At 47.5% G+C, this 144,179-nt stretch overlaps 1 protein-coding gene across 4 annotated transcripts; it reads right to left on the reverse strand.

Annotated features, from left to right (window-relative positions):
• Window positions 1-27,654: 27,654 nt before the first annotated feature.
• On the reverse strand, window positions 27,655-86,628 carry NSMF (NMDA receptor synaptonuclear signaling and neuronal migration factor). Of its 4 annotated transcripts, XM_066580075.1 has the most exons (16): window positions 86,412-86,628; window positions 76,000-76,061; window positions 65,349-65,834; window positions 61,748-61,823; window positions 58,076-58,081; window positions 52,214-52,282; window positions 41,984-42,036; window positions 39,160-39,249; window positions 38,894-39,018; window positions 37,888-37,971; window positions 37,724-37,757; window positions 36,303-36,373; window positions 35,971-36,050; window positions 32,050-32,152; window positions 31,619-31,694; window positions 27,655-29,454 (listed from the first exon to the last, which is right to left on the reverse strand). In XM_066580075.1, exons 1-16 carry the CDS (start codon window positions 86,480-86,482, stop codon window positions 29,357-29,359), a joined length of 1,584 nt encoding a protein of 527 aa, XP_066436172.1. In that variant the 5' UTR covers window positions 86,483-86,628; the 3' UTR covers window positions 27,655-29,356. The 4 variants fall into 4 exon arrangements, with proteins under 4 accessions (XP_066436172.1, XP_066436170.1, XP_066436169.1 ...); XM_066580073.1 differs by lacking the exons at window positions 52,214-52,282; window positions 58,076-58,081 and having other exon boundaries at window positions 76,000-76,056; window positions 86,412-86,627; XM_066580072.1 differs by lacking the exons at window positions 52,214-52,282; window positions 58,076-58,081 and having other exon boundaries at window positions 86,412-86,627.
• Between the last annotated feature and the right edge of the window lie 57,551 nt (window positions 86,629-144,179).

Genomic DNA, 144,179 nt, shown 5'->3' on the forward strand with positions numbered 1-144,179 from the left:
AAAATTGTATGTTCATAGACTGCAAACTGTGCTCAGTGTTTGACTGGTGGTAGCGAAGCGAAAAGATTTGACTTATAAGTATTTCATATTAGATTTTCTGTATTCTATCTAGCGGGATGCTTATTCACACTACGTTGTCTACTGTTTACACAGATAAATACATGGTTCTACTTTGTCTGGTGTATCTCTTCAGATAACAGACTTGTATACCGGCTTGGGGAAGTTCCTGACTGCAGAACATCTTGATAAATGATGATTCTCAGAAAAGCACGATAAAGAGTTTTGTAAAGTTGTTGGATGAGACACTTTATCAGAGTTTCTAACTGACTTTGAAACTAGTAAAATTGCATTTAGCTAAGACTCATACTAAACAATTGCCAGCCAGGTGACCACATACACCTTAGAGATGAAGAAGCTCTCTGTATACAAGAGAAAAACCACTTAATATAAACGAGGATGTTGGAGATGAACATGCATTAAAGTTAGGGGCATTTCCCATAAAAGGTCCTTAGAGGAGTTGTCCGACTCGTACTATTTCTGTAAAAGCTGTTCCTCATGCAGTAACCTAACAAACACTAATATACTCACCTGTCCCTTCTCTCGCTGTGTCTTGCACCATCACTCGGCTCTCGCTCCTAGTGTCCATGCACAGGCTGCAGTCCCGCCTGGTTTACAGGATGTCACACTGCTGTGCTCTGTTATTGGCTGCCATGCTTGTGACGTCCCATAAATGGGTTGGGGCCGCCTGTAAAAGGGATGTCAGAGAGAAGACATAAAATGGTGGTGCGGGACACAGTGGGAGCAGGAAAAGGTGAGTATATGCAGGTTTGTCATGTTAGTGACAAACCTGCATGGTGAACGGCTTTTTCAGAAATATTACAACTTGGACAACCCCTTTTAGTTGTCCTATTCTATCAAAAGGTTTCAGGGAAAGGTTTTAGGGGCGCGACCTGTGAATGGCAGAGTGAGCTGTGGATTCCTTAGGTTCCCGCTATACCTGGCATTATAAGAGGCACCAGGAACCAGGCACCGGCTGACAGACCTTCTCCAACACACAATGAGATGAAGAACAGGAGCAGTGAAACCTACAGTGATATCTGAGGCCCCCTGTCCACGGGCATTGCAAAGTCCCACGGCGAATCTCCACCACGGGAGCTGCCGCCCGGGAGCAGGAGCCGCCGCCGAATCTCCGCCGGTCAGCCCTATCTGACAGATAGGTTGTCCGCGGAGAATCGCGGCAATTCGCAGCATGCTGCAAATTGTCGTCAGCGAGCGGAGAATCGCAATGATTCTTTGCTCGTGGACGTGGGTCCGCCGCCTTCCATAGCAACGCTATGGAATGCTTCAGACGGCGTAATTCGCCACCGATTTACCGCCGGCGAAATCACGTCCGTGGACTGAGGGCCTTAGCACTCTATTTGCGGCAGGACTGGCTCCCAAAATGGTGCCACTGCATGAGAATTCTGCCTCCCCGTCTGGCTTAGCAGAGGAGGAGAGCTGCGATCTCTTGCTCCTTGATCCCTCAAAGAGCAGGGACCGCTGACGCAGGAGAGCAGAGTGGGATTCCCTTTACAGTGGGGAAGCTGGTGCAACCACCATGCCAAACCCGCTACCCCCGGCTCTATTACGTGGACATACCTCTGGGCAGGGGTGTAGCTATAGGGGATGCGGAGGATGCGGTTGCACCTCGGCCCAGGAGCCTTAGGGGCCCATAAGGCCTCTCTTCTCCATATAGAGAGCCCAGTACTAGGAATAAAGCATTATAGTTGAGGGCCGTGTTACAGGTTTTGCATTTTAACACGATTGTCAATGGAACTTTCTAATGTTAAAAACGCATTGCACAAAAATCGCAAAGCGCAAACTTTCGATGCGTTCTTAACATTAGACATTCACGGTAAAAAAATGCAACGATATCGCAGCGTTAAAAAAACACTACTGATTTACTGAGGGGGAGAAGGACTTTCTTGGAGCCCCATACTCTCCAGCATCCACATTCAAAATGGTGGTGCTGGGTGCCTGTTGTGACTCCTCCTTAGAGAAAACAGTGAAGAATGCTGTCATCACTCCTCAGCCTGGGACCCCAGACCACAGGGGCAGCCAACCCATGAGTAAAGAGGGAGCTATCACTCCCAACCACTACACCAGCATTTCACACACCTCATATTCTTCATCTCCTGCCTGGACACACAGTTCTCCTTCCGGGGCTCCTTCTCAAGCTACAGCACTGCGATAGGCATATGACAGGTCCGATAGCACTGGGTTCTCCACTAAATGTCAGCGGATGGGATTAAAAAACGCAGATATTAAGGTTATGCCCGCTAAACGTGAACTGGATTCACTTTTTCAGCGCTTTGAAACCTCCCAAGCCTTAGCGCCTATTTAGAAGGGAGTTCAGCAAGTGGGTCATAGATTAAACGCGGTCGGGGAGTCCTAGGAACAGACTTCCACCATACTAGAGACCCACGGCAAGCTTATACTAAAGGGCATACTAGAAGCCCAAGGTCATACAAGGTCATATTAGAGGCCCACAACAGACACAATCAGCCCAAATCTCTAACGTTTTGACTAATTTAGATGACCTAGAGAACAGACATCAGAGAAATAACCCCCATATGAGGTCTATCTGAGGAAGTTGTAGACAACCAGCTAGAAACCCGGGCCCAAATATTTTTTGGCTTTCTAACTCAGCATACCGCAGACAAACCCATCAGAATCGACCACATACACAGGGTGCTGGGTCCCAAATCATCTGACCCAAAACATCCAAGAAATGTCATATGCCGTATTCCCTTCAATAGGCATAAGGAAGCCATCCTCAGATATGCCCGCTAAAGCAACAATCTGTTATACTACAGTACTCCAATCATTATTCTGCCAGACATGACTAGGTGCACTCTTCAATTACATCGGGCCTTAAGACCCATACTGGATGCCCTGAAGGAGACACATATCCCTTACCGCTGGGGATATTCCTTTCAACTCACAGCTATGAAAGACAGCAAAACTGCCATATTTCGCTCCTTTGGCGATTTGCCTAAATTTCTAGACATGCTAGAATTGCCAATGATTGCCTTACCAGACTGACAAGTTCTCCCTTCCCTGCCAACCACAATTCCTAGAGAGCAATGGCAAACCGCTCAGCCACAACATCACAGAGAACGCTGATGCCACCGGGACCGATCAGCAGGAATGTGACCACAAATTAGCAATAATAACGCCTCAGCTGATGTCGGTTTTGACCTGTGTATTCTCCTCACCAGTATCTGAGGGTGTTTATTTACAATAATAGCCTGATTGCCATGGTTAGCCTTCATGTGTCGCCCTGGGTTGTCCTCGTCCAGTCTCAACTTTCCAAGGCGGGTTTTCTCTGTGGCTAACTCTGGGTGACCCTATTAATTTTGGTAGTTCATATATAGTCTGATGCCTAATTTGAAACCCAGATGAGTTTCAGCTTTCTAGATTGGAGCTAGTTGGGATGCTCATCTGTTATTCCACCCCTCCCCCAATAGGATCCAACAGCATTATGTGTCATCTCAACACTGGTAAATGACTAGTGGATAGCCTGAGTAACCCAGCTCCAGTCCCGGTTGTATATACCCCATCCTCTTTCTTACCCCTAAACCCCTTTTTGTCTTTCTGTCATGCGTGGGGTCAGAAGCCCAAGTACTAAAATGGATGGCACGACTAACATGATGGTCAGATCACGCCCCAGTCTGTGGTGCTGCAGTGTCCGAGGAGCGGGCCCTAGCCTAGGAGACAGTGGGGATGAGTTGTAGGCCTTGTCATGGTGGCGCTACTATCTCCCACCCCGAGGGTAGCCAGGAAAGCGTCCAACGGGGCCAAGGGCAGGCTATTTAAACAGGGGGGAACCGGGAACTGGTTTACCTTGGTTCATTCTCTGGAGTTGTCCCGGATGACGTCACCATTCCTTCCTCCGCAGTGAATGCAACCGATGGTTAATAAAGGATCCACACATGGAGAAGTCTATTTTAGAGTCACACTGGGAACAGTCAGTAAGACCCTTTTATTAACAGTTCAATAATTGCATGACAAGTTTGGTAGCTGAGTACAACTTGCGCCGCTTCACATGAGAGGGCAAGGAGGCATACACGGGATCCCCTGGGTCTTTGCTCACATATAAACCCAGCTCCTGTCAGTGTTTGTCTGGTGTTCAGGGTGAGCAGTCATGTTACTTCAGCTTGCTGTGTGATCTGTGCTCTGTTCTGTCCTGTTGCAGCTTGCTATGTGAACTGTGTCTGGTGCTGCTGGACTCCTGGTTAGTGTAGGGACTAGCGGTATAGCCAGGAGCCGTGAAGTGGCCCGCTAGCTTTCACATTTTCAAAATGTCAACTAATACCTGGTATTTATATATAGCTTATCACCTATTACTAGTGGTTGCATTTTTGTTGCTGTATGCTGTGTTTTCTGGCTCTGTGTGTCAGCTCACTCTGTTCAGTTGTCCCTGTCATGTGGCATGTGAATGTGTCCTGTTCTGGCGGCGTGGTTCCTAGGATCAGCTAGGGCCCAGATTCGAAGACCGCTGGGCTGCCCTTTATTGTAGTGATGTCCCCGCTCAGGTAGGGCCATGTCATCCTCCCTGTAGCACAGGGTCAGTTGCCTGAAACCTGTGCATGTGTATCCGTACCATTGGTCACGATCGTGTGGGCCCTGTGCTTAGTTTGCCCACACGATCGTAACATAATGCACCCCCTTTTGTAACTGGTTTGTCTGATGTCTGTCAGTCTCTGTTTTCCGTCTATCTGATCCACCCGTCCTCTGGTGTTTGGACGCCCTCTTCATGTATGTCTGTCTACCCGTCTGTTGGTGGGCGGACGCCCGATCCGAATCCTGTCCTCTTTGTCCATTGGTAGGCGGATTTTAGGGCCCTGTCTGTCTGAGCCACCCATCCATTGGTTGTGGAGCCTGATTTCTGTTCCTGTATGTCTACATATCTGTTGGTGGACGGATGCCCGATCTGTATTCCTGTCCCGGTGTCCGTTTTGTGGCGAGTTGCGCCCTGCAGACATAATTTGTTGTAGACCCCTGTTGTATGTACCTGTGTTTTTGGCCTTCTGATGTACGCCGGTAAAAGGCCCATTTGGATGAGTCCTATGGGTCGTTATGTCAGTAGGAGGGTTGCCATGTTTTCCCCTCTGGTCTAGTGTACTTTTCCTTGCAGGCTACTGTGACTGAGGCCGGCGGTGGTACTTGTTTTAGGTGCACTATTTCTTACCCTCTCCCATTTTGCCATCTTTGCCTTGGTATTTGGTCCTTTTTAGATAAATCCTGTACACGTGTGCGGTTTGGAAGAGTTGCATAATTTTTTTATGCTTAAAGGGTGCAGAGGCCCTTTTTTTTTTTAAAGGGGAGGTACTGTTACGTTGTGCTGCTGGGATCTGTAGTACTAAGATTTCTAGCAGCACAGCTACACAGGTGGTGAATGATTGGGTTGGCTGGGTGATCTCCTGATAGCCAATCCCCTGGGTCTTTGCTCACATATAAACCCAGCACCTGTTAGTGTTTTCCTGGTGTTCAGGGTGAGCAGTCATGTTACGTCAGCTTGCTGTGTGATCTGTGCTCTGTTCTGTCCTGTTGCAGCTTGCTGTGGGATCTGTGCTCTGTTCTCTCCTTTTGCAGCTTGCTGTGTGATCTGTGCTCTGTTCTGTCCTGTTGCAGCTTGCTGTGTGATCTGTGCTCTGTTATGTCTTGTTGCAGTTTGCTGTGTGATCTGTGCTCTGTTCTGTCCTGTTGCAGTTTGATGTGGAAGCTGTGTCTGGTGCTGCTGGACTCCTGGTTAGTGTAGGGACTAGCGGAATAGCCAGGAGCCATGAAGTGGCCCACTAGCTTCCACGTTTTTATCAAAATGTCAACTAATACCTGGTATTTATATATAGCTGTGCATGGTTGCATTTTGGCTGCTGTATGCTGTGTTTTCTGGCTCTGTGTGTCCTATTGTTCTGTTCCTGTCATGTGTCATGTGTATGTATGCTGTTCTGGTGGCATGGTTCCTAGGAGCAGCTAGGACCCAGATCCGAAGACCGCTGGGCCGCCCTTTATTGGGGCGATGTCCCTGTTCAGGTAGGGCCATGTCATCCTCCCTGTAGCACAGGGCCAGTTGTCTGAAACCCGTGCGTGCCTGTCCCTCGGTCACGATCGGGTGGGGCCCAGTGCTTAGTTTGCCCACACGATCGTAACACCAATGTTGTGTGCCTGATCCTGTGCAGTAAATGTCCTGTTGGGGGGCCTTTATGTCAAAGAAACAGGACAGAAACTGAAAGTGAGGATGAGATCTCATTGCCATACAATTAATCACAGAAAGAGAGAATTACCTGTGGCCAAGCACTTTTCTAACTATGGACATGGCATAGGGGATATGAGAGTTTTGATATTGAAGGGTGGTTTCAAGTCACAAAACCATAGAAGAATTTGGGAATATAAATTGATAACTTTTGACACGGTGAGCAGTGGGTTAAATTATTCATGAGGATTTATGTGTGAATGGCAGGTGTGAGACATCTATAGCACAGATAAGACTTCTGGCCTGGTGACCCCCCAACAGTAATTCAGGGACCATAAACTTTCACTCCCTTATCAGTATCTAGTTAAAAATGTTTGTGTACCTCTTGCAGCATTCCTGGCCTGAAGACCCCCTAACAGTAATTCAGGGACCATAAAATTTCACTCTGTTATCAGTGCCTTGTCAAAAAGTTTGTTTTCTGTTGCAGTATTCGTTTTAAGTGCAAACCAATCACATCCAGGTCTGTGCCTTGTCATAAGTATGTGTGTTATAAGTGTGTATAAATATGCATGCCTCTTCAGATCCAATCCATTTTAGCCTGACGAAGAGCCCGAGAGGTTCACAAGCTCACTATAACATCATGTATTTTTGTTAGCCATCAAAAGGTATCATATCTACACGATTACGTGGTTTCTCTTGCTGAGAACAATCACATTTTGCTCTACTGACTAACACGGTACCAAACCTTTGTTTTCATTATTTCCAGACATCTCACATACCAGACAGTTAACACTTTCAGTGCTGCAGAGGTGCACCACATACACTTCATGCATACAGAAATTGCTGACAATACAAATGCACATGACAATCATGAAAGACATTCTGAAGTGGCCTGTAGCTCTGGGCCAGTACAGGGCCTTTAGGGGTCTTTGGGAAAGAGGTGGGAACCATTCCTGGTGTCTTAACGATAATCTCCTGAATGATTCACTGTGGTTGAGGAATGTGCGAAAGGCAATTCAGGATTTCAGTACAGATCATGTGGCAGATGGTACAGCGGCACCGATTCAGTGGGAGGCCCTAAAATGTGTAATTAGAGGAATATCTATTTCACATGGTTCTAGGCTGAAAAAAGAGAGATCCCATTGGTTAAAAGATCTGCTTTCGGCCTCACTATGTTACAAGGATAGGGCTCGTGTGTGCACGGGGATTAGCTATAGCTATTAACCCAAAGTGTCTTCACCATACATATTTTCTATTAATTCTTCTAACAAAGGCTTAGTACATTCTACTCCTGATATTCTAGACAGCTTTCGGTCTTACTATTAAGCTCTATATAATATCCCAAACAATGCTGGGAACCTACAGAATCAGATCTCAGATAATTGTTCCAAATATGGTCTCCCTGGAAAATTTTCCTCAGGTTTAGAAGCAAGAGATTCTGGAGGTAACACAGGGCTTGAAGATAGGCAAGAGCCCAGGACCAGATGGCTATATGCCCAGATTTTACAGATTATGTGGGGATCGTCTAGTACCCCTTCTATGTAAATCATTTAATGTGGTGTTTCCAAAAATCTCCAGTCCTCATGAACCCCCACAGGTCATGTTTTCTGGATTTTCTCAGTATTGCATAAGTAATGTAATTATTGTCAGTCCTCAGACATTGCCACAGGTGTTCTTACTATAGGATATCCTGAAAACATGACTTGTTGGTGGTCCCTGAGGACTGGAGTTTGGGAAACACTTTATTTAACGCTATATCTAAAACATGCCCATTTCTTCCTCAGACGCTTCAAGCAATCATGACAGTATTACCCAAACCTGGAAAGAATCCATCAGCTTGTAACAACTATATATCTATTTCACAAAACTCTTTTTAAAAATCTTAGCTGTCTGTCTGCAATCTTTAATACGATCCTTAATATACAGAGAGCAGGTCGGCTATTTACCGGGATGTGAGGCCAGGGATATGACGATTCGATCTATTTCCCTCATATTGCTAGCTTGCCTAGTTGGGGATCACCTGTGCCTATTAGCTCTTAACGCTGAGAAAGCTTTCTATAGGGTCCCCTGGGGACTCCTGGAGGAAGTTTGATAGTGTTTAACAGATTAGCCTTATATGTGAAAACATGTCTCAGCTAAATATTTAAAAACAGGTTAATTGTGGATATCTGGTTCTATCTTCGTCAACCACAGTCTCAAGTCTCCCCTTACACATATCTGAAGTTTGTTTCTCGCTTTTGTCAGGAGCTGCTGAACTGCGCTGAAGCCCCTCTCCACTAAGTACATAGATGGAGAGCTAACACGAGTAACATAACCTCATGCCACAGGATAGGATAGGAATTCTTCACTTTCACCAAAAAACATTCATAGCCACATTGTTGGAAATGGGCTTGGGCTTCGCTATCGTGTTTCAAGTCAATCAACTGCTCTTGTAATCTGGGATAAAAATTCTCCTGCATCTGCTGAAAATGGATTGAGTATTTCAATGGTACATAGATATGAAATCTAGTTTGCATGTCTTCTTTGGCTCGTTTGAGGTGTGAGCAAAAAACGTCTAAGTCTGCATCTGGAGGTTTGTCTCCATCTTCGCATGCAATTTCTTGAAGACTCAGAAACTGACAGAGCTAGCATCGACTCAGGTTATTGACATGAAAGTCCAGTTTGGCAATAAAGGAAGAGATTATACCTTTAGCCTTAATGAAATTCATTGTGTCTTCTTGTAGCTTTGTTTTGACCTTGCTGAGTTTGTCAAATATGCCTGCGAGATAGGCAACGTCAAGACGTCGTAGTTCGATTGCATCACAGAGGTTTGGGTCAATCGGCCGAAGAAACTTGACTACTGTGTCCAAAAGTTTGTAGAAGCATCGTAAGCACTTTCCTCTTGGCAGCCACCTCACTTCGGTGTGTAGGAGTAGACATTTGAATTCTTCATCATGGTCTTAATAGAGTTTACGGAAAAGACGTTCATTCAAAGAGTGCGCTTTTATCTTGTTAACAGCATTAATTACATAGCGCAGAGAATCATGCAATCTCTCACATAAACATTTAGCAACAAGGTGCTGCCGATGGATCACATAGTGGACTGCCATTATGCTAGGTATAGTAGATATTAAATGGGCTATAAATCTGTGATATCGACCAATCGTGGATACAGCTATGTCAGTTGCACAAGCAAGTACATTTGTTAATGGCATGGTTTTTTCTTGGAAAAATTATTCCAATCTTTTGGAGGATCCTTTCGTGTCGGTGGTTAAATGTCTGGTAAATAACAGTTCCTCCACTACCTCTTCATTCTGATTAATGAAACAAACATAAGATAGCAGCAATGCTTCATTGTCTCTAACCATTGACTTGTCAATTTGCATTAGAAATTCTGTGTTCTTTAACACGTCCAAAGGCGCTTCTTCCACATCAGCAGCCATCTTGTCAATTCTTCTTGAAGCTGTGTCATTACTCAAAGGAATCAATTTAATGAGGGCACACGTGTCAGACCCCAGCATGGTACTGACAATCTCTTTAATTGCGGGTAACATAAGTGTTTCCCGAATAGTATGTGATTTGCCACATTGCGCTATTAATAAAGAGACTTTATAGGAAGCAAGGAGGCCTTTGTCAGCATTGAAAGCAGATGCTGCGGTTCTCAAACTTTGACTTTAAACCTTGGAAAAATGAAATTTGCTTACCCACTTTGTCTGAATGCATTTTTGCAAGGTAATCACTCAGTCTTGAAGGCTTCATAGCTTCACTGAAAATGCCTTTTCACAAACAAGCCACAAGGCACCCCCCTCTTAGGAAGTAAAAACGCCCCCAGGGGGCAATAATGTCCATGTTGAAAACCACTGCTTTAGCCCACCTGCGTAGGCTGTGGCTGGACTTTGTCTGAGGAGGCTCCAGGTCACGTCATTGTTACAAGGCTTGTATAAAGAGTTTAACATTGAATTGAAGGAAGCTGCCCTCCAATAGGTGGCGCTGCAGAGATATTGTTCCATCTCCCTTATTTGCATATTACCCAGAGGAGCATAAATGGCCTTATAAGTCTCTTCACTCACTCACCTTCTAGGTGCTCTCCCTAAGGAGAAAAGGTAGCGTTCTTTACTCACATCACACGCCTCTCGCTAGCCAAGCCAGAAATCACTACACACTGAGGAGGGGGCAAAGACCCCGAAACAGCTGCCTGGGTATGGATTCTGGCTTAGTTTTCAATTCCCAGTCATTATTACAAGGCTTGTATAAAGAGTCTAACATTGATTTGCAGGAAGCTAACTTCCAATAGGTGGATTAACCTGTAAGATCCCTTTTACACTGAAAGATGATCGCTCAAAAATCGTTCAAATGACAGTTTGAGTGACAGTTATGAGCGAATCTTTGCATAGTCTATAGTAACTAATTAGCTACTAAAGAGCTATGCAGGCGGAGCAGGACACCGCCGCTATCACTCGGTGAACAATACAGCTGTTTTGCATAAGCAAACAGCTGCATTGTTCTCCAAGCTTACAGCTCGCGTCCCGCTGTGAACTACCAGCGGGACATGAGCTGAAAGAATTTTATCAGCGTTGCCGACTGTGATAACAGCCTGCACCGCTGATAAGAGTTCATTTCTTAATTCTAGAAAACTAGAATTGAGAGAGGAACGAATTGTGCACAAAAACTGCAGGATGTCCGTGCATTCAGACCCAACGATTATCGCTCAGAAGATGGCTTTGAGAAAATTTTCAGCGAGAATCGTTGTGACTAAATGGGCCCATAATCCTTCACATTGTACCAGCAGCTCTTGTACAATGAGAACTCTCGCAGCAGCTCTCGCTGTCCTTTCCACATATTGCTTTCCTCATTTAATTTATATCTGCATTATTGAAATTCCAAGGCTGGGAGCGGCAGACATCTCAGATGGCGCTACATCGCAGATTACCCTCAGCAAACTGTCAAAAGACAGGGCAGATTTGTAAAAACTAGTAACCAATCAATTTACAGCTTTAACTTTTTTGAGAGAAGTTGGAAAAGGAAAGCAGAAACCTGATCATTTGTTACTGGAACCAGTCTCAAGCTCCTAGTCCCGAGAGCAGGGTGTTCACAATGCCCCACTGCAGTCACTCCCCAAGATTCAGAATGATGACCACAGCTGTACATAGAACTCATGGGACCCCATAGCAAGAGTCAGAATATGCCCCCATCTATACTCCTAGTCCAAAGAGGAGCCCCTAGAAGGAGTTGTCGTTTTGCCGTCACATGTGGGGCCAGATTCACACGGCCAAGAATGTTGTGCGAGTTTGTTGCATTGCGCGACTCACAAAACTCACGCAGATATGAACTCTATTCTTTTGAATCGCGGCGTGTCCTATCTTTTCACTTTCCTCTGAACGCATTGCCCATTGTTTTCAATGGGAAAGTAAAGCACATCGCACATGTGATGCGCACGCGAGAGCGATGCGGGGTTTTACCATTGAAAACAATGGGAAGCACTCGCCGATGCTTTACCGTGCCTGAAAGCTGCGCCGGAGGATCGCTACTTCACAGAAGTGATGGGAGGCGTTTTTGCCAGAAAATGCCTTGCATCAACATAAAAACGTACGTCGGTGAGCGCAATACCGGACTGTGTATAGGTTCAACAAGGGGGTGGAAACAGGCTGAACTAGATTGGCATTGTCTTCTTTCAGCCTAGCAAGCCGGTAGACTTACAATCTATATCATCCAGCCCACCACCTCATTTTATGTGGCCCGCCGGACAAGCAGCAAACTCGTGCAGCATTCCGCTCACCCAACCTGCAGTAGCGGCATCTGCGTGTGCTGACTGGCATGCAGAACGGACACTGAGGGGGGAGGTCAGCGGTCAGACTGCACTGCTGCCGCCGGACGGGAGCTGCAGGCTGCTGAGTGGAATGCCTGTAGGGATGCTGCCCAGCCGGAGGCTAGTAGGGGGGCGCTATTACTACTGCTGCTACTATAGGGGTCACTTAGTACTACTTTGGGCAATATAGGGGGCACTTACTACTGGGGTCACTATGAGGGTCAGTATTATTACTGGATCCACTATGGGGGTCACTATTAGGGCTTGTGCTTACAGCCACTTTTTTGAAGCACTCCAGCATATTTCTGTGTGCAAATAAACACGTATTTGCATTCGCTCCGTATTTGCGCCGGCCCATTCACTTCAATGGCCTGTTACGGGTCCATAGTATGCACCACTGTAGGCCGTGCCACGTATTTCTTTCCGCAGTCGCACATTGCATTAATAAACGCGCTCATATGAACAAACTCATTGAAGTCATGAGAACAATTCAGTGCGTATTACGTGCATAACACGTGGCGCAAATATGCTTGTGTGAACAGGCGCTTACTATACAGTCCTACAATTGCAATCAGCCCTTTGAAGGTGACCATAAGGCTGATGTGGCCCTTGGTCAAAATAAGTCTGACACCCCTGATCTACAGGATGGGCCACGGAGAAGTAGTCCTGATCTACAGGATGGGCGACGGACAAGTAGTCCTGATCTACAGGATGGGCGACGGACAAGTAGTCCTGATTTACAGGACCACGCAGAAGTAGTCCTGATCTACAGGTTGGACGATGGAGAAGTAGTCCTGATCTACAGCATGGGCCACGGAGAAGTAGTACTGATCTACAGGATGGGCCACAGAGAAGTAGTCCTGATCTACAGGATCGGCCACGCAGAAGTAGTCCCGATCTAAAGGATGGACCACGCAGGAGTAGTTCTAATCTACAGGACGGGCCACAGAGAAGTAGTCCTGATCTACAGAATAGGCCATCGAGAAGTAGTCCTGATCTCCAGGATGGACCATGGAGAAGTAGCCCTGATCTACAGGATGGACCATGGAGAAGTAGTCCTGATCTACAAGATGGGCCACGCAGAAGTAGTCCTGATCTACAGGATGGGCCACGCAGAAGTAGTCCTGATCTACAGGATGGACAATGGAGAAGTAGTCCTGATCTACAGGATAGGCCACACAGAAGTAGTCCTAAATCTACAGGATGGGCCACGCAGAAGTAGTCCTGATCTACAGGATGGGCCACACAGAAGTAGTCCTGATCTACAGGATGGGCCATCGAGAAGTAGTCCTGATCTACAGGATGGACCATGGAGAAGTAGTCCTGATCTACAAGATGGGCCACCGAGAAGTAGTCCTGGTCTACAGGATGGACCACGGAGAAGTAGTCCTGATCTACAGGATGGGCCACAGAGAAAAAGTCCTGATCTACAGGATGGGCCACGGAGAAGTATTTCTAATCTACAGGATCGGCCACGGAGAAGTAGTCCATCCCCACACAGTTCGGAATGGTAAAAGACAATTGTCTTTGTTTTTGTTGCCCATAGCAACCAATCACAGCACAGCTTTCATTTCCTGTACTGCTGGGGTAAAATGAAAGCTGCTCTGTGATTGGTTACTGTTCGCATGGTTTTAGATACTTCCCTCATCTGTGATGTGAGGGAAGACGTATTCTGGTTACCAACAGCAGCTAATCACAGTTCAGCCATTGTTTGCACTGAATAAATGAATCATGGACTATGGCTGCTACCTGAAGCGCATGCAAACGTCACCAAAAATCCACAAGATGTCCCTGCTCCTGCTAATACTGAAGGCGAACGAAAGATTTACTGAGAATGAATCCTGTCAGATCATTATCTTGTAGATGTGTACTTCTGTTCTCCCCCATTCCTTAGTTGGAACATTCCAGTCACATGACTAAATGTCCTGTGATGAGCTGCTCAGGTGAGACCACTGGGCCAAAAAACGGGGCGACATTCACTTCTGTGTGTCTGTGCTAGTGTGGCCTCCCACTGGTGCAATGCTGTGACCTCAGGAGGCCTGGTGGGTAGCAGGATTAATGTATTTCAGTCAGACTTACCGCCATTTGTCTGTGAGACAACTGTAAACATGCGCGGCGCTCTCGTTTACCACATACAGGGCTTTGCAGCAATTAGCAGTAATGGCCGCCATGGAGAACCATATAGCAGCACTTCACCCCTCAGAAATCAGCACACAGACGTCCCTTAGTGCTTCTAGAAGGATCATGGAAGCGCGCGGCCCGGTATGAGGCGTCACCTCATGAACATTGTAGCAGCTGGATGCTGCAGAACCTCTTTTTGAATAGGAGCTTTGGGCAAATAAGGGCTTATTTACACGGACGAGAAAATCGCATTAGTTCTGTGCATTTGCGCAACGCACAGATCTCGTGCGATATATTAACCCAATGGAAACAATGGGTTACTTTACATGGGCGTTTCTCCCCTCGCCACAATGCTCTGAGATCGCGGAAAACTCACCCGTTACTTGCTATGGGCGAGTTAAAAACCGCATCGCAGTCGCATTAAACACGTGGATGGAGGACTCCTGCGGGGGACGGGTTTTGCTTTTAATTTTCTCCTGAAACAACATACTCTTTTCACACCCTTGAAAATCGCCTTCTCTCGCAAAAACGCATCGCATCCGCATAGAAATCACTGATATACGGGTGCGATATCGGTCCTAGCGTCTGAGGCAGAAATCGCAGTTGCCCGCGGAGACGTTGACGGACACATCACTTCCTGAGTATGTACCGCAGCAGGGGAGGTGTCATGGCCGGCCGTAGCGCCCCAGATATCAGCCACACTGCGACATATTTATTAAAGGGTTTGTTCAGGCTCATATAGCATTGAACGCGGTGACACGCCACCGCATTCTGGGTGTCAGGGTTACCATGACAACCGCCGGTGAGTATCGCGCACATGTTCACTGCTGATTCTTGGGGCTTGTGATGCCCAGCGTGTAGCTGCATCTCTCCGCGCCCGATGTCAGCGAGTATGCAGGGACTTTCTCTATTAGGCCGCCTTCGCATGGGCGTGAAAATCACGTGAGATTTGTGCGCTGCGAGATGCACGTGTATGAACAGCATTCTTGTCAGCGGGCTCATACACACGAGCGATGTCTCCCTGCATGGCACCACGATGTAGGAAAAAAATCGCAGCATCTTGTATCTTTCTGCGTGGTGTTGCATCGCAGCGTCCCCTGCTGCGGCGGCATCACACTGCCTGCAGGCGATGCAATGCCAGTCTCATTGGAAACAATGGGGAAAGCTCCACAATCCGCCGCCGCAGCTGACAACCCCCGCGCCACCGAAGTGATGCCAGGCAGAAATTGCATCCGTGGGGAATTTACAGGGTGGGAAGCGCGTGATTCACAGCGCCATATCACGCTCGCCCGTGTGTAGTTAGCCTAAGGCCACTCACACATGCGCTTTTTACCGTGATTACCGTGGGGTGTTGAACTCCGCAGCAATCGCGGTACAGCAGTCCTATTGATTTCAATGGGGCCTCGCAGACATGCGCTCTATTTTGCCGCGATGAACGCACCTCATCACCCGGCACAATGATGGCGTTAAAACCTGCCGGAAGCTGCGTCCAAAAACAAACAAATACAAATACTCACTTCAATGGGAACTTGGCCTGCAATACCAAATCTTACCACTGCAGTGAAAACAGAGCTGTCTGTTTCTGCTCAAAGCATGTGTGCATCAGTCTAGAGAGGAACTTATGCACCTTTTTCAACAACACATGCGCAGAGGCTTAAGTGCGCCTTTTTTGTGTGCAAACGTAGTTGTTTTTCTTGGTGTAGGGGTTTGGCGCATCTTACCAGCTGTGCCCACCACATATCTGTCACAGCTGTGCGCTGGCAGAGCAGGAGCATTCAGTGGCAGATCCCTCCTATCAGGAGAGATAAGTGGCGCCTACGTAACCGTTCTCCGCTAAGTATAGCTAGTGCGGTCTGATGCCAGAACACGCCATTTATACAAACGCTATGTACCTGCACAGCAACGGAAAAAGACTATTGATGCGTAATATATGCTTCCAGGTGGTATAAATATATTTAGCTTATAATCCAATTCTATGCATAATTTTCCCCGTATGGCGTACGGCGCTCCGCGGATTTACCGCTCTGATATTACGTTACCTTCGATCTCCATTCACTCACAACTTCGTTAGCATCGAGTATTCAGCTGGATATTAATAGGTTTGTTTATTTCAGGCTTCTCATCGATGTTCACCCCATGAAGAGGTCAGCGGCATCGCTGGGAGGTAAGATGGCGGCCGGTTATCCTCATATCAAATGGGGATGAGACTTTGGCGCTTTTGTACAGATTGTAGCTTTATTTATAAAGGTGATGAAGGTTATCGATCTTGGTCTACGTTCACAAGGACGAGCGCGACATCAGACCGAGTAACGTGCGTTTTACTCGCAGACGTGAGGTGTTTTTCATGCATCACTTCGGTGAAATTGCCATCCTCCGGCGCTTGTTTCACGCGCGTCAGGGCATCGGCAAGTGTTTCCCATTGGTTTTAATGGGAGACATCACATCGCACTCACATGCGTATCACACGGCATGCGATGTGTTTGAAGACAATGGGGACTGATAGAATAGGACACGTAGCGAGATTTGACCTCGCAGCATCACTGTGAGGGAAGAACAGTCGCTCATGTGTATGACTCCATTCTTTTGAATGGAGTTCATGTTCGCACGTCTCGCAACACACTGAACCTGCGCCTGATTCACGCTCACGTGAACTTAGCCGCACTCATCATATAGGAAGGAGACTTTCCAAAGTGCAGATTAGGCTTGTTCCATTCCATCTATATACACTCTGCGGTATACTTGTCAGTGTATCAGCGTTCGTGAATCGGACAGCACAACCGTGCCAGCTGAAAGCATTGATGGGTGATAAGCTACCGTATATGTGTGCGATCCCTGCTGGGGATGATAGAAAAGTGTTGGATCACGCAGAACATCGCAGCTCGCTGTATATAGGGCACCGTAGCTGCAGACCGGACAGAGTGATCATGTGACTTATGTTCACCACTGAAAGCATCTACTATGGGTATGGCACCAGGGTGGGAAGAAGACAAGCTGGTGGAGGCCGTGTGATGGGCAATGTTCTGCTCGGTACTTGGCTCCTGGCATCAGGTGGACTGCTGGGTGCATAACTTACCTGGGGAGAGATGGCACCTGGGTGGGAAGAAGACAGTAGAGGCCGTGTGATGGGCAATGTTCTGCTGGGTATTTGGCTCCTGGCATCAGGTGGAAGTTCGAGTGCATCACTTATCTGGGGATTGGATAGCATCGGGAAAAGAAGACAAGCTGGCGAGGGCACTGTGATGTTCTACTGGGTACTTGGCTCCTGGGATCTACTATCACTATTATCCCTCCTTTTTTGCTGCTATTTGCTTTACTATAGTTTACTTTCAACAAGTTAGGAGTCCGATTCTCTGTGAATGCAAGTTACACCCCTGCCATCACACACTACCAACCATGCCACCATCATGCCCATGTGCTTACTAGGGTGCGGTAATATCACCTTCCACAACAGCCATTGGTTGACACGATCACATGACATCCACTATTGATGTGTCACTTTAGCCTAGTAAACACACAGGGACAATGGGAATGCCATCCAAGTTCCTGATGCTTTGTTTACCCTAGATCAGGGGTCCCCAACTCCAGTCCTCAGGGACCACCAACAGGCCATGTTTTCAGGATATCCTATGGTAAGAACACATGTGGCAATGTCTGAGGCACCGACAATAATTACATCACCTGTGCCATACTGGGGAAATCCTGAAAACATGACCTGTTGGTGGTCCCTGAGGACTGGAGTTGGGGAACACTGCCCTAGATTACCAGTCATTGTATTTGGGCCACGGAGCTGCCCCTAGGATGGTGCTTTGGGAAGGAGGGATGGTCCAAATCAAAGGTTCAGTCTACTTAAAGGGGGATTCTAATCTTGGAAGTCCAATTTCATTGTGTTCAAAATCACAAAACCATGCGCTCCCCCATAAGATGCTTATTTGTAAAATGCTCCGTTCTCCAGATGTTGCAGATATTGATTCCTCTGCGATATGGAAAGAAATAGCCGAGCACAATGGTAGCCGGGCTAAGGGCTGGTGTGCATGTGGGCCTGTGATCCCGGCGATCAGGTTTAGATGAAAGGAGTGCGCAGGCGCCGGCCGCCTCTATGTTTTTCCATACAAGAGATGGTCTGTTTCCCTGGCAACGAGCGGTAAACAACCAGTGGGCAGAGGAATCAACGGCTGCAAGATCTGGAGAGTGGAGCAATTTGGAAATAGACATCTTACGGGCGAGCGCATTGTTTTGCAATTTCAAACACATTGAAATAGGATTTCTGAGATGGGACTAGCCCTTTAAATGGCGCCCCTCTTGGCCTGTCAGTACGGCCATGTGACATCCTGTAGACTCATTTGAAGATTGCAGGATTGGGACAAACAGACGTACGAGCCGTCTGGTGATTCTGACCCCCAACCCTCCATGTGTAATTCATTCCAATGATAGTATTGTGGGCATTGCCATTTAATCGATTCTCTTAAATAAGTTTACCGGAGGTAAATCTGCTAACTGTGCGGCATTCTTGTCCCAAGAACGTTGCAAAGAAGTGTTCTCTCTTTCGCATCTGTTCACCCTGTTGCGGTCTGATAAAATGGGCGTGCGGCATAAAAAACCGAACGGTTCCAGTGCCGCTGCGTCTGGAAAATGATTGCATTGTTAGACCTCTGGTTATAAGACGGTTGGACTAATCAGACCGCAGGGGCTGCGAGCGATGGAACCGTCCTGCCCGCCGTTATCATCAATCATTATGTAAGCATGCAGCATTTGGATTGACCTGGAATTCATCATATCGGCGTGCGGTCAGCCTGCGTACTGGGCGGTCTGCGCGGATGTCTCTATAGGTGAAGGAGGGAGCTGGAAGACTCCGCACACTCCTCCTTTCTGCTCAGTACGTCCACTGATATTCGTGTCGTGTCATGAATTGTCATATAATTGGGTTATTAAATACAGTTTATCTACACAGAATAATCGCTGCATTAGGGACCCCCCTCAGTAACGGCCGCTTCACCATCATGGCTTGCACACGTCAGGGAACAGATTGCATCAGGTGCTGAACATCCTTCATACATATTTTCCCAATGTGGATCGGATACTTAATCTGTAACAGAAATCCAAAGCCAAGTCCTGGAGTTCTGCCATGGATCCACATGGGGATTTAGTCCCAGTCAATGTGGCAAATCTGTAGAAACAGCTTCAAGAATTGACATGCCAACGTGGATCTCAACGTCTGCGTGCAGAAAGGATTCGGGTCGTATGAACCTGTGTGGATTTCCACGGCATCGAATTGAATGCTAAAATGGTGCCGATTCCAACCGATTTTGGTCCGGAATCCATGTTGAAAATGCTCTGTGTAAACTGATCCTAAATGTTCAGATGTAGCAGAAAGTCAGCTGTCATTTTTTTAAAAAATGTGGATGCGGTAAAATCCGCAAGTGTTACAATTGGATTTTGGTGCAGATTTCATCCCCTTCATTTAAAGAGGTGAAGTCTGAACCACGTGTCAATTCCACACAGAATTTGTTTTCCACACCACGGAGATGAGACTTCTTAAAATCTCATCCACATGGCTTGTGCAGTAAATGGGGTTTTGCTGCAGTTCTCCATACAGATAGGTAGCCTTATGCTGCCTGAGGCAAAGTGTGAAATAGCGCCCCCTACCACAGAACAAACCAACTCATTTTACAGGCATTGAAAATGCCAATACACAAGGGACCAAACACATATTTGGACCATTGAGACTTGTCTGAAGTAATAGTACCCCCACTAGTGTTCAACGTAAATGGCCCCAATAGTAACAGTGACCCGGTTAGTAGTCCCAGTAATAATAGTGACCCCCCCCCCCCTTAACCCCTTGAGTGGCGGGTTTCCTACCACCCTGTCGTGCCCACCAGGGCAGGTTTTTTAAAATGGTCTAATCATTGAATTTCAACTAGTTTTGCAGTTGCGTCTCAAGAGCCATAACTTTTTCATTTTTCCATTGACATGGCCATATGAGGGCTTGTTTTTTGCGGGACAAGTTGTGATTTTTTAAACAGGGGGGAGGAAAAAAAGAAATGGGGAAAAAAGAAAAAAAGGGGCCATGTCATTAAGGGGTTAAATAATGTATTAACTTCCTTCTCTGGGTCATTATGACGCACACGAATACCACATGTGTGATTGTATTTTTGATTTTTTACAAAGTAAAGGGAGACAAGTGTTTTTTTTATTTTTTTAATAATTTTTTTACTTTTTAAAAAAAAAAATTTTTACATTTTTTTTTTTGTCCCTTTAGGGGACTTCCACAGGGACCCATCAGGACCCCCTGATCACATTCCGGGGGTCCGATGGTGACAGCCCTTTACATGCTGCAGTGACAGCCCTTTACATGCTGCAGTCACATAGACTGCAGCATGTAAAGGGTTAACACAGCAGAGATCGGAGGTTTTCTCTGATCTCTGCTTTAAGAGCTAGTACCTAGCTGTCCTCTGACAGCTAACAACCAGCTCTCCCTGCCACAGAGACCATCGGCTGGCTTCTGACAAGCCGATGGCCTCTATGGCAACCTGTAAACAAAGCAGGACATTGCCGACATGTCGGCAATATCTTCTGCTGGTTTTTCAAAGCCCTTGGTTTGTTCTCTGTGGGTCTGTGCAGGCAGAGCACACTGTCACAGCTTGTGGCATTGTGCTCTGCAGCTCCCATAGTGATACATAGCCCGGAAATCTTCCGGGGTATATCACTATGGGCAGTGGAGCTCGTCCCGGAAATTTTCCGGGCGTGCCACTCAAGGGGTTAATTGCTTCATTTGCAATAGTGATCCTGCTAGTGGTAGAAATAGTAATAGTGACCAAGTTAGTGGTCCAATAGTAATACTAATGCTGTTAGTGGCGACAGTAGTAAATGTGACCCCCATAGCGACCCTAGTAGTAAATGTGACCCCATAGCGGCCCTAGTAGTAATTGAGACCCCCATAGTGGCCCCAGTAGTATTTGTGCCCTCCCCACAGTGGCACCAGTAGTAATTGTGACCCCCACAGTGGCACCAGTTGTAATTGTGACCACCATAAAGCACCTCAGTATTAATTGTGACCTCCACAGTGCCCTCAGTAGTAATTGTGACCACCATAAAGCACCTCAGTATTAATTGTGACCTCCACAGTGGCCCCAGTAGTAATAGTGACCCCTATATTGGCCCCAGTAGTAATTGTGACTTCCACAGTGCCCTCAGTAGTAATTGTGACCCCCATAAAGGGCCCCAGTAGTAATTGTGACCTCCACAGTGGCCCCAGTTGTAAAAGTAAACCCGGTAGTATTAGTGTTTCCCGTAGTGGTCCTTCGGTAGTAACCTGATAAGCATTGAACTCGCTCCTTTTGAAGCTCACTTCCGAGGGCCACTGAGCTCTCCATCCACAGGGAGCTGCAGGAGTGAGTAAATTGCTCGTTGGGTTGCTGCCTGGATAACTCGCAGCTAGCATTTATTTTTAAGCAGCCAGCGATCCCCGCCGCCTCTCTGAGGTCTCGAGGCAGTAGTCTCAGGCCAACTCATGGAAGGGGCACCTCCTGCTCCCATAGGTCAGACCCTAGAAATCATAAAGCGATAGCATTTCATACAGGGGCCTCGTGTGGCGCAGCAGAATGCAGACCTAAAGGTTGTGAGTTCAATCCCTGGTTCAGGTAGCCGTCTCATCCCTCCGAGGCTTCCATCCTTCGGCGGTCGGTAAAATGAATACCCAGCTTCCAACTAGGGAGATGTAAGCAATTTATCTCAATGGAGCAGACGTTTTCCTCAATACCCTTGTCGGTCCTCTCTTGGATACAGGGAGACGTCCCGTCAGAGATTAGGCTGCATCCCTCAAAGAGTAATTTCTCGAGCTCTCCCTTATTTCCCATTCTGGGTAACCCGGCCTTCCCTCCAAGTCTTGGGGGTGGGTTCCAATGTTTATCTTGGAAGGGCAATGGCTGCCTGCAGACCCCCATAGCGGCCGATGTCAGTGGTCTGTGACAGAGGAGCTGGCCAATGTCACAGACCACTGAACTTCTGGCAGATCCATCAAATTAGGCATTTCCTCCTTTCTCAACTATGACGGGCCTCGTACGCATGTATAATATTCTTATGTCTGAACACTACATGGTCTTATGTCCTGGGAGGAGGAGTTGGGGATATCGCTAACAGCTAACAAAAATGTACACCTCCACATATAAGTCCTCCATGTCATGTAAGCTTCAGGAAAACGGATTCAAGATCCTCTCTCGATGGTACTGGGTGCCCTCCCCGTTTCATGAAATGTTTCCCCGGTCTACCCACTTTGCTGGAGATGCGGTGCAGGCCGGGGGACCCTACTGCACATTTTCTGGGATTGCTCAGTGTTGACAGGTTTCTGGCGAATTACCTCCAAATTCACAAATTTGACCTTGCCAAAATCTCTTGCATTCTTCCTCCTGCATCTCAGTGACATCCGAGAATACACTTACAGGCGCTCTGTGGGGAGACATCTGGGGAACGACATTGCTGCGTTTTTTTCACACGATTGTCAATGGGACTTTCTAATGTTAAAAACGCATCGCACAAAAATCGCAGAAGCGCAAACTGCCATGTGTTTTTTACATTAGAAAGTCCCATTGACAATCGTGTGAAAAAAACGCAGCGATAATGAAGCATTAAAATAACGCAAGTGTGTGCGAGCCCTAACAGATAGGTCATCATTTTATATGATGGAGAACTTTAATCTGCAATCACATAAAACTGCGCAATTTTCAGTTCTTTATAATTATTTCCCTCTGAAATGAACAAGAATAGAAATAAATGACAGAAAATCGCGTATTTTATTGTTTTATTAATAAATGGCAGCGAGGATCCCCCCGCCGCACTGTCCTCCAGGAAAAGAAGAAGTCACATGGCTATTTCGCACTTTGTAAAGGATTAAAAAATACAAATATTTAAAACTCTAGTTGCACTCTACAGAAAGTCTGAGCCAGGTAATAAACCAACGGAGACGCGGTCACACAGCGGCAGGTTATATCAAAAAGAAGCCGATGTGTCATGGCAGCACTCCATGATAGCGGGTGAGCAGATCTGATGAGCGGGGGCGGCCCTGAGCTATACGTGCTGCCATGTCTAGTGCTAGGATCACCTACCGTCCAGGACCTTCCTCCATGGCTCAACCACAGATTAAATAAACTCCGAAAACCTTCATTGATGGGGTGATCGCCCTATTAGAAATGACCAATGTAACTAATAAACGGACCATCCGCTACACGCCAAGTCCTGGCCGATACCAAGAAGCACTGGAAAGTTCTGGACAGCCAACAATCTTGGGTTATGAAGATCTCCCCAATGAAATATATATCGCCCCCGTGGGGAATGGAGTGGTTGTTAAATATAAACCAAAGTTTGTAAAGCTGCAGTGGATTACTGACCCCCAAGTATTCGCTCCGGTCCTTTGTGTATAGACAGAGTTTCTCAACCTTGTATGCCAACAACAGCCCCCGGGGCCGGTGGATCGCCACGTCTACATTGAAGACACTGTCTGGTATTGGGGTGCATTCACGCGCAGCAGAAAATCTGCACCGAAATTGTTACCAAACTGTCAAAAAATGCATCAAAATCTGCAACATTTTTTTTTTTTTTATCAGATTGCAGTTTTTAAAAATTATATAGTCTGTATATGACTACGGGGGGCAGCCATCTTGCCTGAGCTACAGGTAACAGCATTTAGAGATGCACTTTACAGCAACCTCATCGGCTCTACTAGTATTTATATAGACTCCATAATTACCCATCTGCTACATTGTTTAGCCCCTCCCCCTCAAAAAAGTAGAAAAATGCAGTTAGACCCTCACTGCTATATACACAATGGCCGAGATCTATTCCCAACTGTGCTATGGCTATGTGCTTATTTTTGGCTTTCTTCTACAGTTTATGGCTTCTTTCACACGAGCGCATGAACGGCGACATTTTTACGCCCGACTGTATATACACAACCATCTAAAAATTTGCTTCCAATGCATCCGTTCACATGGGCGAATATACAGCGCGTAAAAATGTTGAACTGTTCCAGAAAATGGAACATGCTCAACTGAAATCTGTGCCGACGCATATACACTGGGCAATAAGATAGTTCTGGGACTATCTTTTGCCCGATATAGATTGGTGGCTCCCATAGACTCCTATGGGAGCTGAACAAAGAAAGGGAGGAGGAGACATTTTAGTAGCGTCCAACGCTGCGAAAAGCTTGCCGGTGCCTCTATAAAGGCATTGGAAGGCATCCCGAGGGTTTTTGCAGAGCGAGGATTTTCCGGGATGCAATGTATTTTTTTGCTAAAAATGACGCTCAGGGTCATGTGACTGGGCGAGAAAACCGTGATCATGGAGAAACGTCCATTCATGCCAATAAACAGCGTAGACGAGAAACGTAAAGACGCCGCCGCTCGTGTGAAAGAGCCGCACATCTGCATCCTCCTCCATGATATACTTTGTATTCTGCTGTTCCGCTTTATAGCTGCGGACTAATTTGTAATCATCACTTATTAATGGCTTTTCTTCTCTCGTTATCATGCTGCTATCTTGTGAATTAATTACGAGCAGTCCTTGGTAATTAATAATGAGTTTGGTCTACAGATTGGTAAAGGTTGAGAAACTCTGATGTAACTAATGATTCTGGTGAATCCTAGAAGAATCCGCAGCACCACTGAGCAGATCACGCAGGGTCGCTCTATGACGGCTTAGTACTAGCATTCCTTATCTGGGACCTAGCTTACATCATATGTGCAATCCAGTCAGCCCCTGCTTGTTCAGTGTCTGCAATCTGAGACATGTTGGGGGAGATTTATGAAACTGTTTTAAGGCCCATTTACATGGAGCAATAATCGCTCAACCAACAGTCTGACTGACAGCTCTGAGCGATCATTTTGCATTAACTATTAAGTAGCTACTCAGCAGCTTATTAGCGTGCAAATAAAGCCTTCGCTGAAAGCAGTTACTAGCCGGAGGGCTCTTATCTGCTTTCAGCTCCTTTGTTCTCCGATGGTAAACAATGCTATCAGCACTACCTGCGGAGAACTGCTGATAAGGCTGAAAGACGATTTTTAGGTTGGCCTGAATTTAACGATCAGCTAGCAGTGCACAAAAAGTGCATGATGGCCGCGCGTTTAAACGCAATAATGATGATTGCTCAAGCGATCGCTTTTTGGGAATTTTTGAGTGATCATCGCTCCGTGTAAATGGGCCTTTAGTTACCCCTAGCAGCCAATCGCGGTGCAGCTTTCGTTTTCTATTCTGCTCTAGTAAAAATGAAAGCTTAGCTCTGATCGGTTGCTATGGGCAACTAAAACTGCTAGTGATTGCAGCTCTGGAAGATAATACAGCATGTGTAATGTCACACTACATGTAAATCATGGATATAAAGGTGAACCTTTGCGTTAATCTCTGTTGCGCCCTGTACAGGCCCCTCCCTGTTGTCTATATACATTATACATCAGTCATCTCCTTATTAACAGCTCAGCATTACATATTTGCCATGTAACAAAATGTAACAATCCTATCAGATGAGTGAGGAGCCTCTACATCCCGAGGGTCTGTCCCTACTGCGATAGCCCTCTAACACACATTAGTATATTCCTATAGGCATACCTCTTATATATTAGACATCATTGCTTTATACCTCCAGTATACATTATTACCGCGTGTATACTGTGTATATATATATATATACTCTCATATCTCTATTCAGAACTGTGATACGATACATATGATTAACCCATTCCTTACGCCGATGGGAATGCAGGATGTTGTGGACACGATTATATTATGCTATAGAGCGGGATTGATCCTATGCCAGGTGACAATATATATAAAAGAAATACCCGTTAATGGTCATCACCCACCAAATGCCCAACTGGGAATGACCAGGGATTCTTGTACTGCTGTGGGTTCAGACGCCCATAGACAGACAATGATAAGTAGGGGGGTCATTGTGATAATGTTGTATCCATGGTGCCAAAACTGCTTAAATGTCTATTCCATTAGTTACTAATAGAGATGAGGAAACCTAAGCAGGAGCTTCTCTGACCCTCCAGATGGCAGGATGCATTGGCGAATCAATTAGCTGGGGCCCAGTTTGCTTCACTTTGCTTATCTCTAGTTGCTGAACGATTTTACTTCCATTAGGAGGAACATCTCAGCAATGAACGTTAGTCGGACTGAAGAGAAAGGCATCGCCATCCACAGTAACCCAGCAAGAGGGATCATATCCAGCCGTGAACCGACAGGACAGACTCGGTCCATCGCAGTCCCAGCATGTGGCTACACATTAGTCTTTAAAGCAAAAAAGTTAAAAGGACTTAAAATGAAGAAAAATGCAATAGTCACCAATCCCGGTGGCAGGTGGCAGCCCAGGGCCTGGCACACAGAACCTGGAAGAGGTGGGTGGTAGCGTGCCGTTCATTGTGCATGTGACCGCTCAGCCGCTTCAGCGCTGATTCTTCTATGGCCCATGAGGCCTGTGGGTGGTGAGCGGTCACTTACACGATGAACGGCACATGATCGCCCAGCGCTTCTTCCGGGTTCCTTGCGCTGGGCACTGGGGCTGCAGCGCTGGGCGGGGAAAGAGGAGTATTCAATTTTTCTTAATTTTAACTCCGCTTAACTTTTTTCATGTCCTGGGAAACCCCCTTTAAGGTCTGCAGGATAGTCGGCAGGGCTACCATTATACTGGACTAATGATCTAGTCATGACATAACATACTGCACTAATAGAGAGATTTTCTATTGCACTGACCAGTGATGGGGTTAAACCAGCTGTTTACTGCTAAGAAATCTTCCAATGGGACCTATGTAAGTGTCCAAATGCTCCAGTACACGATCCATACATGCAGATAAAGAGGTTGTCCAATTGTAAACTAATAATGGCCTATCAGCGGGATATGTTGTCAATAGTTGATTGATGGGGGTTCCTTGCTAGCTATTAACTTTGCCTGTATACTTGTGCAATGAGCTGATTTCTGTAAGAAGCAGACAGCCCCAGTCTCACTGCAGTGGCCAGGCTTGGTATTGCAAGCCCAGCTCACACTTCTCTTGCTGGTGGCCAGGATCTCATGTGTTGCTGCTCCCTCCACAACTCTCTGCTGTGTGTTGAGGTCTAGAGATAATGAACTGTCAATCAACATCTGCGGTCCCACCCCAGCGGGAAGTAGCCGGCCACAAGAGGCGACATGGTCAGATGGGAACGCCCCTTTAAGCATGTGACCATGTGGCACAGCCACATTTCAGTTTTGACTGTGACAGGCGAGCACGCCCTAAACGGGTCACTTCAGATGAGAAAAAAGGGTTCGCTATGTTCCTCCTAATAAGCAGCACCGTGTTCATGGGTCAGAAGTGTGATATATGGAGCATAAAAATAACATTCCCACCCTCTTATTTCTTCAGTATCTGATGGGCAGTCCGTGTGTTTTAGTATTAGAAGGGATTAGGTCACCAAAAATGTTATCCTGTTCCATCCCATACTACACATACGGGTCGTCCTCATTGAGCGGACCCCCGCCCATCCCCCACCCACCCAGAAAAGAATTTTTCAATGCAGTTTTGACTGGTCGTTTCAAAGACATAAACATATAAAGGCAATGTGGCCTACGTGGGTAACGCCGATTTTGGCACACTACAGCATAGATTGGATGACTGGGCTTTAGAAGTTACCACTATGTGATATATTGGTGTGTCTATATATAATACATATAGCTATATTTGCATCTAAGGTTACATGGTGCGTACAAGCTCAATGCATCTAAGGAAAGAAAAACACTCCTTACATCTAAGTAGCAGGATTACCTACTTGGGGTTATGTCAAGTTGAAATTTGCTATATCTGCTCCCCCCAAACAAATAGATATGATTAAGATCTGTGATTTAATGTACCCTCGGCCTAGTCAAGACCCAAAATCAAGCAAAAACCTGGGTCTAGTAGGCTAAAACCACCTACTACTTCAGTAATGCAATGCTATATATACACACTAAGTATAAAATGCAGCAATATATCTACTGATCAGTCATTTCACCCCCCAAGGATGAGCAGTAATTGGCTAGGAATGCCAGTGCAAACCAGGCCTTACCCTATTAATGCCATCCCCACCCGAGAGCGCCACGACCTGCGTACACATCACCAAACCTGAGCGCTCAGAACCAGACGCTCGCCCCCAAACTCAATATATATATATATGTAAATGTATATCAATTACAGCTTCGTATACTCTACATAGATTTCTACTGAAGTCTACTATGCTCACATGACGATAATATCAATATATTGCCACAAGGTGCTAAGTGAACGTCTTGTGTCAGAGCCGAGTGATCTAGATAATGACCCGGCTTGCTAGAGGATGTTCCCTTCACAAGACGCCGAGTAAATGTGAGTATATCCGTGGAACCTTAAGTGACACGAGACAACGCGCCAATCGTGGCTCTATCGTGAGTCTGCAGAGAGTAACACATATTTGCTGGTGATCTAGATGTCTACAAAGAAGATGCGGCACTAAAGTGTCCCGCGCGTCACTACAACTCACATTGTGCAAGGCGGCTCACAGATCGTCGCACTCCTCTAATTAAATATGCTAATTGCTTGTTTAAAAAGAAATTGCACTTAAAGTCTAAGTAACCCCACATGGATAATCTAACCCCCTAATAAGATATACATATATGCCACATATAGATATATCTGTAAATAACACGTCTTCCGCAGCCTCGCTCGTAGAACGGGCCGCACCACCTTCCGTCTCGCCAACCTTCTTTGTGTTCACGGTTTCCGCCTGGGAAGTATAAAAGTCACCTGGGTTTTGCTACAAAAAGTTCACTGTGGGTATTGAAGGCTTGTTGGGATCCTTGCGCTCTAGTGCAAGAAGAGTTAATAGTATTGTCTTAAGAAAACCTGAGCTTAAGTCTTGAAGGGGTCTTGGAAAAGAGACCCCGGCGTTTCTTGGTTAGTATTTGCCCTGAATTGGTGAAGCTCAGAATGAAGACGTCTTCTCATTCTTCATTTCTCTACATGCTAAAACCTCCGGCACAAACCTTCCAAGCCTTTCTTTTCAACTCCTTTTGTAAGACTTCTCAGCGGTCAGTGGACTCTGCTTTCATACCTTACAACTTCTTCAATTTTCCCCGTCCTCCACTCTCCATAGTGGGGGGAATGAAGATCCCAGTAGACTCTTTCAGGCCCCTAGAAAGCAACCAAACGTATTCCTAACATGGCAGCCTTGTCGCGGGCTCATAAGATATCATCGTAATCCAGCAGCTTGGAGTGCTGACGAGTCTTCCAGAGACGATATAATCGGAAGTCAAAAAACTTTTCGATCAATTGCTTTCCTAGAAATTGAAGAGAGATGAAATACATGAGAACCGACTCTGGGCCCCATAGACTACAGCTGCAGTCACAACTATTCACCGCCTCTTGCAAAGTACGTTTTTTCATCCGTTTACAAGTAGCTCAACACAAGTAATATAACAAACAGTGTCATTCACCACAAAATGCCACTGTCACTGATCACTGCAGTCTCAGAATTATTCAACCTCCCGAATAGAATTCCATCATAAGAACACATGATGCCACTAATCAAGGGCTTCACTAGTGGCATCAGGTGTGCTTGAGATGAAACATCAAATACCTGGACTGGCCAGGGCTTTGCAGACTGACATTTGACTGCATGTTAGAAATATGGCTAAGATTCCCATTTGCACAGTAGGGCACATACTGAACGCTGAAGCTCTTCTTGCCCAAACTCCAAGATGATGCCTCTACTGACTCAAAAGTGCAAGATGAGTCTTCAATATGCTAAAAACCATATAAATAAGCCCCAGAAATTTTGGGATTCTGTTCTATAGATGGTCTTTGGTCTGTTTTATGTTTAGCTTAATAGAAAAGCGCCGCCCTCGGAAAAACGTCGTGCGAAAGAAGCCTGACTCAGAAGACACTAAGGAAGGGCTGAGAAGGTATCTCAATAAGCTTGATCCTGATGAGCGAGCACGCTCGGATAAAGCAGTTACTCGAGCAAGCATCGCTCTTCTCGAGTAACTGCTTACTGGTCCGAGCAGGCTCGGGGGGAAGGCGGGGGTGAGTGGGGGGTAGCGGGCGGGTGGGGGGAGTGAGTGAGATCTCCCTCTCTACCCCCCGCTAACACCCCTCTCCCCCGAGCCTGCTCGGAGCAGTAAGCAGTTACTCAAGAAGAGCGATGCTAGCTCGAGTAACTGCTTTATCCGAGCATGCTCGTTCATCTCTAATCCTGGCTACTTTGTTCTGATACCTGTCTACCTATATCCTCAGTCATGTTACAAGGCCTGTTATATGGAAGTGATTTTCCAATAGGTGGCGCTGCAGAGGCATTACACCATCTCCCATTTGCAGAGCCATAATAACACATGTGCCTGAAGCCTTCATTTGCAGCTACTTTTGAAAATGTCCAAAGTGCCGAGTAACCTGCCATTAAGATACAGCACAAGTGCAGCAAACTGAATCTGTGCCCGGAGTGAAGGACATAGCTATGAGCGGCTTTCTCCGTAACTCCCATTGACTTCAATGGAAAGGGCTGAACAGTTCGGTCATCTCGCCAATGAATTCTATAGAAAAGGTGTGAATATGCAAATAAGGGTCACGGTGACCCCAATCTCTTGGCATGTGCACCTACCTGCACTTATCAGGGTTTTATCACAAATCCTGTGGATGAGCAGTATATATTTAACCATTTAATGACGCAGCCCCTTTTCTTTTTTTGGCTTTTCTCCCCACTATTTATCCATCCACGTTGCCATCTGAGGGCTTCCCTATTACAGGAGGAGTTGTATTTTTCAATGCTATATTGATCACAGCATGTAGAAGGTTAAAAGTGGGAATTGCCGCTCTCACCGATCCCACTGTTGCAGCGGGAGGCCTGCCGTCAGCCACCATCGGCTCCCGCTGCAGAATGGCGCGGGCTTAGAAGTTGTCGCTCTGCTGCGTTACGTACCATCCAGCCGGGACGTAAACGTATGTCCTGTGGCATTAAGGAGTTAATACGATGGCCCAGAATACAAACGTTCAAAGGAAATTTGCAAGCTGCAGCTTCTGTCCAAATCCCCCTTATTTCCTGCAGCGATGTGACAACGGGATGACGATCGGCCGCCGTGTGAACAGGCTAATTAGCATCTTATGTACAAATTGACAAACACTGAACATTTTCCAAAAGCCGCCCGGCACACGAGGCGCCGTCACACAGAATCTGCCAAGAGTGACAAGAATGGACAGCATGACTGATGCCAATTACTCCAGAGAGACCTAATTAAGTCCGTCTAATTAACTGAGTGGAAAATTAAAACACTGAGCAGATGCTCTCTCCGTCCTCTGATATTACATCCATCGCGCAGGGCAGGGCTTACACGGGGCATTCCTAATTACATATGGGACGTGTAATTACTGCGCCACTCGCTGCTTCATGTAGTCATGGGATGTGCTGATAACTGCACGGCAAAATCGCTGGACCCTTGCTGGTGGTCTTACCTTGTGCAGATAACTCAAGGGGGGACTTGAAGTCAATGCGATGTGGACTCATTAGGTTCTTCAAATTTTGGAAAAGCTGAGAAGATAAAGTGACACGATGAGTACAGAAACCAAACCAGGGATGCCCCATTATACTGAGCAGACTCGCTGAGACCCTTCGGTGGCTTAAGAGGTCTCCTAGATTAGTTGTAAGCTTCAAACTTGTCTACATGGAGAAGAAGCCACTATAAGGGAGTCCTTTAGTTGTTACAGACGTGGCATAGACATGTGGGGACAGCAAAGGGCATCCTTCCACATGGATGTGAAGAGCCGTAGGGGATCGTATCACATCTCATACCCCTACCTCCAAGCATTCAATACAGATGGTGGTATTAATAACCCTTTAAGCATCCCACTGACTTGCTTATCTTCCTTCTTACGAGCCATCGTACCTTTTCACCATTGGGGTTCCCCAACACATAGCACCCCATGATGTGTATCATGTTGGGTTCCGGATTAGTTTTGCTCATCAACTTGCTCAGTCTCTTCCAAAACCTACAAAATACAGAACAACAAATGTATAAAAACACTGTCCTATATATGTAAAGCTTCTTGTATATAGTGATTAGGAGCATGCTGGTATAACCTGGGTATCTCCTGTATATAATTATATATGTACAGCTGGTATATGTTATACATCCCCTGTATATAGTGATATGGAGCATGCTGGTATAACCTGGGGATCTCCTGTATATAATTATATATGTACAGCTGGTATAAGTTATACATCTCCTGTATATAGTGATATGGAGCATGCTGGTATAACCTGGGTAACTCCCGTATATAATTATATATGTACAGCTGGAATAAGTTATACATCCTGTATATAGTGATGTGGAGCATGCTGGTATAACCTGGGTATCCCCTGTATATAATTATATACGTACAGCTGGTATAAGCTATACATCCTGTATATAGTGATATGGAGCATGCTGGTATAACCTGGGCATCTCCTGTATATAATTATATATGTACAGCTGGTATAAGTTATACATCTCCTGTATATAGTGATATGGAGCATGCTGGTATAGCCTGGGTATCTCCTGTATATAATTATATATGTACAGCTGGTATAAGTTATACATCCTGTATATAGTGATTAGGACCATGCTGGTATAACCTGGGTATCTCCTGTGTATAATTATATATGTACAGCTGGTATAAGTTATACATCTCCTGTATATAGTGATATGGAGCATGCTGGTATAACCTGGGTATCTCGTGTATATAATTATATATGTACTACTGGTATAAGTTATACATCCTGTATATAGTGATTAGGACCATGCTGGTATAACCTGGGGATCTCCTGTATATAATTATATATGTAGAGCTGGTATACGTTATACATCTCCTGTATATAGTGATATGAAGCATGCTGGTATAACCTGGGTATCTCCTGTATATAATTATATATGTACAGCTGGTATAAGTTATACATCTCCTGTATATAGTGATATGGAACATGCTGGTATAACCTGGGGATCTCCTGTATATAATTATATATGTACAGCTGGTATAAGTTATACATCCCCTGTATATAGTGATATGGAGCATGCTGGTATAACCTGGGTATCTCCTGTATATAATTATATATGTACAGCTGGTATAAGTTATACATCCCCTGTATATAGTGATATGGAGCATGCTGGTATAACCTGGGTATCTCCTGTATATAATTATATATGTACAGCTGGTATAAGTTATACATCCCCTGTATATAGTGATATGGAGCATGCTGATATAACCTGGGTATCTCCTGTATATAATTATATATGTACAGCTGGTATATGTTATACATCCCCTGTATATAGTGATATGGAGCATGCTGGTATAACCTGGGGATCTCCTGTATATAATTATATATGTACAGCTGGTATAAGTTATACATCTCCTGTATATAGTGATGTGGAGCATGCTGGTATAACCTGGGGATCTCCTGTATATAATTATATATGTACAGCTGTATAAGTTATACATCTCCTGTATATAGTGATGTGGAGCATGCTGGTATAACCTGGGTATCTCCTGTATATAATTATATATGTACAGCTGGTATAAGTTATACATCTCCTGTATATAGTGATGTGGAGCATGCTGGTATAACCTGGGGATCTCCTGTATATAATTATATATGTACAGCTGTATAAGTTATACATCTCCTGTATATAGTGATGTGGAGCATGCTGGTATAACCTGGGTGTATACTGTATATAATTATATATGTACTACTGGTATAAGTTATACATCCTGTATATAGTGATTAGGACCATGCTGGTATAACCTGGGTATCTCCTGTATATAATTATATATGTAGAGCTGGTATACGTTATACATCTCCTGTATATAGTGATATGGAGCATGCTGGTATAACCTGGGGATCTCCTGTATATAATTATATATGTACAGCTGGTATAAGTTATACATCTCCTGTATATAGTGATATGGAGCATGCTGGTATAACCTGGGTATCTCCTGTATATAATTATATATGTAGAGCTGGTATACGTTATACATCTCCTGTATATAGTGATATGGAGCATGCTGGTATAACCTGGGGATCTCCTGTATATAATTATATATGTACAGCTGGTATAAGTTATACATCCCCTGTATATAGTGATATGGAACATGCTGGTATAGCCTGGGTATCCCCTGTATATAATTATATATGTACAGCTGGTATAAGTTATACATCTCCTGTATATAGTGATATGTAGCATGCTGGTATAACCTGGGTATCTCCTGTATATAATTATATATGTACAGCTGGTATAAGTTATACATCCCCTGTATATAGTGATATGAGGCATGCTGGTATAACCTGGGTATCTCCTGTATATAATTATATATGTACAGCTGGTATAAGTTATACATCTCCTGTATATAGTGATATGGAACATGCTGGTATAACCTGGGTATCTACTGTATATAGTGATATGGAGCATGCTGGTATAGCCTGGGTATCCCCTGTATATGGTAATGTATGGACCCTGCTGGTATAGCTCAGCATCTATGTGACCTATCCTCTGTAGCCATAAGCCTTACACACCATCACGCTGCACATAAACCACAATGTATTTGATTTCTGTCAGTCATCTGTTCCCCATGAAGGAATATTTAACATGACTGCAGCAGATAAATTATTGATCCGCTCCAGATCTGCTCCACGTCATTAACCTGCAGACACATTCCTGGGGGACTTCGGTGCACGGGGGGATTACATGAGATGTGACGATCCGGGGGGATTAATTATTCAGGACTTTATTTCAATTACACTGTGCTGCAAATCTAAGATATGTAAATGGTACCCCTGGTGACGGCTGTTTACAGTCGGCATTACATGGTTATACGCATTGTAGAGCACTTTACTCCCAACATCCGACATCCTCCGTAAAGGCGCATTTACACATACCGGGCTTGGTGTCCACAGGGGAAAATCCATGTTAAAACCCGCACCATTTGGTAGTTTTTATGTAGATCTGTAGTAGATTTCACTGTGAGGTCCGCTGCAGACCCGTGCCAAAACCCACCACGTGTGAACGTACCCTGAATGTAAATTCCTGCAGCACTTTGGGTTTTCTGGGCTTCTGAATGCTAATATTTCAGTGCCAAATCAGTGGTGTACATAGAAGGGGTGGGGAGCCATAGCAAAAACTCTAACGGGCCCCCATTGTGGTGTCCTGTTTTGCCACCCAGGACAGGAGGGCCTTGTGTCTGTTCCCCATCTCACGCCCTTTAATATGACCCTTGGGCCACATCTCTACCTCCTTGCCTCTCTTTGGAGGAAGGTCCTGCTTACCCAATAGCAGAAAGAATGATGCAATCAGAGCTGGGGCCCCCTATCTCCAAGGGCCCCATAACAGTCACATGGACTGCCTCTATGGTACCGCCTTCTGCTAAATCACTCCCCTCTCTATTGTATCACATCATAACTATAAAGACTGGAGAGAGATTTATCAACTAATAAGCATAAATAGGCTCATCTAAACATTTTGCAATTTTTTTGACATTTATGCCGATCCACTCCACTTCCCAAAAAGGGGCTTGACCTCTGGGGAGGGGTTGTGGCCACCCTGGACCAACACTCCAGAAACTGGTGTGAATATACTCTTTACAAACTAGGTGCACCGAGTGCTGGCAGGACCCTATTAAGACTGGCATTTGGAACATCGGTCTTAAGAAATCTTCCCCTTGATTTTCAGGGTCTCGGAGCGTTGGCTCAGCCGCTCTGTAGGAGCCGTGATGGTGATGAATCAGGTTTTTTGAGAAATACCATTTATTATTATTTATATATCTTCCATTTAACTTACAGAATTAGATCTTCCTCCTTCTCCACTTTGGCAAAAGTAGCAACCTTATTCTTCAAAAGGTAGAGGTAGCCGGGTCCTCCCTAGAAAGAGTGGGTGAGATAAGTCATGAACAGGTTAGACCACTTACAGATGCCACTGTGGACTTCTTCATATACTCATGAAGTAAACTACTAAACTCCCTGACTGCCATCACCACCTGCGACCTGATCCAATTAAAAATCAGTTTGCAGTGTGCTACCTTAGTGGCAGCGGTTCAGACTTAGACCTCTCTGCCCGCTTCCCTGGCAGGCACTGTATGCCACTGGGCCAACTTTACCGCGGCTGTCACTCACCTGGCAGAATATAAGCATTTCCCAGATCTTGCAGCCCTTCCTGTATACATTCAGCTTTTTCTCAATTTCCTCTGCAGGAAAAAAAACAATAAAACAGCAAATCAAAAAAAGATACAATGTACAAAAACCTGTTACATTGTATAAGACGATGTCTTGTAGCTACATTGTATCTGTCAGCACTCAGGCCTAATCTGCGGCAGCAAGGTCAGCTCTGTCTGAGGGCTGGAGACAGGCAGACGCTTCTATAAAGACACTGACTAAATTAAATGTCACATTTACTTAACGTCAAATTGGAGCTAAAGATGCTAAATGACATCACAGCGAGCCGCGGATCTAAGGCCCGATAGTATCAGCCTCACAAATAGTCACTTTGTAGGAAAGGCTTCATGGCGATCAGACGGCGAGATTCTACGAGGGTCGTGTAAAAATGATTGGCAACACCCCATTGCATTTACAGTAGAACTAAGCCAAAGAAAATGTGCAATCTGGGATGAAAACACGGGTCACAAGTGCATCATTCAGCATTTTTCCGCTAGCTGGAAGGTGCAAGCGGGCATCAAATGCCGCCTGATAACAGAATGTTCTCTCCACCAGAGCAGATTTCTTTCATGAACATTCAGGTTGCTCGTGCCGCTTCAGCGCAGGCGGGTAGCTCCGCGCCGTCTCATCAATTGTAAGAATGCATCTCAGAAAAGATTCTTCTTCTCTTTCGTATCGCGCCAGATGGGACACAGACACTTCCATTCGGTGCCAAGTTTGAACCTCTGAAAGGCTTTGTAGAACCCATCTGCTAGCGACTGTGCATTTCAGGTGTTCTGTCAGAATGGTATGCAGAGATCTGGATGAAATGTTTATCTCCATCGCCGGTCTTCTTCCAGCATTGGGGGACCTGAGCAATGTGAGATTCATTCGTGGCCGTCACAGACCTGCCTACCCCGGTCTCATGTTCGACACTTTCACGTCCTTCCGTAAATGCTGCCATCTCTCCATGCTCCGGTATGGCAGTGCCCGTTCACCGCTTCTCGAGGGTCTTGGCGACATTGTTGTGTGTTCCTACCACAAGCAACCTGAATTATTACGAAAGAGATCTGTTCACGCCGAGATAAGATCATGTTATAGGGTAGTATTTGGTGAGATGGCGTCGTTAGATGGGTGCTGGCACCTTCCGGTTGGCAGTAGAATGAAGGATACTATAGATAATACTCACGGCCTCCGTTTTCCTATGATATACCACATTTTCTCTTTGTTATGCTGCACATGTAGCGGGATGTTACAATAATGTTTGCATGACCCTTGAAGATAATGGTTCTAGAAGTGTTACAGTGAGAGCCATCAGAGTCTCCTGCAGTTATGTCCTTATCTGCCCCATGGAACGATTCTACTAAACCCCACCCAACAGGTAGCGATACACGATAACCTACCTAAGATGTCATCGAATGTAGCATGTTCATGATCCTAAAGAGCCAAGGAGAACAAGGAGAGGATTAGGGGTATATACTGCTGGGAAATACTATATACAGCATTCACCGTCCGGGTATAGTGCGTATAATGTACAGGAGCATTATAGAACCAATGTGACACTTACATAGAGAATGGGGATGATGGAGGGGTCATCTCTCCGGATTATAGTCGGGATGTATTCTGCTTTAGGAACTTTGGATGATATTAGCTGCAGAAAGAGAAAAAATCTGATCGATGGACTGAATATGTATCAAGTATCCAACAGGATAAAACCCCTCATGTCCAAACATATGAAGGAGTGAGATATACTCCTATTAGTGCAGATACGTTATCCCCTATCCACAGGATATCCATAGCATAGGGGATAACCTGCTTATTTGTGAAGGTCTGACTGCTGATGTCCAGAGCGGTACTCCTATTCTGCCTGTCATTGTGGGGATCAGTTTTTCCCCTGCAGCGTGGAAGGAGCATTAGTCGAGCATGTGCAATCAGCACTCCATTCATTTCAATGGGGCTGACAGAAATACCCAAGGAGGTACTACTTGGGTATCCCCACAGTCCCATTAGAGCTTGCGTGACCAGCACTCCATTTAGTCTCCTCCTACCTGTAGGGGGTGCAGTAAACCTGTAGTGAAGAAAACCGGGGACCCCTGAACTCAAGATCTGCTGCCCCCCCGATCAGCAAGTTATCTCCTATCCTGACGTACAGAGGTCTCATAGTATTCTGTTATTCTCCTGGTTCTGATCTGTGCCCGTTCCACTTAGCTTTCCCATCTTCTGACTTTGGTTTATTAGTTGACCATGCTTCGTCTGCCTGCTTTGACCCTCGGCCTGTCTCACAGTTACAAAAGTATTCCGTCTGCCCGGACAGTGGCTCTGGTCTACCACCACATCTCTGTCTACACCCTCTGGAATTGTATTGGAGACCTGCAGCAAATACCAGATCCCGATTGGTGGGGCTAAAGGGTAGAAACTGGGAACGCCTAAGTGCAGCCCCCAGATCCTGCTCTAAGCCAAATCTGTTCTGTGGCACAACGGATGCACATCCAGTGCAGTGACAGAGAGGTCAGGAATCCACAAGAAAAGGTTTAGGCAGCAACACATATGATACATACAGATACAATTCCTACCATGATCTTGGGTGGAAGAAAGTCCTCTCCTTCACAGGACAGGACTTCCATTTCTCTTTCCGCCTCCCAGTTCAGGTCCTCACATTCTTCATCCAGAGCGGTGCAGGAAGTCTGCAGATCATGGCCTGAGGAGACAAACCCCACAAAGTGGTGCCCGTTAGAGGAGGATCTGCACGCTGGTGCTGAGGCGGGTCACGACCCAATTTGCAGGGTCTGCCTCAGAGTCAATACCTGGCTAGTTGTCACCTGCTGCGTCTGATACTCACTTTCTCTGGAGTCATTAATGGAGTCAGCTTTCACTGGGGTGGGGTCGCTCCAGGACCGGCTGAAGCTTCTTTCTCTACGGTCAGCGAAGGCTAAAAGTATCAAAGATAGCAGAGGAAGCCGTTTTACTAATTAATATAAATGAGACTAAATCCTCCAAACTGCAAGAAATTAGCCGTTAAGTTCCTTATTGTTTGTTGCTAACTTCTAATGCATTGTTCCAACTGAATGGGGGAAGATGGACTCTACCACTAGCCAGCCGTTAGATACCACTAGCCAGCCGTTAGATACCACTGTAGCCAGCCGTTAGATACCACTGTAGCCAGCCGTTAGATACCACTGTAGCCAGTCGTTAGATACCACTGTAGCCAGTCGTTAGATACCACTGTAGCCAGCCGTTAGATACCACTGTAGCCAGCCGTTAGATACCACTGTAGCCAGCCGTTAGATACCACTAGCCAGCCGTTAGATACCACTGTAGCCAGCCGTTAGATACCACTGTAGCCAGCCATTAGATACCACTGTAGCCAGCCGTTAGATACCACTGTAGCCAGCCGTTAGATACCACTAGCCAGCCGTTAGATACCACTAGCCAGCCGTTAGATACTACTGTAGCCAGCCGTTAGATACCACTGTAGCCAGCCGTTAGATACCACTGGGTATTAAAGGGGTTTTCCACGCATGCTATGGATGACCTCTCCTCAGGATAGGTCATCAATAGTTGATCAGCTGCATCCGCCGCTCAGAACCTTGGTTGATCATCTGACGTGGTGCCAGCTGTCGGCGCTCGGAGCGGAAGCAGCTGACTCCGACCCCGATGCAGGCGCAGCTGACATTGATTTAAATGAGACACCAAGCCTGCAGTTGGAAGCTCCGGTCACAACAAGGGGGTTGGAGTCATCTGCTTCCACTCCGACCCCTGTGCAATTCGGGGCTGACAGCTGATAGGCAGACCCTAGGTGATAGGTCATTGGTAGTATTAGTGTGGAAAACCCATCATGCATCATACCCACAGAAGATAAGCCGCTGCCAAATGTCTGACAGCAGCAGATCCTACTCTCCCTATGGAAATAAACATGTCGAGAGCAGGGGCGCAGCTAAAGGCTCATGGGCCCGGGGGCAAAAGTTTATATTGTGGCCCCCCATCTTCTCTTAACCCCTTAACACAGAGGCGTAACTTGAAGCTCCTGGGCCCCAAAACCTGTAACAGGGCCCCCAACTATAATGCTTTATTCATAGTACTAGGCTCCGTATATGGAGAAGAGAGGCCTTATGGGCCCCCTAAGGCTTTGGGGCCCGGGTGCCACCGCATCCCCTATAGTTAAACCAGTGGTCGAGAGTACATTCATATGGTGCGGTTGGGAGAAATGGCTGATCCCACAGGAAGTAAGTTTAGGACTAGCTTTAGACTCTTGGATAAACTAATTGCTACTGTGTAATTCTACTGCACATTCTGCTATATTCGTATACACTGGATGACCACTTTATTAACCCCCCCCCCCCCCCATATAGTAGTGCGTTGGACCTCCTTCTTTTGCCCTTCAGAACCGCAACTATTTATCGCGGTATAGTTTCCACTTGGTGATGAAATTCTTCTGCAGGAATACCGGCCCCTGCGGACAGGAAGCTTCTTGTAATTGCTGCAGATTAGATGGAGGTGCTGACAGGAAGGGTCATCGATTTCGCCAAATTCTGATCTCCCATTAGCACGGGGCAACAGAAATCTGGATCCATCTGACCAGGAGATGTTTTTCCGCTGCTCAGTGATACAAGTTTTGTGCTCTTTTACTCTCCTTTTGGTTTCTCATCATAGAATACTAGAATTGTAAGAGTTGGAAGGGACCTCCGGGGTCATCGGGTCCACCCCCCGGCTCAGTACAGGATCACTAAATCATCCCAGACAGATATCTGTCCGGCCTCTGAAGACTTCCATTGAAGGAGAACTCCCCACCTCCCGTGGCAACCTGTTCCACTCATTGATCCACCTCACTGTCTAATATCTAATCTGTGTCTCCTCCCTTTCAGTTTCATCCCATTGCTTTTAGTCTTTCCTTGTGCAGATAAGAATAGGGCTGATCCCTTACTCTTAGACACAATGACACTGGAACTGGTCGCCCGCTGTTATAGCCCATCCGTGCGGAGGAACAGCGAGTTGTGCGTTCGGACACGTTAGTTGGAGCTCCAGCGTTGTATTCAGCTGACTGTGGAGCCTGTTGGTCAGAATGATTCCTGACATCCCCCTCCGACCCCTTTCAGTGATGAGTTGTTTCCGGCCACAGGATTCCCTTTCGCTGAATGTTTTATCTCGATCGCGCCATTCTCTGTATACTCTCCACACCATTACATGAGAAAAAACCCTGCGGTTGGCGGTGAGACCCCGGCTAGTCCAGCACCGATGACCGGCCTCATTGGAAGTCGCTCCGATCGCTGGATTTTCCCATCTAATGTAGATTCACACTGAAACTGATCTACGGAAAACTTGTCACATGATTTTATGCTCCGGGGTCACGGGGAGAATTACCGTACAGGGGAGCGCCAATCGTGAGAGAGAGGGGGCTCTGATAAAGGGTTGGGGGCTCTGATAAAGGGGCCATTCAGAGTAAAATTCATGAATCGTTCCATCCAGTGCTAACCAATGAAAATCTGATGAGCTTGCAGAATGTAGATTATAGCGATGCTTCTTCCGGAGAACGGTCTGCGCTAATCTCCAATGACTACATATACACAAACTGCGAACACGTGGGAATTCCTCTATGAAAATTCATAAATACACCTAAAAGAGCGATCTGAGGGCAATAGCGCTCAGCATGCAGCCCAGGTTCTTACATTGAGCTTTCATCCTCCGGCTTCCCACCATCCGTAAGTGTTTGCGGAAATTCCTATGGGAAAAGAAGAGAGCAGAGCCTTAGCAAGAAATAAATTGCGCCTGTGTACAGCGGAGGAAAGATGTTTATTAAAGGAGATGTCTCGAGGAAGCAGTTAATTTTTTTTTTTGCCCAGTCCCCCCCATTAAACACACATTACTAAGCCCCCCTGTAAATGACATTTCTAGCTGGTTCGTACTTACCGTTCCAGCGTTTCAGCAAGTTATAAAAGTTTCCTCAAGATGGCCGCCGGCTCTTTCCCAGTCGCTCGCTGCAGCCCGACGTGCGCGCTCCCGAGACGCCGCCAGCTGTGTCTCCATGGCAACCGGACGCATCGCAGCCGCCGACCAGACAGCAGGTAACCGGCGCTAGCCCCCGGCTCCCCAGCGCTAGCTCCCCCGGCGCAGCGACAGCCCCCCCCCATCGCAGCGACAGCCCCCCCGGCCTAGCGACAGCCCCCCCGGCCTAGCGCTAGCTCCCCCGGCCTAGCGACAGCCCCCCCGGCCTAGCGCTAGCTCCCCCGGCCTAGCGACAGCCCCCCCGGCCTAGCGCTAGCTCCCCCGGCCTAGCGACAGCCCCCCCGGCCTAGCGACAGCCCCCCCGGCCTAGCGACAGCCCCCCCGGCCTAGCGCTAGCTCCCCCGGCCTAGCGACAGCCCCCCCGGCCTAGCGACAGCCCCCCCCATCGCAGCGACAGCCCCCCCGGCCTAGCGCTAGCTCCCCCGGCGCAGCGGCAGCCCCCCCGGCGCAGCGGCAGCCCCCCCCCGGCGCAGCGGCAGCCCCCCCCCGGCGCAGCGGCAGCCCCCCCCCGGCGCAGCGGCAGCCCCCCCCCGGCGCAGCGGCAGCCCCCCCCCGACCCATCACTTACCTGGGAGGCTTCTCGGGGCTGCTGGGCTGGGCTGGGCTGGGCTGGGCTGGTCTTCTCCGCTGGGCAGCTCCAGTTTCTGCACCTTCCTCTAACAGAGGGTGGTGCAGAATGGCCGCTTCAGCGCGCTCCCGAGCAGTGACAGCTCGTCTGCGCATGCGCAGAAGAGCTGTAGCGGGGAGCACACTGAAGCGGCTCGTGCTGAATGGAGAAGACCGGACTGCGCAAGCGCGTCTAAAAAAGCAAGCTGCCAGCGAATTTAGACGGAACCATGGAGACGAGGACGCTAGCAACGGAGCAGGTAAGTGAATAACGTCTGTATGGCTCATATTTAATGCACAATGTACATTACAAAGTGCATTAATATGGCCATACGGAAGTGTATAACCCCACTTGGTTTCGCGAGACCACCCCTTTAAGTCGCCCCTCGCTGCCGAGCAATGATTAGCGGCCGGTATAAAAACGAGGCTTCGCAAGCATAAAAAATGTTTTGTTCATTACGGTCGGCAGCTTTATACGCGGCGGCGGCGGCATCACGTCAGCAGCTGTAGACGTTTATAGCCATCAAACCCCTGGTGAACTCTAAACCTGAGGCGGAATCTGCGTTCCACTGTGCGCCCCAATTCTCCGAGCGGGCTCCGTTCAATATTGGTCTGGCGACGTCCGGTAATTGTCAGAATATTACATAGGTCAGCAGTATGATACATCCATGTGCATGACGATGGAGAACCACTGAGGGTGCGTTCACACGGGCGATTCTTCTCTCGCAGCAACGCTGAGAGACGAAGAAGTCGCAGAATGTTCTATTTTCATGCAAGTCTTCAGCGCGATCAGAACACGCAGATGTGCGGTCTCCTGCACATCGCACAGTACACGGATGGAGTGTTTGCGTGCCTTCGATGCGGGTCGTGCCCGAGGCGCAGTCACCCATGTGAATTCGCCCTAAAGGAGCACTATGGGGCTTATCTACTACTGAAAATGTGACAGTTTTCTAGCACAACTGTTAACCCCTTCCTGCCATGGCAATTTTGTTTTTCCCTCCCCAACTTCAAACAAATCCTAACTTTTATTTATTTTTCCAGTGACGTACTACATGAGGCGCGATTTTGCAGGACGAGTTGTTTTTTTTCATTGTACCATTTAACATACTATATAATTTACTGAAAAACTTTTTAAGTGGGGAGAAATAAAAAAAAATGCAAAAGTGCAATTTTTGGCGAGCGTATGCTTTTACCGTGTTCAAGCTAGAATAAAGATAAGAGGTAATTTCTACTAGATCGATTAGTACAATTATGGCGATCCCAAATTTGTGTAGCTTTTACTGATGTAGTAAAAAACTTTAAAGAAATAAAATAATTCCCCCTGTCCATCCTCGGACCCCCCCACAACTTTATTTTTTTGTTGATCTATAGTTTTTAATACCATTTTATAATTCAATTATTCTTGAATACGGGGTGATCAAAAAAAGCACAATTCTGGCCCTGCGGATATATTTCTGTTCACCCTGCAGGATTAATAATGTGATATTTTAATAATCTGGACTTTTGTCAGTGCAGGGATATTCAATTTGTATATTTTAACATTTTTTATCATGTGATTGCTGATACAGTATAGAGCAATACTTTAGTATTGCATTATACCGCCTTCAGAAGGCCTCAGGCTGCCATGACAACCAGACAAAAAAAACCAATTCCATTGTGAGGGGGCCGTCAGAGAGCCCCAAACACTGATCGGGGCATTTACAATGTTATCTGCAATTAGCATGAACGCTGATTGCAGCTGTCGCTGGCGGGTGTCAGCTGTCGCAGGTGGCTGACGCCTGCCATGTATGTAGTGGCCTCCGCTCCTGAGCGCACTCCATACACATATCCAACGTGTGCTGTACATACACGGCGCACATCAGGAAGGGGTTAAACATACTATGTCTTTTAGCCTCAATGGACACTTTTTTCCGCTGTATCTAAAGGGCTTCTCCTTCATAGAAAAGGGGGCGTGGGCTAAATGTGACAGCGGGGCCCAAAAAGCAACAAAATAGCAGAATTTGTACCCGGCAGGGGTAAGATCGTCCGGTCTGCACTATTTAACTATAAGGCAGTAGTGGTAAATGAGCCCCAATGTCTTTATTCTAGGTCACCTGACCCCTCCGTTATTACAGGATAGCCCCCCTAAAAGACAGTGAGGATTCAGTCTTGGGCGGAGTATTGCTCCCATATGGATTCCCCTTAGGTTTTCGGCTGCTAGCGGTAAAAACACCCTCTTAGATTTTCTTTTTGTTGCTGCCATATTGACTTCTCACTCTTTGCAGTAGAAGGTCCTGAGTGAGCGACAGGGTGGAAAGTCTAGAACTCCCGCTCAATGCATCGCTTCTTACAAGGGGAGGAGACGCCATGCCATGGAGGAGGTGGCACTGAGGGATCTCCTGCGCTAACACTTGGCGGCACTGTGATTAGCGCCGTGCACCGCGGGTGGCGTTAGTGGGGGGAGGGTAGATTTTATTATCATGAAGGAAAAAGCTGGGAAATGTTCCACTTAATTGCTTTTTCCTTGGAAAACTCTGGTAGGAAGAAAAGCGGATTCCGTAAGGGGAAGTCACTGGACAAATCAGTGTTTATATGGAGTAAACCGGTCTAAAGGGAGAACGAGGATTTAGGTTATGCCACAAAAATAAAAGTCATCATTTTTTGTGACTTATTTAATAGAAATAAGACCCATATCCTTTATGTAGAAGTGGTTTTGTAAGGAAGATCATTGAGTGTCATATTTGTATTCCACCACCAGTGGGCACTGTTGAATGGACGATCTAGCTCCTACCAGAGGTGTCACTATGCACTATCCTACCAAAAGTAATCACACACCTGAGCAAGAATCACAAGTAGTATTTATTTCCATATGTTTAAGCTTAATGGCCTCCTTTGGCTCTAATGATATTGGATACTCTCTACTAACGTTTGATACATTTCAGCTCATGTTTCCCTCCATTCATCCTGCAAAGGTCTGGCCAGTTCTCTCACAGCAGACACTTGCTGTACATATTTCCTGACCCGACATTCCAGTTTGTCCAAAGATGTTCAGTAGGATTCAGGCCAGGATTCTGTGCAGGCTATCTAATCATGGAACATCCATACCCTCAAGCCAACATAAAACCACATTGGATTTGTGACAAGGCATGCTGTCTGTGGGAATGGTCAGCCATACTTCCACCGAGTACTGCAACGTTTGCGCAGCACATTATGGTCTAGAATCTCTAGTGTAGGCACTTAATGGGTGAGGTTGTGGATGGAGTGTATCTCCCTCCCAGGCTCTTAGTCTGGACAGGGTGGCGGTCCACTCCACAACTTCAACCTAGCTCTGAGGAAGCTCAGCTGTAGGCACTGACCCCGTTACTGGGGCATAAAAGGCTGCAGCTCCCAGGAGTCAGTGTCTAACAGCTTGAGGTGGGATTACCACTTGCCTGGTGGACCTGAGGACCCTGCCTGGTGCAGATTTGAATGGACTATGTGATATGGATTTTTGTGAGGAGGAAGCCTCTGAACACCTTGTATGGTGCACCTTGCATCTGTGTTTTGTATGGACCGGAGCACGCTGCGTGGGGCCTCTGCTACTTTGAAGGACTTTTTCTGTGTTGCTGTTCCGTGTCAACAGCCTGAAGAGACATTTACCGGAGCACCCTGCGGGGGGCACCTTTTACTGTATATGGACTGTTATGTTTCATTTTGGCTTGGAGTGTGCTGCACGAAATAAAGTCTGAAGTGAGTTTTACCCACTACTTGGAGTCCGGTGTGGCTCTGCTGCCCCTCCCCTGGAGGACACGGTTACACTAGGTACACTCCGTGTTCATGGTTCTTGCCATTACAATGGACTGAGACCGTGCCACATAAACCATTCCCAGACCATAACGGAACCTACACCATCCTTAACTGTTGGCGCAACACACTAAGGCACAAGGTGCTCCCCAGGCTGCTCCACACCCAGGTATGTATATAGGATATGAAGATGGAGTAGTGCGATTTCGTCACTCCACAGAATGTTCTTCTGTTGCTCAACTAACACTTCTTAGACAGGCTGATGCATCTTTTTTGAGATAACTCAACAGACGTTTGCAGGATGAATGGAGGGAGATGCCAGCTGAGTTGTAGACGTGCCGATCCACTGCACTTTGTGATGGATGGCTTGTTTGCCGTGGTATAACCCATATAACGTGCAGTTCCCGTCACAAACTATGGCTGACACCTCCGAGGGTCTGCATCTTATGTAACATGGTTTAGGACATGCAATAAGCGAATAAGACACAATCCATCCTATTAATAGGGGGGTGCGAATACTTCTGGTAGGACAGTGTAGCTTGTAAGAACTGCTAAGACTATACAGCTCTGATGTTGCACACGTATTCCCACTGAAGTCAATGCTAATCATTTGGCTCCTAGATTATAATCAGTACTGCGGTATAGAATGCTACATCTTAGCCTTTTGCAGTAGATAGCGGCATTTGGATATTGTGCCAACATCGCCCACTTACTGTCTTTATCACTCTTGAAAAGTCATTTCTGCGTTATCTGTTGCTGGGAAAGCTAACTGACATCTAATATAGCTGCACTAAGAGCTCCAATATACCCTATGTAGACAGAAGTATCTGCCCCCCCCCCGGAGTCCGGTGATGTGTAGCATCAGGTATAAAGGAGAGGATCACACAGGAGACCCCAGTACAGAAACCATCAGATGCCCCCAGGTGTAGAGCTGACAAGGGGGTCTGGTAGTGGGATGTCACCAGGTGTAGAGCTGACAACTGGGTCTGGTGGTGGGACCTCACCAGGTGTGGTGCTGACAACGGGGTCTGGTGGGGAGATGTCACCAGGTGTAGAGCCGACAACGGGGTCTGGTGGGGGGATGTCACGAGGTGTAGAGCCGACAACGGGGTCTGGTGGGGGGATGTCACGAGGTGTAGAGCCGACAACGGGGTCTGGTGGGGGGGATGTCACCAGGTGTAGAGCTGACAACGGGGTCTGGTGGGGGGGATGTCCCCAGGTGTAGAGCTGACAACGGGGTCTGGTGGGGGGGATGTCCCCAGGTGTAGAGCTGACAACGGGGTCTGGTGGGGGGGATGTCCCCAGGTGTAGAGCTGACAACGGGGTCTGGTGGGGGGGATGTCCCCAGGTGTAGAGCTGACAACGGGGTCTGGTGGGGGGGATGTCCCCAGGTGTAGAGCCGACAACGGGGTCTGGTGGGGGGGATGTCCCCAGGTGTAGAGCCGACAACGGGGTCTGGTGGGGGGGATGTCCCCAGGTGTAGAGCCGACAACGGGGTCTGGTGGGGGGGATGTCCCCAGGTGTAGAGCCGACAACGGGGTCTGGTGGGGGGGATGTCCCCAGGTGTAGAGCCGACAACGGGGTCTGGTGGGGGGGATGTCCCCAGGTGTAGAGCCGACAACGGGGTCTGGTGGGGGGGATGTCCCCAGGTGTAGAGCCGACAACGGGGTCTGGTGGGGGGGATGTCCCCAGGTGTAGAGCCGACAACGGGGTCTGGTGGGGGGGATGTCCCCAGGTGTAGAGCCGACAACGGGGTCTGGTGGGGGGGATGTCCCCAGGTGTAGAGCCGACAACGGGGTCTGGTGGGGGGGATGTCCCCAGGTGTAGAGCCGACAACGGGGTCTGGTGGGGGGGATGTCCCCAGGTGTAGAGCCGACAACGGGGTCTGGTGGGGGGGATGTCCCCAGGTGTAGAGCCGACAACGGGGTCTGGTGGGGGGGATGTCCCCAGGTGTAGAGCCGACAACGGGGTCTGGTGGGGGGGATGTCCCCAGGTGTAGAGCCGACAACGGGGTCTGGTGGGGGGGATGTCCCCAGGTGTAGAGCCGACAACGGGGTCTGGTGGGGGGGATGTCCCCAGGTGTAGAGCCGACAACGGGGTCTGGTGGGGGGGATGTCCCCAGGTGTAGAGCCGACAACGGGGTCTGGTGGGGGGGATGTCCCCAGGTGTAGAGCCGACAACGGGGTCTGGTGGGGGGGATGTCCCCAGGTGTAGAGCCGACAACGGGGTCTGGTGGGGGGGATGTCCCCAGGTGTAGAGCCGACAACGGGGTCTGGTGGGGGGGATGTCCCCAGGTGTAGAGCCGACAACGGGGTCTGGTGGGGGGGATGTCCCCAGGTGTAGAGCCGACAACGGGGTCTGGTGGGGGGGATGTCCCCAGGTGTAGAGCCGACAACGGGGTCTGGTGGGGGGGATGTCCCCAGGTGTAGAGCCGACAACGGGGTCTGGTGGGGGGGATGTCCCCAGGTGTAGAGCCGACAACGGGGTCTGGTGGGGGGGATGTCCCCAGGTGTAGAGCCGACAACGGGGTCTGGTGGGGGGGATGTCCCCAGGTGTAGAGCCGACAACGGGGTCTGGTGGGGGGGATGTCCCCAGGTGTAGAGCCGACAACGGGGTCTGGTGGGGGGGATGTCCCCAGGTGTAGAGCCGACAACGGGGTCTGGTGGGGGGGATGTCCCCAGGTGTAGAGCCGACAACGGGGTCTGGTGGGGGGGATGTCCCCAGGTGTAGAGCCGACAACGGGGTCTGGTGGGGGGGATGTCCCCAGGTGTAGAGCCGACAACGGGGTCTGGTGGGGGGGATGTCCCCAGGTGTAGAGCCGACAACGGGGTCTGGTGGGGGGGATGTCCCCAGGTGTAGAGCCGACAACGGGGTCTGGTGGGGGGGATGTCCCCAGGTGTAGAGCCGACAACGGGGTCTGGTGGGGGGGATGTCCCCAGGTGTAGAGCCGACAACGGGGTCTGGTGGGGGGGATGTCCCCAGGTGTAGAGCCGACAACGGGGTCTGGTGGGGGGGATGTCCCCAGGTGTAGAGCCGACAACGGGGTCTGGTGGGGGGGATGTCCCCAGGTGTAGAGCCGACAACGGGGTCTGGTGGGGGGGATGTCCCCAGGTGTAGAGCCGACAACGGGGTCTGGTGGGGGGGATGTCCCCAGGTGTAGAGCCGACAACGGGGTCTGGTGGGGGGGATGTCCCCAGGTGTAGAGCCGACAACGGGGTCTGGTGGGGGGGATGTCCCCAGGTGTAGAGCCGACAACGGGGTCTGGTGGGGGGGATGTCCCCAGGTGTAGAGCCGACAACGGGGTCTGGTGGGGGGGATGTCCCCAGGTGTAGAGCCGACAACGGGGTCTGGTGGGGGGGATGTCCCCAGGTGTAGAGCCGACAACGGGGTCTGGTGGGGGGGATGTCACCAGGTGTAGAGCCGACAACGGGGTCTGGTGGGGGGGATGTCCCCAGGTGTAGAGCCGACAACGGGGTCTGGTGGGGGGATGTCACCAGGTGTAGAGCCGACAACGGGGTCTGGTGGGGGGGATGTCACCAGGTGTAGAGCCGACAACGGGGTCTGGTGGGGGGGATGTCACCAGGTGTAGAGCCGACAACGGGGTCTGGTGGGGGGGATGTCACCAGGTGTAGAGCCGACAACGGGGTCTGGTGGGGGGATGTCACCAGGTGTAGAGCCGACAACGGGGTCTGGTGGGGGGGATGTCACCAGGTGTAGAGCCGACAACGGGGTCTGGTGGGGGGATGTCACCAGGTGTAGAGCCGACAACGGGGTCTGGTGGGGGGGATGTCACCAGGTGTAGAGCCGACAACGGGGTCTGTTGGTGGGATGTCACCAGGTGTAGAGCCGACAACGGGGTCTGTTGGTGGGATGTCACCAGGTGTAGAGCCGACAACGGGGTCTGGTGGTGGGATGTCACCAGGTGTAGAGCTGACAACGGGGTCTTTTGGAGGGATGTCACCAGATGTAGAGCTGGCAACGGGGTCTGGTGGGGGGATGTCACCAGGTGTAGAGACGACAACGGGGTCTGGTGGGGGGGATGTCACCAACCAATCAGTATGGGACATTGCAGCGTCTGGATCTTCCACTGTCGGCCATGTTATTGGGAGATGGAAGCCATCCGGTGTGTGCAGTGCCGCCACGCTCAGGGAGACCTCGTAAACTGACAGAATGTGGACAACAAAGCCTTGTAGGAGCTGTGAAGACATCACACACATCGTCTGCCCTCGCTAAGGGGGTCTCACAGGACATTGGGACATTCATTAGCACCAGAACCCTCCGTAGGGCCGGCATGTGAAGGGTTACCATGAACGAGCGGTTGCACACAACATCACAGCAGTGACTGCACAGCGGCGCCTGCGATGGGGCTTGGAGCGACGGACTGTAAGTGAGTGAAAGCAAGTGTTGTGGACAGATGAATCACAGGACACCATTTTCTGATCGGATGGCGGCTCTTGGGTGTGGCGGTTGCCTGGAGAGCGGTTTCTACGTGGCGGCATCGTCCCAACAGTGAAGTTCAGAGTCAGTTCTGTTATGATGGGGGGGCGTTAGGGCCATTGGTTATAGTGAAGTCTACCCTCAACACTAATGGGTACAGAGACATCCAGGACAATGTGGCATCACCTCCCCCGTGGTAATACTTTGGTGGAGGATCAGAACATGCACAAACTTCATTGGCCGCCCAAAGTCTGGATCTCAATACCATGGAGCATCTTTGGGATGAACTAGACTGCTGTATTTATGCCCGACCAACACACCCATCCCCCCCCCATCACTATCTGAAGCTCCTCCAGGAATGGAGGCAAATCCCAGCACACATCTAAGGGAATCTGGTGGGAAGCGACCGCGGAGGGGGACTGCAGGCATTGATGCCAAAGGCGGCCACACCAGATTTCATCAGCTTCTAGGTGTCAAATACTATTGTCAACATATTTGCTTACGAAATAGCAAACCTGCCAACCAGTCTGGGTGCATCAAGCATAACTGGGCACATTTGCCAATAAAAGGGTTGTACGAGATGAGAAAAAGAAAAGGTTATTGGTTTGTAAAGCTGCGTGCAATACCAGTCACACCCATAGACAAGGGTGGCGCTGTGTCATTGGGTATAGATCTAATAGTGCATATATACGTTCTCAGTCTGATTGTCAATAGACAAAGTGATGACTGAAAGTAAGTTTTAAAAACTCTACAGAAAAACGACTCCCACGGGGGATTTGACTTTTTTCAGCATCTGGCTCCATTCCGATGGATTGTTTTGCGTTTTGCCGGTGATGGAGATGTCAGAATCCTTTCACTACTCCTCTAATAACAGCAGCCACACCGTAGGGAGGACAGCCGTCTGGTGACTATATTTAAAGTGCCGTCTAATATGGCGATGGTCTGTAGATACACGTCCTAATTCACAAACATTGCAGTAATTAATCAGCACTTGATAGATCCATCATCCTTCTATATCTGCATGGGCCGGGGAAGAACTGTATGCAGAGACCTGAAGCTTAGACATGCATACTAGGAGCTCACCCTACCTCTGTATAACAGCTGCAGAGTCATTTTCTCGCTTCCGTCTTTTCCTCTCGGCATAGCCCCGGAAGGCCCTGAGAAACCGGTTTATGTCAATAACTAAACCCATCAAAGGATGGACAAACCAAGACAGTAGCACACCATGTCCAAGTGAGGCGACAGACCACAAAACAGACAAGACGGAGGACAAAGCAATGCTTCTGACCACACACAGGCGAGGAGATGGAGACAACACGGACCGGAGATCACAGCCAGACCGAAATCCAAGAGGAGGGATCAGCTACATAGACTATGATAATACAATAGGCGCCGCTGATTAATGATGGCCAAATGCTCGAATATCTTCAGAAGTCCTAATTGTAACAAAATGCTGCTACGCTTGGGCTTTAGTGTCCGCTATAATAACAATGTGCCGCACTGGTGTGCATCGCTGCATTCTGTATGCAGTGGGGCTGAGAATTAATAAGCATCAAAAAAGCTGCTTACACTTTCCATATTGAAGCACAATCCCTAGAAGAGGACCGTGCATTAAATACCCCAAAACAGCTTCTGCATATTTATTGGTAAAGTATATTTCCAACAAATAGCATCTCTGTTAAAGAAATATTATTCCCACATTTAATAAGATCCATTGTCTCATCAAACTGAGCTCCATGTATTAGTCGTAGCAACTAACCAATGCTGACCGCATTAGGATAATTACTGTAATGCTGCCTCCTATATAACTACTATAATACTGCCGTAGCATGTACAAGAATATAACTACTATAATACTGCCCCCTATGTACAAGAATATAACTACTATAATACTGCCCCCTATGTACAAGAATATAACTACTATAATACCGCCCCCTATGTACAAGAATATAACTACTATAATACTGCCCCCGCTATGTACAAGAATATAACTACTATAATACTGCCCTCTATGTACGAGAATATAACTACTATAATACTGCCCCCTATGTACAAGAATATAACTACTATAATACTGCCCCCGCTATGTACAAGAATATAACTACTATAATACTGCCTCCTATGTACAAGAATATAACTACTATAATACTGCCCCCGCTATGTACAAGAATATAACTACTATAATACTGCCTCCTATGTACAAGAATATAACTACTATAATACTGCCCCCTATGTACAAGAATATAACTACTATAATACTGCCCCCTATGTACAAGAATATAACTACTATAATACTGCTCCCTATGTCCAAGAATATAACTACTATAATACTGCCCCCTATGTACAAGAATATAACTACTATAATACTGCCTCCCTATGTACAAGAATATAACTACTATAATACTGCCCCCTATGTACAAGAATATAACTACTATAATACTGCTCCCTATGTACAAGAATATAACTACTATAATACTGCCCCCTATGTACAAGAATATAAGTACTATAATACTGCCCCCTATGTACAAGAATATAACTACTGTAATACTGCCCACTATGTACAAGAATATAACTACTATAATACTGCCCCCTATGTACAAGAATATAACTACTATAATACTGCCCCCTATGTACAAGAATATAACTACTATAATACTGCCCTCTATGTACGAGAATATAACTACTATAATACTGCCCCCCTATGTCCAAGAATATAACTACTATAAGGGCGCCCACCCACTGGCGTTTTTTTTCACTGCGAAATTCACAGGTTTTTTTTTCTGCAGGGGGTCTATGGGACTTGTAATGTAAAAATCGCGATCGCGCAAAATCGCGATTTACCCCGATATCGCGATTTTGCGCGATCGTGATTTTAGCTTTGCATGTCCCATAGCCCAAAGACCCCTGCAGAAAAAAAAAACGCGAATTTCGCAGTAAAAAAACGCTAGTGGGTGGGCACCCTTATACTGCTCCTATGTACAAGAATATAACTACTATAATACTGCCCCCTATGTACAAGAATATAACTACTATAATACTGCCCCCTATGTACAAGAATATAACTACTATAATACTGCTCCTATGTACAAGACTATAACTACTATAATACTGCCTCCTATGTACAAGAATATAACTACTATAATACTGCCCCCTATGTACAAGAATATAACTACTATAATACTGCCCCCTATGTACAAGAATATAACTACTATAATACTGCCCCCTATGTACAAGAATATAACTACTATAATACTGCCCCCTATGTACAAGAATATAACTACTATAATACTGCCCTCTATGTACGAGAATATAACTACTATAATACTGCCCCCTATGTACAAGACTATAACTACTATATTACTGCCCCCGCTATGTACAAGAATATAACTACTATAATACTGCCTCCTATGTACAAGAATATAACTACTATAATACTGCCCCCTATGTACAAGAATATAACTACTATAATACTGCCCCCTATGTACAAGAATATAACTACTATAATACTGCCCCCTATGTACAAGAATATAACTACTATAATACTGCCCTCTATGTACGAGAATATAACTACTATAATACTGCCCCCTATGTACAAGAATATAACTACTATAATACTGCCCCCGCTATGTACAAGAATATAACTACTATAATACTGCCTCCTATGTACAAGAATATAACTACTATAATACTGCCCCCTATGTACAAGAATATAACTACTATAATACTGCCCCCTATGTACAAGAATATAACTACTATAATACTGCTCCCTATGTCCAAGAATATAACTACTATAATACTGTCCCCCTATGTCCAAGAATATAACTACTATAAGGGCGCCCACCCACTGGCGTTTTTTTTCACTGCGAAATTCACAGGTTTTTTTTTCTGCAGGGGGTCTATGGGACTTGTAATGTAAAAATCGCGATCGCGCAAAATCGCGATTTACCGCGATATCGCGATTTTGCGCGATCGTGATTTTAGCTTTGCATGTCCCATAGCCCAAAGACCCCTGCAGAAAAAAAAAACGCGAATTTCGCAGTAAAAAAACGCTAGTGGGTGGGCACCCTTATACTGCTCCTATGTACAAGAATATAACTACTATAATACTGCCCCCTATGTACAAGAATATAACTACTATAATACTGCCCCCTATGTACAAGAATATAACTACTATAATACTGCCCCCTATGTACAAGAATATAACTTCTATAATACTGCCCCCTATGTACAAGAATATAACTACTATAATACTGCCCCCTATGTACAAGAATATAACTACTATAATACTGCCCCTATGTACAAGAATATAACTACTATAATACTGCCCCTATGTACAAGAATATAACTACTATAATACTGCCCCTATGTACAAGAATATAACTACTATAATACTGCCCCTATGTACAAGAATATAACTACTATAATACTGCCCCTATGTACAAGAATATAACTACTATAATACTGCCCCCTATGTACAAGAATATAACTACTATAATGCTGCCCCCTATGTACAAGAATATAACTACAGTACTATAATACTGCTCCTATGTACAAGAATATAACTACTATAATACTGCTCCTATGTATAAGAATATAACTACTATAATACTGCCCCCTATGTACAAGAATATAACTACTATAATACTGCCCCCTATGTACAAGAATATAACTACTATAATACTGCCTACTATGTACAAGAATATAACTACTATAATACTGCCCCCTATGTACAAGAATATAACTACTATAATACTGCCCCCTATGTACAAGAATATAACTACTATAATACTGCCTACTATGTACAAGAATATAACTACTATAATACTGCTCCTATGTACAAGAATATAACTACTATAATACTGCCCCCTATGTACAAGAATATAACTACTATAATACTGCCCCCTATGTACAAGAATATAACTACTATAATACTGCTCCTATGTACAAGAATATAACTACTATAATACTGCTCCTATGTACAAGACTATAACTACTATAATACTGCCTCCTATGTACAAGAATATAACTACTATAATACTGCCCCCTATGTACAAGAATATAACTACTATAATACTGCCCCCTATGTACAAGAATATAACTACTATAATACTGCCCCCTATGTACAAGAATATAACTACTATAATACTGCCCCCTATGTACAAGAATATAACTACTATAATACTGCTCCTATGTACAAGACTATAACTACTATAATACTGCCTCCTATGTACAAGAATATAACTACTATAATACTGCCCCCTATGTACAAGAATATAACTATTATAATACTGCCCCCTATATACAAGAATATAACTACTATAATACTGCCCCCTATGTACAAGAATATAACTACTATAATACTGCTCCTATGTACAAGAATATAAGTACTATAATACTGCCCCTATGTACAAGAATATAACTACTATAATACTGCCCCTATGTACAAGAATATAAGTACTATAATACTGCCCCCTATGTACAAGAATATAACTACTATAATACTGCCCCCTATGTACAAGAATATAACTACTATAATACTGCCCCCTATGTACAAGAATATAACTACTATAATACTGCCCCCTATGTACAAGAATATAACTACTATAATACTGCCCCCTATGTACAAGAATATGACTACTATAATACTGCCCCCTATGTACAAGAATATAACTACTATAATACTGCCCCCTATGTACAATAATATAACTACTATAATACTGCCCCCTATGTACAAGAATATAACTACTATAATACTGCCCCCTATGTACAAGAATATAACTACTATAATACTGCCCCCTATATACAAGAATATAACTACTATAATACTGCCCCCTATGTACAAGAATATAACTACTATAATACTGCCCCCTATGTACAAGAATATAACTACTATAATACTGCCCCCTATGTACAAGAATATAACTACTATAATACTGCTCCCTATGTACAATAATATAACTACTATAATACTGCCCCCTATGTACAAGAATATAACTACTATAATACTGCCCCCTATGTACAAGAATATAACTACTATAATACTGCTCCCTATGTACAAGAATATAACTACTATAATACTGCCTGCTATGTACAAGAATATAACTACTATAATACTGCTCCCTATGTACAAGAATATAACTACTATAATACTGCCCCTATGTACAAGAATATAACTACTATAATACTGCTCCCTATGTACAATAATATAACTACTATAATACTGCCCCCTATGTACAAGAATATAACTACTATAATACTGCCCCCTATGTACAAGAATATAACTACTATTATACTGCTCCCTATGTACAAGAATATAACTACTATAATACTGCCTGCTATGTACAAGAATATAACTACTATAATACTGCCCCCTATGTACAAGAATATAACTACTATAATACTGCCCCCTATGTACAAGAATATAACTACTATAATACTGCCTTCTATGTACAAGAATATAACTACTATAATACTGCTCCTATGTACAAGAATATAACTACTATAATACTGCCTCCTATGTACAAGAATATAACTACTATAATACTGCCTCCTATGTACAAGAATATAACTATTATATCACGCTCAGCCGTTTGAAATTAGCCTAAATGCAGTTATGAGCACGTTATTATGTAGGCTGCCCTTCTGACTACGGTGGCCCCTACAAGGGTTTAAAAAAAGAAAAGAGATGATGGAATCTGGTTGCTATGGGTAACACCATTAATTCTTTGGTGCTAGCATTTATAAATAAGTCCCAGAGAGTTCTATTGTCACTTTGTAGTCAATGCAAGGATAATGTCCACCAACATGACACACGAGTCAATACAAACAGCATGCAGTTCCACAATAAACCCAAGGTGCATGCACAGAGCGGCTACACGGATGGAGACACGACTGTATCTGTATGTATATACAAGACACACAGGGGGCGCTGCATTCAGTGGGATACTTACGAGATACTGATCACATAGACAGCAGAGGAGAAAGAGAGAAAGTCACATTAAGTTATGTCATTAATATCAGTAATAAGATGTCTGACAGTATGGAAACCACCCCATGGGTCACAGCCGAAAAGACATCGCCCCCTCCAAAAAGAATTAGAATGACATACTGTAATATACACTGACTGCCCCTTTATTAGAGCCCCCTCTCTCGCACGATTGGCGCTCCCCTGTATGGTAATTCCCACTGTGACCCCCGGAGTGCGGCATAAAATCACGTGACAAGTTTTCTGTGGATCAGTTTCAGTGTGAATCCACATTAGATGGAAGATCCAGCGATCGGAGCGACTTCCAGCGAGGCCGGTCATCGGTGCTAGACTAGCCGGGGTCTCACTGCCAGCCACGGGAAGGGGGGTTCTTGTGAAACGGTATGTAGAGTATACAGAGAATGGCGCAATCGAGGAAAACCTCCAGCGAAGGGGGATCCTGTGGACGGAAACAACTCATCACTGAAAGGGGTCGGAGGAGGGTGTCAGGAATCGTTCTGACCAACAGGCTGCACAGTCAGCTGAATACAACGCTGGAGCTCCAACTAACGTGTCCGAACGCACAACTCGCCGTTCCTCCGCACGGATGGTATAACAGCAGACGACCAGTTCCAGCACCATTGTGTCTAAGAGAAACAGAAAGACTCCAGCGGGCGAAAGAGCGCAAAACTTGAATCACTGAGCAGCGGAGAAACATCTCCTGGTCAGATGGAGCCAGATTTATGTGCTGATGGGAGGTCAGAATTTGGCGCAAGCAGCATGAATCGCTGACCCCTTCCTGTCAGCCGGTCAGAACATGTCAGCACTGCCATCTAATCTGCAGCAACTGCAAGAAGCTTCCTGTCTGCAGGGGCCGGTATTCCTGCTGAACGGTTTCATCACCGAGTGGAATCTACACCATGACTAATTACGGTGCCAAAGGAGGTCCAATGCTACTTGATGGGGTCTCTAATAAAGTGGCCATGCAGTGTATAGTGCAGTAACATGAGGTGTATGGCGGTCACATATTTGCATGACTATTTTTAATACTCCTGGCTTGCAGAATTAGTAGACCTCTTCCCCCGAGGTTTCCTGGTCGATGCGATATCCCATTCCCTCTGTACTGAGAAGCTTCATCGGCATAATGAGAGGAAGACTCCAGTCGGCACAACCTGAGATTGGGGTTTTGTTAATGCTGCAAGAGTGAAGCGCCTGCGGCCATTAATCCTTGTCAGGTAGCAGCGGCGGAGATGCTGACGAGGGCAGGTTTATCTACAGAGCAGGTTAGACTCATTCTGTCAGCATCCATAGATCAGCACATGAAGTAAGCCTCAGTGTCAGCTCACTGGTCCAGACGCAGGCCTGCAGCGGCGGAGCGCGGCCAAGGGCCAACTTCGGCAAGTCAAACTCCTCTCCGTGCAGCGTTACAATGGGTCAGCCCAGGACTCGGCACTGCTGTGCGCCCGCAGCCAGCACAGACAATAGTTTACAAACCTCAATAAACTTTTCCTATTTTTTTCCGCCATGTAAATGTAGAAGCAGAAAGATGTAATGGGATATTTTAACCCCTGAGTGACAGGCCTACCTTTACCAGAAGCATCAGATTATTTGGGGGGGTTATCTCCACTTTTCACAGGCCATAACTTAACTTTTCCATCTAAACAGCCGTATGAGGGTTGTTTTATGTCTGCTGAGCTGTAGTTTTCATTGGTACCATTTTTTGGGTACATGTAATGTATTGTAGAACTTTTTGGAGGGCAGGAAAAAAAGCCACCTAAATTCTGCCTTTTTTTTCTTTTTTACAGTGTTAAACCACATGCACCGGGGCGGGGCAGAATCTGCATGCGGTATCTGGCCCTGGCAGCAGTGGCGTCCGTGCGTACCTGCCTCCTTGATCTGTACATGGTCCGCACGGCTCGCTGTCGGACATGTGCAGTACAGAATTGTTTTTAGACTCCTGCTTTTCCGGTGTCATTGCTAGGCAATGTTAATTGCGGATGGGCCACGGATCAGACGGCTTCCATTGACTTCGATGAAAGCCGTCCGCACGGAATTCACGCAAAAACGGAGCATGCTGCGATTTTTCATCTGCAAGCAGAAACTACAGTTGGCTTCCGCTCGTGTGCAGGAAGAATCACTTTTGCGTAGCGATGGAGGGTATTTGCTGTGGAATCCGGAGGCGGACACCGGACACCAGCTCTGGATTCCGCAATTCAAATCCATTCGTGTGCATTAACCCTTAATCATGCAGCTTAAGTCACATGACACATTTTTCCTGCGGTTTGGTATCATTCTGACAATACCAGAATTATATATATTTTAGTTTTTTTTCACACTAAAAATCCTTTTTTGGAAATTATTATTATTTCTGCATCGCTGCATTGAGAGTCTCATAACCTTTATTGTTCCATGGACGAGGCTCTGTGAGGGGCTGTTGGTGTGATGTTGGGGTACTACAGCTTTTTGATCACCTATATTGCATTTTTTAGGTGAAATGAAGAAAATAAACCTTTTGGCTCAGTTTATTTGACAGTTTTTGCCGTGTCGGATAAATAGTGTTCAATTTACAGACACAATGATGCCAAATGTGTTGGTTTTTTCTCTTACGGTTTTTTTTTTTCATACAAAGAGGGGAAAGGGTTTTTTTTTGTTTGTTTTTTTGCCCCCATTTTAATTTAACTTTTTTTTATGTCCTCGTAAGGGACTTGAACCAGAAAAGCTATAATCGTTATGGTACACTGCAGTACTACTTTACTGTAATGCCTTATTGCTTACAATAGCGATCACAGGCCATGGGAGGCCCGGGCGCCACTGCAACCTATTGGCCCTCCACAGTTATATAGTGCGCTCCCTCTGTGCACCCTTTACATGCCACGATCTACAGTGATTGTGGTATGTAAGGGCTTAACAGCAGGGACCAGTGTTCCCACTGATCCCCGCTGTTGCAGCAGCAGGACGACTTTCAGTCACTCTCGGCATCCGCTGTGGGATGGCGTGGGCTCACTTCTGAGCTTGTGCCATCTACAGGATGCAAGTTTACATCCTGTTGCATCGAGTACCATGCGCCTAGGACACAAACCTGCGTCCTGCGACATAAACGGGTTTAATACATAATGTAAAAAAATCAGTAATACCAATTAAAAATAAGTTTTTTTTTTTTTTTTTAAACTCTCCCTCTTTCCAATGACGCCTACATATATAAACCAGATGAACCACCTTTTTCCTCCTTATGGGAGCAGGAAAAAATTAAATCGCACAGCGTTCATGCGAGTTTTGCGCGATGCGTTGTTGCCGTATTTAATATGTTCCCTGAAGAATTAATCCCATTACACCTGTTTCTCTGCCTCTATATACACATACTGGGCCCTCTGTTAGACCAACGGGGACACGGAAACAGCGCCCTCCTTTTATGTGGACGCCATAGATGGGGATGCAAGATACAACATACACATTCTATAAGACACCTTTCACCAATCGGGGAGTGAGGGGTATTCCATGCTCCCTGCCCTCGGGGCGAGTGCACATATGTTTTGTTAGTCGGTTCCCCCTCCCCCCCCCCCCCCCCTCAAATTGTATTATTTTTCCCCAGTTTCAGCAAAAAAGTATTGCAGCCGGTGAGTTTGTGTCTGAAGCGGTGATTTGATGTCACATTACTCACGCTTGCATAGTTGTGGTGGCAGTCTGAAAGGTAAAAAGGTTTTCCTTGGGGAACCAGGTCCGGATAGGAACGTCATCTGCCGGTGGGGGAAATATATTAAAGGCACAGAAATATAAATATAACTTCCAAAAACGCAATACAGTGTCAGTGTATCTGCTAAGCTATCAACTAGGCAATCTACTGCCTTCCATTGAGGCTCACTTGCTGCTGGAGCCACTAGGGGTCGCCACCATGCTGCTTCTTCATCTGCTCGCTCCTTGAATTCTGCCTAGAGCTCGTGCACAGTCTCGTCCAGTCTCTAAAAGGGTCAGTGCGCAACCCTGTTGCTCTTCCCCTCCAATCCTGTCCCTACACCACCTATATTATGCATCCGCACCCAAGGGTGGATGCCTAAGCAATTGGCCTCCTACCTTTTATGACAAAGCCCCAGTCTGTGTGTGTTCCTTGTTTTGACCCATACTTATTCTGACTGCTGTGCTCCCTGACCTTGGTTCTGTAGTTTGGACCCTGCTTTTGTCTGCTACCAGCCCGGACCTATAGCCTGGGCCTCGGGTATGAGTCTGTGCTGCCGGCCCTGACCTATAGCCTTGGCCTCGTGTATGGGTCTGTGCTGCCAGCCCTGACCTATAGCCTGGGCCTCGTGTATGGGTCTGTACTGTCAGCCCGGACCTATAGCCTGGCCCTCGTGTATGGGTCTGTGCTACCAGCCCGGACCTATAGCCTGGGCCTCGTGTATGGGTCTGTGCTGCCGGCCCTGACCTATAGCCTGGCCCTCGTGTATGAGTCTGTGCTGCCGGCCCGGACCTATAGCCTGGCCCTCGTGTATGAGTCTGTGCTGCCGGCCCGGACCTATAGCCTGGCCCTCGTGTATGCGTCTGTGCTACCAGCCCGGACCTATAGCCTGGGCCTCGTGTATGGGTCTGTGCTGCCGGCCCTGACCTATAGCCTGGCCCTCGTGTATGAGTCTGTGCTGCCGGCCCGGACCTATAGCCTGGCCCTCGTGTATGAGTCTGTGCTGCCGGCCCGGACCTATAGCCTGGCCCTCGTGTATGAGTCTGTGCTGCCGGCCCGGACCTATAGCCTGGCCCTCGTGTATGCGTCTGTGCTGCCGGCCCTGACCTATGGCCTGGGCCTCGTGTATGAGTCTGTGCTGCCGGCCCGGACCTATAGCCTGGCCCTCGTGTATGCGTCTGTGCTGCGGGCCCTGACCTATAGCCTGGCCCTCGTGTATGAGTCTGTGCTACCAGCCCGGACCTATAGCCTGGGCCTCGTGTATGAGTCTGTGCTACCAGCCCGGACCTATAGCCTGGGCCTCGTGTATGGGTCTGTGCTGCCAGCTCTGACCTATAGCCTGGCCCTCGTGTATGGGTCTGTGCTGCCAGCCCTGACCAATAGCCTGGCCCTCGTGTATGGGTCTGTGCTGCCAGCCCTGACCTATAGCCTGGCCATCGTGTATGAGTCTGTGCTGCCAGCCCTGACCTATAGCCTGGCCATCGTGTATGAGTCTGTGCTGCCAGCCCTGACCTATAGCCTGGCCATCGTGTATGAGTCTGTGCTGCCGGCCCTGACCTATAGCCTGGCCATCGTGTATGAGTCTGTGCTGCCGGCCCTGACCTATAGCCTGGCCATCGTGTATGCGTCTGTGCTGCCGGCCCGGACCTATAGCCTGGCCCTCGTGTATGCGTCTGTGCTGCCGGCCCGGACCTATAGCCTGGCCCTCGTGTATGCGTCTGTGCTGCCGGCCCGGACCTATAGCCTGGCCCTCGTGTATGCGTCTGTGCTGCCGGCCCGGACCTATAGCCTGGCCCTCGTGTATGCGTCTGTGCTGCCGGCCCGGACCTATAGCCTGGCCCTCGTGTATGCGTCTGTGCTGCCGGCCCGGACCTATAGCCTGGCCCTCGTGTATGAGTCTGTGCTGCCGGCCCGGACCTATAGCCTGGCCCTCGTGTATGCGTCTGTGCTGCCGGCCCTGACCTATGGCCTGGGCCTCGTGTATGAGTCTGTGCTGCCGGCCCGGACCTATAGCCTGGCCCTCGTGTATGCGTCTGTGCTGCCGGCCCTGACCTATGGCCTGGGCCTCGTGTATGAGTCTGTGCTACCAGCCCGGACCTATAGCCTGGGCCTCGTGTATGAGTCTGTGCTACCAGCCCGGACCTATAGCCTGGGCCTCGTGTATGGGTCTGTGCTGCCAGCTCTGACCTATAGCCTGGCCCTCGTGTATGGATCTGTGCTGCCAGCCCTGACCAATAGCCTGGCCCTCGTGTATGGGTCTGTGCTGCCAGCCCTGACCTATAGCCTGGCCATCGTGTATGAGTCTGTGCTGCCAGCCCTGACCTATAGCCTGGCCATCGTGTATGAGTCTGTGCTGCCAGCCCTGACCTATAGCCTGGCCATCGTGTATGAGTCTGTGCTGCCGGCCCTGACCTATAGCCTGGCCATCGTGTATGAGTCTGTGCTGCCGGCCCTGACCTATAGCCTGGCCATCGTGTATGCGTCTGTGCTGCCGGCCCGGACCTATAGCCTGGCCCTCGTGTATGCGTCTGTGCTGCCGGCCCGGACCTATAGCCTGGCCCTCGTGTATGCGTCTGTGCTGCCGGCCCGGACCTATAGCCTGGCCCTCGTGTATGCGTCTGTGCTGCCGGCCCGGACCTATAGCCTGGCCCTCGTGTATGCGTCTGTGCTGCCGGCCCGGACCTATAGCCTGGCCCTCGTGTATGCGTCTGTGCTGCCGGCCCGGACCTATAGCCTGGCCCTCGTGTATGCGTCTGTGCTGCCGGCCCGGACCTATAGCCTGGCCCTCGTGTATGCGTCTGTGCTGCCGGCCCGGACCTATAGCCTGGCCATCGTGTATGAGTCTGTGCTGCCGGCCCTGACCTATAGCCTGGCCCTCGTGTATGGGTCTGTGCAGCCAGCCCTGACCTATAGCCTGGCCCTCGTGTATGGGTCTGTGCTGCCGGCCCTGACCTATAGCCTGGCCCTCGTGTATGGGTCTGTGCTGTCGGCCCGGACCTATAGCCTGGCCCTCGTGTATGAGTCTGTGCTGCCGGCCCGGACCTATAGCCTGGCCCTCGTGTATGCGTCTGTGCTGCCGGCCCGGACCTATAGCCTGACCCTCGTGTATGCGTCTGTGCTGCCGGCCCGGACCTATAGCCTGACCCTCGTGTATGCGTCTGTGCTGCCGGCCCGGACCTATAGCCTGACCCTCGTGTATGCGTCTGTGCTGCCAGCCCGGACCTAGAGCCTGGCCATCGTGTATGAGTCTGTGCTGCCAGGCCTGACCTATAGCCTGGCCCTCGTGTATGCATCTGTGCTGCCGGCCCTGACTCAAGCCCGTCTCTCCACTACACACCTGTTCAGACCCCCAGGTACTGCTCGTCCCCCAGTGCAGCCCAGCCACACAACCGGGACTATCTGTGTGTGTGTCTAACGGCTTGGGGAGCCGGGATCCTGCTTGGAGGGGGTAAGCATGAAACCGGGTTCCCGAGGTGCTGCCCAAAGCCAAACTGGTATGTGGCAAAGCGGCTCCACATCCGTCTGCTTGACACGTATATTGTACAGGGTTTGTAGCAATGACATCGAGTCAATGAGTCCCGGCACTCACCAGATACTCTATCAATGCTGTACATGCGTTCCAACTTTTTCTTGCGCCATCCAGACTCATTGGATTGATGCTGCTCTAGATCGAAGGAGCGCTGTGCCGGCACAGTGAGTTTGGCACAATTTGGGCACTCTTTGGAGTTCTGTCGGCTTCCTGACCAACTTTTACAAGGCCTTGTTATGTTGTGAGTGCTGCCTGAGTTTTGCAGGGGATGGTGATGATGGGAGGAGGAGTGATGGTGATGATGCCTTTCGTCCTGCCCAGTCTTCATCACCACCAGCTCCATGCTATCACTCTCGTGGTCGGACAACATTGGCCTCTCTCCAGAGATGGTATACACATGGGGCTTTGGTCCTTCACTAGTCAGCGTCTCCCCGCGTTCCTCAGAGAAGCTTCTTTCCAACTTGCTGTCTGAGATGGAGGAGAGACGGCGTTTGTTCTGAGAGGCTTGGAGCATTTCTGGAGACTCTTCTTGGTCAAGGAGATGGTCTGAGGAAACCGAGAAGACAAATAAGACTTGGAAGAAATCTGATGAAGAGTGATAGACGGAGAGAGTTGGAACAATACAGTTGCAGTCTAAATAATTCACATCCAAATTAAAATTAGTTTGTTTTTTGTTAACTTCACTTTATTGAACACTTAATGAATTTGGTCTACAGGTAGATTCCATATATCATTGTTGGACTAAAATTAGGTTTATTTGCAAACTTTAAGCTATTTCACAAAAAATAAAAAACAATCAAACAAGAACAGTTTAATTAGATCAACACAATATAATAAGCAGCTTCTCAAAATCCAACACAAAATGCCACTTTTACTGATTCCTGCCATCTCAGAAGGATTCCCCACCTTCATGACAAGCATCTTTAGCACTTGGTGGATCATCTTTGCTGTTATGGCCTGCACTGAGCTGATTTCCACAGAAAGCAGACAGCTCCGTTCTTACTATAGTGGCCAAGCTTGGTATTGCAATGTTCCCATTTAAATTAATGGGAACTTAGTCTGCAATGCCAAGCCTGTCCACTGTAGCGAGAGCAGAACTGTCTGCTTCCTGCATGAGCAGAAAGGACTGTCAGAGAGCTGATCGTAGGTTGGAAGCAGCTACCCGGAACCTCCTATCTACTACTGGTCGCCTATCCTAAGGATAGGCCATCAACACCTTACAGGCCACACAATCTATACAGCTGTCAGCGAGCAGCTATTCCATATGCAGACATACTCGGCCGAGCTTGCATGGGTTTTCAATAGGGAAGTCGCTGCCAGACTTGTTGGCTTATCTGCTGCCAGAAGGATCCAGCATGTTGAAATCAGAATGTCCTAAACTGTCTGCCATTGGGGAGGGGAGGGAGACCCCCATGCTGAAATTAATGTTGCCAATGTGCATGGGCACCTTTTAAGCCACATGTGATGAAGTGTCGGTCGCAGCGGAGTCCTACGTTGATTGCTACATGCAAATACTTGTAGGCTTTCTTCACAATTTGATGGTCTATTAGAGCGAACAGAATGTTGCAGAAACAAACCCATTGTCAATGCGAAAATAGCTGATTCTTGTGTTTGTCACGGGCGGGGGTTCAGATAAGATGGCTTGGGTTCAGTAAACAATCCGTGCCGCTTCTATTCCTGTCCTATTGTCTATTCCACCGCCTGAGTTTCTTTATCGCCGCCGCGCGAGGTCAGCTGCTTCGGGCATTTCAATGGCAATCCCTAAAGTGCACGCAATGCTGAAAAGGCTGAATAATCATGAGCGTGTCGCGGTATTTAAGGTTGGAGCTCGGGTAATTAAAACTCGGCTACCAATCATTAAAACCAGCTTAGGCACAATGTTCCACTCGCAGCTTTCCCTCAACACTCCACATGTCTCCCGAGGGAAAGGCAATCTGTATTATGAGGAATCGCGGGCGGCGCTGCTAGGAGTCGGGACGGTTTTCTTCTTATTTGGAGTTCAGCTATACGCAGGTTGACGTGGCGGAGGGATCTGAGACGCTATATACAGGCTTGGCCTCCGGTGTTCAAAGTGACTAGAAAGGACTCCAAGGCCACCAAGCTTATTATATAAGACCTCACTGGGCGACGTTGCTAAGAAAGGTGGCAAAATGGACTTTATTTAGGAGGAGGCTCAGAAGTGATATAGTTACTGTCAAAGTGTAATATCGGGGTTTGTCTAATCGATAATCTGTATAGGGGACTATACAGACAAAATACCAGTATCCACTACATGTAGAAGAAAAAACTGTCATAGGCTTTGAAAGAGGTTTCTACGGTTAGAGCATTATCCTTAAGGTACAGTACAGTGATGCAATATCACTTGAGTCACAGGACATTAAGATGTTGACGTTTAGTGTGGGAGGATATGCTGACACTTGGAATGACAAAGCAATTATATGTGGGTAGCAGGACAGGGACAGAATAGGACTTGGGGTGACTGAACATGACATTGCTAGTGACAAGGCAATGACCCAGGCTGACACTTGGGGGACGGGATAATGACACGCCGACACTTGGGGGACGGGATAATGACACGCCGACACTTGGGGGACGGGATAATGACACGCCGACACTTGGGGGACGGGATAATGACACGCCGACACTTGGGGGACGGGATAATGACACGCCGACACTTGGGGGACGGGATAATGACACGCCGACACTTGGGGGACGGGATAATGACATGCCGACACTTGGGGGACGGGATAATGACACGCCGACACTTGGGGGACGGGATAATGACACGCTGACACTTGGGGGACGGGATAATGACACGCCGACACTTGGGGGACGGGATAATGACACGCCGACACTTGGGGGGGTGGGATAATGACACGCCGACACTTGGGGGACGGGATAATGACACGCCGACACTTGGGGGACGGGATAATGACACGCCGACACTTGGGGGACGGGATAATGACACGCCGACACTTGGGGGACGGGATAATGACACGCTGACACTTGGGGGACGGGATAATGACACGCTGACACTTGGGGGACGGGATAATGACACACCGACACTTGGGGGGCGGGATAATGACACGCCGACACTTGGGGGGGCGGGATAATGACACGCCGACACTTGGGGGGGCGGGATAATGACACGCCGACACTTGGGGGGGCGGGATAATGACACGCCGACACTTGGGGGGGCGGGATAATGACACGCCGACACTTGGGGGGGACGGGATAATGACACGCCGACACTTGGGGGGGTGGGATAATGAGACACTGACACTTATATTTAACATAACAGTGACAATAATAGTACAACGGTCTGGCGAGGACACTACGCTCTGTCCTTACTGGCGTCTCTCCCAAGCTCCAGATACAATACATATTTTGTTTCCCGCTGACTCCACCTGAGGGTGACAGTAACTCATTCCAGTTTAGCTCCAACAAGATCATTCCAGATGATATCCTGCCTTTGTGTACGTCTGACCTCGGAGATACCACCTTCCCCTCTTTCTTCAGATGAATGCCATTTTCCTGGCATGACAGATCATGACAGGTGCCAAGATAGCTGAATACAATACAAGCCCAAATTTCCAGCAAAAGACATTATTCTAACATGACTGAAGTCCTTTAAGGTCGCAGTAACAATACAGCATTAAGTATCTACCAGATGATGAACAGTGAAATCCATAAGATTGTCGGTAATCTTCACGTGAATTGCAAAACAGGATGCGAATGGCTAGAGAACTTTTCTGTGAACTTGGAGGGCTGACATTTCGGTAATGCCAGGCTCTATAGCAGAGTATTTGTTGCTCACCCCCACGGCTTGTACAACGAGCCATCACTGCGTACACAGTGAACCGCAGAACATAAAATTGCAAGTTTACATCCTGAGAGAACACTCGGTCTTTTGTGTTCCGTACAGAAGGCGAGCAGAACAGGAGCAAATTAACTTTTCTGGGACCTAATTACTTGTTTCAATCTCCGTGTGCACATATTGTTGGGATGAGACCCTGCTGGGTAGTCGGATAATGACAGAAACCGATCAATGTAATTAGTTTCAATAAATGTTTTTTTACATACAGATGCTCCCTGTTGGAGTATCAGGCACCACATGCAACAGAATAAAAGCCTTGCCAGGCTATATGTACATCAGAATGGAGCTCAGCAGCTGCTGTTCTGGTATAGAGATGTTAAAACGATGTCAAGATCTTCAGTGTCACCTTGAACATTCTAGTCCCACTGCTTGTTAATTAAAAGTGCTGCCAAAGAACACCGTAGCATTATTCACATTTGTTGGCTAGATGTCTATGTAGCTTATTAAATAGAAAATGAATATATCAACTATAATACTCCTCCCTAGGGACAACAATAGCACTGCTCTTATAGTGTTTCTATGGACAAGAACAGAACCACTATAATACTGCCCCCTATGTACAAGGATATAACTACTATAATACTGCCCCCTGTGTACAAGAATATAACTACTATAATACTGCCCCCTATGTACAAGAATATAACTACTATAATACTGCCCCCTGTGTACAAGAATATAACTACTATAATACTGCCCCCTATGTACAAGAATATAACTACTATAATACTGCCCCCTGTGTACAAGAATATAACTACTATAATACTGCCCCCTGTGTACAAGAATAGAACTACTATAATACTGTCTCCTATGTACAAGAATATAACTACTATAATACTGCCTCCTGTGTACAAGAATATAACTACTATAATACTGCCCCCTATGTACAAGAATATAACTACTATAATACTGCCTCCTATGTACAAGAATATAACTGCTATAATACTGCCCCCTATGTACAAGAATATAACTACTATAATACTGCCCCCTATGTACAAGAATAGAACTACTATAATACTGCCCCCTATGTACAAGAATATAACTACTATAATACTGCCCCCTATGTACAAGAATATAACTACTATAATACTGCCCCCTATGTACAAGAATATAACTACTATAATACTGCCCCCTATGTACAAGAATATAACTACTATAATACTGCCCCCTATGTACAAGAATATAACTACTATAATACTGCTCCCTATGTACAAGAATATAACTACTATAATACTGCCCCCTATGTACAAGAATATAACTACTATAATACTGCCCCCTATGTACAAGAATATAACTACTATAATACTGCTCCTATGTACAAGAATATAACTACTATAATACTGCCCCTTATGTACAAGAATATAACTACTATAATACTGCCCCCTATGTACAAGAATATAACTACTATAATACTGCCCCCTATGTACAAGAATATAACTACTATAATACTGCCCCTATGTACAAGAATATAACTACTATAATACTGCTCCCTATGTACAAGAATATAACTACTATAATACTGCTTCCTATGTACAAGAATATAACTACTATAATACTGCCCCCTATGTACAAGAATATAACTACTACAATACTGCCCCCTATGTACAAGAATATAACTACTATAAAACTGCTCCCTATGTACAAGAATATAACTACTACAATACTGCCCCCTATGTACAAGAATATAACTACTATAAAACTGCTCCCTATGTACAAGAATATAACTACTATAATACTGCTTCCTATGTACAAGAATATAACTACTATAATACTGCCCCCTATGTACAAGAATATAACTACTACAATACTGCCCCCTATGTACAAGAATATAACTACTATAAAACTGCTCCCTATGTACAAGAATATAACTACTATAATACTGCCCCCTATGTACAAGAATATAACTACTATAATACTGCCCCTATATACAAGAATATAACTACTATAATACTGCCCCTATGTACAAGAATATAACTACTATAATACTGCTCCTATGTACAAGAATATAACTACTATAATACTGACCCCTATGTACAAGAATATAACTACTATAATACTGCCCCCTATGTACAAGAATATAACTACTATAATACTGCCCCCTGTGTACAAGAATATAACTACTATAATACTGCCCCCTATGTACAAGAATATAACTACTATAATACTGCCCCCTGTGTACAAGAATATAACTACTATAATACTGCCCCCTGTGTACAAGAATAGAACTACTATAATACTGTCTCCTATGTACAAGAATATAACTACTATAATACTGCCTCCTGTGTACAAGAATATAACTACTATAATACTGCCCCCTATGTACAAGAATATAACTACTATAATACTGCCTCCTATGTACAAGAATATAACTGCTATAATACTGCCCCCTATGTACAAGAATAGAACTACTATAATACTGCCCCCTATGTACAAGAATAGAACTACTATAATACTGCCCCCTATGTACAAGAATATAACTACTATAATACTGCCCCCTATGTACAAGAATATAACTACTATAATACTGCCCCCTATGTACAAGAATATAACTACTATAATACTGCCCCCTATGTACAAGAATATAACTACTATAATACTGCCCCCTATGTACAAGAATATAACTACTATAATACTGCTCCCTATGTACAAGAATATAACTACTATAATACTGCCCCCTATGTACAAGAATATAACTACTATAATACTGCTCCCTATGTACAAGAATATAACTACTATAATACTGCCCCCTATGTACAAGAATATAACTACTATAATACTGCCCCCTGTGTACAAGAATAGAACTACTATAATACTGTCTCCTATGTACAAGAATATAACTACTATAATACTGCCTCCTGTGTACAAGAATATAACTACTATAATACTGCCCCCTATGTACAAGAATATAACTACTATAATACTGCCTCCTATGTACAAGAATATAACTGCTATAATACTGCCCCCTATGTACAAGAATATAACTACTATAATACTGCCCCCTATGTACAAGAATAGAACTACTATAATACTGCCCCCTATGTACAAGAATATAACTACTATAATACTGCCCCCTATGTACAAGAATATAACTACTATAATACTGCCCCCTATGTACAAGAATATAACTACTATAATACTGCCCCCTATGTACAAGAATATAACTACTATAATACTGCCCCCTATGTACAAGAATATAACTACTATAATACTGCTCCCTATGTACAAGAATATAACTACTATAATACTGCCCCCTATGTACAAGAATATAACTACTATAATACTGCCCCCTATGTACAAGAATATAACTACTATAATACTGCTCCTATGTACAAGAATATAACTACTATAATACTGCCCCTTATGTACAAGAATATAACTACTATAATACTGCCCCCTATGTACAAGAATATAACTACTATAATACTGCCCCCTATGTACAAGAATATAACTACTACAATACTGCCCCCTATGTACAAGAATATAACTACTATAAAACTGCTCCCTATGTACAAGAATATAACTACTATAATACTGACCCCTATGTACAAGAATATAACTACTATAATACTGCCCCCTATGTACAAGAATATAACTACTATAATACTGCCCCTATATACAAGAATATAACTACTATAATACTGCCCCTATGTACAAGAATATAACTACTATAATACTGCTCCTATGTACAAGAATATAACTACTATAATACTGACCCCTATGTACAAGAATATAACTACTATAATACTGCCCCCTATGTACAAGAATATAACTACTATAATACTGCCCCCTGTGTACAAGAATATAACTACTATAATACTGCCCCCTATGTACAAGAATATAACTACTATAATACTGCCCCCTGTGTACAAGAATATAACTACTATAATACTGCCCCCTGTGTACAAGAATAGAACTACTATAATACTGTCTCCTATGTACAAGAATATAACTACTATAATACTGCCTCCTGTGTACAAGAATATAACTACTATAATACTGCCCCCTATGTACAAGAATATAACTACTATAATACTGCCTCCTATGTACAAGAATATAACTGCTATAATACTGCCCCCTATGTACAAGAATATAACTACTATAATACTGCCCCCTATGTACAAGAATAGAACTACTATAATACTGCCCCCTATGTACAAGAATATAACTACTATAATACTGCCCCCTATGTACAAGAATATAACTACTATAATACTGCCCCCTATGTACAAGAATATAACTACTATAATACTGCCCCCTATGTACAAGAATATAACTACTATAATACTGCCCCCTATGTACAAGAATATAACTACTATAATACTGCTCCCTATGTACAAGAATATAACTACTATAATACTGCCCCCTATGTACAAGAATATAACTACTATAATACTGCTCCCTATGTACAAGAATATAACTACTATAATACTGCCCCCTATGTACAAGAATATAACTACTATAATACTGCCCCCTGTGTACAAGAATAGAACTACTATAATACTGTCTCCTATGTACAAGAATATAACTACTATAATACTGCCTCCTGTGTACAAGAATATAACTACTATAATACTGCCCCCTATGTACAAGAATATAACTACTATAATACTGCCTCCTATGTACAAGAATATAACTGCTATAATACTGCCCCCTATGTACAAGAATATAACTACTATAATACTGCCCCCTATGTACAAGAATAGAACTACTATAATACTGCCCCCTATGTACAAGAATATAACTACTATAATACTGCCCCCTATGTACAAGAATATAACTACTATAATACTGCTCCCTATGTACAAGAATATAACTACTATAATACTGCCCCCTATGTACAAGAATATAACTACTATAATACTGCCCCCTGTGTACAAGAATAGAACTACTATAATACTGTCTCCTATGTACAAGAATATAACTACTATAATACTGCCTCCTGTGTACAAGAATATAACTACTATAATACTGCCCCCTATGTACAAGAATATAACTACTATAATACTGCCTCCTATGTACAAGAATATAACTGCTATAATACTGCCCCCTATGTACAAGAATATAACTACTATAATACTGCCCCCTATGTACAAGAATAGAACTACTATAATACTGCCCCCTATGTACAAGAATATAACTACTATAATACTGCCCCCTATGTACAAGAATATAACTACTATAATACTGCTCCCTATGTACAAGAATATAACTACTATAATACTGCCCCCTATGTACAAGAATATAACTACTATAATACTGCCCCCTATGTACAAGAATATAACTACTATAATACTGCTCCTATGTACAAGAATATAACTACTATAATACTGCCCCTTATGTACAAGAATATAACTACTATAATACTGCCCCCTATGTACAAGAATATAACTACTATAATACTGCCCCCTATGTACAAGAATATAACTACTACAATACTGCCCCCTATGTACAAGAATATAACTACTATAAAACTGCTCCCTATGTACAAGAATATAACTACTATAATACTGACCCCTATGTACAAGAATATAACTACTATAATACTGCCCCCTATGTACAAGAATATAACTACTATAATACTGCCCCTATATACAAGAATATAACTACTATAATACTGCCCCTATGTACAAGAATATAACTACTATAATACTGCTCCTATGTACAAGAATATAACTACTATAATACTGACCCCTATGTACAAGAATATAACTACTATAATACTGCCCCCTATGTACAAGAATATAACTACTATAATACTGCCCCCTATGTACAAGAATAGAACTACTATAATACTGCCCCCTATGTACAAGAATATAACTACTATAATACTGCCCCCTATGTACAAGAATATAACTACTATAATACTGCCCCTATGTACAAGAATATAACTACTATAATACTGCCCCCTATGTACAAGAATATAACTACTATAATACTGCCCCCTATGTACAATGATATAACTACTATAATACTGCTCGCTATGTACAAGAATATAACTACTATAATACTGCCTCCTATGTACAGGAATATAACTACTATAATACTGCCTCCTATGTACAGGAATATAACTACTATAATACTGCCCCCTATGTACAAGAATATAACTACTATAATACTGCCCCCTATGTACAAGAATATAACTACGATAATACTGCCCCCTATGTACAAGAATATAACTACTATAATACTGTCCTCCTATGTACAAGAATATAACTACTATAATACTGCTCCTTATGTACAAGAATATAACTACTATAATACTGCCCCCTATGTACAAGAATACAACTACTATAATACTGCCCCCTATGTACAAGAATATAACTACTATAATACTGCCTCCTATGTACAAGAATATAACTACTATAATACTGCTCCTATGTACAAGAATATAACTACTATAATACTGCCCCTTATGTACAAGAATATACCTACTATAATACTGCCTCCTATGTACAAGAATATAACTACTATAATACTGCCCCCTATGTACAAGAATATAACTACTATAATACTGCCCCCTATGTACAAGAATATAACTACTATAATACTGCCCCCTATGTACAAGAATATAACTACTATAATACCGCCCCCTATGTACAAGAATATACCTACTATAATACTGCTCCCGGTTACTGGTGGCCGCATTCAGTGGGTGTATTCCCATCTTAGCCATGTTTGGTTGGGAATATACCTTAAAGTACCAGAACCGTCAGAAGTACAAGTTGTTATACTTCCACTGAATGTAAAAGGATGCAGCACCAGGCCCCCTCTTGTCGTCTGCTGTAATAACCCTGAATATTGAATGTTATTACATAATTGAGTGCAGTCGGGTCTTACCTGAGCCGTTGTGGCTGTCCGGATGGTTCTGCGACAAGTATTCCCCAAAGGCCCTCGCTGCTCTTAAAAAGAGAGAAGTAATATGTCACAATCCGTCTGAGCGCTCCGCTACATAATAACTGATACTTGGAGCCTAAGTGCAAACAATCTTACATCAAGACAAGGTCTGAGACCAGAAAGAAAAAGGTTTGCCGTTGTCTGAAGAAGCAGAAAAACATGTCTATTCAAATGTACAGGGATGAGCTGCAATACCAGAAACAGCCTCTGGACAGAGGTGTCGCTGTTTAGTTCAAGAACCAACACAGGGAATGTGGGGAGACACGGAGAAGCCAACCATTTGTATGGGGTGAAAACACTGAAGGCATGATGAGGATGTGCAGTTATAAACTACTGAAGGCCCATTCTTCAGATAGGTCATCAGTACAGACCGGCGTGAGTCCAATGCCCAGGCCCATTGCTGATCAGTTGGTCACCGGACAGATGCATTTATGCACGGAGCTGATTTCTGCAGAAAGCAGACAGCTCCATTCTCACTGCAGTGGTCAGGCTTGGTATCCAAGCCACTCACTTCAATGGGAACTTTGCCTGTAATACCAAGCTTGGCCACTGCAGAGAAAATTGAGCTGTCTGCTTTCTGCAAAAATCAGCTCTGTGCATGAGCGCAGAGGCCCTACGGACAGTTTATCAGTGAGGGTCTGTGGTGGACAACTCACATGGATCTCCTAAAACTGGGCAGTCTTATTCACTGAGCTTTCTTAACCCCTTAGTTACGCAGCTTATTTTGGCCATAGGGAAGTGACCATTTTTATTTTTTTCCCCCCATCATCTGCGTACATGCTGTAGTTGCTATTCATTGCGGCATGTAAGGGGCTAAACTGCTGCGATCTGAGGTCTCTCTGTTCCTGGTGGTTAGAGCAGGAGCCTGGCCGTCAGTCCTCAGCCAAGCCACCTTGATGTATGTGCAGGTTTAAAGCCCATTAATGAGGTCAGTAAGAAGGCGTATTGTGGTAACGAATGAGATACAAATAAGAGCGCAGCAGGAGGCCGATTGTTTCAACGAGAATTAGAATGAAGACGTTGGACGCTGATTACTGAGGCGGTGAACGTCAGCCAACACACTGGTTAGTGAATCCGCCCAATCTCACAAATTAGCTTCTTGGCTTATCTCTGCCATGTCGTCTCCTTCCTGTAGCACCGTCATCCTCTTGTTTGCAGCCCAAGCTAGTAGTTTCCGCGACCGCTCCGGCCTCCCGGCACTTAAGGCGCGTTGAGACGGAACGGATCGTTCAAAACAAAATTGCAGGATTGTTCGAATTTGACCGCTAATCATTTAGTGTGAGTGCAGCCGCTGATCCCTTATCGTTCATTGCGTACAAGCGTAAAAATCATCGTTGGCTCGGTTTAAATCAGCGGTCCCCAACTCCAGTCCTCAGGGACCACCAACAGGTCATGTTTTCAGGATATCCTATGGCAAGAACAGCTGTGGCAATGTCTGAGGCTCCGGCAATAATTACATCACCTGTGCAACACTGAGGAAATCCTGAAAACATGACCTGTTGGCGGTCCCTGAGGACTGGAGTTGGGGAACACTGGTTTAAATAACGATTGTTCAGTCGCTCTCACTCATACAGTACCCTCCTCCGGTACCCTTGGAGCCTTCCCCTCCTCCGGTACCCTTGGAGCCTTCCCCTCCTCCGGTGCCCTTGGAGCCTTCCCCTCCTCCGGTGCCCTTGGAGCCTTCCCCTCCTCCGGTGCCCTTGGAGCCTTCCCCTCCTCCGGTGCCCTTGGAGCCTTCCCCTCCTCCGGTGCCCTTGGAGCCTTCCCCTCCTCCGGTGCCCTTGGAGCCTTCCCCTCCTCCGGTGCCCTTGGAGCCTTCCCCTCCTCCGGTGCCCTTGGAGCCTTCCCCTCCTCCGGTGCCCTTGGAGCCTTCCCCTCCTCCGGTGCCCTTGGAGCCTTCCCCTCCTCCGGTGCCCTTGGAGCGTTCCCCTCCTCCGGTGCCCTTGGAGCCTTCCCCTCCTCCGGTGCCCTTGGAGCGTTCCCCTCCTCCGGTGCCCTTGGAGCGTTCCCCTCCTCCGGTGCCCTTGGAGCGTTCCCCTCCTCCGGTGCCCTTGGAGCGTTCCCCTCCTCCGGTACCCTTGGAGCGTTCCCCTCCTCCGGTGCCCTTGGAGCGTTCCCCTCCTCCGGTGCCCTTGGAGCGTTCCCCTCCTCCGGTGCCCTTGGAGCGTTCCCCTCCTCCGGTGCCCTTGGAGCGCTCCCCTCCTCCGGTGCCCTTGGAGCGCTCCCCTCCTCCGGTACCCTTGGAGCGCTCCCCTCCTCCGGTACCCTTCTCATACTGTTGCACTCTGGCAGCCCATTCTTACGCTTTACCATCTCTAACCCCTTAGTAGTGGTCAATACACATTTGTACGGCGGTCACTAATGGGCGTTACACCTGCTCATACATTGTGTTAAGGCTCCTGGAGGAATGGAGAAACCTCAGATCCTGGCATTTTAACCCCTTACATGCCTCAATCAGTAATAGCTGTAGCATGCAAGCAGATGAGATGGGGCTCCTTCTGTCACCTATTGGCACTCCGCAATGCAAACACAAGGTACCAATGGATTCCCATGGTAGCTGGAAGCATGACAAAGGGCTCGATGTCTGCCATGTAGCTCAACCTATTAGACCCCGCCTCTGGCAGAGTCTAGTAGACTGCAATCATAGGCTTGGTAAAATGCGCTACATGAGTAATGCAGTGTACTATCCTAACAAGCAATCGATGGAATCTTCAATTCTCTTTCAGGGAGTATAAAAGTGGTGGCAACAAAAGTTCAACTGGCTGTAATTTTTTCTTTTTGATCCAGTTTTTTTTTTTTAAGTGCTTTTTTTCCCTCAAAAAATGGATAAAATACAGAAAAAAATAAAAAAGGAAAACATAATAGATATTACCGTGTTCATAAACGTAGACAAAAAAACCTTGTACTCATCTCGCCGTAAAAACGACTGATGCAGAATTGTTATTTTTCTTTAGTTTGCCTCCCAAAAAGAACAATAAAAACCAATCCAAAAGTCACATTTACCCCAAAATAGTATTGAGTAAAACTACAAGTCTTCCCGCAAAAAAACAAGACCCCACAGAGCGGCGCTGCCGGGACAATAAGCATTTTATGGGTCTCAGAATACAGAAATGCAGATTCTATAGTTTTTCTATGAAAACCTGTTTTTATTCTGCACAACTAATACAAAATCTAAACCTCTCTATGAAGTTGGTGAAGAAGCCGCAGCGCAAACCTGGTGAGACGACCCTCGCGCCAATGTACTTGCCCCTTGTTTGATGAGAGCGCAGTTCATTTTCCACGAGTCCCTGCTCTACGGTACTTACAGTTTGGGGGCGATCAAAAGGGTTTCTTGCACATCTCTTCAGGGAGGCGTACCACATCCCCTAAACCAAACCCCTCTGTACCCCCCTGATAACATGCTCCCTGACCTACTGACTGCAATCCCTGCTAGCTGTCATAAACCGCCCCCTGCAGTCATACCGATTCAGCCAGTATACAGCCTGACCATTGTTTCCTTGACACCACTAAATGCTCACATCCAAAACCCGTATAATACAGGATATTTAACATATGTACACAGTAACTCCACCAGCAGAATAGTGAGTGCAGCTCTGGAGTATAATACAGGATGTAACTCAGGAGCAGTACAGGATAAGTAATGTATGTACACAGTGACTCCACCAGCAGAATAGTGAGTGCAGCTCTGGGGTATAATACAGGATGTAACTCAGGAGCAGTACAGGATAAGTAATGTATGTACACAGTGACTCCACCAGCAGAATAGTGAGTGCAGCTCTGGGGTATAATACAGGATGTAACTCAGGAGCAGTACAGGATAAGTAATGTATGTACACAGTGACTCCACCAGCAGAATAGTGAGTGCAGCTCTGCAGTATAATACAGGATGTAACTCAGGATCAGTACAAGATAAGTAATGTATGCATACAGTGACTCCACCAGCAGAATAGTGAGTGCAGCTCTGGAGTATAATACAGGATGTAACTCAGGATCAGTACAGGATAAGTAACGTATGTACACAGTGACTCCACCAGCAGAATAGTGAGTGCAGCTCTGGAGTATAATACAGGATGTAACTCAGGGTCAGTACAGGATAAGTAATGTATGTACACAGTGACTCCACCAGCAGAATACTGAGTGCAGCTCTGCAGTATAATACAGGATGTAACTCAGGGTCAGTACAGGATAAGTAATGTATGTACACAGTGACTCCACCAGCAGAATAGTGAGTGCAGCTCTGGGGTATAATACAGGATGTAACTCCGGATCAGTACAGGATAAGTAATGTATGTACACAGTGACTCCCCCAGCAGAATAGTGAGTGCAGCTCTGGAGTATAATACAGGATGTAACTCAGGATCAGTACAGGATAAGTAATGTATGCATACAGTGACTCCACCAGCAGAATAGTGAGTGCAGCTCTGGAGTAGAATACAGAATGTAACTCAGGATCAGTACAGGATAAGTAATGTATGTACACAGTGACTCCACCAGCAGAATAGTGAGTGCAGCTCTGGAGGATAATACAGGATGTAATTCAGGAGCAGTACAGGATAACTAATATATGTACACACAAGGGGGTCACAGGAGCCCCCACAACATTGTCACATTTTCGTGGCTGCCTGATCACCAGATTTATAGCCAATAGAACATGTATTGGACCATCTGGGACTCCAACTTCCACAGCCTACAGGTTTACACGATCTAGAGGCTCAGATACAGCAAATGTGGAGGGATATGCTGCAGGATACCATACAGAACTTGTATGCCTCCATGTCTGATTGTATAACATATTGTATCCAAGCTACAGGCGGTACAACAGGATACTAGAGTCTCCATGCTGCCTGTATCACACATATATATATATATATATATATATATATATATATATATACTCCTAGGGGAGGGATATTACTGACAATGACCACATGCCAGCTGCAGATGTGTATAACGCCAGCTTATATGTTTGCGCCATTGTTTGAATGGGCGCACTAGGTTTAATAGGAGCTGACTGTTCGCTGTATATTAGGACACTCTAGTTACTGCCGGTAGCCCCCCACTTTGTTAGACCCCAGAGACGATTACATTAGTATGAAATATTTTTTTCTATTGTTTAAACCTGAGGGCATCTTATAGTCCGAAAAATACAGTATCTGCATTCCGTCCCGCCGGCCGTCACGGTGGCCTGATAACCCGCCGCACCCTCGGCGGTCGCACTTTGTACTCTTGTGCAGTCGAGTCATCTTTTCTTACACATCTTTTGTTATATTAAAGATGCAATAAATAAAATCCTGATAAAGTCCTTGACTCGTCCTCCTCGGCCGGCATCCCATCGGTAGTCGTCCGGGAGGGGGGGTGTCGGTGCAGGCAGCGGCTGGGTCAGGTGACGTGCGCACACATTGGACCGACCGCCCCAAAATGATTCTCGGCTGCTTACTTTTCTGGGTTGTTGCAAGCAGAAGCCTGAGATCCGAGGATTGGGACGGTGCGACACGCGGTTATTGTACTTGCTATGTAGTCCCAGCTTCACTGCCAAGAATCTGTCACATACCCCGTGTCCATTCAACAACGCCGTGTAATCTATTGCTCCATGTTATCAGCCATTTCATAGTGTTCTTCAACAGGATAAATGACACAGAAAACCTTCTGCCCCCTTGACCCCAGAATGTGGCCAGATCCTTTCTGTTATCCAGGACACACAAGGGGGCTGATGGGGTTCTACGTCCGCCCTCGTATTCTGGGGCAGTAATTATATGGGATTTGTTTGTGATGGTAGCATAGGGACCTGCAAGAGGACGAGGACCCTTCACGCGGGCTGGAGGGCTTCTGTAGTTTGGCCAATATTACCTAATACTTAGTATTTATCATTATTTCTGGCTTTAAATGCTGGGGGTTCGGGGTGGCGGTGCGGGCAGCCCGTCGGGCGGAGTCAATGGTGGAGGCATAAGGTTGTAAGCGGTACCCCGCATGTATCCGTCTGGTCTGCACCCTAAACTGTGTGCACATCTAGTGCTAGCCCCCCCCCCCCCCCACTATATGTGGCCGGTGTGTGAGTGCGACGCTCCTCCATATAGCAGTGCGGCAGCCTGAATGCTGAGGGTTGTGGTGCTTCTACCGGCCCTCATGTATCTTTGTATCAGCCATGGCCGCATTCTGTGATTTGTCTCCCACGATCTCTACTTGACAACCATAAATGTAGCACTCTTTACATAATCCCAGGTTTACACGCAGGAGTCGAAGTGTCACATATGATTACCCCGTTAGAACAGCGCTGTCTCACGTATCGGATGCCCCCACAAAGCTCGCTGCAGCCCCTACCCTACCCAGACTGGCCACTGAATGAAGCCCACGTCCTCCTGGCAGAGACTTTGGCTTTACATAACATTTTATAACCCTTCGTGAGCAGCCAATTTGGAACTGTAATATTCCTGTCACGTCCGGTCGGCTTTCCCCGCTGTCTGATATAGATGTTACTTCAATGGCTCATTAACAACTAAATGTCAAAACCATACCTCCAGCACACTCGGGGTTAAAATGATGCCCTGGCACTGCCAAATATTTTTGATCTTCTTGTGCATTCGGGTCACAGCATAAGGGGGCGCATAGGACTGCAGCTGAACCTGGGCTCACCAAAAAGAGGGCAGCGCAGGGACACAGCGGACGCAGCAAGTCGTAGGGAGCATTGAGCCCGTTCCCCGTGTGAGGGGGGTCAGCGCCGCACAGATGCAGCGGCCGAACCTCGTGTGGCTCTTCCTTGGACTCTGTTCCACAAATCTCAGCTTGGAATCGGTCATGTAACGAGCAGCGATGGAGCCGCGCGGTTCTGGAATCCCAGAAGGTGACATCTAAGACGACGCGCGCCACACAAGCTGAGCAATGGAGGAAATGTAGAGTAATGCAAACCTCCGGCTGCCGTACGGTCTACAGTCTGAACCCCACGGGGCAGGTTACTGATCATATATGCAAACGCTCATGCAGCGCTGCACACAGCAGCAGCAGCGCCGTACAAACTGTAAAGGGCAGCCTGTGAAATATAAAGAGGTAACTCGTCTATAAGCACATGTCCCCCATTGTTCTCCACCCGACATGGTGCATCACATATACGTGACTACAACCCGGTGTCCACATCCATCCCGTCCCAGATCATTCTTAATATCTGATTAGATGAATGGGGAATGATCTCCCCCGGCATCCATCAAGGTCGTATGGAGTCTACATGGGATCTGCACAACCTGCAGTAATATATAAATGGATCTATACATCCAGCGACCGGACGGGGCTGCATGCACTTAGGAGATTCCGATGCCAGGCGGTGGCATCGACCAGCCATGTATCTGCTTCACTAATGCACTTCTACTGTAATGTACCCATTGATGAATTACATAAATCCCCGCCGCACATCATTAGGAATTCTCTCGTCCCGGGCTACAGAGATGATTAATTCCAATGCACTATAGTAAAGTGAGCCAATTAATAGCTGGAGGAGCGGCGTGCAGCCTGTGGCTCTCCAGCTGCTGGGAGTAGTAGTTCCACACCCGCTGCTAGAGAGCCGGCAGGTAGAGGTTACAGATCACAGTCCTATATACCTACAATACCGTAGAGCCGTGAGGTGGCAGACAGACAAAGGCCGCTTATCATTTCTGTCTATGGAGTGTGAACATTCCTGGCACCGCTGCTCACAGGGGGTTAAGGACCACTGGTCCCAGCAACATTGGTCAGGACTTGCTGACATTAAGGCTGGGTTCACATGGTGCCGAATTGCCGCAAAATCTTTATCCGGAAAGTCCACACGCAATTCCGCCGTGGCTCCTAATCCCGGGATTAGCCAGCAAAATGGACGAGATTTTGCATAAATCGCAGCCACACGCTGCGGCCAAGCCGCACGAAAACTGGCATGTGGCATGGAATTCATTTCCGCAGCTTGTCATTTCTAATCTCCTTTCCGCAGCGAAATGCCGACAGCAAAACCGCTTATCCAGTGGAAATCTTGCGGTTTTTCAGTGTGGCCATTCCGCTGAAATTCTGTCCCATGTGACCCCAGCCTTCGATGACCTCCGGTTTCTATCCTGGACCGGACAGGTTGGTGGTATATTACCTGCACATATTCTTCTCTGCCTTCAATCTGATTCGCCGGTTTTGTCTCGATTTGCAGATGTCCAAGATGGTGGCTGCAATTTTTCCTCTAGTTAATTCCACACTGGTTTCTGATTTGGCCAGTGTTGATCATGTGAGCAGCACTAGCCAATCAGAGAGCAGGTATAGCGCATTGATAGGCTAACACTACTAATGCACTGTGGGGTTAGATAGTCTGATGGCGGCTTTACACGAACGTATTGGTCCGCACAAAACGCAGAGAATACAACCCATTGCTTTCAATGGCTTCATTCTCATTTTGCATTTTTGCGCGGACGGGAAAAAAAAACGCAGCCTGCTCAATTTAATGTGCACCAAGGCTCCCCATGGGAGTCTATTGGGGGGGATGCAAATACACACATATGTAAGCACGGGTATGCGCAAAACGCTGCACATACCTGCATACACCGGCACCTCGTTTGGCTCAATAGCCATTTAAATCAGGACGCCTATGTGAAGTAGCGGTGTCTGCGCAAATCTGCTCAGGATTTGATGTGTAAGATACACTCCTTCATGGCGCAAAAACATCAGGCTAATGCATGCGTTTTGCACTAACGCTCATGAAGAGGCCGCCCTGACGATTGCATCGGCCATCTTGGACAGCCAAAAATGGGACCGGAAAGCAGCAGATTGGTTGCCCGACAGAGAAGCAGCGCAGGTAATTGAGTACCCGCCCCCTCCGGTCCCGACACAGAATTCTGTACCAACACCGGAGGGTGGGTTTAATCCAATGTCAATGGAAGCCACGGCGTACTAGGGTTTACTGGGAGACCCATGTCACAGGGCATGATGGGAGTCGTAGCTTTACAACTGGAGAGCCACAACACTGGTGGAGATGGCATAAGATAGCCCTCTGTTCCTGCATCCTCCCTTCCCTGAGTTGTGCCAATGACAAACTAGACTCTGCTACATCCTATCATGGAAGGTTGTTGTACAGAACGCTTGGACCAATTGGTAAAATGTTCTTAAATCCATAAAGGGCAGAGATCATTGTCAGATCTGTCCCGAAGATTGGTGAGAGGTGAGACCCCTGTAGAGGTCTTTAACCCCCCATTATCCAGGCCCATGACAGCTGCCCAGCCTCCGCACCTTCCATTAATAAACCAAAGCTGCGGACATTTACCATTTGTGCAGCAGAAGTATTCAGTATAGTAAATCCTGTTCGTGTCGCCATAAACGCGCAGCGAAGGAGCCCTTCACTGTGACCTTGGCCGGATAGTCTTTAATTGGACTTAATTAGGGGCCTAACAATGAATGCAGTTGTAGAAGGAGAATGTAAGGTTAATGTCACATACAACATGGGGAGGGTGGGCTCCTGGTGGGCTTCCTGGAGGGTGGGCTCCTGGTGGGCTTCCTGGAGGGTGGGCTGCCGGTGGGCTTCGTGGAGGGTGGGGTCCCAGTGGGCTCCTGGTGGGCTTCCTTTTTATCCCCTTCTTTTATCTAAACTTTATGCATTTTCTCATCCGATGCGGCTCTTTTAGTCTGAACAGTCTGGTAACCGGACATCAGAGATGTCCCACCATCCCACCAGGACCAAGGTGGCAAAGCCCCATTACTATGTTGAGCACTTTTAGAGATGCGGTCATTGGTAATAACACACTGTAACAGTTCAGCCACACTGGATACTTCCCATATACTGGCATGTGCTGCGCAGCTGGGAGCAGTGGAGTAATGTGTATCCTAGTGTTACCATAGAGCCTCTGATCCCCGGAGTGGGGCACACTATAATTAAGCGGTTACGCCGTCTGTTTGCACCATTCCTATGATAACACCTGTAAAGCAGGAATCAATTCTGCATCCCCCTCCGTGCAATAGGGAGCCGGGACCATCTGAGGATTAACTGGAGCTGGGATGCAGATGGTTAATATGATAGTGGGGCACTTAGCAGCTAGGGGTATACACAGGGACAGGGGGCCCGTGATACGGCGTCTCTGTAGACAAAGCACTGTATGCCATCAGATGGCACCGCAGCCCGCTGAATTATGTAATATCACTAGTAGCAGTCAGGTGGATGTGCAAGTGATAGCGCCAGGTGGGGCAACGGGGTCTGCGAAAATTCACCTTACCATGTGCCACATCTAGCAAAAGACTGGACCCAAGAGCTTGCAATCTAACACCCTCTATAACAAAAGTGTAGAAGCATGCAGTAAGCTATACATAGTGATACATTCCTGGACCCTTGTCACAGAGCTGACAGTCTGAGCCCCCCAGCATGCACTTACCTAACTTTGGCCGCTACATGAGAGATCGTGTCATTCCTCAGTGCCTTCTTCTTGGAGACAGCTGTGCCCATCCTTGATGAAAGAGGGGATTGGGGGCCACATCCGACCTGGCCAGGGGAGCAGCCACTGGGATGGAGCTGCAGAGGTGATGAGGAGCTGCCCGGCTGGGATGCTGCTCTCTGCCTGCTAGTGACAGCCTGCAGACTGGCAGCTCTCATTGATCGCTGCAGGAGGGAGGGGAGCGGTGCAAGGCAGGAAGCTGCCACCAAGTATGGGCAGAGGATGTGCTACCCACTCCTCCTACTGACAGCATGGGCAGGGCCAGGTGCCCTCCTAGAGGAGGGGGCAGCAAACACATGCAAGTGTGCAAAGCCCGTGCGCTGTCATGCAAGAGACTGCCGTGTAGTAGACTGCCGTGTAGTAGACTGCCGTGTAGTAGACTGCCCTGTAGTAGACTGCCGTGTAGTAGACTGCCCTATAAGAGACTGCCGTGTAGTAGACTGCCCTGTAAGAGACTGCCGTGTAGTAGACTGCCGTGTAAGAGTCTGCCCTGTAAGAGACTGCCGTGTTGTAGACTGCCCTGTAGGAGACTGCCCTGTAGTAGACTGCCCTGTAGTAGACTGCCCTATAGGAGACTGCCCTGTCTGCTGCTCTCTGCAGACATTAACCCTTTCCTGCCCCTGGCCTCCTACTCCCTGCAATGATGAATGGTCACCTCGTTGCACTCCAGCAGCCTTCACTAATAATCCCACTATGTTCACACAAGAGGATGAAATTGGATTTTATTCCCATTTTCCCCCCAGTTTTGGGCCACATTTGGCCTCCATGACTGCAGTCCCACCTCTGCTGCCGCTTCCCACCAGATCCCCACAGATGTGTGCAGGGATTTGCCACCATTCCTGGAGGAGCTTCAGATAGTGATGGGGGATGAGTGTGATGGGTGCACGGAGACGGCGTTCTAGTTCATCCCGCTGAATGGGATTGAGATCAGGACTTCAGCCCAACAATGAAGTCTGCAGACGTTCTGCCCCCCACCCTGCGTGCCGTATGACATGGCGCTCGTCATGTTGGTGGAGACATGGAGCTATACCAGAGTATTACCACAGGGGAGGTGATGCCACATTGTCCGGGATGTCTCTGTACCCATTGGTGTTGAGGATAGACTTCATTATAACCAATGGCCCTAACGCCCCCCACCATAACAGAACCTCCTCCAAACCTCACTGTTGGGACGATGCCGTCATGTAGAAACCGCCCTCCAGGCAACCGCCACACCCAAGTGCCGCCATCCGATCGGAAGATGGTGTCCTGTGATTCATCCACAACACTTGCTTCCACTCACAGTCCGTCGTTACAAGCCCCATCGCAGGCGCCGCTGTGCAGTCACTGCTGTGATGTTGTGTGCAGCCGCTTGTCCATGGTAACCCTTCACATGCCGTTCCCTAAGGATGGTTCTGATGCTAATGGATGTCCCAATGTCCTGTGAGACCCCCTGAGCGAGGGCAGACGATGTGTGTGATGTCTTCACAGCTCCTACAAGGCTTTGTTGTCCACGTTTTGTCAGTTTACGAGGTCTCCCTGAACGTGGCGGCACCGCACACACAAGATGGCTTCCATCTACCAATAACATGGCCAACAGTGGAAGATCCAGAAGCTGCGATGTCCGTACTCATTGGTTAGTGACTACCCTCCCCACCAGACCCCCGTTGTCAGCTCTACACCTGGTGGCATCCCCCCGACGGACCCTGTTGTAAGCTCTACAACTAGTGGCATCCTCCCAACACACCCCGTTGCCTGCTCTACACCTGGTGACATCCCACTGCCAGACCCCATTGTCAGCTCTACACCTGGTAACATCCCACTGCCAGACCCCATTGTCAGCTCTACACCTGGTGACATTCCCCCACCAGACCCCGTTGTCAGCTCTACACCCGCTAACATCCCCCCACCAGACCCCGTTGTCAGCCCTACACCTGGTGATATCCCCCCACCAGACCCCGTTGTCAGTTTTACACCTGGTGACATCCCCCCCCACCAGAGCCCGTTGTCAGCTCTACACCTGGTGACATCCTGCTGCCAGACCCCGTTGTCAGCTATACACCTGGTGACATCCCCCCACCAGACCCTGTTGTCGGCTCTACACCTTGTGACAAGCCCCCACCAGACCCCTTTGTCAGCTCTACACCTGGTGACATCCCCCCACCAGAGCCCGTTGTCAGCTCTACACCTGGTGACATCCCCCCACCAGAGCCCGTTGTCAGCTCTACACCTGGTGACATCCCCCCACCAGACCCTGTTGTCGGCTCTACACCTTGTGACAAGCCCCCACCAGACCCCTTTGTCAGCTCTACACCTGGTGACATCCCCCCACCAGAGCCCGTTGTCAGCTCTACACCTGGTGACATCCCCCCACCAGAGCCCGTTGTCAGCTCTACACCTGGTGACATCCCCCCACCAGACCCTGTTGTCGGCTCTACACCTTGTGACAAGCCCCCACCAGACCCCTTTGTCAGCTCTACACCTGGTGACATCCCCCCACCAGAGCCCGTTGTCAGCTCTACACCTGGTGACATCCCCCCACCAGAGCCCGTTGTCAGCTCTACACCTGGTGACATCCCCCCACCAGACCCTGTTGTCGGCTCTACACCTTGTGACAAGCCCCCACCAGACCCCTTTGTCAGCTCTACACCTGGTGACATCCCCCCACCAGAGCCCGTTGTCAGCTCTACACCTGGTGACATCCCCCCACCAGAGCCCGTTGTCAGCTCTACACCTGGTGACATCCCCCCACCAGACCCTGTTGTCAGCTCTACACCTTGTGACATGCCCCCACCAGACCCCGTTGTCGGCTCTACACCTTGTGACATCCCCCACCAGACCCCGTTGTCGGCTCTACACCTTGTGAAATCCCCCCCACACCAGACCCCGTTGTTGGCTCTACACCTTGTGAAATCCCCCCCCCCCCCAGACCCCATTGTCGGCTCTACACCTGGTGACATCGTATCACCAGACCCTGCTGTCGGCTCTACACCTGGTGACATCCCCCCACCAGAGCCCGCTGTCTGCTCTACACCTGGGGACATCCCACCACCAGACCCCGTTGTCAGCTCTACACCTGGTGACATGCCACCACCAGAGCCCGTTGTCAGCTCTACACCTGGTGACATCCCCCCGCCAGACCCAGTTGTCAGCTCTCCACCTGGTGACATCCTCCCTCACCAGACCCCATTGTCAGCTCTACACCTGGTGACATCCCACCACCAGACCCCGTTGTCGGCTCTACACCTTGCGACATGCCCCCATCAGACCCCGTTGTCGGCTCTACACCTTGTGACATCCCCCCACCAGACCCTGTTGTCGGCTCTACACCTTGTGACATCCCCCCACCAGACCCTGTTGTCGGCTCTACACCTTGTGAAATCCCCCCCACCAGACCCGTTGTCAGCTCTACACCTGGTGACATCCCCCCACCAGAGCCCGCTGTCTGCTCTACACCTGGTGACATCCCCCCACCAGAGCCCGCTGTCTGCTCTACACCTGGTGACATCTGATGGTTTTTGGGATCTCCTATGTGATTCTCTCCTTTATACCTAATGCTACGCATCACCTGACAGCGCAGGACTGCTGGGGGGCCAATACTTTTATTACCATAGTGTACCTCATGGCAAACATCAAAGCAAAAAAAGCCATAAAATATGATTTTGAGAATATTAGTGGATAGCAAAATGAGCATTCACAACCAATGCCGTGGCCCTTGCTGGACGTGGCTCTCCTGGTATTTCTGTTCCTCTGCCCCATGGCCGGAGCTGGTTATCCTTCTGATGAGGATCTCCTCCGGCACGTCTCCACGTTGCAACTATTCTTGTTTATACAATGGATTGTAAAACTTTCTGGACCGCTGGGCACTTCTTATTGTGCATTCTTATAGTGTGGAATGTGTCTACAATGAGGCGCAGTGATACCAGTCCAAAGAAATACCAGTACGTTCCAGAATTGTCAGTGCCCCATCCAGCGCTCACAGTGACACACTGCGCACTTTGTACCTGTGCTACAATGGTTTGCATTGAATCCATGGCTTCCAGCTTCATAACCCAGCCAGGACACCGAGTACCCCGGACTGCGCTGCCCCACCTGGCAGAGATTATTATCACCCTGTGGTCCCTTTATTGCCGTGAAGAACTCCACATAATAATCAGTGCCAAGAAACAGGGAACATTCTGATATAGAAATCCCAAATCGGGCTTGTTCAGCATTATATTCCTTAAATAAGGGTGAATGCACCAGGGGCCAATTTGAATTGTGGAAATCAGAGGGGGCGACTGCAGCAAATACCGCGACTGCAGCAAATAAGTGATTCTTCATGCACACGAGCGGAAACCAATTGCAGTTTCCATTCGCGGATGAAAAATTGTACCATGCTCCATTTTCCTGCAGGGTCTGCAGAGACAACTTCCAAAGAAGTCAAGAAAAGCCATCCGACCCGCGGCCCGTCCGCAATTGACATTGTGGCCGTGGATTCTACAGGAAAAGCAGGAGTTTAAAAAAATCTGTACTGTGCATGTCCGACAGCGAGCCGTGCGGACCATTTGCGGTACAGATGAAGATCAAGGAAGCAGATTCGCGCGCACGCCGCTGCTGCCAGGGCCGCATTCCGCATGCAGCTTAAGGGTGAGTATTATGGTAGTTCTGTTCTTGTACATAGGAGGCAGTACTGGATACTATATATTTATTAATGACCTGGTGGAATGTATTATACATGGAGGGAGCTCATCTTCAGGGTCAACTATATATAGATATATCAGGGGTCAGTACAGAGATCTCTCCCATCATCTATTATAACCAGGACTGTAACAAGGGGGTGCTCTAATAACTATGTATAGATCTAATCAGGGGTCAGTACAGAGATCTCTCCCATCATCTATTATACCCAGGACTGTAACAAGGGGGCATTCTAATAACTATGTATAGATATATCAGGGGTCAGTACAGAGATCTCTCCTATCATCTATTATAACCAGGACTGTAACAAGGGGGTGCTCTAATAACTATGTATAGATCTAATCAGGGGTCAGTACAGAGATCTCTCCCATCATCTATTATACCCAGGACTGTAACAAGGGGGCATTCTAATAACTATGTATAGATATATCAGGGGTCAGTACAGAGATCTCTCCCATCATCTATTATACCCAGGACTGTAACAAGGGGGTGCTCTAATAACTATGTATAGATCTAATCAGGGGTCAGTACAGAGATCTCTCCCATCATCTATTATACCCAGGACTGTAACAAGGGGGCATTCTAATAACTATGTATAGATATATCAGGGGTCAGTACAGAGATCTCTCCTATCATCTATTATAACCAGGACTGTAACAAGGGGGTGCTCTAATAACTATGTATAGATCTAATCAGGGGTCAGTACAGAGATCTCTCCCATCATCTATTATACCCAGGACTGTAACAAGGGGGCATTCTAATAACTATGTATAGATATATCAGGGGTCAGTACAGAGATCTCTCCCATCATCTATTATACCCAGGACTGTAACAAGGGAGTACTCTAATAACTATATATATAGCTATATCAGGGGTCAGTACAGAGACCTCTCCCATCATCTATTATACCCAGGACTGTAACAAGGGGGCATTCTAATAACTATGTATAGATATATCAGGGGTCAGTACAGAGATCTCTCCCATCATCTATTATACCCAGGACTGTAACAAGGGGGCGCTCTAATAACTATGTATAGATATATCAGGGGTCAGTACAGAGATCTCTCCCATCATCTATTATACCCAGGACTGTAACAAGGGAGTACTCTAATAACTATATATATAGCTATATCAGGGGTCAGTACAGAGACCTCTCCCATCATCTATTATACCCAGGACTGTAACAAGGGGGCATTCTAATAACTATGTATAGATATATCAGGGGTCAGTACAGAGATCTCTCCCATCATCTATTATACCCAGGACTGTAACAAGGGGGCGCTCTAATAACTATGTATAGATATATCAGGGGTCAGTACAGAGATCTCTCCCATCATCTATTATACCCAGGACTGTAACAAGGGGGCGCTCTAATAACTATGTATAGATATATCAGGGGTCAGTACAGAGATCTCTCCCATCATCTATTAAACCCAGGACTGTAACAAGGGGGCGCTCTAATAACTATGTATAATATATTAGGGGTCAGTACAGAGATCTCCCCCATCATCTATTATACCCAGGACTGTAACAAGGGGGCATTCTAATAACTATGTATAGATATATCAGGGGTCAGTACAGAGATCTCTCCCATCATCTATTATACCCAGGACTGTAACAAGGGGGCGCTCTAATAACTATGTATAGATATATCAGGGGTCAGTACAGAGATCTCTCCCATCATCTATTATACCCAGGACTGTAACAAGGGGGCGCTCTAATAACTATGTATAGATATATCAGGGGTCAGTACAGAGATCTCTCCCATCATCTATTATACCCAGGACTGTAACAAGGGGGCGCTCTAATAACTATGTATAGATATATCAGGGGTCAGTACAGAGATCTCTCCCATCATCTATTATACCCAGGACTGTAACAAGGGAGTACTCTAATAACTATATATATAGCTATATCAGGGGTCAGTACAGAGACCTCTCCCATCATCTATTATACCCAGGACTGTAACAAGGGGGCATTCTAATAACTATGTATAGATATATCAGGGGTCAGTACAGAGATCTCTCCCATCATCTATTATACCCAGGACTGTAACAAGGGGGCGCTCTAATAACTATGTATAGATATATCAGGGGTCAGTACAGAGATCTCTCCCATCATCTATTATACCCAGGACTGTAACAAGGGGGCGCTCTAATAACTATGTATAGATATATCAGGGGTCAGTACAGAGATCTCTCCCATCATCTATTAAACCCAGGACTGTAACAAGGGGGCGCTCTAATAACTATGTATAATATATTAGGGGTCAGTACAGAGATCTCCCCCATCATCTATTATACCCAGGACTGTAACAAGGGGGCATTCTAATAACTATGTATAGATATATCAGGGGTCAGTACAGAGATCTCTCCCATCATCTATTATACCCAGGACTGTAACAAGGGGGCGCTCTAATAACTATGTATAGATATATCAGGGGTCAGTACAGAGATCTCTCCCATCATCTATTATACCCAGGACTGTAACAAGGGGGCGCTCTAATAACTATGTATAGATATATCAGGGGTCAGTACAGAGATCTTTCCCATCATCTATTATACCCAGGACTGTAACAAGGGGGCGCTCTAATAACTATGTATAGATATATCAGGGGTCAGTACAGAGATCTCTCCCATCATCTATTATACCCAGGACTGTAACAAGGGAGTACTCTAATAACTATATATATAGCTATATCAGGGGTCAGTACAGAGACCTCTCCCATCATCTATTATACCCAGGACTGTAACAAGGGGGCATTCTAATAACTATGTATAGATATATCAGGGGTCAGTACAGAGATCTCTCCCATCATCTATTATACCCAGGACTGTAACAAGGGGGCGCTCTAATAACTATGTATAGATATATCAGGGGTCAGTACAGAGATCTCTGCCATCATCTATTAAACCCAGGACTGTAACAAGGGGGCGCTCTAATAACTATGTATAGATATATCAGGGGTCAGTACAGAGATCTCTCCCATCATCTATTAAACCCAGGACTGTAACAAGGGGGCGCTCTAATAACTATGTATAATATATTAGGGGTCAGTACAGAGATCTCCCCCATCATCTATTATACCCAGGACTGTAACAAGGGGGCATTCTAATAACTATGTATAGATATATCAGGGGTCAGTACAGAGATCTCTCCCATCATCTATTATACCCAGGACTGTAACAAGGGGGCGCTCTAATAACTATGTATAGATATATCAGGGGTCAGTACAGAGATCTCTCCCATCATCTATTATACCCAGGACTGTAACAAGGGGGCGCTCTAATAACTATGTATAGATATATCAGGGGTCAGTACAGAGATCTCTCCCATCATCTATTATACCCAGGACTGTAACAAGGGGGCGCTCTAATAACTATGTATAGATATATCAGGGGTCAGTACAGAGATCTCTCCCATCATCTATTATACCCAGGACTGTAACAAGGGAGTACTCTAATAACTATATATATAGCTATATCAGGGGTCAGTACAGAGACCTCTCCCATCATCTATTATACCCAGGACTGTAACAAGGGGGCATTCTAATAACTATGTATAGATATATCAGGGGTCAGTACAGAGATCTCTCCCATCATCTATTATACCCAGGACTGTAACAAGGGGGCGCTCTAATAACTATGTATAATATATTAGGGGTCAGTACAGAGATCTCCCCCATCATCTATTATACCCAGGACTGTAACAAGGGGGCATTCTAATAACTATGTATAGATATATCAGGGGTCAGTACAGAGATCTCTCCCATCATCTATTATACCCAGGACTGTAACAAGGGGGCGCTCTAATAACTATGTATAGATATATCAGGGGTCAGTACAGAGATCTCTCCCATCATCTATTATACCCAGGACTGTAACAAGGGGGCGCTCTAATAACTATGTATAGATATATCAGGGGTCAGTACAGAGATCTCTCCCATCATCTATTAAACCCAGGACTGTAACAAGGGGGCGCTCTAATAACTATGTATAATATATTAGGGGTCAGTACAGAGATCTCCCCCATCATCTATTATACCCAGGACTGTAACAAGGGGGCGCTCTAATAACTATGTATAAATATATCAGGGGTCAGTACAAAGATCTCTCCCATCATCTATTATACCCAGGGCACTGTAACAAGGGGGAGCTCTAATAAATATGTATAATATATCAAGGGTCAGTACAGAGATCTCTCCCATCTTCTATTATACCCAGGACAGTAACAAGGGGGCGCTCTAATAACTATGTATAGATATATCAGGGGTCAGTACAGAGATCTCTCCCATCATCTATGATAATCAGGACTGTAACAAGGGGGCGCTCTAATAACTATGTATAGATATATCAGGGGTCAGTACAGAGACCTCTCCCATCATCTTTTATACCCGGGACTGTAACAAGGGGGCGCTCTAATAACTATGTATAATATATTAGGGGACAATACAGAGATCTCTCCCATCATCTATTTATACTCTGGAGTGTAACAAGGGGGCGCTTTAATAACTACCATGTCTTATATTAATTTTTGCCCCAAAAGAGGCACAGGGTCTTATTTTGGGTGAATGTCTTATCCTACTTATGTAGCGAGCACCGTCCAGGTCCCACCAGCTGGTCTCCACAGTTCTGGCAGGCTTCCTTGTAGTTCTCAGATGCAGTGCTCGATAAACGAATCGCAACAATTCAATGCGCTTGTGATTGGTTCATCGAGTGCTGCAGTAAATGGCCAAGCCGTGGCACTCGAGAACTAACTAGAGCAATCGCTTGCTGGAGGCGGGGTTTACAAACCCCGTTAAGCAGCAAACGATCTTCTGTCGGCTACTGAGAACTGCGAGGAAGCCTGCCAGAACTATGGAGAACAGCGGGGTACCCCCGGACGGCGCCTGCTAGGTGATGTATTGCTTTTTTTCATGTAGTGTAGCTAGGGGGGGGGTTAGGGCTTATATTTCACCCCCCCCCCCCCAAATAAATAAATAAAAGGATAAATATCAGCGTACGGCTTATTTCAGGGGTAAGTCTTATTTACAAGGAAACATGGTGTGTATAAATATATCAGGGGTCAGTACAGAGATCTCTCCCTTCATCTATTTATACCCAGGACTGTAACAAGGGGGCGCTCTAATAACTATGTATAGATATATCAGGGGTCAGTACAGAGATCTCTCCCATCATCTATTATACCCAGGACTGTAACAAGGGGGCGCTCTAATAACTATGTATAGATATATCAGGGGTCAGTACAGAGATCTCTCCCATCATCTACTGTATCCAGGACTGTAACAAGGGGGCGCCCTCTCCATCGATAGGAAAGGTTTCTAAACCGACAAGGAAGGGGGTTCTCTTCTTGAGCGTTACAGTATTACCTGTTAATACATAGAATCAGTATTATAGTAGTTATATTCTTGTACATAGGGAGCAGTATTATAGTAGTTATATTCTTGTACATAGGGGGTAGTATTATAGTAGTTATATTCTTGTACATAGGGGGCAGTATTATAGTAGTTATATTCTTGTACATAGGGGCAGTATTATAGTAGTTATATTCTTGTACATAGGGGGCAGTATTATAGTAGTTATATTCTTGTACATAGGGGGCAGTATTATAGTAGTTATATTCTTGTACATAGGGGGCAGTATTATAGTAGTTATATTCTTGTATATAGGAGGCAGTATTATAGTAGTTATATTCTTGTATATAGGAGGCAGTATTATAGTAGTTATATTCTTGGACATAGGGGGCAGTATTATAGTAGTTATATTCTTGGACATAGGGAGCGGTATTATAGTAGTTATATTCTTGTACATAGGAGGCAATATTATAGTAGTTATATTCTTGTGCATAGGGGGCAGTATTAGAGTAGTTATATTCTTGTACATAGTAGCAGTATTATAGTAGTTATATTCTTGTACATAGGGGGCAGTATTATAGTAGTTATATTCTTGTACATAGGAGGCAGTGTTATAGTAGTTATATTCTTGTACATAGGGGGTAGTATTATAGTAGTTATATTCTTGTACATAGGAGGCAGTATTATAGTAGTTATATTCTTGTACATAGGGGGTAGTATTATAGTAGTTATATTCTTGTACATAGGGGGCAGTATTATAGTAGTTATATTCTTGTACATAGGGGGCAGTATTATAGTAGTTATATTCTTGTACATAGGGAGCAGTATTATAGTAGTTATATTCTTGTACATAGGGGGCAGTATTATAGTAGTTATATTCTTGTACATAGGGGGTAGTATTATAGTAGTTATATTCTTGTACATAGGGGGCAGTATTATAGTAGTTATATTCTTGTACATAGGGGGCAGTATTATAGTAGTTATATTCCTGTACATAGGAGGCAGTATTATAGTAGTTATATTCTTGTACATAGGGGGCAGTATTATAGTAGTTATATTCCTGTACATAGGAGGCAGTATTATAGTAGTTATATTCTTGTATATAGGGGGGCAGTATTATAGTAGTTATATTCTTGTACATAGGGGGCAGTATTATAGTAGTTATATTCTTGTATATAGGGGGCAGTATTATAGTAGTTATATTCTTGTATATAGGGGGCAGTATTATAGTAGTTATATTCTTGTATATAGGGGGCAGTATTATAGTAGTTATAGTCTTGTATATAGGGGGGCAGTATTATAGTAGTTATATTCTTGTATATAGGGGGGCAGTATTATAGTAGTTATATTCTTGTACATAGGAGACAGTATTATAGTAGTTCTATTCTTGTACACAGGGGGCAGTATTATAGTAGTTATATTCTTGTACATAGGGGGCGGTATTATAGTAGTTAAATTCTTGTACATAGGAGGCAGTATTATAGTAGTTATATTCTTGTACATAGGGGGCAGTATTATAGTAGTTATATTCTTGTACATAGGGGCAGTATTATAGTAGTTATATTCTTGTACATAGGAGGCAGTATTATAGTAGTTAAATTCTTGTACATAGGAGGCAGTATTATAGTAGTTATATTCTTGTACATAGGAGGCAGTATTATAGTAGTTATATTCTTGTACATAGGGGGCAGTATTATAGTAGTTATATTCTTGTACATAGGAGCAGTATTATAGTAGTTATATTCTTGTACATAGGAGCAGTATTATAGTAGTTATATTCTTGTACATAGGAGGCAGTATTATAGTAGATATATTCTTGTACATAGGGGGCAGTATTATAGTAGTTATATTCTTGTACATAGGGGGCAGTATTATAGTAGCTATATTCTTGTACATAGGGGGCAGTATTATAGTAGTTATAGTGTTGTACATAGGATGTGATTTACACGGAGAAGCAGAAGTGCAACACAAGAAGATATGAGTATAATTTCGTCAGTGTTAATGTTTTATTGTAGCTATGAATATTTTCAGTTCTGTCACTCGCATTGTTGTTGCATTTTTACAAATGTCCTTTTTCTGCTCATTTAGCGGTCTGGTTCATTGTTCCATGCAATGGCTTTGTGTACGCAGCAGCCGCATCATTCCTCCATAGCGTGAGAACACATTCACCTCGCGCCTCATTTCTACAGTCAAGTTCATCCTGTCTGTGTCTCGCGGCTGTGGATCATCATGGAGCTCTGCGCACAGCACACTCATCGGCAGTGTCATCATTTACCCTCCATGTCTATGGAATGTCTCACTCCTTTCTTATCACTGCAGACCAGGAATCTACGGGGTCTTCTGTAGTATAATCAGTGTCATCCACGATTCTGGATACAACATTGCACGAGAACCTGGCTGATCGGCTCTGGGTGTTATTTAATGAACAGTCTCCAATTCAGTAACTAATCAATGTAGCAGATGCCATTCTTCATGTTATATTTCCGCGGTCCTTCAGCTCTCTGATTCCAGGCTTTACTTGTGTGTATTTTTCTATCTTCTGTCATAGGGAAATGTTAGAAGATTTCAATGGTGGGAGCGCTGAGACCCCCATAATCACTGCTAAAAAAGGCCTCTAACAGTTTTAGTATTTCCATTTCTCACAGCTGTTCTTTTGGGTTCCCCATTCCTTTCCGTCAGACTTTTGCTACCTTTGTACATACATTCTTAGGTATGTACGAGGCACAATGACAGCTCAGCGATATGTTCAGGACATCCTGCAGCCACATGTGTTCCTCTCATGGCGGCTTCCAAGAGGCAGCAGGATAATGCTCAGTCGCACACAAGGGGGTCACAGGAGCCCCCACAACATTGTCACACTTCTGTTGCCACCTGGTTACCAGATTTATCGCCAATAGAACATGTATGGGAACATCTGAAATGCCAACTTCCACAGCCTACGAGTTTATATGATCTAGAGGCTCAGATACAGCAAATGTGGCGCTTATGCTGCAGGATACCATACAGAACCTGTATACCTCCATGCCCGCCTGTATCACATCTTGTATCCAAGCTAGAAGCTGTACAACAGGGTACTAGAGCCTCCATGCCCCCGTATCACATCTTGTATCCAAGCTAGAGGGGGTACAAGAGGGTACTAGAACCTCCATGCCCGCCCAAATAACATCTTGTATCCAAGCTAGAAGCGGTACAACAGGGTACTAGGGCCTCCATGCTTGCCTGTATCACATCTTGTATCCAAGCTAGAGGCAGTACAACAGGGTACTAGAGCCTCCATGCCCGCCCATATCACATCTTGTATCCAAGCTAGAGGCAGTACAACAGGGTACTAGAGCCTCCATGCCTACCCGTATCACATCTTGTATCCAAGCTAGAGGCAGTACAACAGGGTACTAGAGCCTCCATGCCTGCCTGTATCACATCTTGTATCCAAGCTAGAGGTGGTACAACAGGGTACTAGAGTCTCCCTACAAGGGGTCAGTTCTCCACAGTAAATGATCCTTTTTTTCTGATATTATAATCATTTCTATCAACATTACGATCACACAGAGAAAGTTTCATCCCCTCTGACAGATTCTAGAGTAGGGGATGAGAGGAAGAGTATTCAAAAAGTTCTAGAAAAGCTTGCACAGTGGTCAGCGACTAACAGAATGGTATTTAACAAGGAGAAATGCAAAGTCCTATATCTTGGCATGAACAATGAAAAAAGCCCATACAGAATGGGAGGCATTGGGCTAAGCAGCAGCACATGTGAAAAAGACTTGGGTATACTAATAGATCATAGACTGAACATGAGTCAACAATGTGATGCAGCAGCCAAAAAGGCAAACACAATTCTGGGATGTATTAAGAGAAGCATAGAGTCTAGATCACGTGAGGTCATTATCACCTCTACTCTTCCTTAGTCAGACCTCATCAGGAATACTGTGTCTGGGCACAGTTCTGGGCACCCCTCTTTAAAAAAGATATAGACAAACTGTAGCAAGTTCAGAGAAGTTACCAAGATGGTGAGCGGTCTGCAAATCATGTCCTATGAGGAACGGTTAAAGGATCTGGGAATGTTTAGCAGAAGAGAAGGCTGAGAGGAGACTTAATAGCTGTCTACAAATATCTGAAGGGCTGTCACACTGCAGAGGGATCAGCCCTATTCTCATCTACACAAGGAAAGACTAGAAGTAATGGGATGAAACTGAGAGGGAGGAGACATAGATTAGATATTAGACAATGAGGGTGATCAATGAGTGGAATAGATTGCCACGGGAGGTGGGAAGTTCTCCTGCAATGGAAGTCTTCAGAGGCCGAACAGACATCTGTCTGGGATGATTTAGTGATCCTGCACTGAGCAGGGGGGTGGACCCGATGACCCTGGAGGTCCCTTCCAACTCTACTATTCTATGATATATATCAGGAACGCTATCTTTTTTTCCTTAGGAGGAGCACCTAGAAGGTGAGTGTGGAGATTTATAAGGCCTTTCAAGCTCTTTTGGGTACTATGCAAATAAGGGAGAAGGAACAATACCTCTGCAGCGCCACCTATTAGATGGCAGTATTCCTGCAAGTCAATGTTAGCCTCTTTATACAAGCTTTGTAACAATGACTGGAATTTAAAGCCAAGCCAGAATCCACAGACAGACAGCTGTTTTGGGGTGTTTGCCCCTCATCAGTGTGCAGTAAGTTTCTGGCTTGTACGGTGTACGGATGAACGGTGGATGGTGTATGGTTGATCAGTCTACGGATGATCGGTGCACGGTGTATGGATGGACGGTGTATGGATGGACGGTGTACGGATGATCGGTGTACGGATGATCGGTGTACGGATGATCGGTGTACGGATGATCGGTGCACGGATGATCGGTGCACGGTGTACGGATGGACGGTGTACGGATGATCGGTGGACGGTGGACGGATGATCGGTGCACGGTGTATGGATGGACGGTAGACGGATGATCGGTGCACGGTGTATGGATGGACGGTGTACGGATGATCGGTGGACGGTGGACGGATGATCGGTGCACGGTGTATGGATGGACGGTGTACGGATGATCGGTGCACGGTGTATGGATGGACGGTGTACGGATGATTGGTGCACGGTGTATGGATGGACGGTGTGCGGATGATCGGTGCATGGTGTATGGATGGACGGTGTACGATGTCTGGATGGACAGTGTACGGATGGATGGTGTACGGATGACTAGTGTACAGATGATCGTGGATGGTCTATGGATGGACAGTGTATGGTGTACGGATGGACGTTGTACAGATGATCGGTGGATGGTGTATGGATGGATGGTGTACAGATGGACGGTGGATGGTGTATGGATGATCAGTGTACAGATGATCGGTGGATGCTGTATGGATAGATGGTGGATGAATGATCAGTGGATGGTGTTTGGATGATCAGTGGATGGTGTATGGATGATCAGTCTACGGATGATCGGTGAATGGTGTATGGATGGATGATGGACGGTGTATGGATGGATGGTGTATGGATGAACAATGGACGGTGTATGGATGGATGGTGTATGGATGGATGGTGTACGAATGATCGGTGGACGGTGGACGGATGATCGGTGGACGGTGTATGGTTGATCAGTCTACGGATGATCGGTGCACGGTGTATGGATGGACGGTGTACGGATGATCGGTGGACGGTGTACGGATGCACGGTGTATGGATGCACGGTGTACGGATGATCGGTGTATGGATGGACGGTGTACGGATGATCGGTGCACGGTGTACGGATGATCGGTGCACGGTGTATGGATGGACGGTGTACGGATGATCGGTGTATGGATGGACGGTGTACGGATGATCGGTGCACGGTGTATGGATGGACGGTGTACGGATGATCGGTGCACGGTGTATGGATGGACGGTGTACGGATGATCGGTGCACGGTGTATGGATGGACGGTGTACGGATGATCGGTGCACGGTGTATGGATGGACGGTTTACGGTGTCTGGATGGACAGTGTACGGATGGATGGTGTACGGATGACTGGTGTACAGATGATCGTGGATGGTCTACGGATGGACAGTGTATGGTGTACGGATGGACGTTGTACAGCTGATCGGTGGATGGTGTACAGTGAATGGTGTATGGATGGACGGTGTACAGATGGACGTTGGATGGTGTATGGATGATCAGTGTACAGATGATCGGTGGATGCTGTATGGATAGATGGTGGATGAATGATCAGTGGATGGTGTTTGGATGATCAGTGGATGGTGTATGGGTGATCAGTCTACGGATGATCGGTGAATGGTGTATGGATGGACGGTGTATGGATGGACGGTGTATGGATGGACGGTGTATGGATGGACGGTGTACGGATGATCGGTGCACGGTGTATGGATGGACGGTGTACGGATGATCGGTGCACGGTGTATGGATGATTGGTGTCTGGATGGACAGTGTACGGATGGATGGTGTACGGATTACTGGTGTACAGATGATCGTGGATGGTCTACGGATGGACAGTGTATAGATGGACGGTGTACAGATGGTCGGTGGATGGTGTACAGTGGATGGTGTATGGATGGACGGTGTACAGATGGACAGTGGATGGTGTATGGATGATCAGTGTACAGATGATCGGTGGATACTGTATGGATAGACGGTGTATGAATGATCAGTGGATGGTGTTTGGATGGAAGGTGTACGGACGATCGGTGGATGGTGTATGGATGATTGGTGTACGGATGATCGGTGAATGGTGGACGGTGGATGGTGTGTGGATGGTGTATGGATGGACGGTGTACAGATGGACGGTGGATGGTGTATGGATGATCAGTGTACAGATGATCGGTGGATGCTGTATGGATAGACGATGTACGGACGATCGGTGGATGGTGTATGGATGATTGGTGTATGGATGATTGGTGAATGGTCTACGGATGGACAGTGTATCGATGGACGGTGTACAGATGATCGGTGGATGGTGTATGGATGATCGGTGTACAGATGGATGGTGTATGGATCATTGGTGTATGGATGATCGGTGCGTGGTCTACGGATGGACGGTGTATGGATGGACGGTGGATGGTGTATGGATGATCGGTATACAGATGATCGGTGGATGGTATATGGATGATCGGTGTACGGATGATTGGTGGATGGTGTCTGGATGGACAGTGTACGGATTGATGGTGTACGGACGACCGGTGGATGGTGTATGGATGATTAGTGTACGGATGATCGGTGGATGGTGTACGGATGAACGGTGTATGGATGGACGGTGTACAGATGATCAGTGGATGGTATACGGGTGATCAGTGGATTGTGTATGGATGGACAGTGTATGGGTAATTGGTGGATGGTGTACGGATGATCAGTGGACGGTGTATGCATGATCGGTGGATGGTGTCTGGATGGACGGTGTACAGATGGATGGTGTATGGATGATTGGTGCATGGATGATCGGTGGATGGTGTAAGTATGGACGGTGGATGGTGTATGGATAGACGGTGTACGGATGATCGGTGGATGGTGTATGGATGATCAGTGTACAGATGATCGGTGGACTGTGTGTGGATAATTGTTGGATGGTGTCTGGATGGACAGTGTATGGATGGATGGTATACGGACGATCGTTGGATGGTGTATGGATGATTGGTGTACGGATGATCAGTGGATGGTCTACGGATGATCAGTAGATGGTCTACGGATGAACGGTGGATGGATGGATGGACGGTGGATGGTGTATGGATGGACGGTGTACAGATGATCGGTGGATGGTGTATGGATGATCGGTGTATGGTTGTTCGGTGGATGGTGTACGGATGATCAGTGGACGATGTATGCATGATCGGTGGATGATGTCTGGATGGACGGTGTACAGATGGATAGTGTGCGGACAATCGGTGGAAGGTGTATGGACGATCGTTGCACGGATGATCGGTGGATGGTGTACGGGTGATTGGTGTACGGATGATCAGTGGATGGTGTATGGATGATCAGTGGATGGTGTATGGATGATCAGTGTACACATGATCGGTGTATGGTGTATGGATGGATAGTGTATGGTTGATCGGTGTATGGATGATCAGTGTACGGATGATCTGTGGATGGTGTATGGATGATCGGTGGATGAGTGGATGGTGGACTGTGTATGGATGATTGGTGAATGGTGTCTGGATGGACTGATTACGAATGGATGGTGTACGGACGATCGGTAGATGGTGTATGGATGATCGGTGGATGGTCTACAGATGAACGGTGGATGGTGTCTGGATGATTGGTGGATGGTGTCTGGATGGACAGTTTATAGATGGATGGTGTACGGACGATCGGTGGATGGTGTACGGACGATCGGTGCACGGTGTATGGACGATCGGTGCACGGATGATCGGTGGATGGTGTACGGATGATTGGTGTATGGATGATCAGTGCATGGTCTATGGATGGACAGTGTATGTATGGACGGTGGTTGGTGTATGGATGGACGGTGTATGGATGATTGGTGGATGGTGTCTGGATGGACGGTGTACGGTTGGATGGTGTACGGACGATCGGTGTATAGATGATTGGTGTACGGATGATCGGTGTATGGATGGACGGTAGATGGTGTATGGATGATTAGTGGATGGTGTATGGATGATCAGTGTACGGATGATCGGTGGATGGTGTATGGATGGACGGTATATGGATGATCGGTGGATGGATGGACAGTGGACTGTGTATGGATGATCGGTGGATGGTGTCTGGATGGACGGATTATGGATGGATGGTATATGGATGATCGGTGGATGGTCTATAGATGAACGGTGGATGGTCTATGTATGAACAGTGGATGGATGGACGGTGGATGGTGTATGGATGGACGGTGTACAGATGATCGGTGGATGATGTACGGATGATCGGTGGATGATGTACGGATGATCAGTGTACACATGATCGGTGTATGGTGTATGGATGGATAGTGTATGGTTGATCGGTGTATGGTGTATGGATGATCAGTGTACGGATGATCTGTGGATGGTGTCTGGATGGATGGTGTCTGGATGATTGGCGGATGGTGTCTGGATGATTGGTGGATGGTGTCTGGATGGATGGTGTACGGACGATCGGTGGATGGTGTACGGACGATTGGTGGATGGTGTACGGATGGACGGTGTACAGATGATCAGTGGATGGACGGTGTTACGGTATACTACCCTTGATACGCCAGCCCGGGTGCCCTAGATCTCACCCACAACCCCTGTCCCTGCCTGCTTGCCTCTACTCCTGGCTAACCCCAGGCAGGCAACTGGACGGCGGTCCCTACTCTCACTAGGGACCGAAAAGGGACGCTGGCGTACCTGGATGGAAAGGGTAGAATACCAACAGAAAAGACAGATGTAAATAACCAACATGAACAACCAACTATTGGCGGACAATAGCAAAGTATAGCAGACAAGATGACAGAGGCAGGAGACCAACTAGGCAGACTAGCTAGCACACTGAGGGAAACCAATAACTGGCAGTGATTGCAAGTTTCAGCCCGTCCTTTAAACAAAAGCCTCCACCCAGGGGCAGAGAGAGGGAGACAGTCAACTCCTACCAGAACATAATAAAAGGGAGCTCGTGCATGGCAACTGCACTCACAGGTGTGCACGGTGCCACGCGCCACCAACACCATGCCCATGCCGGCCAGGACAACAAGCCGGGGGGACGCACCCCGACCGCGGGACCCGCACACCGCCACCCCGGGTGTATGGATTGACGGTGGACGGATGGACAGTGGATGGTGTAAGGATGATCAGTGTACGGACGATTGGTGGATGGTATATGGATGATCAGTGGTTGGTGTATGGATGATCAGTGGCTGGTGTATGGATGATCAGTGTATGGATGATCGGTGAATAGTGTGTGGATGGACCGTGTTTGGATGATCGGTGTATGGTGTATGGATGGACGGTGTATGGATGATCGGTGTTTGGTGTATGGATTGATGGTGTATGGATGATCGGTTGATGGTGTATGGATGGACGGTGTATGGATGATCGGTGGATGGTGTATGGATGATCGGTTGATGGTGTATGGATGATTGGTGTATGGATTGACGGTGTATGGATGATTGGTGGATGGTGTATGGATGGACGGTGTATGGATGATCGGTGGATGGTGTATGGATGATCGGTTGATGGTGTATTGATGGATGGTGTATGGATTGACGGTGTATGGATGGACGGTGTATGGATGGATGTGCATGGATGATCGGTGGATAGTTTATAGATGATCGGTGGATGGTGCATGGATGGATGGTATATTGATGATCTGTCGATGGTGTATGGATGATTTGTGGATGGTGTAAGGATGGACGGTGTATGGATAATTGGTGTATGGTGTATGGATGGACGGTGTATGGATGGACGGTGTATGGTGTATGAATGGATGGGATATGGATGGATAGTGTATGGATGATCGGTGGATGGTGTATGGATGGACGGTGTATGGATGATTGGTGTATGGTGTATGAATGGATGGGATATGGATGGACGGTAGATGGTGTATGGATGATCGGTGCATGGATGATCGGTGGATGGTGTATGGATGATCGGTGTATGGATGATCGGTGAATGGATGGTTTACGGATGATTGGTGAATAGTGTATGGATGGACAGTGTACGGATTATTGGTGGATGGTGTATGGATGCTTTTCTGTAGGATCAGTTGTGATGGATAGGACTTTTGTAAGGACATTGACTGTAAAAGGGACATACATACACATCAAGATGTCACCACAATGATTGCTGCAAATGTTGTTGCTACTGAATTAATGCTCAACTCATAGCATTTAATTGCTACTGAGCGCCAGGTATATATATATATATATATATATATATATATATATACAGTAATAGTAAAGCATCTGTGTACGACATATGGTGTCGCATATGGATGGATATACATGGATAAGTTTCAGTGTGAATCCACATTAGACGGTAAAATCCAGCGATCGGAGCGACTTCCAACGAGCCCCAGTGATCAGTGCTAGACTACCCGGGGGTCTCACTGCCAGCCATGGGAGGGGGTCCTTGTGCAACGGTATGTAGAGTATACCGAGAATGGCGTAATCGAGGAAAATATTCAGCGAAAGAGAATCCTGTGGACGGAAACAACTCATCACTAAAAGGGGTCGGAGGAGGATGTCAGGAATCGTTCTGACCAACAGGCTGCACAGTCAGCTGAATACAACCCTGGAGCTCCAACTAATGTGTCCGAACGCACAACTCGCCGTTCCTCCGCAGGGATGATATAACAGCGGATGACCAGTTCCAGCTCCATTGTGTCTAAAAGAAGTCGAAAGACTCCAGTGGGCAAAAGAGCGCAAAACTTGTATCACTGAGCAGCGGGAAAACATCTCCTGGTCAGATGAGTCCAGATCTCTGTTGCTCCGTGCTGATGGGAGGTCAGAATTTGACACAAGCAGCATAATTCGCTGACCCCTTCCTGTCAGCCGGTCAGAACGTGTCAGCACTGCCATCTAATCTGTGGCAACTAGAGGAAGCTTCCTGTCTGCAGGAGCCGATATTCCTGCAGAACGATTTCATCACCGAGTGGAATCTACACCCCGATGAACTGCTGCAGTTCTGAAGGTGAAAGGAGTCCAAAGGGGGCTAATAAAGGGGTCCGTTCGGTGTATAGGCTGCTTTGTCATACCCATAGCTATCCTGCACCTCCATCACATGATGCCTGATAGAACAAAGGCCTACTTACTAACAATCTGTGGTGTTAGTAACTGCCTTGTTGCCCATAGCAACAGATCACTTCTTTTTATATTAGTTGTAAATGAAGAAATGCGCAGTTGCTATGGGTGACGGCAGCGATCATTTGTGGATGCAAATCCCATTGATCGCCAGTAAGGCGGTGGTCCCCGGCCCCGTATGCAGGAGACATGCCTCTTCCTATGTCACATCCCCCATCTCATCCGCTGGCGGTGTGTATTATCGCACGCAGCTCTGAAGGACTCGCCTATAAAACTGTTCACTTTCCCGTCAGCTGTGCAACCTTCACCAGTTCTGGAATAATTAGCCGTCTGTCACTTTCTGTGTGCCAAAAACAATAATTCCCCGCCTCGTCCTGCAAGGTGCTGAATAATTAATGGCGGCAGATCTTCACACGTGATTAATGTTCGGTTCCGTTGCTTTAATACGAGTCTCATATTGAGTCATACAAGAGTCACGTTTTGCATCGGGTCGCAGCCAGAAGTGGCAGAGTGATCGGTCTCCGGGGTGGGTACAGCATGTGGGGTCCGAGAACAATACAGCCCTGAGCATAATGTAATTGCGTATTCCGCGTGCCTAATACGTGGTGAATGGATCCAATGAAAGTACATTGATTTATATACATCATGTTCTATTTTACTGTATATTACACCCAATTGTTCTCTATGGGCGGGTAATAACAGTTATATTGCATATGTGCAGCATGTATATGCACCGTCACTAAGCGTCAGAGCGGGAAATCAATTAAAAAAAAGAGGAAAACTGCACGCGTGGGTACACGGTCGGGCGCAGTCCAAAATCACTGCCATACAGAGTGAAATGTCAGTCCTGACAGCCAGAGTGAACGAGATGGAGGTGGCAGTGGATATTCTGGAGGGTGATGCAAGTTATCAGACTGACCGCTGGCAGCGTGTTTGTCTTCAGGATGGCCTTACCACCGGGCACATAGCCGGAGTATTTTTCTGTGGAGCTTTGAAGTAAATATCACAGCTTGTCCTTAGAATACCATGTTTCCCTGAAAATAAGACCTACCCCAAAAATAAACCCTAGCATGATTTTTAAATACTGTCCAGGCTGCTATACATGTAAAAAAATTATTTTGGAGCAAAAATTAATATAAGACCTGTCTTATTTTCATGGAACCACTGTATATCTGTGTAGGAAGGTTTGATGTCACCCTTGGCAGAGATTTTTTGTGCCCCTCATTATAAGAAAAAAAAAACTATATATATATTGGAGTGATTGTCTGTCTGTATTTTGCTTGTGCAGAAAGCAGCAAGATAGCAGCATACACACACCAATACAGTACCAGGACCAGCCTCAGTACATAAATACAGTAGCAGAATCAAGCTCATAAGATAAATAGAGGTTGACTCCTTCCATCCTCCTGAGGTCGGTAACATGAGCTTGGTGGGGGGTTAATAAATTACCTGAAAGCGCTGCGGAATAAGTCGGTGCTATACAAATAACAAGATAATAAGCAGGGGGCACAGACGCTGGTGGTGCCAAGGTTAGTCACATCTGGTCCCAGGCCCTATGAATGGTCTCTTATGCAGCACAGTGCATAACGCGGCTGCATGGGACTGGGGGCGGAGTTTATATGGTAATAGCGAGCTAGATGGGGGGAGGAGCTAAGAACGGAAGAAGAAGGAAGAAGACAGGAAGAAGAACAGAAAGAGAAGAAGCGTGGAAGAGAGAGGCTGGAGTCGGGCAAGACGAGACAGACTGAAGACTGAAGGCAAGAAAAGAAGAAGAGAAAGAAAAGAAGCAAGCGACTGAACAGCGGAGGTCGGGAGACACTTCGAAAAGTTCGCAAGAAGGGAGACGGAGGACGAGCGAAGAAGAGAGGCAAGATGGAGGACCTGAGGGCACGGATCCAGGCGGCGGTCATGCAGGATGGCACCGGCTGGCTCAGCCCGAGCCCAGCGACCAAACGCCGCGGACAGCAAAACAGCCGAGGAGAAGAAGGAGCGGCGGGAGCCGTGAGCACCAGAAGAAAAATGCCGCCGAATTCAAATCGGGTGGCGGGAAAGCGGCCCGCCACGAGGCAGCGCTCACCGCCGGCGAGCGGGCGCAGGAGAGAAGACATACGGCAGTCAGCAGCAGCAAGCTCCGCACCGACAGAGCAGCGCGCGTCCGGGCGCAGGACGTCGCAGAGAGGGAGAGGTGAGCCAAGGAGAGAGGGAGAAGAGAGAGGGAACACGCGGGGAGGGCGCGTACCCCACCAAGATGGCGGATCACCGCGCCGTCACATGGAAGTAGAGCGCGGCGCTGCACAGAGTAGGCGAGTGAGGGAGCAGCATGGGGGGGGGAGTACAAGTCAAGGGGGGAATATACCACAGGCGGCGGGCCCCTTTAGCACCCCCACCAGCAGCGCTGCAAGCAGCCCTGGCCCTGCTGCTTTAACCCCACTGAGGAGCCAACGGGGGGGGGGGGGGGGCTAGCTCATTTTCGGGGTCCCGCAGCCCGACCCCTGAGCCCCACACATCTAGCCGCCCGGGCCATAGGCACAACCGGGCCGATTACTACCCCGGGAATAGAGCTGAAGTTTCTCAGTCCCGTAGTCAGCAGGCTGCGGTACACCCCACCCAAATGACAAGCGGACACGCTTCACAATTCCCACCCCCCACTACGGCCATACAGCGCCGTTGTTTTGTTAACCCACGATACCTTGACCCACGGCTGCAAGAAACGCTGGGTTATTCGTCCCAAACGTCAGACAATCGCGCTAGCAGTAGCCGCCAAGGGCAGGGCGCCAGGCGTAGGCACAGGGATAGGACAAGAGTGCTAAGACAGGAGGCCAGGCGTTCCAGGCAGATAGAGCAGGCAAGCAGAGCTTCTAGTAGCAGCAGCTGCAGGGCGCGAGGAGTCAGCAGGGCAGATAGGAGCAGCTCAGAAGAAGAGACACGGCGCTCAGAAGACCAGCGTCAGCCGCTTAACTCACAAGCTATGCAACGCGGAAAAGACCACAGGAGCAACAGGAGTCAAGGCCTTTCGCAGGGATGGTCAAGCAGACACCAGCCTGGTTTGGCACAACCGCAAAGGGCGCAGGAGGCTACGCGAACGGTCAGGCGGCAGCTCACGCCCGAGCACAGGATCCGGAGGAGGGAGACAGCAAGGACATCACCCTTGGCATCGCCGGAGGTCGGTCGAGCTGGTGAGTTATCATTGCATAATGCTTGGTGTAATATGATGGATCCCGCGAAGGGCGCGGATAAACAGGATTTGGTCACGGTGTTAAAGTCATTGTTGAGCAAGGTGGATCCGCAAGAAAGGCTTTTAGTGTCCTGTGGTTCACCAGGGGGCAGAGGCCCGCCTGTGAGTAATGTTTCTGGAGGCTCAACCTTGTGTACAGATGGTGACCCAACGGAAGGTTTAAGATATGCCGATTCGATGTTTTGCGGTGTTGCCCCTCTGGGGGTAGGTTTGGCTGACGATATTACGGAAAAGATCAAAAAAGGCTTATATGTGGATATGTGGTCCTTACTGTCAGCGGACCATGTTATGGTAGACAAAGAACGGTTGTCCGAACGTGGAGCGGAGAAGAAACCAAAAATCGCTAAGACGTTCGGGAACTGGCTTCAAGCTTATCTGGTTTTGGGTCACGTAGTGTGTCAGCATCAGCCGAGTAAAGGACCGGAGTTGATGGTTTATTTAAACACCATCTACAGCGCCTACAAGCTGCACGGTGGGTCAGCTTGGTGGCGCTATGATGAAGACTTCAGACGGCGGGTATTGGGAATGAGCCACATAAGCTGGGCCACAAAAGCAACTGATGTGTGGATCCAGCTTATTCTGGCGCAACGGCCCGCCAGAGCATCCTTTCCTACGGGAGCCGCGGGAGGCAGGCAACAGCCCCCCGCGGCAGCTCAGAGACCCAATGGCTCGTGTTGGCTTTACAACGAGGGCCATTGCAGGTTTTATGCCACCTGCAAATTCCGACATGAATGTTCGGTTTGCGGGGGCCAGCATGCAGCAGTTCGCTGCTTCAAGAAACAAAGAGCGTCTGCCACAGTGGGTGGTGCCGGTGGAGCACCGAACCCCAGTGAAAAGCCGGGTCCTGGATCGGTGGTTAGACAGATACCACATGAAACAGTGCGGTTTTTCGGAAGGTTTCGTTATCCCGTTCGTGTTTTCCCCCGCGTCTGTGTTTGCCCCTAACCTAAAATCGGCGTTAGATAATATCCAATTAGTTAAGGAAAAATTGATTAAAGAAGTGGAGCTGGGCCGCATGGCCGGCCCTTTCGAAGTACCGCCTTTGACGAATTTGCGGGTGTCCCCCTTGGGTTTAGTACCCAAGAAAGAAACCGGAAAATTCCGTTTAATTCATCACCTATCCTTCCCAGCCGGAGATTCAGTTAACGACGGCATATCAAAAGACCAGGCAACGGTTTCGTATACGTTGTTTGATTGCGCGGTTCGTTTGGTCAGGGCGGCGGGTAAGAGAGCTCAGCTGGCAAAGACGGACATTGAGTCCGCCTTTCGCTTGTTACCAGTGCACCCCGATTGTTTCCACCTCCTGGGGTGTCGGGTTGACAATCAGTTTTTTATAGACGTGTCTGCCGATGGGATGCTCAATTTCATGCTATTATTTCGAATTGTTTAGTTCTTTTCTGGAGTGGTTACTCAAGTATGAGACGGGCATCTCACCGGTGATACATTATTTAGATGATTTTTTGTTCGTGGGCTCGGAGAACTCGGGCGATTGTGTGTTTTTGCTTAAAACTTTCCAGTCCCTTATGCTGCAGGTGGGGGTCCCGTTATCAGAAGAGAAAACTGTGGGCCCCTTAACCCGGATCACCTTCCTCGGGATCGAGATCGACTCTGAGGATATGATGTTTAGGCTACCAGTGGAAAAAGTAGCCAGGTTACATCAGGCGGTCATTGAGGTTGCCAGTTGCAAGAAGGTCACCCTGCGTCAGATTTAGAGGCTGGCAGGCCTGCTTAATTTCGCGTGTAAAGTTATCCCCATGGGGCGGGTCTTCTCAAGAAGACTGACTTTAGCCATGGCGGGGGTACGGGAACCCCATCATTTCGTTCGAGTAACACAGGGAATGAGAGCAGACCTACATATTTGGAAAGTGTTTCTGCAATCCTTCAACGGGCAAGTGATGTGCCCAAAGGAGGAGGTGACGGGTAGCGACATATGCCTGTTCGCGGACGCGGCCGGAACGGGAGGTTTTGGTGTCATCTTAAATAACCATTGGTGCAGGGAACCCTGGCCTCAGAGTTGGTTGGATAGAAAATGGACCAAAAATGTTACACTGTTGGAATTTTTTCCATTGGTGGTAGCGTTGGAGTTATGGAATTCAGAACTTCAGGACTGCAAGGTTTGTTTCTGGTCAGATAACGTGGCGGTGGTTCATGTGATCAATAAGCAGTCCTCGGCTTCTCCACCCGTTTTGGCCTTGTTGAGAGATGTGGTTTTGAGATGCCTGCAAAACAATATTTATTTGCGAGCCAGGCATGTTCCGGGTTGTGACAATGGAGCGGCTAACGCACTCTCTCGTTCACAGATAGAGGCGTTCAGGGAGCGGCACCCACAGGCGGAGGCCGAGGGGGTCCGATGCCCTCCTCACTTATGGAATCTGGCAGAGCAGAGTTGCTGAAGCTGGTGGAGGCATCGGTCACGTGTGCGACCTGGAAGAGTTACAATTCCATTTGGTTGGATTGGCTATCGTTGGCAGGCGGCTGCGTGGTCGATGGTGAAAGGGCGCGGGCAGCCACTCTAGATAGGTTGATAGCTTTACGGAACAAGCGCCTGTCGGTCGGAGCAGCTAAAAAACATTTATCGGGAGTAGCCTTTTTGTTAAAACTACATGGTAAGGCGGACGTCACGAAGGAGTTTATTTTTTGCCAGATAATACGCGGTTGGAAGAAAGATAAGACGCGCATCGATAGACGACGGCCCATTACGTTTTCCCTGTTAATAAGGCTATTAGAGCTGTTGGAAAGCGTTTGCGTTAATAGTTCGGAAGCATTATTATTCAGTGCGGCCTTTTTGGTGGCGTTTTTCGCGGCATTGTGGATTGGTGGTTCCGGCAAGTAAAAATAAGTCTGGCGGATTGCAACACAACGACGTAATTTGCTCGGGAGAGTCGATACGAATATGTATCAGAAAGTCCAAAACGGACATTTATGGCAGAGGCAAGTGGATAGCCATTAACAGCCTTGGCTCCAAGTGGTGCCCGGTAAGCACGGTTCGGTTCGGGATTATATGAGCTCGCGTAATATTTGTGACCAATTTTTTGTACATTCGGCGGGCGCCCCCCTCACACGGTTCCAGTTTACGGCGGTTTTTCGTTCAGCTCTACACACAGCAGGTTTGGATGCGTCCGAGTTCGGTACGCATTCGTTCAGAATAGGTGCGGCAACCATGGCAGACGCACATGGTATGCAGGAAGAGGAATTAAAACGGCTGGGTAGATGGAAGGCGCAGGCCTATAAATCATACATTAGACTGGACTTAATATAAGAACATGAAGGTGTGATTAGTCTGGTCTGGTTCATGGCGTGTTTTGGTTGGTTGGTACGGGGTTTTTTGTTTGTTTTTCTGTGTTTCAGCTGCAGAACTGTGGAAAGTCTGGATTATCGGTCATTCCTTCGTGTATTGGGCCGAAAGGAGGGCAGCAACTCGGCCATTAGGAAGGAGTTTAGGAATGACGGATACGGTGGTAAATTGGCATGGAATTCGAGGCCTACAATGGCCTAGGTTGCTGCAGATCGTGACGGAAATTAGCAGGTGGACCCCCCGGAGAGTCATTTTGGTCGTGCACACCGGGGGGAACGACCTAGGCAAAGTGAAGATGGGCGACTTACTCGTCTTAATAAAACAGGACATGCTCCGATTTAGGGAGTGCTTTCAAGAATCCGTTCTGGTGTGGTCGGATATTATCGCCAGGAGATGTTGGGGGGGGGGGGCAAAAACCCCGAAGCAATCGAAAATGTGCGAAAGGTGGTTAACCAGAGGATTTCAAAGTTTGTACAAACCCTGGGAGGGATTGCTATACGCCATTGGGAGTTGGAGGACAGAGAGAGAGGTGCGCTGAGAGATGACGGGGTACACCTGAATGACGTGGGATTGGACACATTCTTGTCGGGACTGCAGGATGGCGTGGAAGCTGCCTTAGCTCGGGTCCGTGGGGTGGGGCGGAATGCGCCGTAGGCAATACAGCGCATGCCGTGTGGCCTGAACTTTCCATGCTGGCTAAGAGGAAGGTTTACAAGCCCAAGGAAAGCGGGCTTACAAACGTCCAGTGGAACAGTTAAAGTTAAAATCAGTTAAGTCAAGCGGGTTGTAGCATGGGAAGGGTTATGGAGTTAAAAATAGTTAAAGTTAGTAGAGGTTAAATCTTTAATAAAGCTGTGGCCTACCCCACATTTACACACAAGAAGTCTATGGGTAAGTTTTTGTTATACGGTTAAGGGAGCGTCAATCAGGCTGATGCCCCCAGTCTCTTATGCAGCACAGTGCATAACGCGGCTGCATGGGACTGGGGGCGGAGTTTATATGGTAATAGCAAGCTAGATGGGGGGAGGAGCTAAGAACGGAAGAAGAAGGAAGAAGACAGGAAGAAGAACAGAAAGAGAAGAAGCGTGGAAGAGAGAGGATGGAGCCGGGCAAGACGCCCACCCGTGAAATGGGTGAGGAAAGACTTTATTGGACATTATGCGTTTGGAAGATGTCACAGCTGACGTTGGCCTGAACTTTCCATGCTGGCTAAGAGGAAGGTTTACAAGCCCAAGGAAAGCGGGCTTACAAACGTCCAGTGGAACAGTTAAAGTTAAAATCAGTTAAGTTAAGCGGGTTGTAGCATGGGAAGGGTTATGGAGTTAAAAATAGTTAAAGTTAGTAGAGGGTAAATCTTTTAATAAAAGCTGTGGCCTACCCCACATTTACACACAAGAAGTCTCTGGGTAAGTTTTTGTTATACGGTTAAGGGAGCGTCAGTCGGGGGCGTGGCTAGCCAGCAACAGGAGCGCACGCACGGGCCGGGGCTCCTGATTGCAGAGACATATCGGCGTGTCTCTGTCGCGCCTGGAGGCCTCCACGGGGCCGAAACAGCTACCGCGGGCACTGCCGGACCGGGACGAAGTGAAAGAGACCCTCCGCGGGTCTCTAGCGAATACCGCGATTTTGCGGCCTACGGAACCGGGCGCATCCCCGGCCTGGAGTTACAGACGCGGCCGACCGGAAGTGAGGGCCGGCCGCGGAAAGCCGCGGTAAACGCCTGCCGAGGAGCACCGGAGGCGGGGGAGACAGTTGCTGGAAACTGCAGAGAGCCCGGGAGTGGGCAGAAGAATCAGGAAAGAGAGCGGCAGACCCACAGGACTGCAGACTGGGTGAGTGACGCCGCGGCTGCGGCCACCGGACCCTGCGGCTCCCCCTAAGCTCACCTACCCCTGTGGGACTGTGATAAAACCCTTGGGGCACTGGAAACCCCCTGCAGCGCAACAGACACCCCAGGCCAGCAGACACACTGAGGGGCCCCCTCCACCCCTCCCCCCAGCCGGACATCACCTAGGCAGAGGGAGACAAGGGGTGCAGAGGAAGAGAATCGGGGGCAGTGCGGGGGAGGAAGTAGAGAGGGGACGCTGCGGAGAATAACGCGGGGTCCCCCCCCCCTTTTTTATTTTTTTCCTAAGGGAGCACTCTACTCCGAACCGAGGGGTGCAGTCGCAACTGCCTGCCCCCCCCCCTCACATTCCCGTGTGTCTCGCCCCCTGACAACGTGGCACCCCAGGACTGTAAATCACTGCCGTATGCGCACCCAGAGGCTAGGATCTGAGCTTCCGCCTGAAAGAACCGTGTTAAAGGTGCGCGTAAACTACTACACTATGACTGCACCCCAACAGCCATGCAGTAAAGCTTAAACTGCGCATGAATCCCCCCCTGTGACATCTTATAAGTTCGAGCCTACGGACATTCCCTACTACTATCCTCCAACAAGATGGCGCCCACCAAGCAAGCCAAAATAACCAGCAAGCTGCAGCAATATTCTCGGCCCAGCACCTCAACGGACCCCCGACCCAATGCGCCCTCCAGCCCGCAGAGCGCGTCCCCTGAGGCCACAGCACCAGTTTCGCCCTCCGCATCTGGCCCAACTATCGCCGATGTATTGAAGGCGATTACAGAGTCGCGCTCTGCCCTCACAGAAAAAATTGATGCACTACAGTCGGACTTTGGTCTGCTGCGAGCCGACGTCCAAACGCTGAGAGAGCGTACAACAGAAGTCGAGACGCGAGTCTCCAACCTGGAGGACACTGTTACTCCACTCTCAGACCAGGTGCGCACCCTCAACTCCAACCTCACGGCGCAGGGGAAAAAACTGGATGATATGGAGAACCGCCTGCGCAGATGCAACCTCAGATTCATAGGACTGCCGGAGGGCGCTGAGGGCAGAGATCCTTGTGACTATCTGGAATCGCTCCTCAAACAGGAGTATGGGCCCAAATCTCTGTCACCCCTATTCTGCGTCGAGAGAGCACACCGCATCCCATCAAGAGCCCCGCCGCCCGGAGGCCCTCCACGCACCTTCATTGCAAAACTACTTAATTATAGGGACAGAGACAAAATTCTGGCGCTCAACCGTGAGAGAGACCCGATAAGGGTTGACGGACAAACAATCCGTATCTTTCCGGACTTTTCCTTGGAGGTGCAGCAAAGGCGACAAAAATTTGTAGAGGCTAAGAAGATGCTGCGCTCAAAACAACTGATCTACGCCATGCTATATCCTGCCAGACTAAAGGTGATCAAGGATAATCGCTCCCATTTCTTTGAAAACCCGGAGGATGTCCTAAACTGGCTCGAACAAAATTAACCCGCACCGTGAGACTTTCACAGATGCATATATGATGCGGCTGGCCGGTCATCATTTTCCTAGGATCATTGCAGCATAATAGTGGAGGGTACCTCTCCCCCCCCCCCCCCCCCCTTTTTCCCTTTTTTTTTTTTTTTCTTCCTCTCTTCTTCTCTCTCTTTTCTTTTACCCCCTCCCCCTCCACTTTAGGTAAGAAGGCCGGCGGCCGAAGATAATGAAGATGAAAAACGGCGTGGGCTGCGATAAAACTGCTTTTCTGCTACGTGGACTGTGGGGGCCGGACTGGACTGGGGGCCTACGCAGCGCCCGAGGCCCGCACCGGGCACCTATGGCCTACACGGACGCAGCCCACGCCCACATAACCTTGTCTCTGTTTCTTCACAGGGGGACTTTATTTTCATGCCTATAACTGCTGTTATTGTTCTGCATTTTTCTGTTGTAGCCTGTTGGTGACTTTCTCCTGGGGCAAGGCCTTACGCCCCCTACAAAGTCGTGAGTTATGGGATCGAAACCTGTCCAAAGTTCGGGGGGATGGGTAGGGTGGGAGGGGAGGGTTTTGTTTGGGGTTGGTAAATGGGAACTGATTTTGGTTCGTTTTGTAATTTCTATTTGTGGTCGTTGGCGCGACTCTTTTTCGGATGCTTTAACCTGCGGGAATAGTCGCCAGTCCCCTGAAAATGGCTAGCATGTACCTGAAGCTGGTCTCCTGGAATGTCAGGGGCCTAAATTCTAAAATTAAAAGAGCACTGGTTTTTGACTTCCTTAAAACTCGCTCCCCCCACATGATACTACTCCAAGAAACACACCTTAGGGGCTCGAAGACGCTGTCGCTTAAGCGGGCAACAATAGGCTCAGCATATCACGCGACTTACTCCAACTACGCTCGCGGAGTCAGTATACTGGTGGCCAAATCGGCCCAGTTTGCCCTCCGCCAAATACACATAGATCCTGGGGGGCGCTACCTGATCCTACAGGGAACCTTCCATGGCCGTCTCCTCACGATAGTAAATGTTTACCTGCCACCACCTGCTAACATTGAAATACTTCACGAGGTGATGGAACGAGTGGTCCTCCTGGAGGCGGCCCCGATAGTAATCATGGGAGACTTTAACCTGATCTTGGACCCGCTGCGGGACCGCCTCACTCCAGCCGCCTCTGCGCGGACTCGGCTCCCTGGGTGGGCCGACTCCTACTCACTGCAGGAAATATGGCGTGTGAGACACCCACATGACAGAGCTTACTCGTGTCATACCCCGACCTACAATGCCTTCTCGCGCATAGATCTCTGTTTTGGCTCCCCGGACTGCCTCCGCATGGTTCGCGATATATCCTATCTGCCCAGGGGCATTTCAGATCACTCCCCACTCCAACTGGTGCTTGACCTGGGAGTCGAGGGAAGCCGCCCTGCGTGGAGGCTGAGCCCGCTGTGGTTGGAACAGAGAGAAGTACACGAGTACGCAGAACAAGAGGCTGAAATGTACTGGGAGGTCAACGAGGGGACGGCCTCGGAGCTGGTGGTCTGGGACGCATTTAAAGCCTTTACCAGGGGATCCTTTACCTCGGCTATTGCCGAGCATAGAAGATCCCTAGGGGCCCGCCGCTTGGATCTGGAACGGCGCCTTGATTTAGCAGAGACTAGGCACATAGCAGACCCCTCCCCGGAAACCACTACAACCCTGGGTGCCCTGCGACGGGAATATAGACTACTGCTCATTGAATACACTAAGAAGAAACTTCTGTATTCCCGCCACCGGATCTTTGATCAGGGAGACAAGAACGGCCACTTACTGGCCTACCTGGCTAGAGAGGACCAGACACTGCCACCGATTACGGCGGTGTGTGATGGCACGGGCACTCTAATAAGCGATCCCAAATTAATTAACCAAACGTTCGCCCAATTCTATGGTGATTTATATACCTCCAGGCTGGGCTGTACTGAAACACAGCTCCTGGCGTACCTAGAGGACATTCCCTTCCCCACACTGAGTGGAGACAGCGCGGCCCACCTGGATAGCGACCTGAGTATAGAAGAAATAACGGAAGCCATTAAGGCACTTCCCAATAGGAAATCACCAGGTGTGGACGGGCTCCCTGGGGAATGGTACAAAAAGAATGTGGAAACCCTGGCCCCGCGACTCCTCACATTATATAATTCTATTATGCGAGAGGGGACATTACCGGACACAATGCGTAAAGCCCTTATAATAATGATCCCCAAAACCGGGAAGGACCCCACGGACTGCGGCTCTTACCGCCCCATTTCTCTTCTTAACAGCGACGTAAAAATAATTGCAAAAATTCTGGCGACGCGTATAAACTCGGTGTTGAAAGAGATCATACACGCGGACCAGTCCGGCTTTATGCCTGGCAAGAGCACGGACATGAACCTAAGAAGACTCTTTGATCACTTATCATACAAACACACTAACTGTGGGAAGCGCACCCTGGTATTCATAGACCAGGCAAAGGCCTTCGACTCAGTAGAGTGGAAGTACTTTTGGGCGGTGATGCGGCGGTTCGGATTCGGGCCAACCTTCATTAAATGGATCGAGATCTTATACGACTCCCCAGTGGCCAACATTAAAACTAATATACATGTTTCTGCCCAGTTTTCCTTAAGTAGAGGCACAAGACAGGGCTGCCCTCTGTCCCCCGCTTTGTTTGCCCTCGCCATAGAGCCCCTGGCAATCCAAATTCGAACGTCACCAACAGTGAAGGGATTTAAGCTGAACAACTACGAGGAGCGCATAGCGCTCTATGCAGATGACACCCTCCTCTTCCTTCAAGACCCGGGGGCGTCTCTAGACGCGGCTCTGGCTATATTTAGCGCATTCGGCACACATTCTGGCATCAGGGTCAACTGGGACAAAACCCATTTGTTGGCAGTGGACCCTGGGGCCGCCGAGCTCCCTCTACCCGCCCCGCTGAGTTGGACGACCCAGACCACCTACTTGGGAGTAAAGGTCTCAGCGGAACTATCCGCCTTCTACAACTCCAACTTGGTCCCCCTCCTGGCCTGGGCCGAGGAGGTGGCGATACGCTGGGCTTCTCTCCCGCTTACCCTGGTGGGCAGAATAAACCTGCTAAAAATGAAACTGCTACCAAAATTCCTGTACATATTGCATAATTCCCCTATGCTAGTCCCAAAAAAATTCTTTACCAGGCTTCGTGGGATAGTGCTGCGTATACTGTGGAGAGACACTACACCTAGGATTAAGTTGGAGACCTTGTGTCTCCCGTCGAGCGGAGGGGGACTGGCCCTACCGCACTTTTACTACTATTACCTGGCTAGCCAACTGGTATACGCGGGATGGTGGATATGCTCGTCAAACTACAACCCAGCGGTGGGCCTGGAACGTAGAATGGTGGACCCTACGCAGAACCTTCGGGGACTGCTACTGAGCGGCCCCTCATCCTCGGTCGGCCCGCTGCCCACGCCCATGCTGGTGACGCTGGAGATCTGGCGGCGGGTCACGAGACTGTCAGCTGAAGAGGAGACAGCGCGATCCCCACACACTCCCCTCTGGAATAACCCCAAATTGCCACACTTCCAGCGCCTCCCGGAGTCTGCCTTCTGGAGACGCCGGGGCGTCAATGTCCTCTCCGACATAGTCAGTGAAGGCAAGCTATGTACCTTTATGCAGTTACGGGTTGCCCACGGTCTGCCCGAAAATTCTTACTTTAGATATTACCAATTACGAGATGCGGCCAGGGCTCAGTTTGGGGGTTCGTCTGTCCCACTATCCATGACGCGACTGGAGAGCCTGGCGCAGATGTGCAGCCTTGTCAGGCCGCTGTCGAGTTTCTATGCTCATACAATGCGACATCTGGCCCCACTGGGCGAGAGGGCCGTACAGAGATGGGAGGTGGACATTCCTGATCTGACTTCAGGGGAGGATGAGGATATACTGGACGGATCTGGTCCCCCCCTGGTTAGCGCTAGAGACAAGCTCATCCAAGTCAAGTTTCTACACCGCATATACTACACCCCCTCCAGGTTGTGCACAATGGGCCTGCTCCCTACTGCAGCGTGCCCACGATGTATGGTGGCGGATGGGACGGTCATGCATATGTTTTGGGAGTGCGCGGTCCTACAGGAATACTGGCGAGAAGTGCTTGTCTTTATGGAAACTCACCTAGGGGCACCAAGGATCATGCATCCTGGAACGTGCCTTTTTGGGCTCGTGGGAGACCTGCCGGTGTCCGCGGCAACACGTACACTGTACAAGCTGCTTCTCTTTTATGCAAAAAAAGTGATTCTACTTAATTGGAAACACCCTGGGAAGCCGACTAGGAGCGCATGGGTCAGGGTCGTTAACGCCGAAGTCCCAATGTATAAGCTGACGTATATGGCCAGGGGGTGCCCTGAAAAATTCGACAAGATCTGGGGTGGCTGGGTGAGTTGCTCAGCGACGGCGTCGGGAGAGCCAAACCAGGTGGTAGGGGGGGAGTGAGAGAGAGAGAAGGACAAAAAGAGAGTCATCTGCTCAATTTAAGTTAAAGACCCAGTGCTCAGAAAACTAATTCTTTTTTCCCTCCGCTATTCCCACAAAAAAAAAGAAAAAAGAAAGGAGGAAGAGAGGGGAAGGGGAGAAGGGAAATATTTTTTCCTTTTTCTTTTTTTTTTCTCTTTAAGAGAGTCGCGCCAGGGGGTGGGTGGGGGGGGGGGTCTAAGTTTAAGTCCTTGTTTTTGTTTTTTTTCTGATTGATTACAATTGATCTATCCAAAAGTTAAACTGTTGTTCAGTAATAATCAATAAAGTTAGAGTTTTAAGGGGGGGGGGGTGAAATAAATAAAAAAGCACTAGCCAGACATAGCATGCTAAGAAGAAATATACCTATGTATGCAGGCGGAGACTGCCTCTACCCTGTTTTCATGCAATGTACTGTCTGCTGAACCTGACACCTGTGGTGCCAATCATCTGTATTTATATGCTTGTTTATTCCTGGCTAAATAAAATTCCTTTAAAAAAAAAAAAGGGAGCGTCAGTCAGGTTGATGCCCCCAGTCCTTATATATGGTGTATCCTGTCGCGGGTGGGGGTGTAGCGACACAGGATTCACTTAGTGAATAAACTTCTAGTTTTGGATATCTAGTTGCTATATACTATAACACTCCGTAACGGTAACATGTGATATTCAGCAATTGTTGGGAAAACGCGAGTGGTAGCGGCTTCCACTACCACTCACGTAAGAGCGCCCTTAGACTCTGGGACTTCAGTCATGCCGGGTCTGGCTAGCAATGCAGTCCTTCCTAAGTCTAGTTCTGTAAGCTGGTAAACCAGGTTGCCTTCTGTTACCCTTCTCAGCTCTGCTACATCCGTCTTTCACTAGCACAGCTGTACATCGTCAAGACTTGTCTGACCATCTGTGCAGGTAGCCACACTGTGATCGTCAATATGTTCGCGGTTCCAAGGATCCACCAGATAAGTTCACCTGAGGTAGGTGTCGTTCGCATCACATCCAGTAAGAACAGGAAGCCGCCTCTTCCTCTCCGCTCTGCAGAACATTCCGGGTTTTTCCATGTACTTGTAGACTGGAAACGAACAGCGGTGCAGATAAGGATGTCTGGGCTCTGGTCTCCGGGATATCTCTTTACACTCCAAGATCTTGTTTAATCCTCGGATGACGTTTCTGACTCTTTGTAGCGCCGTGCGACCGCTGCCAGAGATCCCGGGCTCTGATCCACCTTATAAGTTGTAATCTTACATACAAATCTCTGGTTAGACACCCCGCCATAATACAAGCGGTTACTAAGCCTCACACAGGTTATAGCATTGGCGGGAGGTAGAGAGCCGCTCTGCTAGCGGGAGAACAAAGGTCATTTTTCTCTCTGGGTAACCAGGATATGGACATACTGTAACCTATACAGTGCCTAGGTAACGGGCCGGTGGCATGGGTCAATGTTGCAGGTTGCATGATGGCACGGCGGTGACAGACGGAAGCGGGAGAGGCACTTTTTCCCCCAAAAGTTTCTTTACTGCACAGTAAACGAATAAACTTCTTTCCGCTCCATAGGAAGGTTCCGGAACTTTAATGTGGCACAATAACTCGGCATACAAGCTCTTCCAGCAACAGAACATCATCTGCAACACAAAACGTACTTTTCGTCCAACAGCGTTCCTTGCCAACACATACAACCCCAATTACAGAAAGGTGGGACGCTGCGTAAAATGTAAAGTAATAAGGAAGGCGATGATTTGGAAATCTCATCAGCCACATTTTATTCATATCGGAAGAGAAGGGAGATTTTGTTCCATTTACAAATTGTAAAAGTTTTCGTCCCGCGTCGCCAGAAGAGCGAAAAGTGATTGTTCCCAGCAGGAGGAACCAAGTCATCTTGTAGATAATGATACATTTTAATACATGAGGTTACAGCGAGCTTTCACATCTCTCAGGCATAATGCAGTAGATCTGAAGAAGGATACATATATACACAGATACATATGAAAAGGCACAGTAGGGATTATTGTCTACTTAAAACAATAGCAGAGCAGGAGGAGCAGAGGAGTTCGTACTTACGGCCCTTTTACTCCAGTTGGCAGTCTGTTAAGTGACTGCACAAGTGCTGACGTCACTGCTAAGGTCCTCAGCGCTTGTGCAGAGCTTCCAAACTGACAGTCCTGTCGGCGGCTGGCGGGCTTCTCATCCGCTTCCTATGGGGAGCGCTGAGCGGGGAGCTGTCACCCAGCGAGTGCTTACAGGGTTTTTTAAGCTTAAACAACCGTGAAGTAAACAACATTTTTGCTTCACACCGAACAATTATCGCTCACTTTTGATCATTTGAACGCATTTTGAACGATTGCATGTTAAAGGGCCTTTAATAAGCTCACTGATAAGAATGTGAAGGTTTTATGGACTCTAGATTGGTGTTAGGGGGTCACCAGGCCTGTGTGTTATCTGGGCTTTAGATTTCCCATATAGTCCACTGATGCAAGAAGCCCCCTCCGAGGTTCATTCCATTCTGGAGAGCGTCAAAGATGGTTATAAACTTCCCAAATTCTTCTATGACGTTGACTCTGAAAGTTGCCTTTTAATATAGTAATTTCCATATGTTCCATGTTGTGTCCATGACTAGTACAATGCTCGGCCGCAGGTAATTCCGTCTGTCACTGTTTAATCGTGTGGCGATGGGATCTCATCCTCACTCTCAGTCTTTGCTGTTTCAGTTTTTCCCCCCAACAGGACATTTGTTGCACAGGATCAGTTACACAACATCAGACGTGGAACATGTGAATGTCCCGGGATCTTATAGTCCTGCGGTGTGTTGGGGTTATGTATCCTGTCTGCAGTCCGTACATGTCAGCAGGTCTTACAGCTCCTTACATTACAGGGATCTTATAGTCCTGCTGTGTATTGGGGTTATGTATCCTGTCTGCAGTCCGTACATGTCAGCAGGTCTTACAGCTCCTTACATTACATGGATCTTATAGTCCTGCGATGTGTTGGGGTTATGTATCCTGTCTGCAGTCCGTACATGTCAGCAGGTCTTACAGCTCCTTACATTACAGGGATCTTATAGTCCTGCGGTGTGTTGGGGTTATGTATCCTGTCTGCAGTCCGTCAGCAGGTCTTACAGCTCCTTACATTACAGGGCTCTTATAGTCCTGCTGTGTGTTGGGGTTATGTATCCTGTCCGCGGTCCGTACATGTCAGCAGGTCTTACAGCTCCTTACATTACAAGGATCTTATAGTCCTGCTGTGTGTTGGGGTTATGTATCCTGTCCGCGGTCTGTACATGTCAGCAGGTCTTACAGCTCCTTACATTACAGGGATCTTATAGTCCTGCTGTGTGTTGGGGTTATGTATCCTGTCCGCGGTCCGTACATGTCAGCAGGTCTTACAGCTCCTTACATTACAGGGATCTTATAGTCCTGCGGTGTGTTGGGGTTATGTATCCTGTCTGCAGTCCGTACATGTCAGCAGGTCTTACAGCTCCTTACATTACAGGGATCTTATAGTCCTGCTGTGTATTGGGGTTATGTATCCTGTCTGCAGTCCGTACATGTCAGCAGGTCTTACAGCTCCTTACATTACATGGATCTTATAGTCCTGCGATGTGTTGGGGTTATGTATCCTGTCGGCAGTCCGTCAGCAGGTCTTACAGCTCCTTACATTACAGGGATCTTATAGTCCTGCTGTGTGTTGGGGTTATGTATCCTGTCCGCGGTCCGTACATGTCAGCAGGTCTTACAGCTCCTTACATTACAGGGATCTTATAGTCCTGCTGTGTGTTGGGGTTATGTATCCTGTCGGCGGTCTGTACATGTCAGCAGGTCTTACAGCTCCTTACATTACAGGGATCTTATAGTCCTGCTGTGTGTTGGGGTTATATATCCTGTCCGCGGTCCGTACATGTCAGCAGGTCTTACAGCTCCTTACATTACAGGGATCTTATAGTCCTGCTGTGTGTTGGGGTTATGTATCCTGTCGGCAGTCCGTCAGCAGGTCTTACAGCTCCTTACATTACAGGGATCTTATAGTCCTGCTGTGTGTTGGGGTTATGTATCCTGTCCGCGGTCCGTACATGTCAGCAGGTCTTACAGTTCCTTACATTACAGGGATCTTATAGTCCTGCTGTGTGTTGGGGTTATGTATCCTGTCCGCGGTCCGTACATGTCAGCAGGTCTTACAGTTCCTTACATTACAGGGATCTTATAGTCCTGCTGTGTGTTAGGGTTATGTATCCTGTCCGCGGTCCGTACATGTCAGCAGGTCTTACAGCTCCTCACATTACAGGGATAAGTTCCTTTTGTGTGTCGGAGGACAATGCACTCCTGATTATAAAGTTCCTCAGACTTGGAGGTTACCTGTAACACAGAAGGAGAGGGTCCGGGAATATGGTGGTCAGACGGTGATCCTTGTGAAGGTATGATGGAGTTTCTTTGTGGTTTTCCTTAATATCTCTAGCTGTGGATTGTAGGTCACTACTAGAGGCACACAATTGTTTCCTTCCTTCTCTGTGTATTGGAGTAGCTGATTTCTGGGTCTCCTGGTGTTAGTTCCTTCTGTGTATGGTACATTCTGGTATCCTCCTTTAGGTAAAAAGTTTGGTCCAGTGTCACCAGTAGAGCAAAATGTGATTCTTCTCAGTCAGAGAAACCAAGTAATACTGTAGATATGATTAGTTCCATCTGTGTGTGGCATCATATCTACAGGATACGGATCCCCAACATCTAACAGGACTATAAGATCCCAGAGACGTTCACATGTTCCACGTCCGAAGTTGTGTACCTGATCCTGTGCCTTTTTCGTATGTATGTGTGTTATACACATACATACATATACACACTTATTTGAATTATTCCATTTAGCCTGAGGAAGAACCCTAAGTAGGTCCAGAGGCTCACTACAACATTATCTACAAGATTACTTGGTTTCTCTTACTGAGAACAATCACATTAGAAAAATTCACTCACTTAGAAATTGATGGCAGCAACACATCTCACAAAAGTTGGACCAGGGCCGAGTCTGCATTGTAGACACGGTTCTGCAACAACTCTGCCACTTTTTTCTACAGTCTGTAAACTTCTGGGAAGGGAGACCAATTGCTGCAGTCATCGGTCGTCTTTACCAAATTTTTAATTTCATAATGCGCCAAATGTTTCCTCTTGCTGAAAAGTCTGGACTGCAGGCGGCCGGTTCACCCCGGACTCTTCTCCTGTGAAGTTGTTGTGATGGATGTAGTATGTGGTGGAAGGTCTGGACTGCAGGTGGCCGGTTCACCGCAGACTCTTCTCCTGTGAAGCTGTTGTGATGGTTGTAGTATATGGTGGAAGGTCTGGACTGTAGGTGGTTGGTTCACCCCGGACTCTTCTCCTGTGAAGCTGTTGTGATGGATGTAGTATGTGGTGGAAGGTCTGGACTACAGGTGGCCGGTTCACCCCAGACTCTTCTCCTGTGAATCTGTTGTGATCGATGTAGTATATGGTGGAAGGTCTGGACTGTAGGTGGTCGGTTCACCCTGGACTCTTCTCCTGTGAAGCTGTTGTGATGGATGTAGTATGTGGTGGAAGGTCTGGACTGCAGGTGGCCGGTTCACCTCGGACTCTTCTCCTGTGAAGCTGTTGTGATGAATGTAGTATGTTGTGGAAGGTCTGGACTGCAGGTGGCCAGTTCACCCCGGACTCTTCTCCTGTGAAGCTGTTGTGATGGATGTAACATAGTAACATAGTATGTAAGGCCGAATGAAGACATTGTCCATCTAGTCCAGCCTGTCTATCCTACTGTGTTGATCCAGAGGAAGGCAAAAAAACCCCAAGGCCAGAAGTCAATTAGCCCTTTTGGGGAAAAAATTCCTTCCCGACTCCCTAATGGCAATCAGACTGTTCCCTGGATCAACCCCTAATAGTTCCTACCTGCCTATATACCAGGATTGACACTTAACCTAATGTTTATATCCTGTAATATCCTTCTTCTCCAGAAAGACATCAAGTCCCCTTTTAAACTCCTCTATGGATTTTGCCATCACCACTTCCTCCGGTAGAGAGTTCCACAGTCTAACTGCTCTTACAGTAAAGAACCCCTTTCTGTGTTGGTGATGAAACCTACTTTCCTCTAATCGTAGCGGATGTCCTCTTGTTACCGTCGTGGTCCTGGGTGTAAACAGATCGCGGGAGAGATCCATGTGTTGTCCCCTCATGTACTTATACATGGTTATTTGGTCGCCTCTTAACCTTCTTTTTTCTAGAGTAAATAGTCCCAATTTGGATAGCCTCTCTGGGTATTCCATTCCCTTCATTCCATGTATTAGTTTAGTCGCTCTTCTTTGAACCCCCTCAAGCACTGTGACATCTTTCCTGAGCACCGGTGTCCAGAATTGTACGCAGTATTCCATGTGAGGTCTGACAAGTGCCTTATATAGTGGGAGGATGATGTTCTCGTCCTTCGCCCCTATTCCTCTTTTGATGCACCCCAAGACTTTATTTGCCTTTGCAGCGGCTGACTGGCATTGGTTACTCCAGTTTAGTCTATTATCCACTAATACCCCCAGATCCTTTTCCATATCACTTTTCCCTAGTGGTACCCCATTAAGTGAATATTTGTGACATCCGTTCCTCTTGCCCATGTGCATAGTCTTACATTTTTCAACATTGAACTTCATTTGCCATTTTTCTGCCCAAGCCCCCAAGTATATGGTGGAAGGTCTGGACTGCAGGCGGACGGTTTACCCCAGACTCTTCTCCTGTGAAGCTGTTGTGAAGGGGGTGTAGTACATGGTGGAAGGTGTGGACTGCAGGCAGCCGGTTCACCCCGGACTCTTCTCCTGTGAAGCCATGCTGTTGTGATGGATGTAGTATGTGGTGAACTGTCTGGACTGCAGGCGGCCCGTTCACCCCAGACTCTTCTGCTGTGAAGCTGTTGTGATGGATGTAGTATGTGGTGGAAGGTCTGGACTGCAGGTGGCTGGTTCACCCCGGACTCTTCTCCTGTGAAGCCACGCTGTTGTGGTAGGTGCAGTATGTGGTGGAAGGTCTGGACTGCAGGAGGCCAGTTCACCCCGGACTCTTCTGCTGTGAAGCTGTTGTGAAGGGTGTAGTATGTAGTGAACTGTCTGGACTGCAGGCGGCCCGTTCACCCCGGACTCTTCTGCTGTGAAGCTGTTGTGATGGATGTAGTATGTGGTGGAAGGTCTGGACTGCAGGTGGCTGGTTCACCCCAGACTCTTCTGCTGTGAAGTTGTTGTGGTAGATGTAATATGTGGTGGAAGGTCCGGACTGCAGGCGGCCGATTCCCCCCCGGACTCTTCTACTGTGAAACCATGTTTTTGTGATGGATGCAGTATATGGTGGAAGGTCTGGACGGCAGGTGGCCGGTTCACCCGTATTCTTCTCCTGTGAAGCCATGCTGTTGTGGTGGATGTAGTATTTGGTGGAAGGTCTGGACAGCAGGCGGCCGGTTCACCCCAGACTCTTCTGTAAAGCCATGCTGTTGTGATGGATGTAGTATGTGATGGAAGGTCTAGACTGCAGGTGTTCAGTTCACCCCGGACTCTTCTCCTGTGAAGCCATGCTGTTGTGGTGCATGTAGTATATGGTGGAAGGTCTGAACTGCAGGCGGACGGTTCACCCAAGACTCTTCTCCTATAAGCCATGCTGTTGTGATGGATGCAGTATGTGCTGAAAGGTCTGGACTGCAGGCGGCTGGTTCACGCCGGACTCTTCTCCTGTGAAGCCATGCTGTTGTGATGGATGTAGTATGTGTTGGAAGGTCTAGACTGCAGGCATTCAGTTCACCCCGGACTCTTCTTCTGTGAAAGCATGCTGTTGTGATTCATGTAGTATATGGTGGAAAGTCTGGACTGCAGGTGGCCGGTTCACCCCGGTCTCTTCTCCTGTGAAGCTGTTGTGGTAGATGCAGTATGTGGTGGAAGGTCTAAACTGCAGGTGGCCTGTTCACCCCAGACTCTTCTCCTGTGAAGCCATGTTGTTGTGATGGATGTAGTATGTGGTGGAAGGTCCGGGCTGCAGGCGGCCAGTTCACCCGGGACTCTTCTCCTGTGAAGCCATGCTGTTGTGATGGATGTTGTATATGGTTGAAGGTCTGGACTGCAGGCGGCCGGTTCATCCCGGACTTTTCTGCTGTGAAGCTGTTCTGGTGGATGTAGTATGTGGTAGAAGGTCTGGACTGCAGGTGGCCGGTTCACCCCGGACTCTTCTCCTGTGAAACCATGTTGTTGTGATGGATGCAGTATATGGTGGAAGGTCTGGACTGCAGGCGGACGCTTCACCCCAGACTCTTCTCCTGTGAAGCCATGGTGTTGTGATGGATGAAGTATATGGTGGAAGGTGTCGACTGCAGGTGGCCGGTTCGCCCCGGACTCTTCTCCTGTGAAGCTGGTGTGGTGGATGTAGTATGTGCTGAAAGGTCCGAACTGCAGGCGGCCAGTTAACCCCGGACTCTTCTCCTGTGAAGCTGTTGTGATGGATGTAGTATATGGTGGAAGGTCTGGACTGCAGGCGGCCGGTTCACCCCGGACTCTTCTCCTGTGAAGCCATGCTGTTGTGATGGCTGCAGTATGTGGTTTAGCATAATCCTGCTGAAATATACAAGATCTTCTCTGAAAGAGACGTTGTCTGGATGGAGCAGATGTTGTGTTACACCCTCTATATATTGCTCAGCAATGATGGTGCACTATTACCACCCCAGACCATCAAGGATGCAGGACGGTACGCCGATAAAAATCTGGGTGGCCCCTCTCCTCTTGAGAAAGGTGCTTTTGGCAGAATCTGCTGTTCATCCCAAACTACAATAACCGGACAGATCAGCAGTCTGATGAAGTGAGTGAACTACCTACCCGGGACTGAAGGTCAGTGATCCATAATGAAGAAGGTAAGAGTTCAGCTCCTGGATTCTTAAAGGGGTCGTCTGGTGGCAGGGGAGTGGACGAGGGGTGTGTAAATAAAAACAGACATGCTCCACCGACGCTCCGGTCTGTTTATATTGGCTGCAGCAGTGACATGGTTTACCCACGACCGCTGCAGCCAATGGGAGGCCGGTAGAGATGTCATAGGTGGCATCCCATACACCCGCCTCTGGACCTCTACATTAAATGCCCGCGTGGTGGCAGATTTATGGGACGTCACCTGTCAGACAGCAAAGGGTCTGGCGTTGCTGTATTTTCATATAGTTTTAGGTATGGGGAGCGCAGGGCTGTAGAAGAAATAACCCCCCAAACCCCTTTAATTAAAGTTTTGCTCCTCATCAGGCGGGGCGGTCAGTAAGTTGTAACCTATCAGCGGCCCCAAGAGGTTTGCAGACTGTCATTTTGGCCCCTACTTACTGCCCCGTTGTGCGGCCCGATAGATATGACGGATGCGTCCTTGGGATCCGCTTGAAGTAGTTTCCGAGTTTATAACCTTGCGTTGACCGGATGCTTCATCCCTTTAACAGGAGCGCCAGCACTCAGTATGAAGATGTCTCTGGGAAGTCTGTGTTTGCACAGCTGCCATCTTGCAGCCGTGTCTGATGCGAGCCCGGCGTATTTGTACAGCTGCCACAAGCTTCTTTCTGATTTTGCGCTGTCATATTAAATCCCTCCTCAGCTGCCTGACTCAGAGGCCGGCTCCTGCCTGGCACATGCTGCCGCTCAGTCACAGTCATATCACAAGGCGGATAAAAATAACGGGCCCGCGCAGATCGCAGCCTCCTCGTGCCACAAGGGATCCAATCTGTTCTTTTATGGATGACAAGAACAACGCGGCTTCCAAGCAATCACTGCGCCAGCACCACTCTGCCTGCTGGCACCAACAAACTGCCTGAGCCCCTACTACAGCTCATAGTACACAGTGACTCCACCAGCAGAATAGTGAGTGCAGCTCTGGAGGATAATACAGTATGTAACTCAGGAGCAGTACAGGATAAGTAATGTATGTACAGGGTGACTCCAGCAGAATAGTGAGTGCAGCTCTGGAGTATAATACAGGATGTAACTCATGGTCAGTACAGGATAAGTAATGTATGTACACAGTGACTCCACCAGCAGAATAGTGAGTGCAGCTCTGGGGTATAATACAGGATGTAACTCAGGAGCAGTACAGGATAAGTAATGTATATACACAGTGACTCCACCAGCAGAATAGTGAGTGCAGCTCTGGAGTATAATACAGGATGTAACTCAGGAGCAGTACAGGATAAGTAATGTATGTACACAGTGACTCCACCAGCAGAATAGGGAGTGCAGCTCTGGAGTATAATACAGGATGTACCTCAGGATCAGTACAGGATAAGTAATGTATGTACACAGTGACTCCACCAACAGAATAGTGAGTGCAGCTCTGGAGTATAATACAGGATGTGTAATGTAAGAAATGATGTGTTGGAGCCGCAGAGCAGGGTACTCAAATACGTCATTGCATAGAATTACAGGAATTCCATCTTTATTTAAGCCACACGGGCTTGATTCCAACGTTTCGGCTGTCACCGCAGCCTTTGTCAAGTATAAGTCATGTATGTATACAGTGGGATCCTCCTCTTTTTCGGGATATTAAACACTTCTGATGATACACGCTGCTGTTTATAGTCCCATTGAGGCAAATACAGATGAATGTAACATGACTTATGTCCTTATCTTGTAGCCAGTAGAGCACAGGTAGGAAGCTCTCACGGTAACCTGGAGGATATGAATGGGGTGAGGGGGGGGGGGGTCTCCCATAGGTTGTCCATGGTTGGTGCGCCATTCTCCTCGCCCGCAGGCTCCATTTGATGTAAGCTCTCACATATATCATATGTCTGACTGCAGGCTCAGAGATCACTTCCACTAACGTCCAGTATCAGTTCCTGCACCTTTACGTGTCTGCGGCTACATGTGAATCCCCCACCGCCCAGTTCACGGCCTGGTCAGGGGGATACGGTTTCTGAATGTCTCTTTCCAGCTCAATGAAGATTAGCGCCGGATCCCTGGGATGAAGGATGGGAGGGGGGGGGGGGGCACTCAGGAATACTCAGCGATACAATCCTAATGCATGCAGTGGTTTACAGCAGGGCATGCTGAGAGTTATGGTTCCACAACAGCTGGAGAGCCAATGGTTGCAGATCTTTGCCTAATCCACTGTATTAGTTCCCCCAAGAGCTTACAGCTTCCTCCCTGTATATGTCTCTGTAGAGGGGCGAGAGGGGCGACTGAGGGTATAAATAGCTTCATGATGTATACGACGCTTCTGGATATGGAAACCGCATTACACCAAGCAACTGGGATTGTTCCGCTGACACTTGATCGTCCCCGATCCTTATAATGCGGTCAGACTTGTGTCCTTACCACACGGAGTTAATCTAACCCTTTCCTTATGCACCCCTTCGGGTTTCATTTTAATTTTTTTCCTCCCCACTTCCGCAAAACCGTCACTTATTTTCCTGGTGACACCGCGATGCGACGCGCGGGTTTGTCGTTGGTGGGAGGAGTTGTAATATTTATCGCAGTTTATAGCGGATTGGAAGACTTAAGAAATCCCAACTGGAGTCAAGTGGAAACAATGGCAGCGGCTTTAGGGGTGTCTGATCTCGTGGGGTTCAGTACAATCACAGTAACAGTCTCTTTATTCTGTGGTCGGTACGATTACGGCCAAACCAAATAATGGTGAACGCCCACGGACGGATTTCTACCGCGTTTCCCGCGATGTGAATTCCGCAGCTATTAAGTTCTATTGAACCAAACAGCTTTATGGCTCCAGCGCTCACATGCGGAATGCTACCGCGGATGTCTGCAGCGGGAAATAAGTCGCGTGTTCGATTTGTCGTTGATCTACGCCCCGGCCGGTTGCCACTAATATAGAATTAATGGAGACCGCGAGCAGCAGCAGGCACGTTTTGTCGTTAACCGCGGCGCTCGTGGCATGAGCTATAGAGGATGGTTCGTGCGGTGGAGTACTTTTTTTAAACCATTTGCTCTCTGCCGCTGACTTTTGACCCCCAGTACTTTATCTTTCCATTGGTGGGGCTGCGTGAGCCTCATTTTTGTTTTTTTCCAGTTTTGGTACCATTTTGGGGTACATACGGCTTTTTCTTGAAGATGTGACCAATAGCAGCCCTATTGCGGCAATGTGTTTTGTTTTCAGACGGCATTCTTCGTCTGGGGTTATTAACATGAGGTTTTAACAAACTGGACTTTTACGGAGGCGATAATAGCAATTTTTTATTTTTTTATGCAACGACTGGGAAAAGAGGGGATTTACCTTAACCAAAAACAGTAAAACCTCCACCGGCAGTGGCCTCCTCTATTAAGGCCGATTTTGGGTAAAGCGGGTTTTTTTTAGCCAAAATTTTGTTTCTAGTATTCAGAATTCCGCATCGTGAAATCACCCAACATGTCCTATTGGCAGCGGGTATACATGCAGACGGCTTCTATTGTAGTCAATGGAAGCCGCCCATCACGCTATACTGCCACTATAGCACAGCGGAGGTATAGTGTGAATACGCGCCCCGCCCACAGCGTCATATGACGCAGCCGGCAGGTCATGTGACACTGCCAGAGCGTCATGCAGGACTTTGCGCAGCAGATCCAGGAGGTGAGTATGGGGTCTGTGAAGGACGCCGCTGCAGTATTCCTCTTGCAGAGCCCGTCACCGCCGTGGGCATGAGGCCTAAGAGAAATGCATTTTTATTTATAATACTTTCCAAAGAATCCAAACCCAACGTGAGCGAACATTAGAGAGGATGGAGTGACAGGCGGGTATTGTTTATGGTCTTCGGTAACGATCTGTACAACAAATTGTTTCTCAGTTTCCTCTTCTGTGAAGGTTATTGTAAAGGCCCATTTAGAGAACGATTATTGCGCAAAATTTGCTGAAAAGTCGTCTTTTGAGTGATAATCGTTGTGTCTAAATGTGCCCATCTTTCACCGTTCGGCCGAACGATGGTTTTCAGTTCTGCCTGAAAATGGTCATTCAGCAGTACAGCTGATAAGCAGGACCACAAGCTGTGCTCTGCCCACAGAAAGCTGATTACAGCCGATAACATTGTTACAGCAGTCAGCCCAGCCCAGCCCCCCCCCCCCCCCCTCCCTGGCAGAACAGTTGATAAGCAGAACGACACACTGTGTTCTGCCCACTGAGAGCTGGTTACAGCTGATAACATTGTTACAGCTGTTCTCAGCCCCACTGACAGAACAGCTGATAAGCAGGACTGCAGGCTGTGTCTGCTGTCCATAGTGCTGAATTTTGCATGGGGTGCCCTTGGCTGAATAATGGAGCCAATGACAGAGCTCAGACCTCCTGCTGAGTTCTGTAACAGCTCCCAGAAGAACAATAGTGATGTATTTAGAGAACAGACAACCTGTTAGCTACTAATGGTCTGATTAACCCATTAGTAGCTAATGCAAAATGATCGCTCAAAACTGTCAATGGGGCTTTAGCAATGCTAATTAATGAACACTCGCACTAATTTCCATTACTGGTGCTACAAAGTGACCATAAATAAAATAACAAACAAAAAATCTATCTGAGAAACCTTCATGGTCGCTGAGGGTCGCCTCGCAGGTGTCCGATTGAGCTAAAATTTTGCACAGATCTGTTTTTGTTGATTGGAACGAGATCGGGGGATGGGAGCTAAGCTTTTAGAAAGCTGAATAAGGGCCACCCTCCTGTATATATCCCAGCATATCCACAACTCTGATATTTACTACGGCCAGTGGAGCTCATCCATAATTCAGCGTGCAGCGTGGGGTGACGGACGTGTTATTTTGGTGGTCTTCCTGTGAAGGTTACGGAGCCGGCAGAACAGATAAAGAGACGGGGGGGGAGAGCTGGAGGGGGGCCAAGAGGCATCGATCTGCTATACTGTATGAGCACTGACAGTAAATAAGTGGAAGCCGGCTCCTGTACAGCTTTGTCTGTTTAACCCCTTAGTGACGGCCAATACGCTTTTTTTACGGCCCTCATGAACGGGCTTTTAACCGGCACATACATCTTTTTTAACAGCCCAGTTCCCACTCTAACAACCAGAAATGGAGAAACCTCATATCCTGACAGTTTAACCCCTTACATGCCAGAATCAATAAAAACCGCAGTATTTAAAAAGACGACAGGGAGAGGTGCCACCCCATCAGCACCCCGCAATGTGATTGGAGGTGCCAATAAGTTTTCATGGCAGCTAGTAGCCTCACAAAGGCCTCCATATCTGCCTTGTAACTCAGCCTACTAGGCCCCGCCTCCTGCAGAGTCTGACAGGCTGCTGTCATAGGCTTAGTAGAATGAGCTACATAAGTAATGCAGTGTACTATCCTGGTGATCGAACAATCACATCTTCAAGTCTCCTTCGGGAAGTAAAGAATATCAAAAGTTCAGTAAAAGTTTATTTAAACAAGAAACAAAAAAAAACATTTTTTCACCACAAAAAATTACAAAAGAAAACTTTACAAATGTGGTAAAATCTATTTGTTGCTTTTTCTTAAAGACCCAAATAATGAAAATATTTTGTGTATTGCTCATGGTGCCAATGAAAAATGATAAAGCCTGTTTGCACCTTAATGATCATTACATTTCTGTCATTCAAGGGTCATACTGTTAGGTATGGGGTTACCACTGGGGGCGCCAGGGTCTGGTTGGTGCGGAGGCCTGGTCTAGCAATTCTGTCCGGGGTTCCCCCCACTCTGGTGGTCGGCCACGGCGGCGCGTCCTATGTCGTGCGCGTCCTTCCACTGGTCGGCCGCGCGGCACCGTCGTGAGGTGACTTCATGATCTCCTCCAGGTGTCATGTGACTTCTCCCCGCCCCTTTGGGCGGGGAGTTCCGTATATAAACCTGGCTGGCCCCGACCCTGGTGCCAGTGTTTGGTCTGATTTATCTGCCTACACCCGCATCTTCTGACCTGACTTGTGTTTTGACTTCGGCCTTGTATTTGACTCTGCTTCTGTTTTGCCCTCCCGTACTCCGCACGTGTCTTTTGGTTTGACCTGGTTTGTTCACAACTCCTCTCTAGTTTGCCTCCTTGGTTGCTTTCAGTCAGCTAAGCAGTGCTCACCTGCCTGTATCCCTGTGCCTCCTTCTGGGGGGTCCCCGTCACTAGTGCAGCGCAGCGACCGTCGCCCAGTTGTCGCCCTGGGGCCTAGCCCAGGGGGGCAAGTAGGTAGGGAGAGGGCTGGCATAAGTGGTCCCTGTCTGCCCCTACCAGTCCTAACAGAAACACTGGCCAATATTGCTGCTGGGTACAGTTTCGTCCGCCCCGCTTTATCCCAGATATGGAGGCTGTGGCTGCCCTGGCCAATCAAGTGCAAGTCTTGACAGGTGTGGTGCAAGATCTGTCCACTCGGCTCCAGCAACAGGAGCAGACCGCTACCAGCACTGTGGTCACAACTGCTGTAGCCCAGGGGTCGGGGGCTGAACCCAAGATTCCTCTACCTGCCGTTTTTTCTGGTGAGCGTAAAACATTTTTCTCTTTCCGGGAAGCCTGCAGGTTGTATTTTGAATTACGTCCCTACTTGTCAGGTTCAGAATACCACAGGTTGGGCATTGTTGTCTCACGTTTGAGGGGCGACCCTCAAAACTGGGCATTCTCGCTACCCCCGACTTGTGGTCTCGCCAAATTGGTAGATGCCTTTTTTACGGCCCTTGGGCAGATTTATGACGAGCCAGATAGGGCAGGGTACGCCGTGAGTAAGCTATTGAGTCTGCGACAGGGCAGACGTTCCGCTGAAGAATTCGGTTCCCAGTTTTGTCAGTTGTGTGTGGAATCAAGATGAAATGACCGCACTCTGAAAGATTTGTTTTTAATTGGTTTGTCCGAGTCTGTAAAAGATTTGTTGTTGTCACACCCAGAACTCGAGACGTTAGCGCAGGCCATGAGTATCGCGGTAAAGGCGGACCGTCGTCTTAGGGCCCGACGCAAGACGCAGACCGAACTGCCCGTGACCCGGTCCGAGAATCCATCTATGACCTCAGCTACCAACGAAGTCGAGTCAATGGAAGTGGGCTCTATGTCCCCACGGGAACGCAATGAATTCCGGCTCAGTAACCGATTATGCCTGTATTGCGGAGGTCCAGGTCATTGGGTCGTCAACTGCCTCAAAAAACAGCCGCCGGAGGGACTTCCGTGCCGTTCTCTATCTCTTAGAATGCACATCACCTCGCAGGTTGGGCTTTCATTGATTCGGGGGGCTGCCGCGAACTTCATTAATTTTGAATTTGTCAAATCTATGTCTGCATGTCTATTGCCGTTGAGACCTCCGATCCGGGTCTCGGGTATTGATTCCACTCCGTTGTCAGCGGGGTTAATCAGTATGAGAACTCCTGAACTAGTCTTTTCTGTAGGGGCGCTACATTCTGAGGTGTGTTCTTTTCTGGTAATGGAGAACCTTTCAGTTGATTTAGTCCTTGGGTTACCCTGGCTCTGGCTTCACCATCCCCAGATTGATTGGTCCACCTCTGAACTAGTGCAATGGGGGCAGGGTTGCAGTGAGCATTTGGTCTCAGTGCAGGTGCATTCTACTGAGTGTCAGGTAAAGGGCTTACCTCTTTATATTGAAGATTTTCTGACGTGTTTTCGAAACAACTTTCTGAGACGTTACCTCTGCACCGTGAATGGGATTGCAAGATCGATCTGATTCCCGAGAGCAAGATGCCCAAGGGGGGAATATCTAATGTAACAGTCCCTGAACGCGAGGTGATGAAAGAGTATATTACGGGAAGTCTGGCCAAGGAACATATACGTCCCTCCGAACCACCTGCAGGGGCAGGTTTATTTTATGTGGAGACGGATGGTGGCCTTCGGCCCTGTGTTGATTATAGGGCCTTGAACAGGATAACTGTCAAGAATCGGTACTCTTGACCCCTGATTCCTGACCTCCTCAACCAGGTCGTAGGGGCCCGTTGGTTCTTCAAGCTCGATCTTCGGGGAGCCTATAATCTCATCCGTATCAGAGAGGAGAACGAGTAGAAAACGGCGTTTAATACTCCTTTGGGGCATTTTGAATGTCTAGTCATGCCATTCGGGTTATGTAACGCAGCAACTATTTTTCAAGGTTTTAAGAATACCATTTTCTATGACATCCTGGGCACATTCATGGTTGTATATTTGGATGACATTCTGATATTTTCTTCTGATTGGGAGAATCATGTCAAGCATTTATGGACAGTGCTAACCCGCCTTCAAACCCATCATTTGTTTGGCAAGTCGAGAAATGCCTTTTCGAGGTGCAGGAGATTGCCTTTCTTGGATATGTCATTTCTCCATCAGCCATCCGGATGGACTCGGACAAGGTCAAGACCATCACCAAATGGGTGCGACCTGCCAACTTAAAGGCATTACAACGCTTTTTGGGGTTCGCAAACTTATCAGAAATTTATTAAGAACTTTTCGGTGGTGGCCAAGCCCTTGACTGATCTGACCAAGAAGGGGGCTAGGGTTGATTTTAGGTCGCTGTGAAGGCCTTTACACTTCTCAAGAGGGCTTTTTCCACAGCACCAGTTTTGGCTCAGCCAGATCTAGATCGCCCGTTCATCATTGAAATGGATGCCTCTGAGCATGGTGTGGGGGCAGTCCTCTCGCAGGAATCTCCCGACCGACATGGTCTCCAACCCTGTGCGTTGTTTTCCAGGAAGTATAATTAGGCAGAACGCAACTATGATATTGGCAACAGGGAACTATTGGCTATAAAATGGGCCTTTGATGAATGGAGACATTTCTTAGAAGGCGTTCGTCATAGTATTACGGTCCTCACGGACCATAAGAATTTGGTTTATCTAGAGTCTGCCAAGCACTTGAACGCTCGTCAGGCAAGGTGGGCATTGTTTTTTTCACACTTCAATTTTGTAGTCACACGTGGCTGGGTCCAAGAATGTCAAAGCGGATGCTTTGTCATGCAGCTTCGGGGTACCTGAGGTAGAGGAGCCTCAGCCGGAGAGTATACTGGGCCCGGGCATGGTGGTAGCCAACTTACGCCCGAAACCTCTGCCTTAATCCTGGCAGCTCAGCAGTCCGTTTCCAATGGTCTCCCTGAGGGGGGGGGGGGGGGGGGTTATTTGTTCCCCATGCTTTGTGGCTCCGCACATTGGAGGAAGTTCATTTGTTAGTCTTAGCAGATCATCCAGGAGTCCGAGGCACCCTGGAGCTGTGTGGTCATTTGTATTGGTGGCCACAAATATCTCGGGACGTCAGAGAATTTGTCAAGTTTTGCCCTAATTGTGCCCGAGGGGAGAGACGGAGACGGCCAGAAGGTCCACTTCGTCCTCTTCCCAGACCGGATGTCGATGGATTTTATTACCAACTTGCCCGCGTCCCAGGGGTGTTCGGCCATTTTGGTGATCATCGACAGATTCGTCAAGATGGCACATTTTACTGCTCTTAAGAAGCATCTGTCTGCTACGGAGTTATCCACCATATTTATCAAGGAGATTGTGCGCCTGCATGGGGTCCCTGAGGATATTGTTTCCAACTGGGGAGTCCAATTTGTTGCCTGGGTTTGGAGGGCTTTTTGTAAGAGTATCGGCATCAGGTTGTCGTTCTCCTCTGCCTTCCACCCTAAGTCCAATGGACAGATGGAACGTATGAACCAGGAACTGGTTCAGTACCTCAGAATCTACGTTCGTGATTGTCAGTCTCTGGGTCAGTTATTTAGCGTTGGCTGAATTTGCCATCAATAACCATACACATTCGGCGTCTGGCGTGTCTCCTTTCTTCTGTAATTTTGTTTTTAATCCCAGTTTCACAGTGTCCTTCTCCTCCTCCTCCTCCTCTAACAATCCTTCTGCAGACACTCAGGATCAGAGCCTGCGGGAGGTGTGGGAGAAGGTGCGTGGCAACTTGGAGCAGTCCAGGGCTGTGGGGCTAAGGAGGAGCAGAGGTACACGTACCATTTCTGAACCCTTTTCTGTGGACCAGCTGGTTTACTTGTCCTCCAAGAATCTGAAGTTAAGAGTGCCTTTGTTGAAGCTGGCTCTCCGATTTGTGGGCCCTTTTCCAGTCACCAAAGTGATTAATCCTATGGCGTATGAGCTGGCACTGGCGGACACGTAGAGGATCCATAGTGTTTTCCATAAGTTGCTCCTTAAGAGGTACGTCCCTCCAGTGGTCCACTGGTCGGCTGCACGGCGCTCGAGCTTCACAGTCACTCCCCCCGCAGTATAATCACATTGAGATTCACAGTCGGTCCCCCCCCCCCCCCCGCAGTATAATCACAGGGAGGTTCAGTCATTTCCCCGCAGAATAATCACATCCAACGCTTCACTATCCCCCCCCCCCACAGTATAATCAATCCAGAGCTTCACTGTCCGTCCCACCGCAGTATAAAATCACAGCCAGAGCTTTACTGACCCTCCCTGCAGTATAATCACATCCAGAGCTTCACTGGTCCTTCCCACCACAGTATAATCACATCCAGAGCTTCACTGACCCTCCCCTGCAGTATAATCACAGCCAGAGCTTCACCGTTCCTTCCCACCTGCAGTTTAATCACATCCAGAGCTTCACTGAGCTTCCCTCCTGCAGTAAAATCCCATCCAGAGCTTCACCATCCTCCCACTGCAGTATAATCACATCCACAGCTTTACTGACCTTCCCTCCTGCAGTATAATCCCATCCAGAGCTTCAGCATCCTCCCACCGCAGTATAATCACATCCAGAGCTTTACTAAACCTCCCTGCAGTATAATCACATCCAGAGCTTTACTGACCCTCCCTGCAGTATAATCACATCCAGAGCTTTACTGGCCCTCTCTGCAGTATAATCACATCCAGAGCTTTACTGACCCTCTCTGCAGTATAATCACATCCAGAGCTTTACTGGCCCTCTCTGCAGTATAATCACATCCAGAGCTTTACTGACCCTCCCTGCAGTATAATCACATCCAGAGCTTTACTGACCCTCCCTGCAGTATAATCACATCCAGAGCTTTACTGACCCTCCCTGCAGTATAATCACATCCAGAGCTTTACTGACCCTCCCTGCAGTATAATCGCATCCAGAGCTCTACTGACCCTCCCTGCAGTATAATCGCATCCAGAGCTTTACTGACCCTCCCTGCAGTATAAACGCATCCAGAGCTTTACTGACCCTCCTGCAGTATAATCGCATCCAGAGCTTCACCGTTCCTTCCCACCACAGTATAATCATATCCAGAGCTTCACTGAGCTTCCCTCCTGCAGTATAATCCCATCCAGAGCTTCAGCATCCTCCCACCGTAGTATAATTACATCCAGAGCTTTACTAAACCTCCCTGCAGTATAATCCCATCCAGAGCTTTACTGACCCTCTCTGCAGTATAATCACATCCAGAGCTTTACTGACCCTCCCTGCAGTATAATCACATGCAGAGCTTTACTGACCCTCCCTGCAGTATAATCACATCCAGAGCTTCACTGACCTTCCCTCCTCCAGAATAATCACATCCAGATCTTCACTGACCCTCCCTGCAGTATTACATCCAGAGCTTCACCGTTCCTTCTCACCACAGTATAATCACATCCAGAGCTTCATCATTCTTCTCATTCACTGACACAAGGCACACAGCTTCTCCCTGCAGTATAATCACATCCAGAGCTTCACAGCCCCTCCCTGTTGCAGTACAATCACTTTGAGAGCTTTAGTCCCTCACCCCCACAGTATAACCACTGCCAGAGCTTCATCATCCTTCTCTTTCACTGACACAAGGCACACAGCTTCTCTCTTGCAGATTATGGTGTGATCTTTCATCCTATTGGAAGACCTTATCATGGGGGAAGTATTTCGTAGCATAGCTAATTCGAAATCTTTAGCCTGGAGTGGCACTCTGGTTAAGAATCACTGCTACAAACACATACCTATGTAACTGGGCAGATTTGCCTTTCAGCAGTCTAGAAAAGCTGAGTGTGACTTCCTCAAGCACATGTAGTGGTAGATGTTTTGGGTTTTCAGTTCTGGAAAGCTTGATACGATTCAGTGTAACTTATAACTTACTTGACCGAAGACGTGTATTTAAAAAGGGAGATGCAGTTGAGGCTTGAGTAGAATTCCTAGTGATATAACAGGCCTGCAGTAAAACATCTCTGCCATGTTGGGGTTCAGTTGATGAATCCGCTCTGCTGTAGGTGCGCCTCCTTCAGGGTGATAGCGGGCAGTGTACGTTGTGCACATCATCAGACGGCTCTTTCATCCCATAATTAAATGTTCAGTGCTTTCAGCTTCAAGGATATTGGCAATTAGATGGTGATTGTGATGTAATCACAGATATGTAATGTATGCAAATATAACAGCGGCTCTGATTATCGTCTCCTGCGCTGGAGTACAAGCTGCTGCTGGGAAAATGATCATCAGGATGTGACTGAGTGCAGCAGCAAACTTTATGCAGCAGCTCCACAAGGAGGTAAAGAAAAAGTTTACTAACTACCAAGTTTTATAGATTGCAGTGGTCACATCAGTCGGCCTCCAACAATCAATGTTGATCGTGGCATGTAAAGGCTTCACAGAAGGAGGGCGCTGTCACTGTGACATCATCAACCCTTCGCCATGTAATTGCCAAGGGCTGATGGGTTGCCATGGCAACTATGTCTGTCATTGCTTGTGATCGCTATGATTAAAGGGGTTGTCTCACGCCGAAACGTTTTTTTAAAAAAATTCAATAGGCCCCCCCGTTCGGCGCGAGACAAACCCGATGCATGTGTTAAAAAAAAACAACAAAAAAACGGGTAGTACTTACCCGAATCCCCGCGCTGCGGCGACTTCTTCCTTCTTCTTACTTACCTTAGTAAGATGGCCGCCGGGATC

The sequence above is a fragment of the Eleutherodactylus coqui genome, chromosome 10, assembly GCF_035609145.1.
Source record: "Eleutherodactylus coqui strain aEleCoq1 chromosome 10, aEleCoq1.hap1, whole genome shotgun sequence".
NCBI classification, from domain to species: domain Eukaryota; kingdom Metazoa; phylum Chordata; class Amphibia; order Anura; family Eleutherodactylidae; genus Eleutherodactylus; species Eleutherodactylus coqui.

Excerpts from the sequence above, each read along its gene's own strand:
- NSMF (XM_066580075.1), bottom strand. The coding sequence starts at position 86,482 with ATGGGCACAGCTGTCTCCAAGAAGAAGGCACTGAGGAATGACACGATC. Across the intron at positions 76,062-86,411 it reads CATGTAGCGGCCAAAGTTAG|AGCAGCGAGGGCCTTTGGGG; the intron begins GTAAGTGCATGC and ends TCTCTTTTTAAG. Across the intron at positions 31,695-32,049 it reads GGAACCCCAATGGTGAAAAG|CTTTTCCAAAATTTGAAGAA; the intron begins GTACGATGGCTC and ends TTATCTTCTCAG.